Source organism: Neofelis nebulosa, chromosome 18 (assembly GCF_028018385.1).
Source record: "Neofelis nebulosa isolate mNeoNeb1 chromosome 18, mNeoNeb1.pri, whole genome shotgun sequence".
Classification (NCBI taxonomy): Eukaryota; Metazoa; Chordata; class Mammalia; order Carnivora; family Felidae; genus Neofelis; species Neofelis nebulosa.
Window position 1 is genome coordinate 23,245,504 of NC_080799.1, and position 142,407 is coordinate 23,387,910.

Consider the following 142,407-nt stretch of genomic DNA (forward strand, 5'->3'; position numbering starts at 1 on the left):
GACCCCGTCCGGTGCAGTGGGTTGCATGGTTTCTGACAGCTCCATTTGGTGGGCCCCTGGTGGCTCACACCTCACCTACCTGAGACCAAGTCCACCGTCCTCCCTGCCTCCTCCACGGCGGCCCCTCCTGTGGCCTCCCTCATCTGGGGGTCGCGTTGCCGGCTACCCAGTTACCCGAGCCAGAAATACCAGGGTCACCCCGATACAGCTCCTTCCCTCACCTCCTCATTATTGCACCCACCATCATGTCCTGTCGGCTGCCCTCAAGTCTGTTTCCCCACATCCGTCTCAGGGGCCAGCCACGGCCATCTCCTGCTTGGACAAAGAGATCGACCTTTTCACAGGCTTCCCTGCCTCCAGCCTGGTCTTGCTCCGATCTGCCCTTCCTAGACTGAATACAAGCCCCAAATATAATTCAGATTTGTCCCCCTTCTCTCTTATATATACATATATATGTATGAATATATGCATGAATCGAATGCATATATTATACATATATAATGCACATACCATATATAAGATATACATATATATATACACATATGTCATATGTAAAATAAACACACATACATGTGTATGTTTATTCCATCTATTCCAGACAAAGGTGACTGTGTGGTTGGTTATGTAGTTGATTCTATGTTATACGTATTATGGCCATAATATGCTCTTCTCTCTCTCTCTTTAAAAAATTTTTAATGCTTATTTATTTTTGAGAGAGAGAGAGAGAGAGAGTGTGAGCAGGAGATGGGCAGAGAGAGAGACACACACACAGAATCGGAAGCAGGCTCCAGGCTCTGAGCTGTCAGCACAGAGCCCGACGACGTGGGGCTCGAACTCACGAGCGGTAAGATCATGACCTGAGCCAAAGTCGGACACTTAACCGACTGAGCCACCCAGGCGCCCCCTTTCTTTTTTTTAACTGAGGAATGACTTACATATAGTAAAGGGCACAAATCTTAAGTGTTCAGCTTGATGATTTCTTTCTTTTTTTTTAAATGTCAATTTTTTAACATTTATTTATTTATTTATTTATTTATTTATTTATTTATGTTTTACAGTCTTGAAGTCTTTTATTTTTTTACATTTGTTTTTGAGAGAAAGAGACAGAGTGTGAGCGGGGGAGGGCCAGAGAGAGAGAGGCAGACACAGAATCGGAAGCAGGCTCCAGGCTCCGAGCTGTCAGCACCGAGCCCGACGCGGGGCTCGAACTCACAGACTGCGAGATCATGACCTGAGCCAAACTCGGATGCTCAACCGACTGAGCCACCCAGGCGCCCCCATCGTGATGATTTCTTTCCATAACCACCACCGAGAAAGAAGATATGGAGCATTTGTAATGTCCCAGGGGGCTCCCTCGTGCCCTCTCCCAGCTGATACTCCCCCAGGATAACCCGTAGTATAGTCTTGATCACCACTGATCCACTTTTTGGTAAATGGGATCGCACAGTGTATACCCTCTTGGGTACGGCTTCTTTGGCTAAATGTCGTGCCCGGCGAGTTCCGTCTACGTTGCACGTGGTGGTAGTTGTTTCTTCTCTCAGCGCTTCGCAATATGACGAACGTGCCACAATTTATTCATCTGACTTTACTGTTGATGGATGTTTGGGTTGTTTGCAGTCTGGGGTTGCTGTGAACATTTCAGGTATTGCTTCAGGTGGTCGTAAGCAATCATTCACCTTGGACGTCTCCTCAGCCGGGGAATTGCTTGCTCAAGGGGCAGGGGTACCTTCGTTTGGCTTTGAAAGACGTGCCAAGCAGTTTCCCAGGGTGGACGCATCCCTTCCCACTCCCACCAGCAGAGCGGCAGAGCTCCCGTTGCTGCACAGCCTTGCCCCCGACCGGTGTTGTCAGGACATTAATTCAAGCCATTCTGGTGGGGATGTAGGACTGCCTGTGTGGAATTGCATTCCTTTGAGATCATAAGCCCCAGCTGCAGTCTGAACCCCACCACCGCTGCCACCTCCCATCCGATTGGCCCAGGATCCATGCCTGACAGTAAGCTGGGCCAATCAGAATTTGGAAACGAGACCTCAAAGATGCTCAGCAGGCTGCTGAGCGCTCGGGAAAGGACTTCAAACCTCAGAGCCCCGAGGTGGCTGTCTCTGTCTGCAGAGAAGCCAGAAGGCCAGTTTGCAGAGGGAGGAGAGAGGAGCAGACACTGGAAGGGCCAGGGAAACGAGATGTGGGAGGGCCGAGAGGAGGCAGGCGCCCAGAGAGCAGTCCTGGCCCCGGAGGCTGTCTGCCGTGTGCTCCTTGACCGGGCTCCGCGGGACCCCACCCGCGCCCTGTCCTGAAAGGGATTGCTCTGTCCTCAGTCAGCTGCTCCTTTTGCTCTGTCCCCTCTCCTTTTGCTCCAGCTCTTTGAGCGGATTTTTTTCCCCCTTGCAACCAAAGAGCCTTGCAAAACAAAGGGTATTTTTTTTCTCTGTCTGCTTCCTTTCTGTCTTTCCCCCTGGTTTTTAGCACATCTTTTTGAAAACGTCAGCCTCTTGCTCCGATGAAGAGAAGGGGTAGGGAGGCCTCACGGTGTGCCAGGCCCCAAATGGGCATTCTCCCTGCTGTGTGGCACGTGAGCCTGTGAGGGAGGGGCCAGCGGTAACTTGCTTCAAGGACGTGGGAAAGTGAGGCACAGAGGGGGTCAGGGACTGGCTCAGGTGGCTCAGCTGGGGACGCCCTCCTAGGCTGGTCTGACCCTGAAGCGTCTATTCTGCCAGGCTTCGTGCCCTTTGTCCGTCATTGAGCCTGAGTGTTAAAGGTGCACATGGATGCCTTCGTCACTGTTGACAGATCGCCTCTTACCCCTCCTCCCCCCTGCCATCACGGCTGTGTCACAATAAAGGAGAGCCATCCCTCGTTGGGGGCACCACAGATGCCCTCGGTTCTGCTGCCCCCACCTTCAGAATTTCCTCCCATTCGTATCTTCCTCTTGCCAATGGCTCATCCAAGTGCTCTTTGAGAGTAACATAATTTACTTCCAGAACGTTCTTCCTTGTATGCAGCTAAAACCCCAGGGGGCACCATAGTGTCAAGGTAGAGAAGGTGCTGCCCGTGGAGTCACGTAGACTTGGAGTCCAAATCCTGTTCTCCACATGGATGAGGTGAGGAACCATGGGCAAAGATGGGGCCTGACTCTGTTTTCCCATCTGTAAAATGGGACTGGTGAGTCTTACTGCCCAGAAGTTTTGTAAGTTGCCTGAGTAGGTTGTGATCTTCCTGGGTCACAGGCTCTCACCAGCACGTTCCCTGCTTGCTGTCACCCTGTGACACCTAGGCTGGCCAGCCCTCCCGCCTTCCCTCCACCTGTAGCCTCATCCGTCTGACTCTGCCATCGCGTTCCAGGCGTGCCCAGTCCAGGGCTCCATCCTGAAGAAGGTGCTGGAGCCGCTGAAGGACGTGACCATCAAGGCCCCCCGGGACATCAGCCTGGGGGTGTGAACCTGCCCAGTGTCGACTCCTCCCACGCCTCCCCGGTGCAGCTCGCCCCTGTGCTCCCGGGGTTGCCACACGTCCAGCTGTGACCACAACTTGGCCGTGACCGTGAACCTCACCAGCACGTCCAAAATACAAAACTGGGCTGGCACTGACGACGTCGTGATGCGAAGGGTGGGAGCTGATGCAGGGACCTCGATGCTGGTACTTGAAGCTCCAAAGCAGGGAAAGGTTTCAGACTATGGAATGAAGTCAGCGGACTGAGATGTTGAACTTGGAAGTCCAGACGCAGGGTATAGCTGTGGAGTGAAGATGCCTTCTGGTGAGTGCACACCTGTATGCCCAGATCTCAGTCACGCTGGGGACCCTGGTGTAGCCTTTTGTGCAAAAGACAGAGCAAGATTTTCTCCAAGTGCAGAAACCTGGGAACGGAAGTATTAAGTTGCCGAAAAGGAATAACGTTGACAAAGAGGAGGCACCACAGATGCTGTTACTGTAGAGCTGAGTGAACCAAGTTCAGCTAGCTTTTGAAAACACCGAGGTCTCTGAACCTCTTTATGAAAGCTAAAGCGACCCCACTCTCCCCTACAGTAGCACTCCGTGTGCCGGCAGATGGACCCCTCGTGGTAGAGTGTAAGATTGCTGGGGTGGGGCGTGTGAAGTGCTATCTGGCCCCCAAGATTGAGGATGAAGAGGGCCTTAGGCATCTTAAAATCCAAGAAAGTAAAACAAAGCTCTTTGAGAACGCCTTCTGAATGCCAGCATATAGTGTGCACCTCTGAGTACATGGGTAGATATCGTTTTCTGTAAACAGTTTCCATTCTCTACAGTTTGGCTAAAGAATCCATTCCCAAGTCGGATCTGGTCTTGTTAATGTAGACCTACTTTTGCCTTACCTAAAAATTCTCCTTTTGATTTTCAGGGGTGCTCGGGTGGCTCAGTCGGTTAAGCGTCCGACTCTTGATTTCTGCTCGTCATGATCTCACGGTTTGTGGGATCGAGCCCCGCGTGGGGCTCCGCACTGACGGCCAGGAGCCTGCTTGGGGTTCGGTCTCTCCCTCAGTCTCTCTTTGACCCTCCCCTGCTTGCACGTGCGCCCGCGTGTGTGTGCTCTCTCTCTTTCTCGAAGTAAATAAACTTAAAAAAAAAAAAAAGAAATTCTCCTTATGATTTTGATAACACAGGGCTTTGACTCTAAATGCAGTTTTAAGAATTGTTTGCAGTTGAAAGGAATTATTTGAATTTCCAAAGAAAATGGAGTCAAATAAGTAACAGTAAAGTGTTTAGCTTCACGTTTGGCACATAAGACACAAATACATAGTCATTGTTTTTGCTATTTGTACAGTTTCCTTCGTCCTGGGAGTTCCTGAAAATGGAAAACCTTTAAGTACCTGTCTCTGCATGGGCTTAATGCTCTCAGTCTGGCTGCCGTACCCTAACACACCCCTGACCCCTTTGAAATGCTTCCTCAGCAAGGCAAAGCTCTGTGGGAATTTCGGGGGTAGGATCACTAGCTCTGAGGCCTCGGTTGTTGCTAGATGCAGAGAAAACAAATATTGCTTTAGAAACATTAATAATTGAGAGCTTTTCAGCACAGAATTGGCCAGCATTAGGGGAATTGAAAATTAAGACTAAGACACTACCTCAAGCAGATTTTCTGGTGAATAATTCATAGAGCTATAATGCCCATGAAGACCCAGAAGAGAAAATACCTTCCGTGTCTGCCCTCCCCAGCCCCTGCCACCAGCCCCATCACCTTGACTTTTCCCTGAGCCCTTGGTGGGGGGAGGGGCATCTGGGGAAGCAAACAAAAGCCAACCACAACAGCAGAGTTCTAATTGGAACTTTCCATGCAGTTTTGCTCCCATGTTGCTGTGTGACCATCGATAAAGTCTGTCCTTCTCTGAGTAGCAATCCTGCCAACTTTGAACTATGATTCTTTGAGGCCCAAGGGACGGAAAGGCCTTTGAGTACTCATTGAGGCCTCTGTCCTCAGGGAGATATATACCCCAAAGCATTGGGGGGATGGTCTCTATTCCATTTCAGACCTCCTTCTTTCCTTCCTTCACACATTTACTGAGTACCTACTCTGTGCTAAGTGCTGAAGATACTGTCTCCTTGGGGGAGAAACCATGTAGGAAGCGGATAATTGCAACTCACAGTGACTTGAGCACAGATGGGGGGAAGGAGAAGGTCGTGGGTGCGGGAGTGACGCCTAAATTCAGCCTGAGGTGTGATCAGGGAGGGCTTTCTGGTGGAGGCCACACCTGCACTGAATCCTACCGAGGGAGTTGGGTAGGACAAGAAGGAGGAGGGTGTTCTAGGTCATAACATTTTTATAACATTTATAAAAAAGCCCCAGAAGAGAGAGAGAAGGAAAAGCACTTTTGTGGGGACAGCAAGGGCCCCTGGGGCACATGGCAAGGATGCCCAGAGAAGAGGTGCAGCCTCTTAACTTAAGGTCAAGTTAAGGCCTTGCATTTGGACCTCACTCTGAGGGCAATGGGGAGCCAGCGAAGATGTAAGTGGGGTGCTGGATACTCGTTCGGATTTGTTTGAGAAAGATCCAGGGACCGGCGTGCGGAGCGTTGGTGGGTCCTGCGTTCTGGTGTCGGCGTGAACCCTTCTCGGCCCGGTCCGGCCGATTGCCCGTCACCAGTTTTGAACAAATCGTGCTTCGTGTTTCCAAAGTCCATCCATCCAATCTCAGGCTGCGTTCTTGCCTCAGTTCACGTGTCACATCTGTTCTCTGTGTTGGCGGGGGGGCAGGGGGCAGTTTGTGCGGGGTTCCCAAGCAAGGGAACTCTTTTGTCGGCTCAGACTTGATCTTGCCAAGTTCAGGGTGGGAAGGCAGCCAGCCTCCAAGGAGAACTGGCTTCCGAGGCCCGTCTTAGAGTGGATGTCTCACACTGGTGGCTCCTGGGGTAAGTCTGCATCTATGGGTGTGTTTTGTTGGAACAGGGTCTTGTTTGGCAGAAAAGTTAGTGATCATATTTAAGTCAGGAGACTTCTCATCAAAAGTCTGGGTTTCTGATTTTCTAGAAATAGCAGACTTGGCCACCTGGAACCTCTTCCTTGAAGGCAGCCATTGGCTGGTGTGGGGTGGCCTGTGTGTGCCAGGTCACCACCGTCCCCCCTCTTCCCTTTCACCTTCCTGTCCTGAGGCTGACGACAGCCGCTGTCTGTCATTATCTCTGTCACTGCAACCCTAGTTTTCTCCCACAAAGCAAGGAAGGATGTAGACTCTTTCTTGAGAGCCACACGCCCAGCAAACACGGCAAAGTGAAAGACAGACTAAGAGGGCCGCGTGCTTCAAGACAAATGGGGAAGCACACTGTTTTTAAATTTTTTCATGTTTATTCCTTTTGAGAGTGAGAGAGACAGAGCACGAGCAGGGGAGGGGCAGAGAAAGAGAAAGAGAGAAAATTCCAAGCAGCCCGGATGGCGGGGTTCGGTCCTGTGAACCGTGAGATCGTGACCTGAGCCGAAGTCAAGGGTCGGATGCTCAACCGACTGAGCCACCCAGGCGCCCCAAGGGCACATGTTTCCTGACGGGAATAAAAAGTCATTGTTTGGTACATAGACAACATGGGTCCGGTTGAAAGAGTTCAATCTAAGGTGTGACAGGCAAATCGGGCTCAGGTGGCACTCACGCGTGTTCCTCGCCTGGCCCGGCGCTTGTGGGCCCAGACTGATGAGACGGGGTTTCAGAGCCCTGCCCCGCTGCCCAGCCTTCTCCCCGGCAAGCTCTGCTCACACGTGCGTGTGGGTTTACTTTCATTTGGGGTGGGGGTGGAGCAATGATGGTTTCAGGTACACTTAAGAAATGCGTAAAAGCCATCGGGCTGCTAGAGCCCCTTCGTGTACCTTTGGGGTAAACTAAAGCCAGGGAAGGGGACCCACCTATCCATTGCCACCTGCGTGGTCCTGTGTGGGGGCAGAGCCTGTGCCCTGCCTTTTTGTCTGCCCGGGCTGCAGGCTGCAGGCTGAGCAGGGCCCCCTGCCCTCCCGGACCCCATTGTCTGCTCTGCTGCACTGTTCAACTATCTGCCCTGCTTGCCTGGGGTCGCAGACCCGAAGGCCTGAGTCTGGAGCAAGGGAGGTGAGCTCCAGCTGCTTGCTGGCAGGTGGGAATGGCGGGGGGGCCAGGGTTTCCAAATCTCAGGTAGCCAGCAGTTTGGGTCTTTAAGTGAAGCCTGGGGGCTGGTACTTCTGGTGTCTGGCCCCAGCTCGGAACAGCCTGAAGGTGTCTTTTTCTGACTTGATTCTCTGCTGCCCAGCATGGGCCTGAGCTCGTTCGTTCATTCCTCTTTGGTTTCTCACGTCTTCACGACCCTAGGAGGAGCTTTTTCACCCCCATTTTACAGATGATGACACTGAGGGCTCGGCAGGTTAAGGCACGGGTCCCGAGGCACGCAGCTCTTGTGCGTCAGAGCCAAGACTCAAGCCCAGGGATTCCGAACCCTGAGCCCGCTCTCGGAATCGCCGTGAATTCCAGGATGAATGTGAGGCCATCCTGTGCCCACACTGCGGTTCACGGGATACGTAAGTGAAGGATTTCTTATCAGGAAGAAAGGATTCTAGGCACGTTTTCGCAAACTGTAACTGACGTCCGTTGAGAAAAGCAGGTGGCCCTAAGGACTCAGATGAGCCAAGAGGTAGGGCTGTTCATAGTCACATTTGTGACAAACTTGATGAGTCTGTGTGTGTCACTTAAAACCTCTGTGGGCTCCCATTTTGTCACCTTTCATATTTTAAGAACTAACATTGCAGTCAAGGCGTGATGAGTTTCCACCGATGGCCTTTGACAATGCTCAGATTCAACTCCTTCATCCTGAAGTCTGTATTGGGCGCCTACTGTATGCAGGGCGCGGATGTGCGTTCTGAGACACAGTGGCCATACCCACTGTGAAAAGGCGTTGTTCTGGGCTCTGGGGACACAACGGTGAGCCAGATAGACCCAGTCCTTGCTCCCGCGGAGTTGAAGCCTTGCGGGCGAGGCAGATTTAATCTAAGAATCCCATGAGGAAGTGTAAAGTGACAAAATGTAAAGCATAAGTGCTGTGGAAGAGAGGGACGCGGTGGCCCGAGAGCGTGGGTCAGGTCGGGGGGGCCAGGGCAGCCTTCCCTGGGGAAGTGACATGTGAGCTGAGCTCCGCAGGAAGAGGAGGCAGTAACTGGGTGATGGGGCAGCTGCAAAGGTGGGGGGTCAGTGGGTCTGTGGAAGTGAAGGCCCCGCAGAGGGGAGCGTGCTTGGGATGAGGCTGGAATGGTCAGCCGAGGCCCGACCCCTGGTGGTCGTTGCTCTTTATCCTGAGAGCAAGGGGAGGTCATCGGAGCATTATCAGTTAGCGTGGGCCGTGTAACAAACTGTCCCCCAACCACAATGACTTAAAGCAGCCATCCCTAGTTCTGGTCGGGAGCCCGCAGGACAGCAGGCTGTGCTGGGCTGGGTTCGTGGCTCTTCCGGCCTGGGTCAGGCCCAGCTGCCCTTGGGCGCACTGGTTCATGTGTGCAGGGTCAGCTGGTGGGTCACGTGGGGCCGGCTGGTTCATGACGGTCTCGGGAGGCACGGCTGGGGGAGCTGGGGACTCTCTCCTCCTGTGACAGGCCAGCGCGGGCTTGGTCCCAGGGTGGCTGCAGGGCGTGTGTGAACGGAAGCCACGAGGCCTCTGAAGGCCTAGACCAGGAGCTGCTGAGCGTCAGTCCCTTCCTGCTGGTTGGAACATCAAGAGATCAGCCCAGATTCAGGGGAGGGAGAAGCAAACTCCTCCTCTCAGTGGGAGGAGCTGCTAAGTATTAGGGCCATTTTTGCCCACAACCGCAGAGATTTTAAGTAAAAGTGATTTTTCTTTTTTGTAGAGAGTTAAAAAGCCCCTTTAGCTTCTGAAGGGAGAATGGATGGGGGAGAGTATTTACCTCAATATCCGTTCCTTCCTCCGTTGTTGCTAACAGGATGTCAGTTTTTATTCCCACACACTATTTCTTGAATGAGGACCGAATTTCCTCACGTCCTTTACAGCTCCGTGTAGCTGTGTTGTGGGACACTTTTAGGGCGTCTCCTTAAGAAAGAAGGGTCAAACCTTTCTTCTCTCCTTTCTCCCCCTGCTCTCCTTGATGTGTTGGATGGAGATGTGTTGGGGAAGCTTGGGCAGCCACCTTGGACCATGAGGATGAGGACCTCATCCGGAGGAGGGTGGAACGGAGATCCAGAAGGAGCTGGGGTCCTGGTCACCCCGTGAGGCCACCATACCAGTTTTGGCTATGTGGTGGCTGGTAGCCACCGTGAGCTACAAGTGGCTCGTGGCTTTCCCTTCTCTGGAGAATGGCCCATTTGGACTGGAGCTGTTCCACCCATAACCCGCTGAGCCACATTTGCTCAGGAGGTTATGGGTGTGGGGGTTCAGGGTGTGGGGGTAACAAAGGGCCTTTGCCTTTGACTGATGGTAGGGCCCACCCTGAGCTCCCCATGGGGTCCTCCTGAGGCCAGTCCCCAGCCCCATCCGTGTCCCTTACTCCCCTTCTCCTTGGAACGCCCCTCATGAGAACCACCGTCTCAAGCTCTCCTTCTGGGGACCCAACCTTAGACACCTACTCCGCTCCCTACCCGTGATAAGCCACAGACCAAGAGTCTGTATCTCAGAACGTACCCTAATCACTAGACTCCATCCACTCGCCCACTGGTTTTGCAGTGGGCAGAAGAGGAGACGTCAGCTGCTTAAATCCAGCAAAGCAGGCGCTATGGTGCGAAGAGCTCAAGAAAAATGAACTTCTTCCGGGCCGGGGGACGAAGGCCAAGGGAGCGCTCGGCAAGAGAGGCTTCAGATCTGGCCAGCGTGTGGGGCCCCCCCCCCCCCCCCCCGCAACGGCCAAGTCCCTCGCCTTCCCGCCCCCCTGCTCCAGGCCTGTTTGAAGTCTGTGGGCTGCCCGGGCTGCTGGACGGACAGCATTTGTAAGCAACTCTCTCCCCAGCCCAGTTAATAATTCAGGAGCCAGCGCCCGCAGCCAGCCCATCGCTCCAAGCACGCCGCGTCCCCAACGCCAAGCCCGTGGACAGGAAAGGAGAAAATCACTGGACCCGCTTGAAAAATGGTCCCTGCTCCAAGCGCTCGCTGCCTCCCCAGCGCTGGGCTGGGAGAGAGCTGGGCCGAGACGTATCTGCCGGGCAGACAGCGAGAGAAGGATGGAGCGGCCCTGGGGGCTCAGGCGTGCACCCGGAGCGGTATTTAATTTTCGGATCCTGAGCCGCATTTGCTTTTGGACCGCGGGCTGTGGTCGCTGGGATGCAGGCCGTGGGGGACTCAGCTTTCTTCTGACTCAGCAATTCATCCTTCACCCACTGTCTCCCCTTCGTTCGCTCATTCGGCCACTGTTGATGCTACTGACACGGAAGTGGCATTGACGATACGGGCAGGGGGTGGGGAGTGACAGCTGTCCTCAGGGGGGCAGACACAAAGAGTGGGGGGTGCCACACTTAAGGGGCTCGGGACAAGAAACAGCCGGCCGGGGGCTCTGCGTGTGGGGGTGGCCCGTCCCCTGGGTGTGCCGGGACCCTAAATGTCCAAAGCAGGGAATGGTTAAGGTCACGGACTCTGGGGCCAACGGCACGGGTTCAAATACCAGCCCTGCCACTAACCTACCCAGAGTTGGCCTCTCTGTGCCTCAGTTTCCCCATCTATAAAATCGAGTTAATAATGGGAGGCCGGTACAAACTACCTCTTAGGGTTAAGATAATGGACAGGGACTTTGAGGGCGAAAATGAAAAACCCAAACTCGGGAAATTACAAAGTGCTGGCAATCACAAAGGAAAGCCACCTTCAGAAAGTGACTCGGTGGGTCCTTACAAAGCTAGACACCCTTCCGTGCCAGGCAGCCATCCCACTGGTGGGTGCTCAGCAGAGTGAAGTGAGAAACTTATGTTCATACCAAAGCCTGTACGTAAGTGATTATTAGTCGTTTCGTAACGTCCCCGACTGGGAAACAACCCAAATGCCTCTCAACCAGAGACCTGATGGACCATGAAACATTACTCGGCAGCAAACAACGCGGGTGCGTCACAAATGGCCAAGTGAGAGCCGTCAGGCTTGTAAGGCTCCTAGCAACGTGTGCTTCTACGTGTGTGACATTCTGGAAGACGAGGGACAGAAAACTGACAAGCGGTGCTGGGGTGGGAGGAACTGACCGAAAGGGGCAAAAGGGGATTTCTGAGGTGCGATGGAACTATTTGGTATTGAGGGTGTCCTGACCACGTGTGCTTATCAAAAACCAGAGAACTGTACACGAAAACGAGTACATTACTGCACGTAAGTCACGACAGGTTTGAGGTGGTCTAGAGAGGGTTAGGGGGAGGTGGCAGGAGTCCAGGTAAGGAAAACATATTCAGGTCAGCTTGTTGTAGAGCCTTGGAGGCCGTGTCAAATCCTTTGGCCCGCGGGGAAATTCGGAAGTTTTTAAGCAGTTAGGGAAGAGAAGCCAAGTTTTGTTTCAGAAAGGTCACTGTGTTCTCTATTCAGAAGCAGAAGCCTCTGTGTGTGGTTCGGAAATTGCCTTCAGAAATGTTTTCAGTGACTACCCCCGCTTTTTGGAGAGAATTTGATTTTGTGACCCACGTTTGGAAATCAGGAGATTTGAGGCGCGCCTGTTCACGAGTTCGAGCCCCGCGTCGGGCTCTGTGCTGATAGTTCAGAGCCTGGAGGCTGATTCGGATTCTGTGTCTCCCTCTCTGTCTGCCCCTCCCCCGCTCACGCTCTCGCTGTCTCTCAAAAATAAATGTTAAAAAGATCTAAAAAATCAGGAGGTTTGAACTTCTGGCCTCTCCTTGTGTGGGTTGCATGCTCTCCAGTGCCAAAGGGGCCAAAGCCCCTCCCCTGCTCCCTTGTAGCAACTTCCTGGTTCCTGCGGGTGTCAGTTTTAGACCCCAGGGCTTGAAAGTGCATTTGATGGGGAACACAGCAAGGGCAGAGGTGCTTCCCAGCCCTGGCTGTACATTTTCATCACCCGGGGAGCTTTAAACCCACTACTGATGCCCAGTCCAGGTCTCTGGAGTGGCCCGGGCATCTGTATCTTGTAGATATCCCCCAGGTGACTCTACTGTGCAGGCAGGGCGGGGAACCACTGGTCGGGGAGGAAGGGGCCTGGATTAGGGGGTCAGCAGTGGGGGAGGGGCGGTGTTAGGGACTGATGAAAGGTGGGGCTGAGGCAGGGGTAGACCCCCCTCGTGATGAGGGTCCAGCCCAAACAATGGAGTGAGATGATGGCGTTTGCTGAGAAAGGAGACAGGAGGAGATGGTCAGGGGACGGTGGTGAGCTCAAGGTGGCCACTCTGTGCCCGAGCGGTCTGTGGCCTCCACACCGAGGGCTCAGCATGCAGCAGTGCCTACAACTTTGCCTCTGTGTGCCCTCTGTCACCCTCTGAGACAGGAGAGCAGGGCAGCAATGGGGGTGGGGGCGGCGATGGGCGGACAGGGACCCCCTTGGGCAGGGCTGGGAGGGGCCTGGGTTGTGGGTGCTCTGTTCCGGCTAAGCGATTTTGCTGGGAGGAGAGCGGGGGAGAACGTACTCACGCTCCAGAGGAAGGGCCTCAGCAGTCCAGACATGCGATGCCCTTGAACCCGGAACTGCTAACTCCTGAAACCTAGCAAACTATCTGCTGATCTGCCTCGACTTCTAAGCAGATGCTATGGGTTCATTGTTTTTGGTTTTTTGGTTTTTGTTTTGGTCAAGAATACTTCATCTAGGGGCTCCCGGGTGGCTCAGTTGGTTGAGCGTCTGACTCTTGACTTCAGCTCAGGTCGTGATCTTGCAGTCTGTGAGACTGAACCTCGTGTCGGGCTCTGTGCTGGCATCTCGGAACCTACCTGGGTTCTCTCTCTCTCCCTCTCTCTGCCCCTCCCCCACTCACTCTCTCGGTCGCTCTCAAAATAAATAAAGTTAAAAAAGCCGTTCTCACGTAATCCACATGACCCTTCTATCTATGTATGACATAGAGGTTATCGTTCCCATTTTCCAGATGAAGAAACTCAGGCTCCAAAATTGTAAGGATTTTCCCCCAGATCACCAGCCTGGAGGTAACACAGTTGGTAGCTAAGCCCTCCTGTCAACACGGCTCCTTAGTGTGTCTGAGTTTGTCTCTGTAACCTCGGCCGGGAACACACACACAAACCTCACACCCTTTCAGCCTCTCCAGACACTTTTTATTGTCTCTGGTGCCCCCTCAGCTTTCCTTCTGGTACCTAGTGGATGTCTTCGTGACTGTTCTGACCTCCGCCCCTCCGTGGACACGCTCCCTCCCCAGGGTTTTCACGGTCAGCCCCCCCGGGGAAGGGCTTTATGGTGCTGAGAAGGGGCAGGCAAGCGTCCTCAGCCCTCCCACCCGTCCAGGAGACTTTTGCTAAACGGCTCAGAGCTGTCTCATCCCAGCCATGCTTGGCTGGGTTGGTTTCTGTCACCGTTAAGCATTGACCATGGCATTGTCCTGCCACAGGAAGCAGTCCCAACCATCTCAACCGAGAAGGTGTCTGGGCTCCTTTCTCGCCTCTGCCTCCTTGGAGATGCACATCAAGACAGGGACGGGGCCTCGGGGAGCCCCGTCCGGAGCTCTGGCTCTCGCAGGCAGCACATCTTGCAGAGCTTGGTAGGGATCCGGCTCCCCAGGGTTGTGGTTTCCTGCCGATGGTGCTTCCTTCGGCTGGCTCCCGACGTGGACGGTCCCAGCCGCGGCTGGTGCTTGCTTCTCCTGAGCTCATCACGGTTGGTGTTGATTGTAGACGGTGCCCACCACTTCGCACGGTTTCTCCAGGGGAGGTTCTGACATCAGATGGTTCTAAAACAGAGCTGGTATTTGCTGCTGACCGCAGTCGTCCCCACTGATGAGTTTTGGCTGGCGATCCCGCCGTGACGGTTCTCCATACAGACGGTTTTGCCACTGATGGATCCTGTTAGAGGTGGCTCGTCACTGGGGCTCGCAGTGGTATCACCAGGGGAGGGTAGACCCAGCCCCCCAGGATCCTGCTACAGCTTCAGAGTAGACGGTGGTGCCGTTGATCGCTGACGGCCACTGCAGGTGGTGCTTACCTTCCATAGTTCTTGCTACGCGTCACCCTGCCGCCGACAGTCGTTGCTACCAACGGGGCTCTCCACCCAAGGTTCGGACGCACTGGGTGCTTTTTAAAGGCGTCTGCTTGGCCGTAACCGCTCTGGGTAAAGTCCAGGCTTGCTGGGGGTTCACGTCCAGTTTTCAAGACCCTAGTGGCCGGTGAGCCTTCTCATGCAGGCACGCACGTCTGGGCAGGCTGCTCGCCCTCGCTGGCCTGGCTTTGGCCTTGCCCCCGACCTTGGTCGCTGGCCTTGGCCTTGCCTCCGGCCCCATCCTCCTGCAGACTGGTGTTACTTTTCACCCCGGTCTGCATGCCGCCGTCCTCCCGCGTGCCCTGGCGGCTGCTGGCCTGGCTGGAGGGAAGGCTGCTGGCGGAACTGAACAGCCCGCTACTCACCCGGTAGTTGAGGGCGCTGCTGCCCAGACTGATGAAGCTCATGCTGGTCAGGCTGCTGGCCCCGCTGCCGCTGCCGCTGCCGGGCAGGCTGGTGTCGCTCTTCCCCTCCAGCCTGGCCTGCTCTGTGTGCCCGGCTGCCTCCTTATCTGGCTGGGGGAGTAGATGGCACACAGCTGGCTGCTCTGGGCGCTGTCTGTCTGGGTGTTGAGACTTCTGTGCAACCTCACGATGTGTCTCCTGGCCACCAGGCTGACCTCGCTGTTCTCCTCATCCCCCGCATACCCGCTGTCCAACAGGCTGGTGTCACTGTCCCTGCATGTCCCCAGGCTGGACTGTCGCAGGCTCAGCAAGTCGCTCTCCCTTCTCCATGCGTTTCCCAGGTTGCTGCCCGGAAGTCTCAGGGGCCCCTGAGTGGCTCCTGCATCATGGTGTGGCCACGCGGGTGACTGGGGCTCTAAGCTGGGGGATGGGAGGCCTGGAGCTTGGTCCTGAGCATTCCAAGCAGCAGACTCCCCTGTTGTACCCTGGAGGAAAGTGAGGGACAGATGATCTGGTTTATCCAGGGGGAGGGGACCCTGGGAGGCCTCTGAATGGTGGGTGTGGTTTGTCTGGGGGAGACGCGGCTCAATTTATAAGGTGGCCTTTCAAAGGGCAGTGTTCTGATTGGCTGGCCCGGTTCCCATGGTGATGGGTCTATGAGGCAGGCGGGGTGGGTGTGGGAGGGAGGACAATGCTGTCCTGGGACCAGTTACATCAGTGGCTGGGGCTGGAGGTGGGTAGAAAAAGGACTTATGGCCAGAGAGAGGCAAGGACCACCTTCCTGGGGACATTTCCTACGGGGCCTGTGGCCTCTGCTTTGCCATATCATGACATCTGGGTGTGCCTCCTGGCTGAGTCCCTTCTGAGCTGCATTTCTTTAGGATGTCATTGGTCACTGGTCCCACATCACACCCTACCCCTTCCTCACCTCGAGGTGCGGTCATGTTGGCTGTTTTCTTATTTGGAGCTCTTACCTGCCACAGGGACTTTGCACTGGCCAAAAAAGAAAAAAAAGTGTCTACCTGGAATGTTCTTCCCTCAGCCCCTTGGCCTTCAAGCCTCAGCTAAAGTGTCCCTGGCCTCTACAAGAACATCCCTCTGTTATTCTTTATGTCACTTTCTAACTTATGTGCTTTATGGCATTAAGTGCAATTTGCAAGTCTTTCGATGTGTCGGTTCCTTATTGCTGGTTCCCTCTGCTCGAATATCTTTGCAAGGGCAGAGATTTTGTTTCCTTATTCTCTCGGGGAGGCTAGGACCTGTGGCCCTGGTGAGTTGGGAGCTGCTGGATACTCGTCAGCAGTGATGAGCAGACCGGAATTGGAGCAGGCCGCTGCATGGGGGGACGTCCGGTGGGCAGGGTGGGACAGGGAGCTGGGTGGGGCCAGTGCAGGAATCTGGGAGTGACAGGGAGGGCCTGGACCACCGAGTGGCCACAGAGTTGGGAGATCCTGGGTGTATCTAGAAGGCAGGACTCAGGGCTTGCTGAGGGGCCGTATCTGGGGGCTCGAGGAAGAGCAGGATCAAGGCCAGCTGCGGGGTCCACGAGCCTCTGGGTCAGGGGCAGGATGGCCTTCTAGAAACGGCATGGCCTCCTTCTGAAGCACGCCGAACGGCATGCACCGTGGTAAGGGCTGTGAGGAAAGGCAGAGCCTAGTGTCTCAGAGGTGAGATCAGCGTGGGTTCGAGCCTCAGCTCGTCCGCTTCGGAGCCGTGCTTAACGATGCCCCAAATGGGTGGTGGCGATTAAACCGTCCACAAACATTAGTTGAAGAGAAATGAGTGCTAAGTGTTCTGTTAGACCCTCTACAGACAGCCGGGCAGTCCCTCCTTGCTGGGCCTCACAGTCGAGAGTTGGGGGGACACACAGGCTCATTTCCGACAGAAGTGCTGTGGGGAAAATAAAACGGGGAGGCGGGGGGACGGTAGGCTGGACGGTGCTCCATGAATAGAGTGACTGCCCCTCTCCATCTTGGGACTCTGGCCTGCTGTGGTTCCACTCCCGTGTCCTCCACCCGGGTGACATCCCGTGACCACCTCAACCTCTCTGAACCTCAGCTCCCCCAGCCGGGCGGACAGGAAACACCCAGGCTAGGGTCTGCCCCTAGGTTCACCGTGGCAGTGCTGTCCGACCTCATGGAACCTTCTATTCAAGACAGTATAGGTGTTTGCATGAAAAAAAAATACACAAGTGTATGTGCATACGTACATATGTATGCATATATACCTAAGTACATATGTGTACGGATGCAAATACATTCACGGTATGTTTATATATGAATACATAAGAATATGCATACGTGAGTGCACACAAGAATATATATCCACATGCGTATATGCATATGTAAGCACATCCACATGATGACATATGCAAATATATATAAGCATGCAAACACTTTTTGGAAACCACAAACCCTCCGGCTCTCAGCATCACCCTCCAGGGTGCCCACTTTCCCCCGAGGTTCCCCCTGCCGAGCTCTCTTATCCCAGAGCCTCCCCTGGGACCCTGCGATGGACACCGTGTTCTCTTTGCTGGAGGCCCCGTTGTCTGGCTGCGTCTGGCCAAGGACCCGTGTTTGTTCACTCTGGAGCGCCCCTGTGTGCTCACCGGGCAGTGGGGTGAGTGTGCTCCCCTGAGAGACACAGCCCAGCGCAGGCCGCGGCACTGGGAACTCCTGGCCCCGGTGCCAGGCCGTAGAATGACCGGATATGGAGGACGTGTTGCACCCCGGGCACCTAGCTAGTCGCTGGCATGCACTGTCTCGTTGAAGCTCATTCCATCCTTAGCCTGCCCAGGCAGTGCTTGTCCCAGGGTAGTGAGAGGCATTCCTGGGGGCCAGAAGTGGTGGGTACCTCCCTTCTCAGGTGCACTTGGCACTTGAGCAGGTGGTTCCAGGGATGGACCTGGGTCCCCGATGACAGGACCTTGGACTTTCTACCTTCTGCAGGGAGCAAGACAAAGCTTAGCCATGGCCTGGAGGGGTGAACTGTTCCAAAAGAAGGAAATTCTTCCTCCGAGTTGCATTCTGCCCCACCCCCAGCTGTTAAAATTATTTAGGACATATGAAAGAAAGAAAGAAAGAAAGAAAGAAAGAAAGAAAGAAAGAGAAAGAAAGGGGAAGGAAAGAAAGAAGAGAGAGAGAGAAAGAAAAAGGAAAGAAAGAAAGAAAGAAAGAAAGAAAGAAAGAAAGAAAGAGGAAGGAAGGAAGAAGGAAAGAAAGAAAGAAAGAAAGAAAGAAAGAAAGAAAGAAAGAAAGAAGAGAGAAAGAAAAAGGAAAGAGAAAGAAAGAAAGAAAGGAAAAGGAAGGAAGGAAGGAAGGAAGGAAGGAAGGAAGGAAGGAAGGAAGGAAGGAAGGAAGAAGACATTACAGGGGCTCCTGGATGGTTCAGTCGGTTAAGCATCCGACTTTTGATTTTGGCTCAGGTCATGATCTTGGGGTTGTGAGATCAAGCCCTGTGTCGGGCTCCATGCTGAGTGAGAAGCCTGCTTGGGATTCTCTCTCTCACCTTCTCCCTCTGCCTGCCCCTCCCCCCCCCCCCAACTCTCTCTCACTATAAAAAAAAGAAAAAAGAGATTACTGATAAACCTCCAAACCCATCTACCCCTCCCCATTCTCTCTCCGTGGCAGTCCAGAATCTCACGCTCGTCATTGAATCTGACGCACGTCTCTGTACTTGGGGGTAGAAGAGGACGTACCCCTGAGCCAACATGGAATTGTGTCGCATGCCATCAATCGATATAAATGGCGTTCTTGATGTGTGCTTTTCCAACTTATGCTCAACACCACGTGCGACTCCTCTGTGCTGTGTCGCAGCTCAAGTTCACCTCCCGTACTGTAGGGTATCATATTGATGAGCGTCGTGATTCGTCCATTCTAACCGGTGAGCATTTAGGTTACTTCCCCCTTTTCCCTTGCGATAGGCGTGCCTTTAAGTGTCTCTGACATGATGTTTCCCCTGCAAATTTCTGAGAAGTGTCCTCCCAGACTAAGAAAGCTTCCAATCATTTTAATTGCTTGCACGTAATGAACAGAGCAGACACTTCTCCTCAACAGTCGGGCCTCATCTTCCATCTGAATGTTTCTATGAGGTTCGGCTTAGGGATGGGATGAATCACTGGGGCATCTGTGGCCTGCATTATTGGGCCATAAAACATGGCCCTTACGAATGTTCAGCTTTAGCTGAAGATGAGGTCACAGAGCTGCCCCCTTGGGCGGGGATGAGGGGTGGGGGACAGCAGGAAGCAGGGGGACGCTGGGGTGGCCGAAAGCGGGTGATCCTCTCTCAGGGCTCGTCACCCAGCTCCCGTTAGCTGTGGCAAGACCCCATCTTGTGGTCTTCATTGTGGACTCAGCGTGTGGAGGAGGGGGTGGGGGGGGGAGGGCGGAGGAGAAGCAGCCTGAGGATGAGGAGGGGCAAGAATATTCCCTAGAGCAAGTATGAGAACCGCCCAGCAAAGTAACCAGCAAGCACTCAGAGGTCTGAGTTCAAATCCACGCAATGCTGCTTATTAGCTGTGTGATCCCTGGCGACTTACCTAACCTTTCTGTCTCAGTTTGGGTTCCCTCAAGAGCAGCCTTAAGGCCTGGGCTTGGATCCAGTAGTTTATCTGGGGCGGGGGGGATGGTCCCAAGAATCCCCGTGAAGAGGTGGGGCTGCAAGACAGGGAGGGCAGCTTCCCTGGAAGCCAGTAATGGGGGCGTTCCAGAGAATGTGGGACTCGGCTTGGGCCTCTCAGAGGCTGAATGGAGCACATCTCAGGGGCCTGGGGGTTTAGCCACGGGCTCCCTGAGCAAACCCCTGAGATGCCTGAGGAGGCAGAGGAGGGCGGAGGGAGACGGAGCACAGATGCACGCTAGGGGGAGAAGCTGTCACTCAGTACCGTCCGGATGGAGGCTGACAACCCTGGAGGGCCAACAGGACCTGGGTGGGGCTGTCACTGGAGCTTGCTAGAGTGGCCTCGTCTGCGGGGTCATTGCCCCTCAGGCCGTGGCAAGGATTCAGTGAGGCCAGTAAGCGTTCAGCAAGCCCGAAGTACCTGGAGCCTGCCTTGGGCTCCCCCAAGCTTGTGGCGGGACCGGCTTGGAGAAACGAAAGCTCTGAGAGACGAGGTGAAACTGACCCTGGCCGCCACAGTCCTGGGTAGCGGGGCCGTGATGTGGGCCCGAAGGCCTTCTCAGAGCACGCCGTGTCTCACGCTCTGGGGGCTTCAGGCTGTGGGGCGTGGAGAGGTCAAGGCCCCCAGAGTGGATGCCAAGTGTCTGTCCCCCTTGTCTGCCTCAGGTGGCACACAAGTACTGACCCGGGGTGGGGGGGGGAGGGTCTCAGGAGACCACCAGAGGGAGACCAGCGCCCGGCCAGGCAAGGCGGAAGGGGGTCCCTTCCAGTCAGCCGAGGCCACCCTGAGCACAGAACACGCAGGGCGGTAAGCAGTCTGTGGGGATTACTGTCTCCGTTCAGCAGGTGACTGAGGGTGTTTCTGGGATGGGAGACCTTCCTGAACGGTCCTGAGCAACCTGAGGTGGCCGTCCTAATCCGAGCTGGAGTCCTATGTAGTCAAAATGACCCCTGAAAACCCGCTTCACCTGTCAGGCCCACAGGTTTGTGAAGACATTCCTCCCCGGACCTTCTGAGGCACGCACACTCCAGCTTGGGAACCGTCTGGTGAGACCCAGGGTCGTGGGCAGTGCGTTCTCAGATGCCCGGGCTGGCCTGCCAGGCCCTCGGGCCCCAAACTACCAGCAAGTCCTTGGTGGTGTGGGCTCTGGGGTCAGACAGACATGGACCCCCCACCCCCCTACCCCAGGTCTTGCCTCCTCCCGGCCGCCATGTCAGGTTATCCAAGCCTCCTCAACCCGGTTTCCTCTTTTGAGAAAGGGGGCCAGTAAATGCCGGCTCTCGATATCCTCGAGGTCAGGGAGCGTGTCAGGGAGGTCAGGCAGGTTTTGACCCTGCTGAGCCCTCGTGCTCCGTCACATTTTGCCGAACGCACAAACGTAAAGCATCCAGAGCAGTGACTGATGCTTCGGAAATTCACTAGGTTTAATCACCCCTAGTATCCTGTGGTGACACGAAACCTTTATCATCAACGTAAGGCAAGCTGGAGTCGCTCATTTTGGGGGTGGGTTAAATGAGAGGGTAGGGTTATATCTTAGCCAGGTGCTGAGTCCTAAAGCCAGAAGGAGGCTGAACGGGGGCTGGGTGGGATTCTGGTGCCGGGGTGGGGAACCCTGGCAGACGAAGTGCTTATTAAGTCCCAAGTTACAGATGAGGACGCTGACTCTCAGTGAGCAGAAGGAGATCTCCGAAGGCCACCATGGCTGGCACTCAGCAGCCAGATCTTCTGGCTCCCGGTCTAGTCGACTCTGAGGGGCACCCAAGCGTTAACAGGTTTGCAGACAGGGACACGGGTTCTCCGACAGGGGAAGCGGTGCCTGAGCCACGGACCTAGCGGGGGGCAGCGCTTGAGGGAGAAGCCACTTGTGTCACGGAAGGGCCGGTGTGGGACACCGTGGGAGCTGTGTGCTCAGGGACACAGGGAGTGGCAGCCTCCGCCCCCCCCGGGCACGCTGGACGTGTGACCCTAGGCACCTCAGTTTCCCTGTTTGTAAAGGGAGGCCACGCTATCAACTGCCTCTCTCTCTGGGCTTTTGGGGTGCAGGTGGGGAGCCCCCCTCTCCAAGCTCCCGGTGGACAAAACATTGCCGGGGTACTTAACCATCACCCAGTCTGCAGATGGGGCCCTGGCTGCCTGCCCTGTGTCTCTGCGGGGCTTCTGGATTAACCCCCAACCGGTCGTTCCCGGGCAGAGGGCACCAGCAAGGGGCTTGGTTGGCCCTGAGGTAGCACAGCCAGGGCCGTCCTTGGAAAGAGGCCACTGCTGAAGGGTCAGCTTCCTTTTCACCAAATTATTCCTCCACGTTCACAGAGTGGAGGAATTATTGGCGGAAAATGAGGATATAAAACCCTGCTAGAGCCGAGCACCTTTCAGGGGCACTGAATTCTGAGAGCTTGGAAGCATTCCAGCAGATTGGTTCATTTTTAATGGTCTAGGACTGTAGTTCATCTGTTTAATTCAAACGAGGTGACATAATATCTTTCATTTGGACTTATTACCAGCACGGTGGTGATTCGGCTCCCAGCATTCTCCAGGCAGGATATTCTGTCATTACCGCACATTTTCTTTTTCTGGCCAAATTGAAAGTCCGCGGGAAGGGCTGCAGCCTTGGAAAGGAGAGATCAACCGAGAATAGGTCACATCGGGTATTAAGGAATGAAAATGAATTCATTCTTTCCTCCGTTGAATAAGCAGCTGTACTTGCGTCTCTGTGATCCATGAAATAGGCTGTCAGGAAAATTGGAAATGGGCTGCGTTTGAACTTCACCCGCCGACTCTGCCCCGTCACCTTGGAGACTGGTAGTGCGGCCAGGGCAGGGGCAGGGGCAAGAGGGGGCGCTCACTTCTATGGGGCACCCACCATATGCCAGACGCCTGGCTTCAGTGGTCCCAGAGGGGGACCCCCCTGAGTATCCCCATTCTGTAGATGAGGACAACAAGGCTCAGAAAGATCCAGGGACTTGCCTGAGGTCACTTAGGCACAGAAGGAGCACAGACCCTGGCTCTGAGGTGCCCAACATTACGGACTTGAACTTGGCCCGGAGAACCTCAAAGCCTCGCCTTCCCCGGGCAGGCTGCTCAACATCAGGTGTCAGCTTCCCCCATGATGGAAATATACGTGGCGAGGGTTACGTGAGGGAATGAACACGGTAACTTGGCGTGGGGCTCCCTGCAGAGTGATAGCTCCCAAACGTCTTTGTTATTATGGGCTTTCGCCTTTACATGCCTCAGATGACGGAGCACCAAGAAGGGACTCTGGAAAGCAAGTGACCTGCCCTAAGACCTAGTGCGGGTGGGTCACGGGGCTGCAAGCTGGCCTTGGAGTGACCCAACAGTCCCTGTTCCTTCTGCTACACTGGGTAGTAGAAAGTCTGGGGCAGGGAGGGGGTTTTGAGATGTTTATAATGGAAATACCCCCCATCTGGCTTTATCTCCCTCCAGAAGACCCTTCCCCAGCCCTGTGTACTTGACTCAGTTGTTGTGTTCCTCGTTTGTCTCGCACGCAGCCTGGCATTTGTGTGAGGGGGGCGATTTGATCAGCTCGCCGTTGTACCCCCGATGCCTAGAACCCGGGCTGGGGATGGGTAGGGTGGGTGAGGCAGGTCCTCCAAGCACAGGCTTAGAATCCTCTCTGTGATTAAAATTTTGATATTTTGTTCATCGTAGATGCTTTTGCATTCATTTTTGTTTTTAATAACATTGCATAAAAATTTTGGTTATCTTGATTGCTGAGTTTGTTTTTTTTTTTTTTCAATCACTCTCCTAAGTTTAGCCCCTGAGTTGAGTTCCTCACTTGCCTCACCCTGGTCCCAGCTCTGCCTAGAATGGTGTCTGTCACCTCCTTGTATTCAATAAAGATTTATAGAATGGTTGATGTCCTAGTAGGTATCCAGACATTTTCTAGGTCCCTGGAGAAGTGTTCCAGTGGGTGTTCCAGGCTCTTCCAGACATTTCCTGGGTCCCCGGAGAAGTGTTCCAGTGGGTGTTCCAGGCTCTTTGTATCTGAAGAAAGCGAGAGCCCCAAACGGAGCTTTTACTTGGCTCCAGGATCTGGGGAACAGCTGAGATTTTCTGCTCCCGGTGAGAATAAAGGCGTGTCTCTTCCAGGATCTGATTGCGGAACCAATGGGAGCCCGGACCTCGACAGCTGCCCAATGGCAGAATGGAATGCAAGAAATCCATGGGGCTCTGGAAACCTAGGCGGAATGGCGTGCTGTCATTAGGGACCACCGCACCTTTCCCCCTCCTGGATGTTTCTTGCAATGAAAAGCCACATCGAGTTGCGCTGACGCTCGTTAGCGTAATGAGATCTGGCTTCGCGGTGCTGCTAACCCCCTTCTCTCATCTGGAGCACATCTGGGCTGAACCAGCACATGGTCTGCTGTGATACCTGATGCTCCATTTCGATGAAATAGCGGATCTTGCCTCTACCTTTGGCTGTATTTCCCACCAACGCTGAGCTTCCGTCGAGATGCATTTTTCTAATTAAGGCAGGAGTAAGGAATAACCTCCTGTATAATTTAAAATGGTAAAATCATCGATACCTTTTCCAGCCACAGCTTTAAATCTTAGCCACCAATGACTCCCCTATTAACGGGCCTAATTAAATCCATTTTTCAGGACGTCTTTGGCAAATTCCATTTTAGCAAAACTGTAGGAAGTTCAGTTTGATTTGTCTCTGCTCCCCAGGGCTCTCTTGTAAAAACGAGGAAGAGGTGGATGCCTGTCTCTTGTGTCTTCTGTTCATTGATTCACTCGGCAAATATTTACTGAGCACCTACTATGTGCATTGGCATTAAACTAGGAAAGGAGGAGGGGGGAAGTGAAAAGACAGTAAGTTTCCTATTCCAATGGCCAGAAGGGAATGGAGATCACTTGTTCACTCAACAAACATGTATTGAGTCTACTGACAGGGGAGTCCCTGTGCCAAAGCCCTGGTGTCACGGTGATGAGGTGCTACAGTTCATATTCAGTGTGGTAAATGCTCTGATAGGCTTGAGTAGAGGGGACTGTGGGAGCTCAGACTGGGAAGCTGAGGGTCTGGAAGATTCCCTGGAGCTGAGTTTTAAGGGACATGTAGGTGTCAGCCAGGTGAAGCCAAGAGAGAAGGAGGTGTTATAGGAGCAAAGGTGGATGGGCACGAGGCCTGGGAGACCACGGGAGGTGTGGGGAACTTTAAGCCAGTCACGTGGTTAGGGCCATGCCTCTCCGCCCTGGCTGCATGTTAGAATCACACGGGGGCCTGGAAAAACACCAGTGCCTGCCCCTCATCCCTGACCATGCAAATCATGGTTTCTGGGGGTGGGGTCAAGACTTTGGTGTTTTTCAAAAGCTCTCCAGGCGATGCTACTGTTCAGCCAGGGTTGAACGTCACTAGGCTAAAGCATGCAGAATGGTGGGAGGTGAGGCTGGAGAGGTAGGCAGGGGCTATATCCCGGAGGGACCAGGAAACCCGTGAAGGGGTCTGAACCTTACCTGAGGGTAGTGACATCACAGAAGGGTTGAAGGCAGGAGAAGAAGGGGCTCACATTCATGCTTCAGAAGGGATGACTCTGCCAGCAGTGTAGACGATGAGTGGGGTTGGGGTCGCTGGAGCCAGAGAAAGTGGTAAAGAGGTTATTGCAGCAAACTGAACATCAGATGATGTGGCCTGGGCCCAGGGGTCATGAACGCTGGGGTGGGGAAGGGAGATATTCAGGAGGGGGTGCGGGGTTGACAGGATGGGGTGGTGAGACGTGCATCCTGGGCAAAGCAGAAGGAGCAGTTTAGGATGGCTCCAAGTAGCTTGGGTGACTGGGTGGATAGTCGTGACTTTAATCAGGAAGGAAAAGGAAAGGATTATTTGGATTCAGGATATTTTGAAGAGATCTCATGAGCAGTTGGGGTTGAGATGTGACACTTGGAATTGTGCTCCGCGGAGACAGAGCAATTGGAAAGTCAACTGTGGCTCTTAACGGGAAGGTGCCACCCAAGGGGAGTGGGTAACTTCAGAGTAAGAGGAAAAGAAGGCCAAGGGTGGTAGAGTCTAGGAAGCTCAACGCTTAGAGGGTAGTTGAAGTTTTGAGGAGCTGAGAAAGAACTTGGTGAGGAATGGTGGAGAGGTAGGAAGAAAGCAGAGAGGGTGATGCCCTGAGGCCAAGAAGGAAAGAGTTCTCAAAAGAGAGCGGGGCAACGTGTTGAAAATTGTACTGGGGCTAAATAAAACAGAAGGCAGTTCTGTACATTTAGGAAAAAGCAGTTTTGATGAGGCACTGGGGGTGGAAACCAGACTACAGTGGGTTGCAGAGTGAATGGCAGAGAGAAGAGTATATATATACACGTGCTGGTCCAAGACAGATAAGCAAGAGGTTGAGTGGTACCCAGAGGAGATGTTGGACTGAGCACACGTAAGACAGGATTAAGGGCACGGAATTGATGTTGGAGGTGATCCCAGGAAACGCCAGTAGGGGGGTGAAGAAGTAGGCATAAAAGGTAAGGAAATCCATAAAGGGTGTGCCAGTGAGCAGGTAATCACTGAGGGAAAATGGGGCTTAATCTCACTGGGTAACTCTGGACAACAGTACAGAACACGCACCTGTGTTATTGTCCATGAGAGGTGAGGGAGCTGGGGTATTTATCCACCAGTTCCCGTAGCCGTTGGTGGAGGGCTGAACCCCGGGGTTGGGGAAACATTAGTTCGCAGGCACTGTAGCCTGCCAGGTGCATGGGGAGAGTGCGCTCTGGCAACCAGATCAAGTCCTCAGGCCAAAGGACAAAGGTGACGGCAGTTGGAAGTTGGACTGACTCAATGCCAAGAGTAAAAACTGAGGGTAGGGTACTGAGAGCATCTGCTACGGGAAGCATCTCATTTTTTTTTCCAGCCTGAAAAGAATTTGTCATGACTGAATGGTGAGGATGAGTGAGAGGGAGAGGCTGAAAATACAAGGAAGAGAGGAGATCACTGATGGAGAGCGGGCCAGGAAGAGATGGAAGGTGTTGTGAATAAGAAAGAATGCAAGTGGAGGGCCTGGTTGAAATGGCAGGAGGCTGTGGTTGGTAAGTAGGCGGCTGGGATTCAAGCTCAAGCAGAAGGTTGAGCATGTCAGGGACATGGATGTGGGCGGCTGAAGTGGATGGAAAGTGAAGTCCATTGGAATGGGGAGGCTAAGGGCCAGAGGTGAAGATGGGGACTGGTCCATTCACATTGGACATCAAAGTCCCCAGGGACTTGGGGGTGGAGAAGAAGGCTAAATCAACTGCCAAAGTTGTTAATGAATGTTAGACATGACCATGTAGGGGCCCCTGGGTGGCTCAGTCGGTTGAGCGTCTGACTTCGGCTCAGGTCATGATCTCGCTGGGTTCGTGAGTTCGAGCCCCGCGTCAGGGTCTGTGCTGACAGCTCGGAGCCTGGAGCCTCGTTCAGATTCTGTGTCTCCTCCTCTCTCTGCCCCTCCCATGCTCATGCTCTGTCTCTCTCTGTCTCTCAATAATAAATAAATGTTGAAAAAAATTAAAAAAAAAAACCCCATGACCTTGTATCCCAGTCCCACTCACAGGGTAGGGTGAACCAAGGGTGTTTGTCAACCATTGGGTGCTGGATCTGGAGGGAGCCATGTTGGTCAGAACAACAGCTCAGTCCAAAGAGGCATTATCTAACTGGTGAGTCTGGCTGGAAGTCTTGGAAAGAAGTCAGAGGACAGAGATGAAAAGGCGGAACAGAGAGTCTCATAGCCAAGGAGAGGCAGGAGGCCTCAACAGGAAATGGGGTCAGGAACCAGGGAAGTCCAGAGGAGGTCAATAGCCGAGCTCAAGATTATCTGAAGTACATGGTTCTGGATGAAGGCTGTGGATAAGGAGAGGACATAAGGGCTCACGATTCTTGGGGGGACATGGGTAGTCAAAGAGAGGGACAAAGAGTGTAGGGCGCAGACTCCGCTTAGATGTTCCTTGAGGCTTCATACCTACGGAACCCCAAGGCTCCCTGGTATCCAGTCAGCCAACCACCGATGAAAGGCACAGAGTTCAGACTCCGGAGTCAGATCGACCTGGGAACAGAGAGAGGAAGCTGGAGAACCACATGACCCTGGTGCCATAAAAGCCAAGGGGAGGAAAAGTTTAGCAGCTCCACCAATGAATGTTGCTGAAACATCAGGCAAGGGAAGGAGGCCGTTTTTCACGATTCTTTCGTTTTCATGATGAAGACTTTGGAGAACGAGACAGAGTAAAGGCTTATATTATTCATACAGAAAGTTGGGGGCACAGCCTCCGGTGCCAGTTAGCTATGGCTGCGTAACAAAGATCTCTGACACGAAGACTTATTAGTTCTTATGTCTGCAGTTTGGTTGCGGTATTCTGCTGATCTGGACCAGGCTTGGCTGGTCTCGAACAGACTCACTCATGGCCAGCTGGTAGACCGGCCCAGGGCTAGCTGGTCTAGGATAGCCTCAGCTGGAACAGCTTGCCGGCGTTCCCTGCGGTCTAATCCTCCAGCAGGCTAGCCCCATGGTTACGGTCCAGGAAGAGGGAACAGCATGTGCAAAGACCCCGAGGTGGGAGCAAGCTTGGCCGTTTGAGAAGGAGCGAGGAGGCCAGTGTGGCTGACAGCAGCATGCACAGGGAGGGGCAGCAGAGATGAGGTCAGAGAGCGAGTGCCACGAGGAGAATATCGTGAGCGCCTTGTGGACCACGGTAAGGACGTAGGGTTTCTACTCTTATTATGATGATGACGCTTGTTTTCAGCCGTGTTGCCCCGGCTGACTCCACTTTGGCTTCCACTCCATGCCACAGGGTTTGCATTTCATCCAGCCGTGTTGCGGCGGACTTTGCTCCTCCCCTCCCGGTGCTGGCATTTCCCACCTCTTGGCCTCACTGCGTGATCCAAGACAGGTCAGCGTCCCGGGTCCAGAAATCACAGACTCCTGCTCCTAAAACCCCATCCTCCAGGGCACGAGGTTGTGGCCTGCAGGCTACATCTGGTCTGTTGCCTGTTTTCGCACATAAAATTGTATCGGAAGGCAGCCACGCCCATTCATCCACCTGTCGTCTGTGGCCGCTTTTGTGTCACAATGGCGGAGCTGAGTAGGCGTGAAAGAGCTGTATGGCCCACAAAGCCCAAAATATTTATTGTCTGCTCCTTTAGAGATAAAGCTAAACCTTCTGGAACTTAAGAGGGAGTGCGCTGGATTCTCTTCTGCTTTGGAGGGTGGGGAAGTTGGGGTCTGCGGAATTGCCTGAGGGCAGTGGAAGGTGGAAGCGTAGGTAGACCTACCCGGCATCTTGTCCCTCTGCTCCCTGCCTCCCTGGGCCGACAGAGTGATGCTTCTGGGCCTGAACAGAGTGATGCTTCTGACGTCTTAGTCTGCTCAGGCTGCCATAACAAAATAGCAGACTGGGTGGCTTACGCTGCAGCCATTTGCTTCTCACGGTTTTGGCAGCTGGGGAGTCCAAGCTCAAGGTGGCAGCATGGTCAGCTTCCCGGGGAGGCTCTCTTCCTGGCTTGGCGATGGCCGCCTTCTCACGGTGTCCTCGCATGGTAGAGGGGCGGGGTGGGGAGCACATGCCCTGTGGCTTCCTGTCCTTATAAGGACACTGATCTCATTATGGGGGCTCCATCTTCATGACCCCGTCTAGCCCGATGACCCACCAAAGGCCCTGTTTCCAACACCATCACATTAGGGCTTAGGCTTCAGCCCATGAACTGGGGGGGGCGGGGGGGGGGCACAAGCGTTCCATCCATCACACTGAACATCTATTCTCTTTCTACCTGTGCCCTCTCTTGGAGCTAAAGGAGGGAGGCAGGGCAAGGTAGGTGCTGGTCAAGAGCATAGTCTCCGGAGTTGTGCACACCCGAGTTCAAGTCTGCTGTAATCTGGGGCAAATCCCAGAACCTCAGTTTCCGTAGCGTAAGAGCTAATGGTAATTCCCACCTCTTTGGGGTGCTGGGAGCAGGGGCATTTTTGCAACCCCGGGCAGGATGCCTGATTTCAGAAAAGCAGGGTGGGGGGGGGGGTGGAAATCAATATCTCCAAGCTCGCGGCCAATAAAACCTCAGGAGTGGCCATTTCATCTTTATCGTGGCCGCCCGCATCACTAACAGTGTACTCAACGCGAGGGTGGTGACGCGTTTGGGGTAAAGGGAGGCTCGTAAAAATGACCGATGCAGATATTAACGATTTAATCTGCTAACGCGGCGTGGCCGCCGCCGAGAAGCCGATTCGTCAGCATCCGGGAACCCATCAGGAGGAGGCCGGGTGAAAAGCACCGGGGCTAGTGCGGGGATGTGGTACGAATGAAGACGAATCGCTGAGCGCGGTTATCGATTTGCCTTGCCTGGAACGGCCGCTTTCTGTTTGGAAATATGGAAAGCAAATGAATGAATAAATGAGCTGGCTCAGTGGACAGCGCCCCGCTGGGACCCTGGCCTCTAAGCCACGGAGGCCAACGGGCTCTGAGCAGAGACCGAGAAAGGTAGCGTTTACCGAGACGGACAGCGTGGCTTGGTGCGGTGGCCTGAGAACCCGCGGCCGGAAAGGCTTTGGAAAGCAGCGGCAGGTGTCCTGGGGTCGGACAGATTCTTCACTGAATTTTGGCTCTGCCTCCTTCTGGCTGTGGGGTCCCTAAAATCCATGTAATCTCTCTGAACTGGAGTTTCTTCCATCGGCAGAAAGGGGGCAGAAGGGGATCAATGGCAGATTGTATTAAATCGCGTATGTTTTATATTGGCCGTACCTCCTCTGCGCTGCGAGATATCGGGCAAGTTTTCTGACCTCTCTGTGCTTCACATGTCCCTTCTATCATATGGACATAACAACACCCATCCCTGGGACACAGTGTTGAGGCAATGGTAGCTTTTATGAGTACTCATCATTTGACCAATATTAAGCACTGACTATGTGCCAATTACTGTTCTAGGTGCATGATGTAGAGCTATGTAGAAAACACAGTGACATCCCTTCTCCCATTAAAATTTATTATTTAGAAATATAGCCTATGGCTATCCAAGTGCTCCAGCGAAATTTATTGAAAAAAAAAAATCTTTCCTCAATTGAACGGCCTTTGCACTTTTGTCAAAAATCAGTTAACTGTACCAGTGTGTGGCTATTTCTGGGTTTTCTATTCTGTTCCTTTTTTCTATGTGTCTGTCGCTCTAGCAATAACACAGCGTCTTGATTTTTGTATAGTTTTTTTTTTAATTTATTTTGAGAAAGTGCATGTGCACATGTGGGGGGGGGAGGGGCAGAGAGAAGGGGGGGGAGTGGGAATCCCAAGCAGGCTCCCTACCAGCAGTGCTGAGCCTGACAAATTCACGCAGTGCTGAGCCTGACAAATTCAAGCAGGCTCAAATTCACGCACTGTGAGATCACGACAGGGGTCAAGTCCAAGAGTCAGATGCTTTTTTTTTTTTTTTTTAATTTTTTTTCAACGTTTTTTATTTATTTTTGGGACAGAGAGAGACAGAGCATGAACAGGGGAGGGGCAGAGAGAGAGGGAGACACAGAACCGGAAGCAGGCTCCAGGCTCCGAGCCATCGGCCCAGAGCCCGACGCGGGGCTCGAACTCACGGACCGCGAGATCGTGACCTGGCTGAAGTCGGACGCTCAACCGACTGCGCCACCCGGGCGCCCCGAGAGTCAGATGCTTAACCAGCTGAGCCACCCAGGTGACCCTGTATAGTAAGTCTTAAAAGTGGGTAGTGTGGCTCCTCCCACTTGGTTCTTTTTCGAAATGCTCAAATTCTAGTTTCTTGCCTTTCCGTATATGTTTTAGAATCAGCTTGCCTAGGGGCGCCTGGGTGGCGCAGTCGGTCAAGCGGCCGACTTCAGCCAGGTCACGATCTCGCGCTCCGTGAGTTCGAGCCCCGCGTCGGGCTCTGGGCCGATGGCTCGGAGCCTGGAGCCTGTTTCCGATTCTGTGTCTCCCTCTCTCTCTGCCCCTCCCCCGTTCATGCTCTGTCTCTCTCTGTCCCAAAAATAAATTAAAAACGTGGAAAAAAAAAATTAAAAAAAAAAAAAAAAAAGAATCAGCTTGCCTATATCTACAAAAAAAATCTTGCTGGGATTTTGATAGGAGTTATGCTAAACTTGTATGTATCAATTTGGGGAGAATGGACATCTTTACTATGCTGAGTCTTCTGATCCATGAATACGGTATATCTCTCCATTTATTCAGATCTCCTTTGATTCCTTTCATCAGCATTTTGTGGTTTGCAGCATAGAATCCTTGTAATATTTTGCTGGATTTATGCCTAAGCATTTCATTTTTCTGAGCAATTGTAAATGGTTACTTAATTTCCATTCCTACTTGTTCAGTGCTAGTATCTAGAAATGCAATTGATCTTTGTGTGTTACTCTTGTAACCTAGGACTTTGCTGAACTTATTAGTTCTTGGAGTGTGAGTGTGTGTGTGTGCGTGTGTGCATGTGTGCAGATCCCTTGGAATTTTCCACATAGATAATCATGTCATCTGCAAATTGCAGAGTTTCGTTTCTTCGTTTCTCATCTATATGCTGGAATTGACTATTATTACATCAGAAGTCCTACACCCAAATGTCTGAAGGGGCCAGGGTGGTAGGACTATGGCAAATGGGGGGGGGGGTCCGTGCCAGTCAAGAGGGGCTGCTACTACCCAGCTACGTGGGTCCAGATCTCTAGACTGTTCAAAGAGAGTTTTGATGTTAGCTTGTCTGATATTTAACTGTTGATAAGTTATTCAAATATTTAAACAGCTGTCGGGCCACACAAAACACATCTGGGGGCTGGAGTGAGTTTGCACCAGTTTGCAACCTGGCACAACATGGGTGTTCTGTAAACAGAAGCACCTGTGCCTGCTGCCTGCTGTCTCAGGTGGGCGGTGCTTCAGGGACCTGTCGGGCTGCATGGGCTGTCTGTCGGCCCCGGATTCCCAGGATGGACGAGAAGGCCTAAGGGAAAGCTGTGTCCGAAGGGCATGTCTGGGATTCTCGGGGCTTGGACGCACCAGGCTGCTGCTTCAGTGTCTCTCCAGAGGCAATACAGCTGTGCCGCAGGTCGGTGAGTGGGCGTGTGTGGCTGCAGAGGAATCGGGGATGAGGGCTGGTGGCTAACGGTGAGGGGGGTGGAGTCAGGACGGGACCAGACAAAACGTGGGAAAACCACAGAAAGTGGCTGGGTTGACAGGGTGCAAAATGGGAGTCGTGGCAGGAGGGAATGAATGAGGACGGAGCATCTCTAACGTGCTGAATATAATGCTAGGTTGGTCCCTCGCTCCCTCCTCCCCTCCCTACTGCCCTCCTTCCTTCCACCCTGCCCTCCTTCCTTCCTTCCGTGCGACATGTATTTACGCCAGGCCCTGGGCCAGGCACTTGTCTCCCATGTATTCCTTACATATTCCTAAAACATAGGCATCACCCCTCCATTTCACAAATGAGGGGATGAAGTTACAGAGGGGGTGAGTGACTTGCCTGGGGTCCCAGAGCTGACCTCACAGTCTGTGCTCTTTGCACTACGTTCACCTCGCCGTCTCACAAAGGGCACAAGAGACCCCTCCGGTGTGTTGTGACAGTCCAGTTCCCAGAGCTCTGGCTGGGGGTGGGACAGGGGTGGGGGTGGGGGGTGCAGCAGGAGCGGTGGCCACTGGGTCGGTGATTCGGGCTGACCATGAGCTCGGCTGTCTATCAAATGGCACGTGCCACCGCAGGAGGAGAGCCCAGGACCACTGTCCTTCGGTAACTCCTCTACAAAGAGACAAGAAGGGATCAGCCAGTGCCCGAGGGTCTTAGCCACATTCCCACTCCCGGAGAGACTGGTGGCCAAGGAGGCCGGGTACAGGGCTAAGGGAGGCTTTGTACCAGGATGTGGATGGGAGGTGTAACCCCAAAACCCACCAGATGGGCTGTGTGGAGCTGTGCGACCATGCCACAGCTCCAGCTGATCGGTCTCTGATGGGCAAGGTTGGATCTGAAGGATAGCTGGTGGCCCCTGGGACCTGCCACTGAGACTCTCCGGGGACAGACACCCTCCCCAGGCCCCTACTGTGCCTTCTGATTTCAATCTGCTTCTTCATGGGTCACTATGCAAACAGTAGGAACTTAAGGGAGGAGCATGGCTTGAGGGAGAGTCAATTAATCAGGACTCTCTGGATTACAAGTGGCAGAAACTCCGATTTTAACTTACTAAGAAAAAAGGGTATTCACTGCTTTGCACAGTCCAAAGCTCCAGGGGATCGAGTCTGCCTACAGGCATAGCTGAATCTGGAAGCTTGAACAGGGGAGCCTGGGTGGCTCCGTGGGTTGAGCGTGAACTTGGGCTCAGGTCATGATCTCGCGGTCCGTGAGTTCGGGTCCCGCATCGGGTTCGGAGCCTGCTTCCGACCGTGTATGCGTGTGTGTCTCTCCCTCTCTATGCCCCTTCCCGCTTGCACTCTGTCTCTCTCTCTGTCTCTCAGAAAGAAATAAAAACATTAAAAAATTAGAAAAAAACCCCAAGAAGCTCTAACAGTGTCTTCAGAATACGTTTCCACCTGTCACGTGCACTTCCCTCCGTGTCGGCTTCTCGCTCAGGCTTCAGGACGACAACAGCCCTCCTTCCCATAGTCCTCAAGAGCCACCTTCCGCCCAGAGCTTCCAACAAAGGCCCTGGAAGTCGAGTCCTATTGGCCTGGCCTTGTTCATGTGCCTGCCTCTGAACCAATCGAGGGCCAGGAGAGGCATTGGAGCGAGTTGATTGGCTAGGTAGGGTCACATGCTCCCTGTTGGGCGGGCTGGGGCAGCCTCCGTTGGACCACGTGAACCCAGAGTGGGTGAAGTGGTTCCGCAAAGGGAAACCGGGGTTGTTGCTCCTTGAGGAAAACGCGTGCTAGCCAGGGCCCCTTCCCTCCCTGACTTAATGGGAAAGGCGTCAGTCTGGCCTCACCAGGGACTCAGAAGTTAAAAACGTTCAGTGATCTAGGTCTCTTTGCTCTGGACGTCCTATTTTATTTTTCTTGCTCTCTGCGGACGGGCTTTCTCTGCCTCTCTGAACACATCATTGCCTTGCAGATTTCCTGCCTCGTATCTCCATCAACGGGATGAGCCCCCATTAACAGGTGTGGAGTCCCGATCCCAGAGATTCTGTAGAATGTCTGCGGGGGGGCCATCCAGCATCTTGTGGTAGCGACTTCTTGATTTACTATTGGGGAATGCCTCCCTACCCCTCGCCCCCGAGTGCAAGCAGCTGGGGCAGGAATCTTCCCCTCCGCCCATGTCCCTGCTCCCTGGAGGAACCTGTGACCCAGGCAGGGTCAATCCCCACCTTCCAGGCCCTGGCCACTGTGATTTTATTTTCCAGGGTGGTCATAGGAGTTGGGTAAGGTCCTCGCCTTGGAGCTTTTGCTAGGACTTTGGGGAGACAGACATTGCCTTTGCGCTCAGTTGCAAAGGCGGTAGGATAGCCTAGCGGTGCTCGAGGTCCCCCGTGACGCTGAAGAATAGAGCCAACCTAGGGGGAAACAGAGTCAAGACATAGAGTCTCAGTAAGTTTTTGTTTTTGGGCCGTGGATCCAGCTCAGTCTCAGTCTCAGTCTCTCCTCCCCTAGGAATTTTGTTCCCATGAGCCCCTACGTTCCCATTTTGCTTAAGCCGGTTTGAGTAGGTCTGTCTCTTGCAACCGGGACTTGGTATGAGTGCACAGAGGGTCAGAGAGACCCGCTTTAGTTGGCTTGTGGATGTGCCTATCAGGGTCGCGTGGCACCACGTGGCTATGGGCAGAGGGGCGGTTTTCGCCGATGAGGTTTGTTGGCTGGCCCAGGCTTGCTGGCTTTGGGGCTCACGAGTGACCCAGGGCAGAGCTGTGTTGAGAAAGTCAGGGAATTAGCCTAGGAGGTGCCGGAAAGGAAGCCTGGGCAGCTTCTCAGAGAGAATCACCGCTGGGTGGGTCAGGCCAGGGTTTAGAGAGGCGGGGGCCCCCTCCAGGCACACTTGGTGCCCACCCCCGGGGCGGCAAGGCTCATCCTAGCTCTGTCCACTGTGAGATGGCACTTCCAATGTGGTCAGGCCTGGCTCAGGGCCTCGGTCTGAGCTGTGCCTGCAGCCTGATGACTTGGGGCGTGGAGTGGGATGTCACGCCCTGCAGGCACAGCAAGGGGCTCAGAGAACACGGGGCGGCCGGGCCGCTGCACGCCAGCTCGTCCCCGTGGGCACGCCCATGCATGTGAGAGCCCCGGAATTTTCTCTGCCCAAGTGCCATGTCGGTGGACCCCAGCCTGGTTGCCTTTGCGGTGACAGGAAAATGGATGTTGCTGACTGTTCGTTCACATGATCCTCTCTAGCTGTGGGTCAGCTCGGATTTTTTTTGGAGAGGTGGGGGCGGGGGGTGGAGAGCGGGGTGTGGGCGTGACCGACCTGGCCGTTCTGGGAAGAGACCTTTACCCAACCCCTGCTCCGCCCCCCTCACTCATACTGCCTGGGAGGGGGGGGGTCACTGCCTCCCAGTTCCATGGGGAGCCTACCACGTTCTAGTGTGTGGCATGCCTTATCTTTAATCTTCACATCTGCCTAAAGGAAGTGCGAGCATTTCCATTTCACAGGTGGGGAGACTGAGGTGCACAGATGGGAAATGATTTGCCTAAACTCACCCAGCTAAAAGCCGAGTTTCCCCCTCTAGGGTGTGTGGACTCTGGGTCCCCAGAGGTGGATCCTCTGGCCCTAAATTGTGTCTTAGTGCTGGGGAGGCAAAAGAGTGTGGTTAGTTAGGATGCCTTTTGGGTTCCAGCCCCGACCCCTGGATTCCCGCGGGTAAACTACATCACCACTCTGACCCTCAGTTTCCTCATCTGTAAAATGGAGAAAAACCAATGTCTTTTCCTCCTAGGATTGTTGGAGGATTAAGGCAGATAACGTATGGAAAGCACATATCACAGAACCATTTAGCTTTTTGGAAAAGATTCCCACCCTGCCCCTCGATGTCAGGCTTGCTCAGAGACCCTTTCTGGCCAACGGAATGTAAGCTGGATGGACGACGTGGGAGTTCCGAGCCCAGGCCCTAAGGGAAAACACGTATTCTGCTTCTTCATGTATTCACGACATTCTGCCTTATGGCATGGGGGGGAAGGCTTTGCCCACGTGGTCACCGCCCCTTGAGTTTGGGTCTCAATATGAGACACAAAGGACAGGGCTTCTGTGGTCAACTTGCAGCCTTGTGAGTGAGAGAGGTGATTGTTTTAAGCCACTGATGTGGGTGTAGCTTGTTACACAGCACTTTCCTGGCAGCCGCAAACTGATACGTGGAGACACGATGAGATGAGTGGACGTGTGGTCGTGTCTGCCGAGCATCTTTTGGGAGGACAACCCCTCTCCCGTTCTTGGTTTATGTGGACCCTGCAATAGCCTTTTTTTTTTTTTTTTTTTTTTAAGTTTATTTGTTTTTGAGAGAGAGTGCGAGCGGAGCAGGGGCAGAGAGCGAGAGGGAGAGAGAGAGAATCCCGAGCGTGCTCCACACTGTCCGCACAGAGCCCGACGCGGGGCTCGGATCCACTGTGAGATCATGACCTGAGCTGAAGTCAGATGCTTAACTGACTGAGCCCCCCGGGCGCCCCTGTACCTTGGCAACTCTTAAGGTCCGCCCCCACTTCCTCCGCCTGGGTTTCCCCAGGAGGGGGAGCCTTGCGGGGTCACCGTCAGGTGGTGGTGGGCAGCATAGGGATTCGGTGTTGGGAAATGGTTTTCCGCCGCAGCCATCAGCACAAGATAATGAGCCCTGGGCCCAGAGAGGCGCCCACCCATTCCCCTGGGGATCTCTGGGGGCCATCGTCTCACCCAGGAAAGGAGTCCTGGACACGGCCCAAGGGTCCCAAGCTTCATTTGCTGAATCCTTTTGGGCCAGGCATGATCTCTTTGGGGATCAGTTTCTTCCTCTGTAAAATGGGTATGAGGAGAGGTGCGCTACCCTCGATCGACGTGAGACCTTTTTTTGAGCAATAGACCCCCGAGAGAATCTGACACGAGGTGTGGACGGCCGCCTCGGGCATAGGTTTATGTGCACCGCTGTGGGTCACTGCGATGTTATATATAACTCAGGAGGGAGCTTTTTATGGGCCGTGGGTTGAGAACGTTTGGGCTTCACGAGGAACAGCCTTGTGACGCTAAGCAAGGCATCTGGAGCCAACCTGCCTGGGACTGAATCTCTCTCCAGCACTTACTAGCTGGGTGACCTTGGCCAAGTTACTTAACGTGTCGGTGCCTCCGTTTCCTCATCTGTAAAAGGACAGTGATAAGAATTCTTCCCGCTCCACAGGGTTGCCGAGAGGAATAAAGAAGACGTTATTTGTGTGGCACGTAGCACAGCATCCGGGACTTAGCGAGTGCTCATGGATGACACAGATGGGGCAATGTAAGACCCAGAAGCTTCTCTCTGTTTGCCTCTGGCTGACAGCCTTTCCAAGTCTCTCTCAGTGTCCAGCCCCACGGGAGATCTGTTCGTGTCCACCTGCCCTGGTTCTAGGAGGGGGTCTCACATGACCAAATAACTCAGGGCTTGTTGATCCTGGCTCCAGGAAGGTGCCCCTGCTGCTCTCGCAAACGTTGGTGCCGAGCCGGTGGGAGAGACAGGTGGGCTGGTCCCCTGCCTCCTTCCCTCACCTTCTCCTCCTGTTTCTGCCCTCTTGCTGTTGCCTGTCTGCCGAGGTCTCCGTCTGCACGTGTCCCTCCCTCTGTGTCTCCCCACCCTCCCCCCTGCTGATAATGATCCCGGCCGACAGGGGGAGGCACCCTGCCTTGCCCGGTCTGTTCTATGCACTCTGTATCATTTTTTCGTTAAAGTTTATTTATTTACTTGGAGAGAGAGAGAGGATCTCAGGCAGGCGCCGCAGAGTCAGCACGGAGCCCTATGCGGGGCTCAAACTCACAAACCGTGAGATCACGACCTGAGCCGAAAGCTAGAGTCGGACGCTTAACTGACTGAGCCCCCCAGGCGCCCTTCATTTATTCTTTAAATCCGTGTAACGTCCTTATGAAGCAGGTACTGCTTTTTATTCATTCAGTAAATCTTTATTAGGCCTCGGGTTCAGTGATTCCAGACTCTCACGGGTGCTGGCGGTCCAGCCGAGAACATAACGGTGCCCAACGCACCCCTTACCGCCCACTCAGCACCCACTTTTGCCTTGTCCCAAAGCCCACCCCCCGTTTCCTCATAGCTGTTACCAGGTACCCAAGTCTGCGTCGGGTATTAATGGCTGCATAACACATCCCACCCCCAAGATGGGGGCTTAAAACAACACGTGTCATCTTATCCGTGGGTCGGGAATGGGGTGTGGCTGAGCCGGGAGCCTGTGGCTGACGGGGCCTCCCGAGGCCGGACCTCAGGGATCCCTGTCTGAGTTCAGTCCCACGGCTGGTGGCAGCCTCAGGTCTCCGCCTTGGTGCCTCGCCACATGGGCCTCTGCTTAGGATAGCACGGGGCTGTCCTCTCGGCTAGAGCCAGAGCTCCGGAGAGAGAAATCGGCCGGGCCTTGGTAGCTGGATCTCGGAGGTGACACCCCGGCATTTTGTGTCCTGTTTGGTAGGAGCCGTCACCAGGCCCGGCCCACGCGCGTCACATGATGTGGTGGGGGGCACTGGGAGCCACCTCACGCGCTTCTGTCACCACAGGCATGCCAAGGTGCTGGGGACCACCGATGAGGGGCTGAGTGCTGCGTGAATCTGCCCTGTGTTACAGATGGGGAAACTGAGGCACAGAAAGGCTAAGTAACATGCCCGAGGTTACTCAGCTCCTAACAGGTGGCAGAACCAGGCTGTCTGGCTCCTGGCCCCGCTCTTTTTTTTTTTTTTTTTTAAATGTTTATTTATTTTTGAGAGAGACAGAGACAGAATGCAAGTGGGTTGGGGCAGAGAGAGAGGGAGGCACAGGATCTGAAGCAGGCTCCAGGCTCCGAGCCGTCAGCACAGAGCCTGACGCGGGGCTTGAACTCACGGACCCCGAGATCATGACCCGGAGCCGAAGTGGGACGCTCAACCGACGGAGCCACCCGGGCATCCCTCTGCCTCCTCCTCTGGAATGTTCCGCCCACTTCCGCCTTTCCACTTGTCTCCCCCACTCTGGTCTGTCACCCTGACCTCCGTGAGTCTCCCGGTCGCGGTTCTCGGCTTCCTTCATCCCTTCCTCCCTCCGGCTCCGTCTGCCTTGACCTGGCTCATCTGTCTTCACGTCACATCTGTTCCTCGTCTCCGTGTCTGCCCATGTCTCTGCGTCTGTGTGTCTGGTGTATCTGTGGCTCTCTCTGTCCATGTGTCAGCCTTGGGCTTTGTCCGTGGGTCTCTCTGTCTCCTTGTTCCTACTGCTGTCCGTCTGGCCGTCGTGTGACCCTCTCTCCCTGTCTCTTTTTGAACCTATTGCTTCCTTTTCCCCCTCGGCCCCCACCCCTCTGTGTCTGTCCCTCTCTGTCTGTCCCTGTGGTTTTCTGTCTGTATTCTTCTGGATCCTGCCCATCTCCCTCCTTAGGCCACAATACGCTGCTTCTGGGTGGACCCAGTCCGGGAGGCAGTTTTGATTATTTACGACGCTGTCACTTATTAATCATTATCTTTATAATAACGTAAAAACAACAGGCTCTCAGCCCCTACCCAGTGGCGGACAGTGGCCTCTCAGCCTGGTCCCCCTGCCGCGCAGACAGATGGCAACTCCCCGCTTCTATTCATCAGGCTTCGATACGCATCTCCTTTGGAGACTGTCGGCTCCAATGTTACAATCACAGCAATATTAGAATAACAACTTAAAACCAATCATTTTTATGGGGACACACACAGTATAAAAAGACCTGCCTATCTGAGGACACATATAACATCAGCAGCTATTGCCCCATAAAGCTGTCAGTTAGAGAAACATCTCGGGGAGTCCTTGAACACCATCACCCAAGTTTAGCGAGAGAGAGAGAGAGAGAGAGAGAGAGGGAGAGAGAGAAAGAGAAAGGAAAGAGGGAGAGAGCGCTTTGCAAATCATTTTTCATGGAGGTCTGGGGAAAAAATGTGAGCAATTGATTCCGTGGGGAGCCAGTGGATTTAGTTAAATGGCTCAGGCCTGACCCCGAGTGGCACTTCACATATGTCTCCCGAAATCACGGGGCAGGCTTAGAAAGGGGCAGCGCCCAGGGGGTGCCCAGCGTGTATGGCCTGGCCAACTTCTAGCTTCAGTTTCCCCAACCGGAAGCTTTGTGCCTTAAGATTTTGATTAGGAAGCCTTCCCAGGGAGTGTCAGTAGGGGAGTGAGGGAGTGGCCGGAAGCGGAAGGAGGCCCCGGGCAAGGCCGACCCCACCCCAGGGAGCAGACCTGGGGCTCGCTTACAGGGGGATGACAGGGGAGGAGTTTCTTACCTCCCAAGAGCTGGGTGTGCCTGGCTCCCCCCGAGGCTCCTGCGTGGGTGATGGACATCTTAAGACGCAAACCCTCCTGAAGAAGAGTTCACCAGCCGGCACTCGGCGAGAGGACCGGCTCTTTGCAGGTGAAACGCAGCAGGCCTGAGTCCTGGGCTCGAGCCCAGCACACTCCATCGGTGTGGCACCAAAGGCGTAGTTGGGCCGCAGCTCTTCTGGAAAGCAAGCGACCCACCCAATCAAAACCCTGACTTGTAAGACGGGGGGCGGGGTGGTGGGGTGGGTGGGAGTAGAAACAGCTCTTCTGGGGTCCTGTTATTCTACCTAGTGCCTGGGTGTAAGTTAGAGCGGGCGCCCCCCGCTGGGTGGGTGTGGCACTCGCTAGCACGCGGCTTGGCCTGTCAGGGGCAACTTTCTGCACAGAAAAGAGGTCTTTTGGGACGGATTCAGCTAAGTTCCAGAGCAGAGGACTTGGTGAGGTGAGGGGGAGGTGTCTTTCAGCCGCCATTTACCCCATCTGTTGGGTGCCATGTACAGCGTGCATCCTGGACAACTGTACATGACAGCCCTGAGCCTTTAGCTGACCGTATGCTCAGCGCTCCGGGCAAGAAAATGCAGATTGTGCGTTTCATGAAGGCGAGGGCTAGGTCAGGGCTGTTGACCACTGTGTCTCCTGGCACCAAATACAGTGTTTGGGAGGCGTTCAAAAAGTACTTGTTGAAGAAATGGATGAATGAATTTTAAATATCTCATAGATTGTCTGGCGTATCACAGTCAATCGGTGTTTGCCAAGCAAGTGAATGACCGCTGCGGTCAAGAGCGGTCTGTGAAGTTCCGTGGCACCGGAGAAGGAAAGGCAGGACTCAAATCCCAGTCTTCTACTGATTAGCTGTGTGGTCTTGGGCAAGTTACTGCCACCCTCTGTGCCTCTGTTTTATCTTCTGTAAAATGGGGGTCATTAACAGGACTTCCTTTCCGAGGGCTCCTATGTGGACCAAGCAAGTTAACACACGGAGTGGTTGGCAATGTTAGCTGCTTGTTAGCATCACCAGAAGTGGCAGGTCCCCAGTGCTCTGTGCTGGGCTGACCTCCTGGAGAGCTGTGTTGCCTTCTGGGCGTCATATTCTTCTATTTTTATTTTTTAAACATTTATTTATTTTTGAAAGACGGAGAGACAGAGCGTGAGCAGGGGAGGGGCAGGGAGAGAGATTGAGACGCAGAATCCGGAGCGGGCTCCAGACTCCGAGCTGTCAGCACAGAGCCCGACGCGGGGCTCGAACTCACAGACCGCGAGATCATGACCTGAGCCGAAGTCGGCCGCTCAGCCGACGGAGCCACCCAGGCGCCCCTGGGTGTCATATTCTAAAAGAGACAGTGACAACTGACAGCTTGACTGTGAGAGCCCCACAGGAACTTCCCTATAAATAATTGTTGGGTGAATAAAGTGTACCCCGCGAAAGCTGCTCAGAGCAGGGGTGATTTAATATGGATGGAGCACATAATTTTTAGTCAGCTCTTCATCTGATTTCTTTCTAGTCTCTGCACTGGGGCATGAGCTTTTTGCCTTGAATACGTCACTAAGAAGCTCCACGTTACCCCCCAGTGGCCCCTCAGTGATGGGACGGGAGAGACCCACAGCCCCAGGGATGAACTCTTACTGGATTTACCCAATCTGCACGAGCCATTCAGAGATGCACGTGTGGCCCGTTTTGGACCAATGACACGAGAGACGATGCTGGCTGGAGGGTTCCGAGAGGGTCCCCTTTGTGAGAGGGAGGTCCTGGGAGGCTCCCACAGCCACCTTGTCTCCACGGCAGGATCCAACCTTGGTTTGGAGCGCCCCCGTTGAAGGCAGGGAGGGGGCGGGTGGCCATCTGGGGTGATGCTGCTGAGCCCCCTCTGGAGCAGCTCTTCCCCCGGCTGTGCCCACCGCGTGAACCAGCGAAGTCCTGTTGAGGTTTTGGCTAGCTCGAGTTGGGTCTCCTGTCACCTGCTGGAGGATGGGTCCTCGCCAACACCCCGTCTCTTCATTTGTTCTCTTTCCAGTCCGCTCCCTATGGTGTGAACCTTATACCTTGAATTCAGCCGAGCTCAGTGTTTTGCAGCTTTAAAGCCTCGCTCGTTTCTTGCATCTCATTTCCTCCTTGGAGTCCCCCGTGCCCTGAGTCAAGAAGCGTATGACCAAACAGCAGGGCTGAGGAATGCAGAGGGGAGACACAGGGTGCCAGAAAACTGAGGGGGGGACGACACGGGGTAAGATTAAAAAAGCAGCTGCCACGCTGTGTGGGGCACAGGACTAAGTTTTACCTGCGTTCCTCGTTCCCATTTGCAGATGAGGAAGCTGAGGCCCCGGATGGCTCGTCACCCACTGGCAGTCCCATTATCTGGCAAGTAGCCTCGTTTTGCGTTGGACCCACAGGGCTGATGGCACCTAATGAGTAGCTGTGCCCCAGCCTGCGAGAGGGCACCTGCTCAGAAGCAGGCAAGACGCTGAAGATCCATATGGGAATTGCACACAGAGTAATTTTATAGACAATTAAATCTGTAAAGATTGGCCAATATGTGTACTTAAAGCTGTGTGCAGAGGTAATTGCCAAGTTTCCTTCCATCTGCCGAGGAGATTTTAAACAAAGGGGGATGGTCCACCAGGCTGAACACTAAGCAGACCGACGAGGTTCCTTCCTTGCTGGAAGGGTGGGGGGCGGGGCGCCAGGAGGTGGCATGGAGAGGGGACAAGGCTGGGGTGATCTGCTTCCTGGACCCTCTCTCTCAGGAGCCTGGAGGGTGGAAGCAGCCTGGGCCGTGCGGTCTGAAGGATCTGGAATGGCCAACGCCTCCCTGTCGCCTCACCAGCCGTCTGGCTCCAGACAGGCACTACCTCTTTCTGAGCCTCAGTTTCCCCATCTGCTCAACAGGGACAAAACACCCACCACGTGGGGTTGCTGCCGGGATTAGATGGGCTGATGGCCGAACTGTCCTCCTACGTCACATTCTCCTTCGTCCTCTGTTCACCTACCAGCCAGACCTGGGGTTTGTGGGTAACGAGTGGGAAAATCTTCCAGAACTGAACTCAGCATCCGCAGAGCTTTCTGCCAGCCCAGAGCACTTGGGGCCAACGTCTCCCAACCCTTTGGGCGACCTTCTCTGAGTGATATGATTGAAACAGAACTGGAGGCATCCATTCGCTTGCCAGTCGCCTTACTTACTCCCCTGTCCTTGTCCGTACGTTACACCCTCTGTGAGTTACATCATCATAGTGCCGGGCAACAAACCAGCACAAAGCTAGTGACTTAAAACAGCAACGCTTTCTGGTTCCCCATGAGTCTACGGGTCAGTTGGGTAAGTTGGCTGTTCTGGGCTGGGGTGGACGCTCACACGTGTCCGGGCAGCCGGTGGATCAGCTGGGGGCTGGCCAATCTAGGACGGCCTTGGCCGGGCTGGACGTGCCCTCCTGGCAGAAGGAGAGCCGCAAGAGAGGGAATGGAAATGCACAAGCGGTTTCAAAGAATCTCAGCTTGCACTGAGTTTGCTGGAATCCTGCTGGCCGAAGCAAGTCCAACGGTCAGTCCCAGATTCCGGCGGGAGGGCATTGCCAAAGGGCATGGATGAAAGGAGGCAGGAATAACTGGGGCCATTACAGCAATCCGTCTACCACATAGCCTCCTGGAGACCCGGCCACGGGACCCGCACCTTTCCCTCTTATGTGCCGTTGTGCAGGCAAAGAACCCACCGAAGGTCTTAGAACGATGTTGCTACAGTGCTCCAGCCTCGGCTGTATTCTCCGTGTTTCCTGGAAACTCCACTGAGCTCTTTAACCGCCCCCCCCCACCCCATTCCCCATAACAGACATCACCCCCTCCCTCTTAACAACTGATCTTTTCTCCCAGTTCCTAGAGATGATAGAAACTGCCAGAAGAAAAGTCTTTCAACTTCCTACCTCTTTTCATTCATTTGCACTTATTTATTTTTTTCATTGAGCACCTACTGTGTTCCAGGCCCTGTGCCTGATGCTCAGTGATGAGTAAGGCAAAGACCTTCACCCCACGGGGCTTGTGTGCGAACAGAGGGAGCCATGAGAAACCAGCGATCAAGTGAACTCGTGAGCACGGTGACTCCGGCAGCGATGAGCGCTGGAAAGACAGTGGAACAAAGAAGTGAGGTAGACGTGCCTGGTTGTGCACACGTGCGTGCTCACTCTCGGGAGGGCCACGTACAGAGCTGTGACTGTGAGGGTGAGTGCCGAACACCAGTCTTGAGGAGAGCTGGGGAAGGGCGTTCTGAAGGAGGAAGCAGCAAGTGCAAAGACCCTGGGGCTGGAATAAAGCGTGATCATGTGACTGGAACACAGTCAGTGAGGAGAGTGGGAGAGAAGGGATCAGAGGGGCCAGGGCAGATCCCGCTGTGCCTTGAAGGCTGTCACGAGGACTCTGGACTGTCTCTAAGGGCAGTGGAGGGTTTTGAGCAGGAAGGCCACATCATCTAGTTTATCTTTCTAAAAGGCCGCGCTGGCTGCTGCGTGGAAAATTAGTTTACCTGTGTCTGTACCCATTCTTTCATGCTTTCTTCCGCATGGTGTCCTTTGAGATGTCCTAGGCTCTCCAGCCGGGCTCTGGATCCATCCCCTCCCCTTCCCAGGCCTCTGCTCCTGGGGGATCTCTTCTTGGATATGGTCCGTCTCTCCCACTCTCTCTGTCGGTTCCTCCTCGTTGGTTACCAGAGCGCACATGCGTGGGTGTGCCTCTGCCTGTGTGTCAGCTTTTCCGTTTAAGTAACTTGTATTTTCAGATGAGTAACCTATTTCCGGGAGACCCCTTCCTGTGCCCATGCCCTTGGCCAGGCACCTCCGGGGCTCTTGGGCTGGAGTGTGCATCTCTGCCCTTTGACTTTGGGGCTCACTTGGGCAGAAGTGACAGCAGGCCAGTTCTGAGTGTATGTCTCAAGAGTGACTCTGCACCGTCTGCCTTTTTTCCTTCTGCTCTTCAGCCATCCCCAGGCCCCCCACCCAGATCCAACCCGTAGCCCACAGCCAAGCTCAGCAAAGTCCAGCCCGAGACGTGGCAGTCTTTGACTTTACGGCAAGAGTTGATTGATACAAGCACAGAAGAAGAAGGTTCAAAAGTCTGAGTCTCCCTCCTACCCCATCATTGCAACCCAGTTTCCCTCCAGGCGGTGCCCGAACTTGCTAGTTCCTGTGGATGGCTCCAGAGAATCTCGGGCACACAAACAGTTCCACATGCGTGTTGGTCCCACCGCACACTGTTGGGTATCTTCCTTTGTATTCACCTCGCGTGTCTTGCAAATCACTTTGTATCCACATACGAAGAGGTTCCCCAGCTCTTGTAGAGCCATATGGCATTACATTGGATGGATTTCCCTACGTGATGTCACCAGTCCCCTGCCGGCCCTAGCAAGACGGACGCTTGGGTTGTCCAGTCTTCTAAAACTTCAGAGGAGGCTGCACACATCACTTCTCACACGTGGAAGCATATCTGTCCCGTACGTTCCCAGAGGCAGAATTGCGTGGTCCCCGATCCCATGCTGTTATGGTACTTCCGGCTGGAGCCACACTGATCTTCATAGGGCTTGTCCAGTCTTCTCTCGGGGATCCTCCAGTCTCTCTATCTTAAAAAAAAAACCATAAGGAATAAAAAAAAAAAAAAAAAAAAAAAAAACGCAAAGAGGTCTCAAACCACCCTCTCACCACTTCTCCCTTCAACTCTGCTACTTCTGGAAAAGGGGTCTACGTGTGCTCTGTTTTGTTCCCACGCCGGTCTGTCTGCTTCCTGTCTTTGCCCATCTTGCTTTTCTTTCAAAGATCATGGGTGACCGTCTGTTGGAAAGTCCAACGGGCACAGTCCAGCATTCATTGGACCTTGGTTTCATATCCCTGAAAGCCACTCTCCCCTCCTTGAAGGCTGTCTTTCGCCCTGTTGGATATTAGGAATTCCTTCGGTGGCCCCAGTAGGAAACGTAAATAAATAAAAAAAAAATACTGATGCACTCCACGGGAGTATGTTTGAATGGTGTATTGGGGAAATGGTTTGAATATTCAGGCAGAGTAAGGCCCGTGAATAGTAAGATGGGGTTTCTCTTGGGATGGTGTCAGATCCCTGGGCTGAGCCTGAGGTCCGAGGTGTGGCCTGGGCCAGTGTTTCTCGAACTGCGATGTGCAGACAGTCACCTGGGGATCTTGTTGAAAATGCAGATTCCACTTGAGTACATCTGGGGTGGGGCCTGGGGCCTGCGTTTCTGGTAAGATCTCAGGACAGTACTTGGAGCGAATGTCACCGTGAGTGGGGTTGGATGGAGACAGCAGCGTTGGGAATAAGGAATTGTTGCTGTCTGAACTCCTGGTGACGATTTTAGTCCCAGGGGTAAGTACCTTAGCACTCTGGAGCTTCCCCAAGACCTTCCCCTTTGCCCGGTCCAGAAGCAGCCATCCATCCCCTCGAGCAGTTAGCTAAGACTGTGGCGGTCTGCACTCGGGCCACATCCAGGACAACCCCGGGTCTCCTGGATCCTGGGACCTCTCGGACACTTGGCCAGCACAGAAAAAACAGGCAAGGACGATTCCCAGTCGCCTGCCTTCCTTTTCAGCCTATCTGGGGTAGATAGGGATCTGGGATCGGGAAAGAGAAGTTCTCCGAGAGTAACGTTGTCCGTGGCCGTGTGGTAGTCGCAGCACTCAGCAGTGGGTGGCCTTGGGCAAGGTTCCCAGCCCCAAGCCCTACTTTTCTTTTCTGTGTATTGGCAAAACAGAGTTCGGGGCCAAGAGGCTTTCTGAGAGTAAATTAACCGAGTACATGAATTAACACAGACCAGCACCTGATACAGTAAGCATTATATGTTTGCGAATAACAACAATGACAATTCAGATCCCCCCTCCCCGTTTTTACTACATACCTGCCCCCCTCCGTATACATTCAATGCCCAGATACCATCAGGTCTTTCTACTAAATTCTAATAAGCCATTCCACGTATTTCCAAATCTTCAAAAAAAACCCAGCATCCTCATTTAGATCACGGGGGACGATTGTGTTTGTTCAATATTCTGTTCTCTGAGCCCAGCACAGAGCCTGGCACAGAGCAGGTGCTCAGCGAGGACTAGAAGAACAAAAGAACAAACGAACGAATGAATCAAAGATCTGCTTTCCGAGCCGGCACCTGCTTCCTGCCAGCTGCGTGTCCTCTGGCAAGTGAACAAATGTCCCTGATCCCTCACACAGAGTTGAAGATCAAGTGAGGTAGGCACGAAAGCCCTCTCCTTGTCATGGCCGAGGCTTCTTTAGCGTTGATGACCAGGTCCACGCGTATCCGCAGGCTTCTGCCTTGCTCGAGTCTGATCGCTCGGAACACGGATGTTCACGGAGTTGTCTTTGCGTTTTCAGGCCCCGTGCAGGTCAGCTCCAGCCTCCTTGGCACCTGCTGTTCATGGCGTGGGCTCTAACAAGCCTCCAATAACCGTGCAGTCTCTGGACTGTGGCTTTCGTGAAAACCCTCCTCCAAACGCCTCCCGCGTTGCCCGCTTTCCCTTCCTTGACTGTGCCCTTTGTTTTTATTTCCTGACATGGCAGAACGGTCTGCCTTTTATCTGTTTATCCTGCCAAAGTCCCCGTTGGTGCTCACGGGCTGGGCTTTGAAGGGGAGGTGGATGGTCCGGGGGCAGCTGGACTCCTTCTGCCAGCTAAGCTGGGGGCCTCGTGGGCATGTACGTCCTCAGGAGGGAAGTATGGGGCTTCCAGAGCAAACCTGGGAGTGGGCCGGAGCTGGAGAGGACATTAAAAGAAATTTTTTTTTAATGTTTATTTATTTTTGAGAGAGAGAGAGAGCAAGAGCAGCCGAGGGGCAGAGAGAGAGGGAGACACAGAATCCGAAGCAGGCTCCAGGCTCCCAGCCGTCAGCACAGAGCCCGACGCGGGGCTCGAACCCACGAACCGCGAGATCATAACCTGAGCTGAAGTCGGACGCCTGACCGACTGAGCCACCCGGGCGCCCCCAGTTTTTATTCGTACTGTTGGGCCTCAGTTGGGACCCAGGTGAATGAACGAACCCCACTTCCCGTTTGTGTCGGGCTGACGTCACTGGTCTGGGCAGCTGATGTTCCTTCATCTCCCATCTCTCATCCCCTGACAGTGCTCCCCCAGAGGCAGCTGCTCTAATGCGATTTGAATGTGTTCTTAAGTAAGTGTGTATTTTGGAGTAATATATGACGCTGGTTTTTTACGTTGGTGTGTTTCCTTTTCTCATCACAGAGGCAACATCACATTCTGTTTCCCCTCAACCTTACGTATCAGAAACCTTCCCAGGCGACCTCTTCTCCATCCCACGACCTCTGACTCCTTCTTAGTATCTGTTCCCCTACGGCTGGGCCCCTGTGTTAGCTCCCACCCACGTGACCACGAGCAAGGCCGTGGTGGACACTTCCACATGTGTCTTTGCCTGGATCTGGCCAAGAGTCTGTCTGCATTTAGGTGCCCTTGAACGCAGCACCCGAGACGAAGATTTGGGCGCGGTGACTCAGTTTAGGAGCTGATTCCAGGAGGCAGAAATGAGGGGGCAGGGAAATGAGACAGAGAATGGGGACGTGTCAGTCACGTGTGTTTGCTCAAGCTGGTTCCCTGCTTGAGGTCCGGGGGACCTCAGAACCACTGGACTCGGCCTAGAGGGTCCCCAGGGGATGGAAAGGCCTCGTGGACAGCAGTTCCCCGTCCCGGCTCTTGGCATCTGTACCGTGTCTTTTCTTCTCTCTCCATTTCTTCTTTCTTTACTTTCTTTCTTCCACCGGGCACTAATCAGCACTCCAAGGACGTAGCAGTGAACACAACAGATGAAGTCCTAGCTCTTCTGGAGATTATATTCTATCAGGGAGATGTAGGTAATTAACAAGAGGAATTTCAGGTACCTCCAGACTGTAAAAGTGCTGTGAAATAAATAAGACCTGGTCATGGTCCAGAGAGGGCTTGGCCCACGGGGCTCTAACAAGAGCAGAGGTGGGCACGGGCAGAGGTGGGCGATTCAGATATGGCAATCAGGGATGACGGAGCCTCTCTGAGGACCGGGCCTCTTCCTGGCTGAGCTGAAGGGGAACCAGCCACAGAAAGGTCTGGAGGAGGAGCATTTCGGGTGAGGAAACAGTAAGTGCAAAGGCCCTGAGGTAGGAATGTGGCTTGTTCTATTTATGGAGTGAACGGCAGGAGAGGGAGTGTCAGGGAGAGTGGGTTGAGGTGAGGTCAGAGAGCTGAGCAGTGGCCAGGTCATACAGGGCATTGCAGTCCACGGTGAGGAGTCACCAGGCAGGACCTGACAGAAGGGCCTCGATAAGCCAGTGATCACTGGGGTGATTCACCCTTCTGGGAAATTTAGGCAGGAAATTCATCCTGCCTAACTACTTAACCTAAAACCTCACCAAGAGGGTCCTGGAAGGTTATCTCTGAGAACAAGAATGCACCTCAGAGGGAATCTGTTGTACAACCTCCTGTTCAGACTGGAATCCTGCTGTCACCTCCTACAGTCACACCTACAGTGAGCAAGCAGCTCGTATAACACCCATTTCTGTCATTTAAGACTCTTGGTGGCCAGGGGCAGGAAGCAAACCAAAGCAGCTTAAATGTAAAAAAGGGACCTTGTTGGCTCAGGTAACAGAAGAGACAAAGAACGGCTGCAGGTATGGCTTGATCCAGGTCCTAAAGGATGTTACTTGGATTCGGTCTCTCTTCATCACTGAGCTCTGCTTTCTCCATGTTGGTTCCATTCTCAGACTGACTTTCCTTCCTCGGAGTAGCATAAAATCCCTCTTGCCCCACAGTTGGAATGAAAGTCTTTGGCCTGGTCCCGGACGGTGTGGCCCGCAGGCACATCCCTGAAGCAATCACCCTGGCCACCCCCCCCCCCCCCGATTGCTTGGGATCCCTGGGTTCTTTCTGCTGTTGAGGATCAGCGATTTTGTTTTTCTTGTGCGGTCACCTTGCTTCTATTGTAACGAGTTGAATTTAGGCACAGATGCTGTGCCTGACGAATATGCTTCGCTTTCCACGGCGATATTTTAGAAAACCAATAGACTACGGAGGTCCCCCCTTGCAGTTTATTTGTTTCCCGTTCTCACCGCTCCGATGTCACCCCAGTGTGAGGCTCGGGGCGTCCGCTCACAGCCTCACAAGCATGGAAAGACAGGCTCTCCCTTCAGGATTTGCCGGTGTGCGTGGTGGGGGGGCCCCGGGTTTCTGTTCTGTGGTGTTCCCCTGGGTAACACGGTCACTGCCTAAAAGTTGCCCGTTGCCCTGGGCCGCGGCTTCCCTCGTCTTCAGCTCCAGAGGTCAGGCTTTTGTCAGTTCCTGTTTTTGTCTGTGACGGTTGGTGGTTCCCGACTGCCGCTTCTTCCCGGTTCCACGTCTGAGGTTCTGTCGGGGGAAGGGAGACCCATGGTCTCCTTTGGGTCCCAAGTCGCCTGGCTGCTCTGCCTGCTTGACCCCCACCTTGCGGTCTCTTAGGTTTGTTGTTTGTGCCGTACCCAGAGATTTGACCTGGGCTTTGCTGGAAAGAAAAGGGAAAGTACGTCTACCACACCTTCCCAGAAGAAGAAATCTGGCTGTCAGAGCGCTTGAATTTTGGTCTGTTTCTTCTGCCCTCACGGAAGAGTGAGCCCCTGGTGCCAGCCTGGACTCCAGGATGATCCCGAAGCGATGCCGTGTGACAGCCCTTTGGATACCGGGAGACTGTGGCCAAGCCCCGCCCCTCTTCTTTAGGCCGGAGACTCTGAGATTTTGTGCTGGTTGCTCTGAGCTCGTCAGTGTCCCCGAGCTGGCCGGCCCTGTGTGTCGTGTCCGTCACTTGATGTGTGTCTGTGAACGTGGGAAAGAACGACCCAGGTACCGTCTCTGTCTGTTCTCGGTTATTTCAGATGATCATCCATCTGCCTGCTGGCCCCGTCCGTGCCCTCTGACCTCACCTCCTTCACTCCTCGCGCCAGACCTCCTCCATTCTAGCAACGCCGGCCTTGGACTATCCAAGCACGTTTCCACCTCAGGGCCTTTGCAGGTGCCGTTTGCCTCTGCCCGAGAAGCTCTTTCTGCAGATATTTTCGTGACCTGTCCCACCCATCTGCTCCATCAGGCCTTCTTACCTTTAGAGAACTTCTCTGAGCACTACGTGAGCTAATGCCCCTTCCCCATCCCAGTTTCCCTTGCTATGTGGTTCTCCCCACACTCACCCCCTTGTTATAACTGAATGTCAGGTCCCCACCGATTTATGTGTTGAAGTATTCACCTTCAGTGTGAGGCCTTTGGGAAGTAATTAGGCCATGACGGCGGGGGCCTCATGGTGGGATTAGTGCCCTTATAAAAAGAGGAGGGGACACAGGACCTCTCTGTCTCATACACTGAGAAGATGGTCAACTGCAAACCAGGCAGAGGGGTCTCATTCGACACCAGGCCGGCCTGGCACCTTGATCTTGGACGTCCCAGCCTCCAGAACCCTGAGAAATAAATGTTTGCCATTTAAAGCCACTAAGCCAGTGATATTTTCTGGTAGCAGCCCAGACAGACTAAGGCAGCACTGATATACCAAGTACTTCCTAGTTTGCTTACCATCCAGGTGCCCTTGCTGGAATGGAGAGGGCGGGGGCTTTGATTTCAGTGCCCGGAACACAGGCCGGCACAGGGTAGACACACGGTCGACATTGCTGACTGGATGAATACTTCACGCCGGGGGTGGGGTGGGGGGGCATGCTGGATGCTGGGGATGTGAGCAGGAGACACCCAGTCGTGTCCCTGTGCAGCCCATGGGGCTAGACCGGAAGTTGCCTATGGACCAGCTAATCACACGAATAATCACCTGCAAGGAAATACCACGAAGGAAGCATAGGGGGCGCTATAAGGGCGTCAAATAGGGGGCATTCAACTGATGGTGGCATTTTGTTGCAGGCGCTCTGGAAAAATGATAAATGGGAATTAGACGGATCTGTTGATACGGTTACTGGCCCAACTTATTTATGCAAACTGTATGTGTTTGATTATAAGTACAAAACGATACAAGTCATTCGTCCAGCATTTTTCGAGCACCTGCTCTCTGCCCAGTACTGTCTTTAGCAATATATATTCGTTATCGTATTTACTCTGCAGGGCAGTCCGCCCCTGCAGCCACCAGCCTGAAATCCGACCTTAGCCTTGTTGCTTCTGGTTGTAAGACACTGGATTTCTCTGTGCTTCGTTTTGTCCACTTAAAAAACAACAGTAAAAAATAGGACTCACTTCCTAACTGAATGGGTTATATTTGTGTATGTGTGTGTATACATTTACGTATATATATACATATATATGTGTGTATATACGCGTATATATATATATATATATATACGTATGTATGTGTGTGTGTGTGTGTGTGTGTGTATATATATATATATATATATATATATATATATGTATATGTCATTTTATATATGGGGGATTGAGGCGCAGAGGGAATAAATAATTTCCTGAGATCCCAGGCACAGGATTCGGTCCCTCATCTGCCTGCTCTGTGAATTCTCATCTTGCCAGTCAATGCATTATTCCACACAAACACACCTCAGCCCTAATCTATTGCTCTAATATTTATAACAACGCAGCTACAATTCATTTTTCTGCTGCTTCAATGAATCACCTCCTGATACTTCTGATTTCTAAGAGCAAAATGCCACCTTGATTTCTATTATCTGCCTGAGCCCAGGAAGCAATCCCCAGGTATACTCTTTGCCGGGTTGTTTTTTTTTTTTTTTTCCCCATGCCTTATGGCCCATGCTGCCTGACATACAGCAAAATGGGTTTGTGATTTAGCAGCAGAAAAGGTTAACTCTAAATAATGATCAGAAAGTTAAAATATAGAGCCAGAATGTTGCTTTAGTTTTTATAGGTTTTAAATAATTTCGCCGCCTTCCCTGAAGGATTTAGCATAATTCAATGAGAAAATTGCATCCAGGTCCTGTGGGCTGCACTGACGTGACTGCATTGCAATGAGCAGAAGAGACGGAAAGTGTCTTTCTGGCCGTGAACCTGACTGAGCCGTGAGCTCAGGAAGGAATGACCCTGGGCAGTGGCCTGGGTCTCCTCGGGGGGGGGGTGGGGGGGGGGGCAGGGCAGCTGGCCCAGCTGCAGCTAGCAATGGTCAAGACAGGTGTTTGTGCTAGGCGGCGAGCAGAGATCGGATGCCTGTAGCAGATTCCACCGGATCAATGCAGCCCTGGGAAAAACCTGCTCTTCTCACATCTTTGGTGCTTTGGCTCTGCACACCCGACCTTTGCAGGCGCGGTTAGATCCCCTCCTTGCCATTTACAAATTGTATGAATTAGGATTGTGTCTGGCTGCAGTGGACAGAAAACCTCACTAACGCTGGCTTAGGGAGAGTGGGGTTTGTTTGTTTGTTTGCTTGTAACAAGAACACTGTGGAGACATTCTGGGACTAGCACACAGCTCAAAGATGCCGTTGGGGACCTAGACTTTGCTTTTCACTTGTAGGCATTATCGCCATGCAGTTTCTGGTCTTGGGTTGGTGTGGGGGCTTAGAATGAATTAATATATGTAAAGTCCTTGTCATAGTTCTCGGTACATGGCAGAGGCTATGTGCTTTCTTAATCGGGAAGCTTATTTCCATCTGACTTTCCACTAAATGCTGGATCGGGAATGTTTTCCCAGCTCAATGAATAGCGATCCGTCTCCTCGTTTTTAACGGGGGCATAATGCTGCCGGCTTCCCATTTATTGTGTAATGGATCCCCTGTTGTTGGATATCTGGGTTGTTTCCAGTTTCCATAAATATTTGTCCACCCATCCAGTGATCTCCTGTGCAAAAGTTCCCAGAAATGGAGCCGGGACGAACACTCCTGCACGCACGCGTGTGGTCAGAAGGGGCTGGTGCCGTTGCATATGTTACTACGGTTCCTCTCCTGCAGGGCATTGTCCCTGCACTGTCCTCATGCACAGTCTGGTACCGACGTCACTGTGGCCGGCCGCTGTCCCCCACTGCTGGGTGTTGGGACCCCTCAGAGGAGGCTGCAGCCAGCCTCCCGTGCTCCGTGGCCTTTCTCCCTCCAGGACTTCAAAAACCAGTCTTCCCCGTGCTCCCCAAAGGGCACACCCTTTAACGGGTCCCGAACCAACACGTTCCAAAGCCAGGTGATGGTAAATTAGTGGGCATGACTTTTCCGTAAGTCGCGACTCAGTGACAGCTGATAGTTAACCGAATTGCCTCTGCGTGCCAGGCAACGTGCCGAGCACTTTAAAGGCATCAGGTGATCACAGCACTCCTGGGAAGGTGATATTGTTAATCCAGTGTTTCAGATGAGGGGACCGGAAGCTCAGCATGGTTAAGTAATGTGTTCAAGGTCAGAGACTGAGTAAGAGGCAGATCCGGGGACCCAGAGAGTGGCTTCCCAGTCCCTGCGTCTTCCTGCTGCTGTGCTAGGCGGCCGTCCAAAGCCTGGCCAGACATAGACCTCGATCTCCACTGCCTGACACATTCCGGGAATGCCTGCGAGGCGCTCGGCACTGGGGGAGCATCGCACGCGGACACGCAATTGATCACTCACAGCACAGTGTGTGTAAGTACCCTCAAAACGCCACTTTCTACCAGACTTTCTAAGGAGGAGACCGCATTTGGGGGCGTTTAAAGGCATATTTTGGGCACTGACTTATGTGAAATGAAGCCTCCGTGTGCCATGCAAAATCTAAATCCCTTGTGACCCGGCTCCCCTGCGAGAACCCTTTCCTGTGGGCGTGCCTCACGCTCCAGCCATGACGAACCCCAGGGCTTGCGGCCAGTGGAAATCGGCAGTGCCCTGGTTCGCTGCAGGCCGCACGTCGTCAGTTAACACAGTGATCATAACTGAGGAACTGAAAGGTGGATGTTAACACACACAGTGCAAATCAGTTTAAAAAGCAATTTACCTGTGGTTAGTGACTAATGATAAAATGGTAAGATTACGCTGGGGCAGAGACAGCCAGATACCCAGCAGAAACGTGTGTTCCCTGGTGCGGGGACTGACGTGGCAGCTGCCCCCTTTCCAAGTCCCCCGCACTCCCAGGTGCAGTCATGTGACTAGAGTCACCAATGGAATGTGAGTGGCCCTGTGCACGGTCACTTTGGGACTGGGACCTCTAGGACGTAGGACAAGCTCCCTGTCCGGGTGGATGCGGAAGGGTCTGGGGACCTAGGGGTTGGTGGAGTCACAGAATGGAAGGAGCCACAAGGTGGAAGGAGCCTGGGCTGATTCCCTGAGGAGAGTGTCACCAGTGGCCGGGAACACCCACATCAGGCTATTACGTTTGAGAGAGAGAAAAGTTCTCCTTGCAGTGAGCCGCTGAAGTCTTGGGGTTTGTTTTTTCCATCAGCCGGCATTCCGGAAACGCATACCTAAGCCTGTCAGAAACATTTCTATAATTGGGCGAGGATGTTTCAAGCAGCAAATGGAAAAAGGCAAAGGCACTGTCTCGGAGCCGTCTCTGTGTAAGTCTGTTTTCTGGGGTCTCGGAATGCCTGAACGAATTCTTAGGTCCCCAAGGTCTAGGATAGGTTCTGAGCACCAATTTCAGCGTGTGCGTGGGTGGAGGGTAGGGCCCCGCACCCCCAACAAGCAATTCTTGGGACACCTCTTCAGAGACAGCATCAGACCCCACAGGTTAAGGCTTTGGTTATAAAAGGATGGAATAACTCGGGGCTGGCCACATGGAAGGATGCATCGGGCCAGGCGTGCGGAAAGGGTGTGCCAGGATCCCCAAATCCCCACGTGCCCACCAACCTGGAAGCTCTCTGAGCCGGTCCTTTTGGTTTCTAACAGAAGCTTAGTTATAGGGCCGCAATTGATTAAATCATTGGCCACTGGCGATTGATTCAACCTCCAGCCCCCTCTCAGCTCCCAGGAAACCAGGGGCTGTGACCGGAAATTTCAGCCCCCTAATCACACGGTTGATTCTCCTGGCAGCCAATCCCCATCTTGAGGTGAGGCCCCAAAGCCGCCTCGTTAACATAGCAAAGGGCACCTTTATGGTCCTTTGTCACAGGAAATTCCAAGGGTTTTAAGAATTCTGTGACACGAGCTGGGGCAGAGAACAATATCTTTTTTTCTTTTCTTTCTTATTTTTAAGGTTTATTTATTTTGAGAGAGAGAGAGAGAGAGAGAAAGCGAGCAGGTACAAGTGGGGAAGGGGCAGGGAGAGAGAGAGAGAGAGAATCCCAAGCAGGCTCTGCATCATCAGTGTAGAGCCTGGTGGGGGGCTCGAACTCACGAGCAGTGAGATCATGACCCGAGCTGAAGTTGGACGCTTAACCGGCTGAGCCATCCAGGCGCCCCAAGACCACTATGTATATTTTCTATTATCTCACAGGGGGCCACTCCTCCTTTGGGAGTGGGTGAGGGTGTCGTATCTGGTAGGCCTGGGGCTCAGTGCGTATTTGAGAGACACGACTTCCCAGGTGCTCAGGAAGTGCCATGAGGGTGCATCCAGTCAGGTTTTAGAGAACGCCAAGGTCAAACGTTGTCAGGTCTGAGGAACCAGCTTGAGTCTGACGGGGAGGACAAAGGCAGGACGATCCCGGAGCTGAGCCGGGTGAAGCCAGGGCGCCCGAGACGATGAACGGGGCCGGGGCTGACAAGCACTGAATTGATGGGTGATGGCCATCGGCTGTGTGGTGGGCAACGGGGAGCTTGTCTTCACGGCACGGAATGGGAGGCTGATGAGCTCTCCCCCACACGTGGACCAGAGGCTTGGATCCCCCCCCCGCTCAGAGTCTGATGTTCCACGGAGCTGGAGACGGAAATGAAAGCAGGCCGTGGCGAGAGTGAGTCAGGGCCGAGCAAACCGTCCCGGCTGCAGCCCCACAAGGCCTTCTGCCACTGTTGCCTGCCCAGCAGCCATTTCTCCACCTTCTGGAACAGTGCCCTCATCTTCCTTTGGGAACTCGTCCTTTTCACTCTAAATCCTACTGGTCCAGGTGGGGCTGATGCGATCTTCCAGCCTGAAGAGCGGATGAGTGACCCATACTCGTGGCCAGCCATCCTGGCTGCAGTGACTGGTTCGGGGACGGGCATGTGACCTGAGGCAGGTCAATGAAAGCCGGTTGTGGGCCTTCGGCTGGGCCTGTGGGAAAAGGGGCTCTCTTGCCACTGGGGCTGCCCATCAGGCGGAGAGAAAGCCACATCTAGAGCGGAGAAGTTGCCGGAGTGCGACAGCAGTGTGGAGGCACGGGTTCCCGACACCATCCTTTGGTGTCTGGATACAGCCATGCCTGAAGCCGGACTTCGAGCTACACGAGCCAACACATTCCCCTTCATCAACCAAACCGTGTTCGGTTGGTTTCTTTCAAGTACCAACGGAAAGAGTCCTGACCGGTTTCTGGGTTTCTCCTTAATACCCTTTGCCCTCTCTTAGGCTGATTTTGACCTCCCCGCCTCGAAAAAGACAAGTGGGTCTTTATGGGAAAGGCTTCCCTCTGCCCATTTTCAAGTGGAGCCAGTTCCTCTGGGCATGCCCTAAGTTCCATCCCTTGACTGTGTTAAAAAAGAGATACAGGACCCAAAATGGAGTCCCTTGTGCTAAGCCTCAACGCCAAATCAAGACTTTATACCTAACCCAACTGTTGTTTCAGTGTCTCCCGGGAATGTATCCCTAACTCGTTATTCTGGAATTTCCCGGTCAGCACTAGTGGGTAACCCGCCCGACGGACCCCAGCGGTCCCGCGAAGGAGGGTGACCTTCAGCTCTTTGCTAGAATAACTTCCTTGCCCCATGTCCTTCTGCCTGTTGAAGTCCGCCCCCCCGCGCAGCTCCTCAGGGCTCCTTTCTACCTGCTGGATGGGATGGGATGCCACCCTATTCGTGAATCACCAAATAAAGCCGATTAGGACTTTAAACATAATGCGTTGAATTTTGTTTTGTGACAACTTTTGCCTCTTAGTCTCTCCTTGGGGAAGAAGGGCACCTTCATACCTTTGAGAGCCGTTTAACTCCCTGCTTTGGACGTTGATGGAGCTTAATTTGAGGCAGGCTCTGCATTGCACGTGCCGCGTACATCTCACCCAAGCCTCACAGCAGTCCTGGGAGGGGAGGTTTTCTTAGACCCATTTTACAGATGAGGAGGAGACTTGCCCAAGATCCCAGAACTAGCAGGAGGCAGCGGGTGCCAGGTCTCAGGGCAGATCCCACAGACAGAAGGGCCATGAACCTAACAGGGGCCCCCCCACTCAGGGGAGTTGTGTGCAAACAATGGGCAGCAGGAGGGGATATGGGGGCTCCTCTGGGATACTGCCTTCCTCCCCTGGGACTCCAGGCCAGGCCTGGGGGAGGGCAGTCAGGGGGTCATTCTCACCCCCACTGAGCTCTAGGACCGCCTGGCTGCAAACAGGGAGTTCCCACTGCCAGGAAGAAGGCCAAGGGCATTCACGCATGATTCACCACCAGTCTCCCAGGCTTTCAAGATTGTCCCCTTTAAGAGAAGCCAATTTATTTTTTACTCAAAATCCATACGAAACAATTGAACGATAAAACTGTCAGCTTCGCTGTCTCTTTCAGCGGGAAACATGATCACCCCCGAAATTAAGCCTCCTCTCTCCTTCCCTCCTTCCCTCCCTTGGGCCCTTCCTTCCGTAAATATTTTCATGAGCACCTACTACGCTCCAGGAGTCGTGCTAAGTTCAGATTTCCCCTTCACGGGCGACTCCCTCCTGAGACTTATACTTAAAGCAGCTTTTTGATTTCCAAACTTGGCTGTCGTCCATTACAGGGGTTTCAAGTCAGTAACCTTTAAAGGAAAAAGTAACCAGCTGGGTGACTCGTAAACTGTGGCCTTGGATGGGGACGCCCAGGTCTCTGCTCCTGAATGCCACGTGTGGAGACTAACCATGGGGCTTCACCCCAGAAGCTGGAGTCAGCAAGATTTAAATCAATACAAGGGGTGACGTAGGACCTAGTGTGGGAAACTGACATGACCCTGAGCTGGGCTCAGCTGAGCTTGGTGGAGAGGAGGGCGTGGGGGTGGGGGGTGCTGCTTCCATGTCACTGTGGCACTCCCAGCCCCAGCACCTGCTGTGGGGGGCTGTCTCTGGAGATAAATGTAACCTTAGCAGGTCAACTCTTTATGCTGGCCCAAGGCAAGGCAGGAGCTGCCTTCATCCGAGCTGGGAAATAAAACCCCCATGCACCATTGATGAACTTCTGCCAGCAGCGTTTACGGACGCGCTTTATCTCTCGGATGTCATACATTACTGACGCTGCCTCCCCCGCCCCTGGACCACCGCTGCAGGGCAGAGCGCGCTCCGTGGAGGGAGGCAAGGGCTCTGCAGACCCACCAGACTGGGGGTCCTGTCCGGAGGCTTGGGAAGCCACCCAGGAGCAGGGGACTGTGGTGGTGACAGCCTGGATTTTTTTTTAATATATATTTTTTAATATTTATTTTTGAGAGAGACAGAGTGTGAGCGGGGTTGGGGGAGGGGGTGCAGGGAGAGAAGGAGACACAGAATCCAAAGCAGGCTCCAGGCTCCGAGCTGTCAGCACAGAGCCCGACGCGGGGCTCGAAACTCACAAACCGCGAGATCATGACCTGAGCTGAAGTCGGACGCTTAACTGACTCAGCCACCCAGGCACCTCGGTAACAGCCTGGATTTTAAAGTCTGGGAGCTCAATTTTGTCTTTATTCTTATTATTATCTCACGACTACAAAAGGGAGTGGTCTCAGTGCCCCAGGATTGTGGGAGGATTGGGTGAGACAGTGAACTCAAAGGGCTTAGCACAGCCCCACAGCCTGGCACATCATAAACCCTCAAGAAATGGAAGCCGAGTTATGTCATGAAGCGGTTGTAAAAGTCAACACTATACGTAGGTAGGGGTTGACACCTCGGCGAGGGTCCAGCTCCAAGGACTCTGGGCCTGGGTTCGAAGCCCAGCCCACCCACTTATCAGCTGGGTTGGGCAAGTCCCTTGGCTGCTTTGCACCTCAGTTTCCTCATCTGTAAAATGGGATAAGAACAGTGCCTACGTGATAGAGCCGTCCTGATAGTTCAGTGGGTTAACCGTAGTGAGAGCTTGGAACAGCGCCTCTCCCGTTGCACACACTGTGAGGACCCCATTAGGCTCCCCCTCTAGCCTGCACATCAGCACTTTGTCTGACTCTGTGGTGCAGGTGCTTTTTTCTGATATTATATTGCCCTCCCCTCCATGATGGGGATTGGGGTTGATGGACGTTCAAAGTCATTGTGGCAGACGGAATAATGGTCCTCCAAAGGCGTGCACATCCTAATCCTGGAACCTGTGAATATGTTCCCTCGTGGCAAAAAGGGTTTTGTGGCTGAGATTAAGGATTTTGAGATGGGAAAATATCCTGGTTTATCTGGACAGGCCAAGGTAATCACAGGGTCCTTATAAGAGAAAGGCAGAGACAGATTCTCTCCTAGAACCTCCCATGGGAACACAGACCCGTTCATTTTAGGACTTCTGACCTGCAGAACTATGAAGTAACAGAACTGAGTGGTTTGAAACCATTCAACTCTTCAATTTGTGGGAACTGTTCTAGCAGAGATAGGAAATGCATACAATCACGTAGCAAGAAGGGAGATCTAACCCCCACCCTCCCGCCCGCCCACACCCAGCCCTGCAGCGTCAGTGTGATAAAGCTTGGGGGCACCTGGTGGGCCTGAATCCCTCTGGTCCTTTGCTGGGTGCATTGGATAAATCACGGGGCTTCTCTGAGCTTGCTTTTCTCATCTGTACAACGGGGATTTGTAATCGCTATGGGAATAAAAACCAGAGAGCCTGGTATACATTAGGTGTTCAGGGTAGAGAAGCTTCCTTCCCTACCTCCTCCGAGGCCAGCAAAAAATGGAGCTCCTCCCTCCCCTCTTCTCTTTGGTGACCTCCCACTGCCGGGTATGTGGACAGAAGTCCAGGCCGGGCCAGCCTGAGGAGGACGTGTTTGTATGGCTGGTAGGCGGGGGAGGAGCCCAGGGTCTAGGCTGTTGTTTGGTGGGGAATGTGCAAATGGAAAAGTCCATTCTACTTGGCCACTTTCTCATGGTCTGACCGCTTCTGGTTCAGTCTCTGCGAAGCGGACCCACTCCTGTGTCCAACTGCTTGCTCTAAGGGCTTTTTGCCAAGGTCTTAACAATAGTTGTATCAACACGGTAACTTTGTTTTTTTTTTCCTGCTAATTACCAAAAGAAGGCTTTGAAGATACACTGTTTAAACTAATATGGGTCTCTTTAGGTCATTCTTGGCAGTCCTCAAAGACAGACGCTGCATACTGCTAATAAGGTCCCCTTCAGAGTCAGAAAGGCACATAGGCAAGACTCCTATCCTTAATCATACGGGAAGTCTTGTATCCAGACTTTTCAAGGCCAACTTCTGAGGTTAATACAACATCCCACAGGGTACTGTTTAAGAACATCACCGTTGGGGAATGCTCCCCCTCAATTCTTCCCTCTATAATTCCTTCCACAGTTTAAGTTCATTACAAGAATGACTAGACGTTTGCAATGATCAGACGCTAGGGCTGTGCGCTTCCTTCCTGTTCTTCTAAAAGCTTCAACACAATAACTTAAAAACTTATTGGAAGACTTTTTTGGGAGGGGGTTGTGAATTTATAGAATAACCATCCTGCCTTCTCCCCAGAAACGTTGCTGATGTTGGAACCTCAGCCTTCCCTTATTGAACAATGTATTTATTGAGAAGCTACTATGTGCCAGCCACTAGGTGCTAGCGATGTAGTTTTTTTACGTTTGAGCTTAAATTCTGCTGGACAGGGACCGACAATAAATATGCGAAGAGGCAATTGAATAGATGGGGAAATTTTAGATTTCAGTAAGTATCATGGAGAAAATTAAACAGGGTGATAATGAACATGAGCAGGGGAGAAAGCACTCTCTGGGGAAGGTAGTTGAGCTGGGCATCTGACGAAAGCTGGGGGTGGTGATGGGAAGTGGGGACCCCCTGGGTGGGCCCCAAGCTGGGGAGGCAGTCACAGCCCTGACTGCTACTTTTTTTTTTTTTTAAGTTTATTTATTAAGTAAGTAGTCTCTATACCCAATGTGGGGCTCGAACTCACAACCCGGAGATCAAGAATCCCATGCTCTGCTGAGTGAGCCCACCGGGTCTGGGATGCGCTCCCTCCAGGGCTAGGAACTGGGTAGCATTCAGCCTAGGAGGGGAGGTGGGTGTGCCAGGGCCCGCTGCTGTTGGACGTGCCTAAACAGTGTGCCACGTTGGGGGGGGGGGGGAGCTATTTTTAACCTGCGGGACCTAAGTGTTGCTTTGGTGGAGGGGGACGGCCAGGGGGTCCGTGTGTGCCCAGGCCTCACCTGCTCAGGAGACTTAAAGATGTAGCCATCCTCACAGTATAGACACACGCCCTACAGCCAGATGCCCTGAGCTCCAAACCCAGCTCTGCCATTCCGGGCCCTTTTTGTCTCAGTTTCCCCATCTGGAAAGCGGGGTTGCTAAGAGCACCTCCTCCTAAGGTTGCTGACATTCAAGTGCGTTGCTGCCTACAAAGCTCTCTTGTGTGCTCTACCTGGCACATACTAAATGCTGGACACACACACACACACACACACACACACACGTGCACGATTTAGGTTTCCGACTTCCAAATAAGACTTTTTTTACACCATTATATTCAGAGATCCACCAACAGGTCTGAAAGAAGTCATTTATTCTCAAACTTTAAATTTATGTCCCAAACCTGGACCTCACTGCCCACAGGGAACTCGGAATTGATAATATTTTAGAACTCCCATAATTATCTTATGAAAAGTATAATTACATTGCTTTGCCTTTTTTTTCCTGAGGGTTTTGAAAATGTTAATATGTTCACTGGAGATGTGCCTTGACTCTGCTGAGGTTTTTGGGGGGGCCTTCTTTTATTTTTTAATATGTCAAGAGCCTCCGGGAATGGCGGGGGCTCCGCCACCCCCAGGCTTCCGGGGGCGATGGTGGAGGAGGAGGGGGCGGGGCGGGAGGTGTCCCAGCTCAGCACGTGGGCGTGACTTCTCGTCTTCCTCCCACGGAGGCGGAGGCAGTCGTTCCCCGAGCACTGAGCTCCCTCCACTGTGCTTTTCAATCTTAATTTCCCGACCTGTCGCGCCACCCGCAGCCCCGGCCGGCAGGCGGCGTGGGGGAAGCGATTACTGTTGACATGGTCACATGGTCATGGCGTTCGGTAGCCCAGGTGGTGCGGACGGCCAGCCCCCCCCCCCCCCCCCCCCCCCCCCCCCCCCCCGTATGTGGCCGCCGTCTGCTTCTCCTCTCACTCCTACCACCCGGTCCGAGGAGCCTGGGGGAGTGGACAGCCGGCCTCCAGGCGAGGCACAGCCACCAGGGCCATCAGCCCGTCCTTGCCTGCCCCTGCCCTGCTCCCCGCCAGGCAGCCCGCATCCTGAAGCAGACCAGCCCCAGCTAGGGAGGGAAGATTTTAGGGTTTTATGGGTCAGCTTGGCTGTAGGAGCCACAGAGACTTGGATTCCCGTCGTGGCTTCTCTACTTGACCTTTTATGATTATTATCATTATTTTTTAATGCTAGCTAAACATTTATTGAGGGGGGGTGTTAACCTCTTTGCTTGGATTACATCATGCATTCTGCTTGACCTTGAACAAGTTACTCTTTATCCCGGGCCCTCGATTTGTTGCATCTGTGAAATGGGCTTTGATTTACAGTGCCTCGGCAAGACCCGGCTGAGGTGTGGTTGAGTTATGCGTGAATGCGGAACAGCTATAGCTCAGCACCTGGGACCTCGTATGTACTCAGTAAATTACCATCAGCAGACAGCGCTGGCCCAGCCACACAGCCCCAGCCCTGAATGTCGAGGATCTGGGCAAGCCCAGGTGCCTTCCCCCAAACGTCGCTGTGTTTGTACTCCCCTCCTCTGTCTCCCCATTCCTGGCCACTGTCTCAGTTTTTCTGGCTGGTGTTCCTAATTCTGGCTTGACCTCAGCCTCCCCCGTCCAGCTCTGTGACTCTCAGGGCGAGTCCCCATCGGATCAGCAGATCCCCCTAGGGAGCCTGGCTGGAGCCTGAATTCCCCAGAGTCTATGGGGCACTGGGTGGGGTCAATAGATGTACCCATGCGGGGTCCAGGCTGTAGGGCTGATTCTGCCAACCCAAGAGGCCACTCCCTTACCCTGGCTCTTCCTGCTTAGGACAGGTGTCGGCATTGTCACAACAGCTAGGAGGCACGGGCGAGTTGTCAACTGTCACCGTTCCCTGGTGACCACAATTAGAGTGAAGACCCCAGCATTAATAGGCACTAGGGACTATACCCCTCAGCCACTGTACTGAGACCTTCCCCTTTGTAATTTCTCTGAAAGCTCAGAAAAACTCCAGGGTTTTAAAGATGAGAAAGCAGGGGACCAGGAAGCAGGTCACCTGAAGTTGCACAGAGAGTCGTGGGTAGGTAAGGGGTAAGGGGACAGGGTGAGGGTTGCAATGGTTGTCACCAGCCTGGACGTCCCTGTCCTATCAGGACAAGGATGGCTGGAAGACTGGGTCTGGAGCCCCCCTTGGATTTGGGGAGAGCTGGGGGATCTTGGGCGGGGACAGGCTGGCTGGGAGCCATTGGGGGCAGCTGTTCGCCAACTATTTGGGAAGGTTGTCAATGTATATATATTTTAAGTTTATTTATTTATTTTGAGAGAGAGAGAGAGAGAGTGAGAGCATGAGTGTGTGAGTGGGGGAGGGGCAGAGGAGAGAGAGGGAGACAGAGAATCCCAAGCAGGCTCCCTGCCGTCAGCACAGAGCCCGACGTGGGGCTCGAACGCACGAACCGTGAGATCATGCCCTGAGCCGAAATCTAGAGTCAGACACTTAACCAACGGAGCTACCCAGGCGCCCCTTGAAAGTTTAAAGGACCTGTACAGCCAGTCCCAGGTGGGACTCAAACTCCGGGCTCCTCTTCCTTTTCTTCTGGAAACTTCTCTCGTCTCTCTTTCATTGCCTTCATCTCCTCCTCCTCCTCTGCCTCTTCCCTCTCTTCCTCCTGCCCACCCTCCTTTTCTTTCTCTCCCCTCCTCCCAGGAGGCCCCGCAGGCAGGAGTCTCTGGGGAGCTCTAACAGTCCGCTGGGCTGCCGGGCAAAGTCCCACAGCGTGGGGGGGCCTCCCAGCGCAGGGACTTGTGTTCTCATGCTCCTGGAGTCTGCAAGTCCGAGAGCAGGGGTCCAGGAGCAAGGCTGGCTTCTCCTGAGGCCCCTCTGCGTGGCCCGTGGAAGGCCTCTCCTGGGTAGGCACACATCTGTGATGTCTCTCCCCGGGGCCTATTCTCCTCTTGTAGGGACGCCAGTTAGACGGGATGAGTGCCACCCTCACACCTCGGTTTAGCCGAATCACCTCTTGGAAGGCCCCCCCTCCAAATGCAGTCACATTCTGCGGTGCCGGGGGCCTCAGGCCTCGGCGTAGGAATTGGGGGGATGGGCAGGCGCCCAGCTCCGTCCATAAACAAGGGTCCGTCCTGGGCAGTCTCCTTCTCCCCCCAGTGCAGGTCCCCAGCGTGTGCTCCAGAAAGCCACCAAGGAGCAGCTGGCCTTTTCGCTTACTCGTTTATTAAACTCTCGAACATGGTGCAGAGAGTTTCAGAATACCCTTCACCCAGCCTCTTCTGATCTTAGTAGCTTACCTTACCGTGGTGCGTCAACACCGGGACGATATTATTAAGTGAACTAGAGACTTTATTTAGATTTCATCACCAATGTTCTTTTTCCTGTTCCAGAAGCCCCCACCGCACTTACCCTTTCACTTGCTAGATTCCAAATCCGACACGCAGAGCGGGGAGGGCCTGGCTCAGGGTCCCGTGCAAAGGCAGACTAAAGCGGCCTCTTTGTTCTCCCCCCAGGGCCGCACCGTGGAAGCCCCTGGGAGCTTTCGTAACGCCGTGTTCCTCCACCGAAGCTGCTGCTACCGACAGGAGGCCCCTGGCCACTTGGATGACGGTCGCCACGTGATTCCCACACAAACGCCGGGCTGTGGTTCACCTCCGCACCGGGTAGGGACTGTTGGGGCAGGCTTCGCTTCCTTGTTTCCGGAACGGGGGTGACGATAACTAACTACGTCCTTTCGCCGCTCTGTGCCTCAGTTTCCTCCTAGGGTAAATGAGAGGCGGTGGGGGGGGGTGGACTCACATCTGTCTCCAACAACTTGGTGGTTCTGCTGAGTTGTATATGCAAATCAGCCGGCACCAGTGATGCTCTAACAGCCATTGTCAGCTGTACCTGGGCACCTTGGGGACTTATGCTCTGTGGTCAAATGCTCTCCCCCTGAGCGATAGCCCCTTGGGGACTGACACTCTGAGGTTGGGCCCCACTTCGGAGATTCTGATTTTATTGGCCAGGGCTGCCCGTCTGGGCACAAGGATTCCCAAAGCTCCCTGGGGGTGGAGAGTCAGCGGCTTAAATAAATATTTCCTCCCAAGCCCGCCTATCAACAGCTTCAGTGAAGAAGCAAGAATCAGAATTAAAGCCATCTGGCAGGAGGGATGCTGGGTGGTAACGCCTCAGTGTTCCTCTAAAAATAACACCCCTAACCGCGCCACATTGATGACTAATACTCAAGCTGTGGGCTCGGTGCTGAGCGCTCTCTGCCTCAGTCGCACAAAGACCTTATGACCCATTTTTGATTCTCTGAGGAAGCTGCAGCTCAGAGAGTTGGAGTTACTTGCCCAAGGTCGCACAGCTATTCAAGGTCAGAGCTGGGTTATAACTACAGCCTGTGTTGTTTCTTCTTCGTCTTCTTATTATTTTGAGAGAGAGAGAGAGAGAGAGAGAGAGAGAGAGTGTGGCAGAGAAAGAGAGGGAGAGAGAGAATCTCGAGCAGGCCCCACACCCAGCCTGGAGCCCAACGCTGGGCTTCGTCTCAGGACCCTGGGATCATGACCTGAGCTGAAATCAAGAGTTGGATGCTCAACCGACTGGGCCACCCAGGCGCCCCAGAGCCTGTGATTTTTAGCCAGAGCGCTGCCTTACTCAGAGCAGTAAGCTGGCCTTAGGTTGTCACCATATGGCTCAATGGCTTTAAGCACAGTAATAAGAGATACCGCTCACTATCCACCAGCTACGTGCCAGGTGCTGGCCTGAGTCTCGTTCCTTCCGATGGCCTTGAGAAGTAGGCATCATTTGCTACAACCTCCCAGGTGAGAAACATCCCCAAAGAGATGAAATGTCTCACCTAAGGCCATCCAGCCGGTAAGTGGCGGGGCCGGGAACCGAACTCCGAGCTGCCTGATTCCCGGACCCTGAGGGGACACTGCCCGCCGGGAAGGGAGGAGGACCCACCCAGCAAGAAGCAGTAAGGAGGTTAAGTGAGCCTTCGAAGAGATAAATCCGCCTCCCTAACGTCTCCCGTGTCGGATTGTGAAGTCGGTTTCATTTGTAGATACACTATTTAACGGTACCTGGGTGTGGCTTACTTGTTCCACACCCCAGGGGCCCAGGAGGCTGCAGCCAGCAGCATTTGGTGGGAGCCTCCTGGTGGGGGCAGGCGTGTGGGATTGGCAGGGGCTTCTCCTCGGTGCTCCCCTCTCTGTTCCTTACCAGAGTGTCTCTGCGAGGGGGAAGAGGGTTGTCTGGGTTAGCCCTTCGTGGGAACGGCCAGTATTCCTCGAGCAGGGGAAACAGTGACAGTCATGGCCAAGGCAGGGAGTGGACCGTGGGAGAATTATGTTCCCCTCCCCCACGGCGTAGAGTTATTACTGAGAGGAGCCTAAGGGCTCGATTTCCCAGGCTCCCTTGCATCTAAGGCGGACCGTGGACCAGTCCTGGCCAACGGAATGTGATGCAAGTGTGCCCTCTGAAGTCTTCCCCTATCATCCACAGTGTGGAGAACGTTCTAGATGAGGGCAGAGCTGAAGGAGCCCGGGTTCCAGAACGGCCATGGGGAAGCCCACGTGCCAGAAGCACCACATCAGACGGTCCCTGAGTGAGGGAGCAACTTCTCTTGTTTTAGGTCGCTGAGATGTTGTGGTATATTTGTTATAGTATCTGCCTTTGCCTTAACCCACAGCGCAGCGTCTGTAGAGCAATTTACTGTATGTCATCGTGTGTGCAACAAAAGTCATCTCATTTAATTCTCTTAGCACGCTGGTGAATGAATCTTTGGTGGCGGATCTCTGGTGAGAGTACTGTTTATAGAGGGAGCAGGCTCAGAGGGGTGAAGTGACTTGCCCAAGGCCACAGAGCAAGTAAGCATCGGACCAGGATGTGAGCCTGTGACTCTAAGACTCCACAGCGTCTAGGACCTGTCACGTTTGGTGACGGCTGCTCGGAGTTTGTCTCTTCCTCCGTCCGCCCTTCCACTCTCCTGAATACGTCCCTTCCCAAGGTTTTGGCTTCCGCTTTGGTTTCCTAGCCTGGGGCCCCGTCCTGTCCTTGCTGTCCTTCCAAGCCTCGGCCCCTTGTTTCACACTTATGCCTGATGTGAGAGGACGTGCCGCCCGCAGCCAGCTCTTGGTGGACTTGACCTCCTGCTGCTAGTCCTGACCCCAGACTTTGGGGACACACTCACGGTGGCGAGGAGGTGGTGGTTTCATCCAGGTGCCAAGGTCAGACCCCTGTTTCAAGTAGATAGAGTCGAGATGGGAACCGAAGATCAGAAGTTGGGACCATCCATGAAGAGGTCATCCAGCAGAGGTCATCCATGAAGTCAAAGCACAACTGGGAATGTGTATATGCACAAGAGCATGGCAACCGGCGTGGGAGGTGGGCTCTGACGGGTGTGTGTGAGCATCGGGGGAGGGGAGGGGAGTTCATGGTTGGCACACGCCAGCTAGGGCACAATGTCCCCCGAGCGGCTCTGCTCCCCTCCCCAAATTCACATCTGGCCATGACGGACACGGGTGGCTTTTACTCCTGCACAACCGTCCTGAGGGGCTGCTCTCCACCCCCACAACGTTGGTGTGACTCTGATGGGCCGCCACTGAGAACAGCCTGTCCCCATCGTCACCGGCGAGTCACATGACCCTGGCTCAGCAAATACAATCCCTCACTATTCTGGTTATAGTGATTGGTTAAAGAACGGGTATATAACTCAGGGTGGACCAATTACAGCTCTTGGGTTTTCCATTCGTTTGTTTGTAGCAGGAGGAAGGAGTGGTGCCTTGTCTTTTGGGTCTTGGAGTTGAGGGGATATGGCAGCTCTCTCTTCTTCCAAGTGGTGGAAACTTGTACCTGGTGGGCGATAACAAGTCTAGAAAAGTCAAGACCTGACATGAGTAGGGGGTCAAAAGGGTGGAGACGGCGCTGGTGGTGGAAAAGAGAGAGGGCGGACAATTTTATTTGAGGTCCTGGATCCAGCTGTGCCTGAAGGCAGTCTTATGTTGAACTATGCAGTTGCGTGAACCAGAAAGTTTCCCTTCCATTTTAAACTCGTTTGAGTACTTGAATCCAAGTACTTGAGTATCACTTGAATCCAAGGGTCTGGAATGACCTTTTGCAATCTCTGTCTGCAGCTTGACTGACTCCTAGGTCTCCAGACAGACTGTACTTGCTTACCCCCCAGTGCCACCTGTGACTTCCCTCTGCCTGGGGCTCTTCGCAGCCGACCCCAGTTCAACCTTCAGCTCTTGCCCAGCGGCCATCCCCCCTGGGAAGTCCTTTTCGACTCCCCGCAGGCGTCCTCCCCTGGATCCCCTGGGCCCTTGGCAGCTCCCCAGTCTCCCTTCCGGACAAGAGGCTCTCCACGTTTGTGTATTTGCGGTCATATCGTAGCTGCCCTGCACAGGGTACGTGGCACGGCTCTGTAAGTATTTGCCGGAAGAATGTCTTGTTCCAAGTTCGATCACCCTGCGTCCTTGTGCAGAGGAGTCACGGGCGTCAGACGGATGGCCCAGTGTCGTTCAAAGTGTTGGCAGGAAATGCGTGTGTGGTGCCCACTGCAAGCAGGACTTGAGGGCAGTTTATAGAAGAGACTCCGTGCAGTGGCCCGGGCACGATTAAGAGCGGCCAGCCCAAGATGGCAATGTTCCTGGGTCTAGCCACAAGGGGGAGCCATCACCACTTGTTGGCACGGAAGGGCGGAGTCCAGAGGCAGCCGGAGGCAAGGGGGAGAGCCCCCCAGAACCGGGGGACCTGGGGTTTCGTTAGATGACAAGCACCCACTCCTGTCTGTGGCCTCCTGGGGAGAAGAAACACATGGACCTCTCTCTCCTGCTCTCCCATGTCCCGTCGGCACCTCCCCTTAGCCATGCCCCTCCTGACGCCGGATTGCAAGGCAGTTAACTGATGCACACCACAGAGCTCAGCCTCCCGGGCACAGAGAAGGTAGAAACAGGTTGAGAGGATCTGGAGGGACAAACCGAGAACACGTGGGCACAAACCCCTCGGCAGTGACTTGCTACCCCCAGGTAGGCTTGTGCTCCAGGTGCTGACCTGAGCACAGCCCTGGAAGACACCGCTCTGGGAGGAGCAGCCTGGAAAGGCAGCCTATACCTCTGATATGTGCGGGAGACGGGCGAAGGGCCACCGTCAGTAACACAGGCAGACACAGCTGACCCCTCCGCACGTGCCCGGGTCTCGGTGACCCGACCTCAGCTGGCCGCCTCTCCCAGGGTGTGAGCAATGATTGGACATGCTTTGTCACTTGTCACTTGTCTAACCTCCCTGACACCAACTTCCCGGGGACAAGGGACCGGCGTTTATAACACAGTGGATAATTATCCTTCAAATGAAGCAAGCTATCAGGGGGTGCCCTGGCTGAATAAATCAAAGCAGATGGGGCAGATTTCATCAAGCCAAGTGGCCGCGGCTACTCTTTGGGATGGATTTGTGTAAGAGGTTTCTTCTGCCAGCACCCAACATTTATAAGCAATGCCCCCTCCCCCCACTCCCTGTCTTTCAACCATTTCCCACGCCCAATGAAGATAAATGTCAGATGAGCAAACAGCCTTCAGATTGATATTGAAAATATTTTGAAGAAAGTCACGAAATGCCAAGCCTTTCTCCCATCCATAGAGATTCTGTTTATCCCCTGAGAAACGTTTCTCCTCCTAGAAGCTAAATACTACTCGGTGAAGAGGGCAGTATGATTTTGTAAGAGATTTAGGTTCTATTCTTTTTATTTATTTATTTTTGAAAGAGAGCACAAGCGAGGGAAGGGCAGAGAGGGAGGGGGACAGAGGATCCGAAGCGGGCTGTGCGCTGACAGCATCGATCCCGATATGGGGCTCGAACTCCTGAATCGCGAGATCATGACCTGAGCTGCCATCGCACGCTCAACCGACTGAGCCACCCGGGTGCCCCTAAGTTTTATTCTAAGTGTAATAGAATTCATGGGGGAGTTAAACAGGGCAGTGGGAATGGAGTAAGGCCGTGTTGCGGGTCTGTGGGAAGAACTGATTGCAGGAAGGGAGTAGGAGGGAAGGCGAGGAGACCCAGTGTCTGGAGAGAGAAGGCAATGAATTGGGGATGGTGTGGCACGAAGGTGGCTTCAGGCTACCCTTGGAGGCAGACTCAGGAGGGTTTCCCGATGGGCAGTGAGGAAAAGGGAGCGATCAGGGTTTCTCCCAAGGCTTTTGGGTTGAACATCTTGGTGAAAGCTGGTTGCCTTTGCTTATATGAGGTAGGTGTAGTTTTGGCAGAGACGGTGAATGTGAACTTCATTTTGGATGTATCGGATTGTAGATGCCTCTGAGAAACCCAAGAAATTCAAACTGGCCATTGGATGTGCTGACTGCAGCCACAGGGCTCCTGGTGATGTCCCCTGTTCTCCTGTCCCCCTGTGGACATTTGGCTCCCACTTCAGGGTGGTGTTACCCTAGTGTGACCCATTCTCCTGTGTCATCAGAGGCAAGGTCAAGCATACCTAATAGTATAAGTATCTGATCCTTTCTTAAGTTTTAAGGTCTATCCACTTCATTTTACAGATGGGTAAACTGAGGCTCAGGGAGGAAGGGGATTGCTCAAAACCACAGAGCATGTTAGTGGCAGAACGCTTGTCCCATTTCTGTGTGCTTAGATGATTTCATAGGTCTCTTTGGCTATGGGAGAAGGCACCAGGTCCTGGGTGCAGAGTTGGCTCTATTGGGTGGAACTTGTCACTAAAAACGGGCCTCTAGTTTGCCGTTTCTCTGCTTCGGCCTCTCTACACTTCATCTCACTGATGAGTTTCTGAGCTAGATTTTCAGAAGTGGAGGCCCTTTGGAGGTTAACTCGACCCGGGATGACACAGCATGGCCCCTGTTCCACCACTGCCTGCGGCAGACATGGCCAGTCGATCTCGGAACTCCTCCTCACCCAGTCTTAAGATCGTCTTCCACCTAACACTCCAGGTAGCTGACATTCCAGATTTGGTAGGGGTGTGGAACCTGGACACCTGCTTTCCGTGTGGAGATCAGATCCTCCCCCCTGCCCCCCCCACCCAGCCAGCATGTGAGGAGAAAATAATGGAGAGCCCACATTTTGGAAAAGTGTATTGAATCGCTCATGAACTACAATGCCTGTGATTTTGTGTACATTGTGCCTTTCCTCTGTGAGCACACCAGAGCCAGATGCTCACCCAGTTTTGGTACAGATGACTACTGCTTTGTTGAGTCCTGGGTGAAGGAAGTCACCCGTGACTAGGAGCCATGGTGTGATGTGTCCCTTGAATCATAAGTGGAGTAGCTGCTGTGCACCCAACGCTCTTCCAAATGCCTCCCACCTATTGATTTATCTAATCCTTACACCAGTCCCATGACCTGAGTACTATTATTAACCCCACCTTTCGGATTAAGCAAATGCAAATCCGAGAGGTGAAGTAATTTTCCCAATGTCATGCTGCTGGTAAGAGCTTGAGCCAGGATTTGAACCTGGAGTTTGGTTGCAGAGCCTGAACTCTTCATGCTGTCCAGAGATGGTGAATTAGTGGCGACCTCACACTGGAACGCAGGCCTCGTTGTTCCCAGCCCGTGGTTGTATACATCCCTCCAGATCCCCGTCTTGGCTGGGCTTCCCTGCCCTCTAGCCTGGGGCCGCCACATTTGCTGACTGTTGCATTCATCACCTGTTATCCATTGTGGTCTCCAGGGCTTTGGCTAAGCATGTGCGCTAAGGCTCAAATCTCATTTCTCCAATCCATTCAGAGCTTTATTGATCTTGCCTGACATTCGCGCCTCTCAGATTCCCATGCAGCCGGACAAATGGCCTCTACACCGCTGGGCCTCACGGGAGCCTCGGCTGTTTAACCAATCAGGGCTCTGGGTTCATGGAGGAGGTAGGGGTGGGGAAGAGGCAAGCCCTGGTGGATGGGAAAGGGGCACTGACCTCCTGGGGGCTCCAGAATACTCTCCCCAGGAGCTCCTAAAAGGCCTTGATCTCAGCAGCTGATAGATTTAGGGCTGCTCTCCAAGGTCCTGGAAGACTCATGAGTATAGCGACAGCAGAAGGGATCACTCCTGGACCTTCGTGCCCGTTAGGATGAAGACAGGAAAGAAGATTCCTGGGGATTAGTAAGACTAAGACATTTGTCTAGAGGGCCCAGAACTTGATGTTTTGGGGCTGAGGTCTCAATGTTTTATCCTGTGCTCTCTGATGGCTGTATCCTTGGCTTCCCAAAGTAGGTTTGTGGCAGGAGCTGTGGCATTTTGTGGCCCTGGATGAATGCGTGGTGTTTCATTTCCAAAAAGAAAAAAAAAAGGCCATTCTTAGGTAGGTTTTCTGAAGTCAGGTCTTAGGTAGTCAGAAACACATCTGTAGAATTTTTTATGTGCCAGGTACAGTTCGAAACATTTAACTCACAGTCGGTTTTAACTCACCTAATATTTATGGCAACCGCGTGAGGCAGATACGGTAATTCCCCCACTGTACAAAGGAGAAAAATGGGAGAAAGGGGTGTATCTGGCCCTCAGAATTCACACTCAAGCATCTGGTTCTTGAATTTGAGGTCCCCCTCAAGCCCACCCGAAATGCTCTTCTGCCTGACGTTGTCTGCTCTTGTGGTTGTGACGGTGGCTAAATGTCACTCATGGATATCTAATTTGATGGATTCCTTTCATTTAGAACCCCTAACTGAGACCATCTAGATGTGCCAAGGGAGGAAAGATGCTGTAGAAGCTGTTTCTTGGGGACAGCAGCTCTCTCCTGGTGCTGGAGACACATTCAGCCCGGTTCGAGTGCAACCTTACAGAAGAGAAAAGGCAGATTATGGATTCCACACGCTGAGTACTCATTCCTCTATTCAATCATTTACCACTTTTTCCGGTAGTAAATTTTTTTCGTAAGTATTTGTTGAGCACCTACTATATGCTAACATATCTATTAACTTAGCCACTAATAAATATTTGCTCGAGGAGCGACCAGCGCAGAGAGACGGGAACTCTGTACAAGATACGACGTATCTCCTGACAGTTCCACCTGAACCTTAGCCTCTGGGTTTGAGACAGACAACTTTGAGATTCCCAAAACTGAGACTTTTGCACATGGTCCTTGGCAGACCCCTCTGATCAAGTGCTTGTCCAAATCTTGTTATATGAAGCCTCTGAAAACTTTCACTTGTGTTTCATGGCTGGAGAGCTTGCGGGCAAATGGGACATCTCCTTGCCCTGGGGTAAAGAGTGCCCCAGGTCTCTGTCACACATCCACTGGGAGACCACTGGGATCCCCTTCGTGTGTGGCCACACATGCTGGTACAGCTGGTTGTCCAAACCAGACCAAACAGGCATGACTGAACCTTACCAGAGGTTCACACTGATGCAGCGATTATGGGCAGGAGCTCTGGGCCAGGCCGTTTGGGTCAGTCCAGCCTGCCACTTCCTGGTTGTTTGACTTTGAACAAACTGCTTTACCAGTGTCAGACTGTGATATGTGGGAGAAACAAACATTTGGCTGTGTTAATCCTCTGGTATTTTAGGGTTGTTAACAGCAGTTAGTAAGCACTCCTTTGGTTAGTACAGAAAAAGTGAAATGTTGGAGGTGTGAGAAACGCGGTCGGGGGCATGTTGAAGGACAGGGACAGGCGCTTTGTGACTGCCAGGTTTTGAGGGGGATTAGGCACGTGGAGGCAGTTCTTTTTATTTTTTTATTTTTTTTAAAAAAAAAATTTTTTTTTTCAACGTTTTTTATTTATTTTTGGGACAGAGAGAGACAGAGCATGAACGGGGGAGGGGCAGAGAGAGAGGGAGACACAGAATCGGAAACAGGCTCCAGGCTCCGAGCCATCAGCCCAGAGCCTGACGCGGGGCTCGAACTCACGGACTGCGAGATCGTGACCTGGCTGAAGTCGGACGCTTAACCGACTGCGCCACCCAGGCGCCCCGAGGCAGTTCTTTTTAAAAAAAATTTTTTTTAATGTTTTATTTATTTTTAAGACAGAGAGAGAGGCAGAGCATGAGTGGGGATGGGGCAGAGAGAGGGGGAGACACAGAATCCGAAGCAGGCTCCAGGCTCTGAGCTGTCAGCACGGAGCCTGACACGGGGCTCGAACTCGTGGACCGCGAGATCATGACCTGAGCCGAAGTCAGATGCTTAACTGACTGAGCCACCCAGGCACCCCGAGAAAAGTAAATTTTAATATGGAACTTACCAATTTTTAAAAAGTTGGCAGTTAGTTAAAAATGTTTGAAAACACCATGCGGGCTGACCAAAGCACATCTGTCGGCCAAATCTGACTTGTGGACAACCAGTGAGCTCTCTCTCTCCCTGGGACTCTTGGGTTTCCATCTCTCCGAGGGTTGGTCTTGTTCCCCCGGGGACCATTGTGCCCTGGATGGAACTGGGAGCCAGGAGGAGCCTTGGGCAGATACTGGTCCTGGCAAACACACCAGGCACAGCTCCTTCCTCTAAGAGGAGAAACAGACTAAAGAAACCAGGGGTGGCAGGAAGAGAAAGGGCTTCTAGTTGTTTTCTGGTGGGGGAGGAGCAAAGGGCAAAATAAAGAACCCAGTGGGGGGCCTAGAAGGGAAATTCATCAGGGGAATAGGGCTGAGGGTTTCTTAGTAGTCATGCTAATGAGTGCTTGAGTCCCTCGTGAGTCCCAAAATGAAACCCGGAAGGAAACCCTGACAATGGTTGGGAGTGAACTTCACAGCTGGGTTCCTTTTGGGGTCCCAGATTTCATCAGTATATGCCTCAGTGTCCCCACAGGCTCCCTGGACACTGTTTATGGGTGGCTAGGCTGAGCTGAATGGAGGTTGCTGAGCAGAACAGATGTGTGGTTTTGATGTGAACAGACACAGAGAGGCCCCTTAGCCTTCGGTCCCTCTCCTCCGGCCCTAGCCCAGGGGTAGGGCCCCTGCCTGCCCAGGTCCGTGCCCCTCTTTGTGGTGCATCCCTCTCCACTGAGACCCAGCAAGGCAGGTGTCTTTCTGCAGGGAGCGGCAGGAGGGATTTACGGCCTTTATTTCTGCAGAGAAATAAAACACTACCTTCTGCTCAGGCTTCTCATCCTGCTGGGCTCCTCCCTGCCATTCCCCCAGAGATGGGATTTTGAGTGATGAGGGAGGAGTGGAGGACGGATGGGGGTGGGGCAAGGATCCGGGGAAATAACGGTATTCAAGGAGATGGGGACACGGAGACAGGACTGGTGGGGAGCCACTCGGAGAGGAGGGCAGAGAGGGGTTTGGGAGGGCTAAGAGCTAGGGAGACACAGAGACAAAGATAAAGAGAGAGACGGAGAGAAAGCCAGTGACAGAGAGACAGAGAGGCAGCTGGAGGGAGTGGTGACACAGAGAGACAGATGGACAGACAGACAGCTATATGCAGAGATACAGAGAGGAAGACAGACAAAGAGGCCATTTTCTAGGGCCAAGACAAAAGCAGACAAAAAGGAAGCTATGGGCCATCTGAGAAGACAAGGCTATGACAAGGAAAAAAAGCATGATCCAGAGAGACCGGCGGCCTGTAGCCCCGGGCGGAGAAGGGCACAGAGAAGCACAGCCGTGGAAACAGTGGGCAGAGGCAGACCCCCACGCGAGATGCGGGGTGAATGGCTACAGACAGGCAGAGAGGGAAGTTATTTACTGAAAGCCTCCTGAGTCCAGGTGGTTTGCATATATATGTATTTGCTGATCACATTTTTTGACTTCTTTGTTTGACCCTTGCGTCACTGAGCTGGGGCTCCCCTGACCGCGCCTGGCCCCACAGCCCCTGCTCTTTCCAGACACAGAGGGCAGGAACCAGTGACGGACCATGTGCCCCAGGAACCTTGGGTTCCTGACCCTTCCTGGCCCTTCCTGAATTCTGCAGTTGCAAATTGGGGCTGGAGGAGATGGGAGGTGCCGGGGGTGGTCCTCATGGGGCTTGGGGGTCATTCCTCTGGGAGGAAAGGTCTGGAAGGATCTTTGCTTGATCGGGGGAGAGAATGGTAGGATGCCTTCAAAGACTCCTGAGCACCCCCCAGAAAAAAGATCCAAACTCCTCGTTCTGGAGGTCGGAGCCCCGCCACGGTCTGACTCCGATCTGCTTCTAGAGCCTAGCCCTCTCTCATAGGACTAGCCTGCCGGGACCAGCTGCTGTTCTTCTGCCTTCTCTGCGTGGGTCTCCCAATTTCTTGCTTGATAGCACTCTGTGCTTGGCCATGGCACAAAGCATCGCCCCCCTGGGGGGTGTCTCTTCACCCTCACAGACGTCCCTTTGGTGTTTTGCTGTTTGTATTACCTACAATTGCAGGGTCTCTACAAGAGTGTTTTTTGACCAAGGATCGCTTGAGAAATCTCTGTAGTCCTCTTAAGCAAATACCCAAAAAAGACATGTCTGTTTCTCTTGAGGCCTGGTTTGTCAGGGACACTGGGAACTGAGGTCCCAGGGACAGGCTGGGTGAATTAGTGAATTCTTCACCGTCATGGAGGTGGCCTTGTTTCTGCTGGCTCCTGGGCTCCATTCGTATTCTGGGGGTAGACGGTGAGGTCTCAGGGCTGGGACGGCTGGGTGGGATATTTTCCAGAGTGGCTGAAAGCAAGTGAGGAGGGCGGTGAAGCACTGGGGAGTAAGACCAGAAGTCAGGTCTGGGGCATAAGATGATGCCACAACTGGACGGAGTCTGGGTAGGTACCAAGAAAAATGATCATGGGGTGACTTCCCAAGAGCCAGGATAGGTGGGGAGTGGTATACAGGTCAAGATGGTCCGAGGCAAGCAGCTCCGGATGGGAGCTCTGTGGCATAAGACAAGTCTGACAGACTGGGGGTGTGGTGCTCCCTCCTACCCACTGCACTTGTGTTCTGGACCATTCCCTGGGCAAGACTCCCCTCATTCTTGGAATGACAGCCTGGACATCTTTCAGTCTCTCATTTCCTCTCTGGGCGGCCATCAAGAACCAGAGTTCTTCTAGCTCCTGCCCCGCTCGCCGCCCCTCCCCCCCCCACCTTAGGGTTGACTTGCGTATAAGAGGGGAGGTGGTCACATTTGGGTTGGGATGACGTGCAGGTGGTACAGAGATTAGACTTCCCCGGCTGGGCATTTCCAGTCTTTGGAAGCCTTCTCTTTGTCCCCCGTTCTGAGCCCCTCAGGGTGAGTCTCCAGGTGGGGTGGGAGGGGGGGGCACCTGCCATCCCAAGGGATTTCCATAAAGAGCGATGAAGTTATTCATCCAAGTTAGACACTTTCACCCTTGGGTCAATACTGATGTTCACGCAAAGTGCCTCGGGGCATATTTTTTTCCCTGGAAGTGGAGAGGTTGGGAAAACCCAGCTGTTACCACAGGGACCACCCCAGATGGTGAAATTTAATGGCAATCCCTCCTTGGTTGGAGGAGGAATGGGGTCAAGGATTAGCCACCCCCCACCCCCCCCCACCCCGAAGGAGGGGAGACTTCAGGTTAGAAATGAGATTTAGGACTTTGCAATTTGAGGCTAAGAGCAGCAGCGTCAGTGTTTCTGTTTCCCTCCTGGGTCCTGACCCAAGTCAGCCAGGAAGGTGTCCCTGTGAAGGCTGATCCAAAGAGAATGCTTCCAACTTGGGGAAATGCCCAGCCGGGGAAGTCCAATCTCTGTACCACCTCTGTGTCGTCACAACCCAAATGTGAGGCATGTATACACGTACATCTCCCTCTTTGGTGGATGCCTGGGTGGACCCCCGTTCGAGGGGCAGAAGACGATAGCTTTCCGACACTGGGAGGCTGTACCGTGGAGGTCAGCGCAGGGGCGGAAGAGAAGGTCTTCAGAAAACTGTCCAGTCTCCTCACTGTGGTCGAAGAGACAGACGGGTATGTTTGACAGGATAGGCTGATTGTGGTAAGTCTCCGAATGTCAGCGGCTTTAATGCAGCCAAAAGGTTTCTTATATCACAGGCCGTTATGGACTCTGCTCCATTCGGTTTTCAGGAACCCACATCCCTTTCACTTTATGGCTCTGCAGTCCTCTGGGTTCTCAGCTTAGATGGGCAAAAAGCGAGGGCATTGCACGGCAATGTTTGGATCGGGCGGGGAAGTAACACATTCCCACAGTCCTCCGGCAAAGGGTTTCCTCCTGGGAAGACTTGGCCTGATTACTGGGGAAGGGATTGACATCCGAACCCACTGGTCAGAATTGGGCCAGGCTGGCACTCCTATGTGCAACGGAGGCAGTGAGATTAATGTTTTAGCTGAGCACTTTGCTGCCCTGAACAAAATATGGGCTAATGATGTGTGTGTGTGTGTGTGTGTGTATGTGTCTGCATGCATGTGCCCATGTGACACATTTGGGACATCATCCTTGGGGTGCCCAATGGAACGCTGGTCAGAGAATGGTCAGAGTTGCAGACTTAAATATCTATAGGACCTGGGCTGATCTTTAAGGAAACAACGTGGTGCGGTGCATGTCAGACTGGAGAGGATTGTCCACGCAGGTCCCGCCGAGAGTGGCTCTGGGGGAAGGCTTGGTGAATCTGGATTTTCAGGAACGTCAGAGAGGCAGCAAGTCAAAACTTTTATACGTACTCTTTTTTTTTTTTTTCATGTCGGCAGTGGCTGATCCTCTAAACCCTACTCAGCAGTGCTGTGGCCAAAAGCAGACGTGTCCGCAGGAGGGCTGGTTCCCGAGGGCCGGGCTGTCTCTTCTGTCCAGGCTGGTGTCAGCTGCAGACCGGGTCCCTCTCTGTACACAGGAGGGTCCTGGCTGTGACCATGACACCCTTCTGGGTGTGCAGGAAAACACAGCTGAATGTTAAATAAACGCCCACTAATTACCCTGAGAATATTTATTGAGGTTTTCCCACGTTGTAATAAGAAATTATTGAAACATATATCACCCACCGAGCTGTTAATCATTGGTAAATATATTTTAAATACAGCAGTCCATTAGTATTTTAATTTAGCTTGTTTCCTGGAGAATATGTGCTGTATGAGACAAATGTCCCCAGCTTCAGAGCCCAGGGAAAAATTTCCTCACCTAGTTAATCTTTATGTTCTCCGCTCAGGGAGGAAATCCCGGCTGCACCAGCAAGAGAAATGTTCCCCGGGGGCCAGTATTGATGGTGAGTGTCCTTGAGGAGCTGGTGGGCGAGGCAGGGAGGCCACAGCTCTGGAGCAGAGAAGGAGTGAGTGGGAGACAGGGCAAGGCCGGGAGCCACTGTTGCTGACTGCTGGGCCACCACCCTGCCGTTCACTGGAATGTGAAATTGTATAGCTGAGAAGAAAAAACAAAAACCCAACTAATGTACTAAACCTCAGTGGTCACAACAGGCATTTTTCAAACTTGGATGTTCTGCACAGAATTGTTTGCCTCCCTTCTCTGCAGGGGGTTGGTTCAGACCTCATGCCTCGCATGTGCCTTATCTTATGTGGGGCCAGCCAGAAAGGGACAGACCCAGTGATGCTGATCGCGAGGGTTCTGCCTAAGGTTTGCCTTGGTGACCATCTGGTGAGCCTTGTGGGAGCCGCTCCCCGAACCACCTGTTCATTTAACAGACACTTATTGAGCACCAGCTGTGTACCAGGTATCATTCTGGGCACTGGAGGTGCAGGTGTGAACCAGAAAGAGAAGGTTCTACATTCTGGTGGTGGACCACAGACAGCTAACATGTCATAAGCAAGCGCATTTCAGAGAGTGATCACGCTATGAGAAAACAGAGCAGGGTGTTGGGGGACAGTGACTGGCATCATGGAGCTTTGACTCATATCCTTATTTTTATCTGTTAGGTGAGGGGGAGAGGAGAGAGAGAGAGAGAGAGAGAGAGAGAGAGAGAGAGAGAGAGAATACCTTTGAATCCTTTGAATGCATGTCAGACTGGAGAGGGATTGTCCACGCAGGTCCCGCCGAGAGTGGCTCTGGGGGAAGGCTTGGTGAATCCGGATTTTCAGGAACGTCAGAGAGGCAGCAAGTCAAAACTTTTATACGTACTCTTTTTTTTTCATGTCGGCAGTGGCTGATCCTCTAAACCCTACTCAGCAGTGCTGTGGCCAAAAGCAGATGTGTCCGCAGGAGAGCTGGTTCCCGAGGGCCGGGCCGTCTCTTCTGTCAAGGCTGGTGTCAGCTGTGGACCCGGTCCCTCTCTGTACACAGGAGGGTCCTGGCTGTGACCATGACACCCTTCTGGGTGTGCAGGAAAACACAGCTGAATGTTAAATAAACACCCACTAATTACCCTGAGGATATTTATTGAGGTCCAAAATGGAGTAGATGGTGATGGCGGGCCATTCATTCCCTGAGTTTGGGAACTTGCGGGGAAGAGTAGGAGTGGGGGAAGGGGACAAGGGCAAAGCTTGGAACCTGTTGAATCCGAGGTGTGTGTGTGTGTGTCACTCGGGAGAAAAGCCCCCCCCCCCCCCCCCGCCAGCCCCAACGGTTGTAGCAGACACGTGGGAGGCACTGAGGCACATCCCCTCAACACGTCTGATTTCTGCACACAGAGATTGACACATTCCATACCCACATCCAGGGTCCTCGGTTAAGCTTGTGCCACTGTGTCTCTTTGCTTTGCTACCTCAGCTCAGGGCAGCTGCGACCAGGTGGAGGGAAGTTGACATCGCTGGGGAGACCCTCAACCAAAGGAGGACAAGAGGCAGAGGGCCAATGGTTCGGCCTCCCCATTCCCATTCTCCGGTGGGACAGTTCCCAGGGGGGTTCTACAGGGACCTCAGAGAGTCCCCAGGGAGATTGAGCACCAGCTGCCCATGGCAGTCACCTGCTCTGAGCAGACACTTCACTCAGCGGTCCTCCTCACCCTCCACACCTTCACTCCTGCTTTCTCAAATATACCTCCTAACATCTTGCGTGTGAGTCCTTTGGGGGGACCCAGATCAGGAAGGATGACCTACAGGCTCCAAAGGGGACACATCACAGCAGTGGCTCTGATCAGGGCAGCAGCAGATTTCCCAGGAAGAATGGGAAGCACGAGGACAGAGAACAACACCCTAACGCTTGAAGGGCAGGCAGAGGGAGAAGAGGGGGTTTCCTTGAAAACACACAAAGGAACAAGTCACTTAAAGGCAAACACCAATGGCCAACTCCTTAGGAGAAAACCCTCATCAGCCTTCTCTTCTTCCTTCTTTCTGGCCCCTTATCCTCTATGGGCTGTGAGGTTCTAGCAGTTTTCACATCCCTGGCACAGTCTTCTCTGGGGTATTTTCTTCTCAGACCCTATTGGTTTGCAGCTCATTGAGACTGTAGTGAGCCCAGTATGTGTGGTGTGAAATCCACCTGCAAGGCCACCCCGACCAGTGAGTGTCCCTGACTGATGTCCAGTCCAAGTGACCTCTCCTTCCTGTCAGTTTCTATCTTAATCAGCTCTCACCACAACAGTGCTACGTAACAAACATCCCTGAAACTTGGCAACGTATAAAAACCAGCACTGGTTTCTTGCCGCTGTACCTGCAGGTCCGTGGGGGCAGCTCTTTTCCACGCATTTCAGGCTGTGATGGCAATGGCTAACTGAGACCTGTTCTTCCTGGGAAAGGGCTGGCTACTCCCAGAGGGTGAGCAGAAATGTGCAGTGTTTCTGAAGGCCCTGACTCTGAATTCACAAAGTGTTGCTTCCACTCATACCTGACTGGACAAAGCAGGGCACACGCCAAGCCCCTGCTGTCAGAGTGTGAGGAAGCACATTCTTCTCCTGAGGAGTGTGCATGCATGTGGGTAAACACAGATTTGCTGAACATTAACCTAACGGGCCACAGGTCTGCCATGCACACGATCTAGCCTTCCTTGTGGAGTCCACGACTTTCTACTCTCCAGGCACGTCAGTTGCACACATGCTCTATCTCAACCGCACTGTGAGTGTCTTCGGGGCACCATCCATATGTGACCACCCTCAGAACCTCCCCACCAATCAGAGTAGAAAAGGATATGGCACACGATCATATGTGGTCAGAGTCCGGGAATACTTGGAAGGTAGGGCAAATGAGATTTGCTGATAGATTGGATGTGCATCATATGAGAGAATATGGGAGACGATGATGTTGTCTTTGACCCGAGCAATTGAGAAAATTGAGTTGTCCTATATAAGGATGGGGGAAATTGTGGGAGGGATGGATGTTGAGAAAATTGAAGGTCATTAATATCTATTTCATTGCTTCCAGAAGTGTGGGATGCTCAGTATTTATGGGTGGTAGAGGGATGATGCACAGACCCAACGCCAGTTAACGGTGAATCAAAGAGTTAGAAAGCTATTTATCTTTCAGTTCTTTATTGACTCTTTTGATTAGTTAAAAAACAGTCGGAGTTTGGTGCTAGCACGACTTTAAGCACTTGCCGATCTCCCTTTTTAGAAAAGAGAGATTATGCCGCAGGCTTAGAGACTTGGGCCATTTATAATATCTAGCTAGATTTAATATCAGCATTGTCTTTGCACTGAATTTCTTTTTCTGGATAACTTCTCGCTACAGCTCGTGGTGCGGGTTCATCTACAATCTAGGTATACATTTCCTTAAAAAATGAATTCATGCATGATAAAAAGGGAATCAATTTACAAGAAATGCTTAGGTGAGTTTATTCCTCCATTTATTTGAGAAATATTTATCTAGTGTTGACTATTTACTGGACACTGTTTTGGGTGCTGAGGATACAGCAGTGAATTAAAACAGACCCAGGTACAGACCTTCACGGAGCCGGCAGTCTAGTCGGGAAGGCAGAAGACAGACAAAGTAAATAGGTAAAGTAGGAAATATTTGGGGTGGTGGCGAGTCCTACAGAATAAATAAAGCAGAGAAAGCAGATTGGAAGTGGGGCAGGGGTGAGGGTGCACTTTAAATAGGGTGGGCGGGGAAAGCCTCATGGAGAAGGTGGCCTTTGCAGAAAGGCCCAAGAGGGGCCAGTCACACCAGCGTCTGAGAAAGAGCACCCCCAGCAGAGGGGACAGCAAGGACAGAGCTCTGAGGCCGTGGCACGGCTGGCCTGGCCAAAGAGGAGCACGGAGTCCAGTGTATTTGTGGAGTGGAGAGCGCAAGGGGAAGGGTAGAGAACAAAAGATCAGAGAGGCATTGAGGGGGCGGGAGCATGCAGGGTCCCGGGGGACACCGCTGGGGATTCAGCTTTTACTCTGAGTGAGATGGGGAGCCATCGAAGGACTTCCAGCAGGGGAGTCGCTTGATCCGAAAGAGTTAACAGCGTCCCTGTGGTCATCGTGTTGGGAACAGACTCAAGGGAGCAGGGACAGTTAGGGGGAGACCCGAGTTGGTGGGGCTGTTGCCGAATCCCAGTGACAGAAGATGCCAACTCGGGTGGACGACAAGATGTGGTTGGACTCTGGGTGTATTTTGAAGGTCGAGCGAGCAGAATCTGCTGACCCGTTAGGTATGTGCTACGCAAGAGAATGAGAAGAGGTGGTGATGCCGTTCTGGACCTGAGCGGTTGAGAAAACTGAGTTGAATTGGGGGAGTTTGGGAGGACATCAGGAGGTCCACTCGGTCGTGTTGGTTTTGAGACGCCTGTTGGACGTCCAAATGGAGACATTAAGTAGACTCTCGGATACTTGAGGTTGGGATTCGTGGGAGGGTCCTAACCAGGGCTTACGCGTGGGGATCTTCAGCACGTAGGTGGTCTAGATGCATGGACACGAGACAGAGAGGGCAGAGAACTCACGTGCCCCCTTCTTGCTGGCCCACAGCTAAGCCCTGTGCTGGCAGCTGTTTGGTCTGTTGAAGTCTGGGCCCCAGGTGTCATGGGTGCAGATGCCACAAGGCTGTTTTCCTCACGAGTCTTGGAAAAAGACCTCAGTCTCCTGCAGCCCTGGAAGGGCCAAAGAAAATTTGCCGTGAGAAGCTGTCATTTTGGCATAATTGCCCTGCATACCAAGCTTTACACGTTAAGCTTCTCAAATTGATCTGTCCTGTCATTTTGACTTCCTAAACCTTCCCTTCTTCTTTACACGGTTAGTATTTCCACTGGGAAGCAGTTGTCTGAAGCCTGAACTGTATGTGTCAAAACATCCTGTTAGGGTTTTCTGAGGTTTCTGATGTTGGGCAATTCAGGGCATTTGGTTTCCACATCAGAGGAGGGAAAATTTCTTCCTGTCATTACGGTATCACTGCGGACCGGGTCGTGGCTGCTTCGGGTCTCGGGGCCAAAAACAGACGCCGAGGATGTGTAATGGTTTTTTGCTACAGGATGTGAAACTGGCTCAGCCTGAAATTGTGAGGGCAATTTAAAGTAATAATGGGAACTACCATCCAATGAACACTTGTATTTTCCAGGCTCTGTTTTGTAGCGGATGGTGTTGGTGCCTTGCCAAGAACCTTTCACCGTACAACCCCCCTCCAGCTGCCGTGGGTGCCGGCTGCTGACAGCTCACAGCTGCCCCCTTGGCTGAATGGGAGCCACTCCACCTGGCTGAGTGGGAGAAACTTCACCTGGGTGAACGGGAGCCATCTCACCTGGAAGAACGGAGAAATTTCGCCTGGCCAAACAGGAGCCACCTTATCTGGCTAAATCAGAGCATCTCACCTGCTCCTCGAGCAGCCACTGACTGACTGACCCAGGCTGGCCCTCCTTCCTCAATCTGGGATGAGCTCTGTGTCTCATGTTGTGCTCCAGAGCTCCCTGTGGGATCAGCCCAGAGGCAGTCTTGGGTTGAGACCATGTGCCTGCTTTTCTTTCCACCCTCGTTCTATTCTGCCCTTCCCTCTCTCCCCTTCTCTGGACAGCTGTCCGCATTTCAGCCTCTACTTCTGGGGAATTCAGCCCAAGACAAGTATCCGACATATTTTATATCATCAACAACCTCGGAACTTCTCAACAACACGCTGACAGAGAATTACGATTTCTTGTCTGCAGATGTGGACGTGAAGGCTCAGAGAGGTTAATAGGCAGCCAAGGGTCACGTAGCTGGACAGGTACAAGAGCCAGGCGTCAAATCCAACATTTGCTCAAAGCTCATGCTCCTAACAGTTATGGTCTAACACCTTTCCATAGGGTCAATGTCAGATATTTTGAACCTTAAATATTTGTTTTCTTCTTTTCTCTTCTTCGGGAGTCAAATGTGGGTTTCTTTATTTTTATTTTTTTAATTTTTTGAATGTTTATTCATTTTTGAGAGACAGAGCATGAGTGGAGGAGGAACAGAGAGAGAGAGAGAGAGAGAGAGAGAGAGAGAGAGAATCTGAAGCAGCCTCCAGGCTCTGAGCCCTCAGCACAGAGCCCGATGTGGGGCTCGAGCTCACAGACTGTGAGATCATGACCTGAGCTGAAGTCAGATGCCCAACCGACTGAGCCCCCAGGCGCCCTCAAATGTGGGTTTCTTTAAGCAGTGTCGCCTGGAGGGCCAGGAACCAGCTGTCTGTGGTGACAGTGGGCGAAGGGATAATAGCTGGGCCCTTGGGAAGGCAGAGAAAGGTGACCGACCAACGAAGGCAGCTAGGTGGCATTTACTCATTTACTCTGGCTTTGGAATATAGTCAGAGCTTCCCAGCTGTTTGTAAGTCACTCAATACTTACCACCTTTCCAAGACGTGGCTACGGGTAAGGGCTTGATCAACTGCAAATTGCTGCTGAAAGAAAGAAATTATCTGTTAGCTTTTCTGGGCGAGGAGAGGGTCCGGGTTCCCTAGCGTAATCCCCAAAGGGTACACCGAGTGCTTCTGCTGCCTGGTGGGTCGGCTGACCCATTTTGGGTTTCAAATGGAATGCAGCACTAAACCTGTCAAAGTGAGATCCGACAAGTTTGAAAGTAAGGCAAACAGGCTCAAAACACTCCTGACTCGCCTGGTGGACGTGAGGGGGTTGGAGAAAGGATGATTTGTGCGTAAGAGGATTTAAGATTTTTTTCTATGGAGCACCAAGTCAGTATCAGGCAATGATGATGATGTCATTGTGCTCCTAAGAATGTAACTATGATTCTCACTTGCCTTCAGAGAAATAGAGAACGCACGGGCTCATTCTACTCTACGTTGGTGAGATTGCAGTTGGAGAATAAAACGATAATGACGAGAGAGCTTCTGTGGTTTTTTATTGAGATCGAGCCGACACCCATTATGTTGATTTCGGGTGCCCCACGTAATGGTTTGATATTTGTGTACATCGCAAAGTAGTCACCACAAGAAATCTAATTAACACATAGTCACAGATTTTTTTTTTTTTTTAAATTTTAGAGAGAAAGAGCAGGGGAGAGGGGCAGAGGGAAAGAAAGAGAGAGGATCCTGGCACAGGGCTCGATCTCACAACCCTGGGATCATGACCTGAGCTGTAATCATTGGACACTCAGCCGACTGAGTCACCGAGGCGCCCCCAGAATTTTTTTTCTCGTGATGAGAACTTTTAAGATCTACTCTCTTAGCAACTTTCATTTTTAAAAAATATTTATTTATTTTTGAGAGACAGAGTGAGACAAAGTGAGACTTGGGGGAGGGGCAGAGAGAGAGGGAGACACAGGATTGGAAACAGGCTCCAGGCTCTGAGCTGTCAGCACAGAGCCTGACACGGGGCTCGAACCCACAGACTGTGAGATCATGACCTGAGCCGAAGTCAGACGCTCAACCGACTGAGCCACCCAGGCGCCCCTCTTAGCAACTTTCAAACATGCAATCCAGTAGATTAACAGGAGTCACTGTGCTGTACATTACATCCCAGGACTTATTTATTTTATAACTGAAAGTTGGTACCTTTTGACCCCCATCACTCATTTTGCTCACCCCCTGCCTCTGGCAACCATCCATCCATCAATCTGTTCTCTGCGACTATGAGCTTCTTTCTTTCTTTCTTTCTTTCTTTCTTTCTTTCTTTCTTTCTTTCTTTCTTTCTTTCTTTCTTTCTTTCTTTCAAGATTCTACCTATAATTGAGACCCTACAGTATTTGTTTTTCTCTGCCTGACTTATTTCACTTAGCATAATGCCCTCAAGGTCCATCCATGGTGTGGCAAATGGAAAGGTTTCATTTTTTTTTTTTTCTGGCCAAATAACACTCCATTGTATAAAGATACTGCCTTTTCTTTATTCTTTTTATCTGTTGGTGAACGGGGCTGCTGCATACAGATGAGAAGCACCATTTTCAAAGCACTGCCCCAGGGAGGCACCCATACCTTCTGGCCCAACCAGAAGGTTTCCAACTCTGCCACTTTCTTTTAAAAACATATGTTTATTTTTAAAGCATAAAATAAATATTTTTGATATAAAACTTTAGTTTTTTTGAAGTAGGTTTCATGCAATGCGGGGCTTGAACTCACAACCCTGAGATTAAGACCTGAGCTGAGATCGAGAGTCCGATGTCCGACCCACTGAGCCACCCAGGTGCCCCTCGTATAAAACATTCTAACAATTCATTAAAGCAAGACATTGATGGGGCGCCTGGGTGGCGCAGTCGGTTAAGCGTCCGACTTCAGCCAGGTCACGATCTCGCGGTCCGTGAGTTTGAGCCCCGCGTCAGGCTCTGGGCTGATGGCTCGGAGCCTGGAGCCTGTTTCCGATTCTGTGTCTCCCTCTCTCTCTGCCCCTCCCCCGTTCATGCTCTGTCTCTCTCTGTCCCAAAAATAAATAAAAATCGTTGAAAAAAAAATTATAAAAAAAAAAAAAAAAAGCAAGACATTGATGAATCTCCTGACCCTCATGTTGATGGGGAATGGCATTTAATATTTTATAATGTTATGCATTTTTCTATGAGTACGCCTATATTTAATGTATATTTTAGGTGTCCACTTTTAAATGTGAACACTCTCTTTTGATCTGTAATATGCTGTTTTCATTCAACATTTTCTCATGTCAAATAAATGTGCTTTATCCTTTTTTTTTTTTTTTTTTGCTAATGATGAATATCTTTTTCTACTTAGGATATACACACTTTGAGTTTCCCATGCAAGATAGGTTTTTATCTCTTGAAAAATATTTGGGTTTTGGAAACAGCGAAGAGTGATTTGGCATCAGATTTAGCATGGTTCTTGTAAAAAACAATTTACTCAGCACTGAATGTTCCAGAACCCTTGTGGGCTTCTCTGGTTACGGAGGGGTTCATCAGGCTCATCAAGAGTGTAATGTGCGTTGCTTGCAGCGGCCATAAGAGAGGGGTTAAAGTCCTGCCCTGGGGTGGCTGGGGAGGAGCTGGAGAAGGCTTTGTAGAGGACATTTGATCTGAGCTCTAAGTAAATAGAAGTTGTCCGGGTGACAAACAAAAAGAAGGATGTTTCAAACGTAAGCACTAGAGCTCACAGAGGCAGAGGGGGATGAGAGAGTGAGGCCTGCCTCGGAACTGGCAAATCGTAGCCTGGGTCTGAAACAGAGGAGATTCTGCCGGTGAAGGAGGGAGGGTCCAGGCAGCCAGGACCAGATTGCACAGTCCATGCTGAGAGTCTGAACTCGGAGGGAGGGAGGAAGAGGGTGGAGTGTTAATTGAGGTCATGGGCCTTGGAGTCAGGCGGGACTCCCATCCATTGTCACCCTACCATTGTGACACCTTCACAGCAGTGCCCTTGGACCTGGCAGAGAGGACGGCAGAGGGTCCGCTGTGGCTTTCCTCTGGCTGCATGGGGTGAGGGGTCAGTGGGGTCCAGGGGACATGCCTGCCCAGAACCCAGGCTCCCTTATTCTAGACCATGCCATCTAGGGAGATGCCCATGCAAGCCTCCCCTAGCCTACCCGGAGAGCCTGCATGAACCTCTTTGCCAAGGCCACCCCCCACCCCCACCCCGAGGATGCACCGTGCTTCTGGTGTGCACATTCCCACTGCTGGGCAGAGCCCAAGGTGCCGTGGTTCTGGGGTGATACGGATGATGTGCAAGCTGGAGTATTCACACACATGCATGACGGAAGCCCCTTGACGTATGGGATGCAGCCAGGGTAGAGAGGGAAGGGGTGTGGGTTTTGGGCTCAAGGCTTCCTCTTGCCTGGGGCCCTGTAAATGTCAAGGGAAGGTCTGTTATTCAAGTTACCTGCTTCTCAGTTTCCCTCTCCTCCGAGTGGAAACGAGATGTCATAGGGATTTGTGGGGACTAGACAGGACGTCAGATTTGTCAAGTGCACAGCAGTACGCCCGCCCAGCAGAAGTGCTCAACAGAGGGGCGCCTGGGTGGCTCAGTCAGTTAGGTGTCCGACTTCGGCTCAGGTCACGGTCTCACGGTTTGTGACTTCGAACCCCACATTGGGCTCACCGCCGTCAGACTGTCAGTGCAAAGCCTGCTTCGGATGGATCCTCTGTCCGCTTCTCTGCGCCCCTCCCCAACTTGCGCTCCCCCCAAAATAAGAAAAAATGTTAAAGAAAAAGAAGAGGCTCACGGGAGGGAACAGGGTGCTCACGGAGGCTTGGCAGCTGGGGTGCCATGTTGGATGTGCAGACGCAGTAGGGAGATGGACGGAGGAGGGGGAACTAAAGACAGCAAGACCCCTTAGCAACCTGCCTGGTGGCACTACAGAGAGTTGATGGGGATCTGGCATCGTCTTGCCAATGGGGCTGAGGGGATCTGGCGCACGTTCAGGCCACTGGCAGTCCCTGGAGTCGGGAATGTGCAGTGCCTTTCAGAAGCAGCATTAAAACCAGCCCTTCTCCCGTCTGACTCCCTGACTACCAGCACCACAGTGACCTGCGTGGTTTTGCTGAAATGCATATCCCCAGGCACCAGCTGGGGCGTAACCCAGTCAGGATCTCTGGGGGTTGGGGCCCAGGAGTGCTTCTAAAGCATCTAAAGTTTGTGAATCACCCAGTGGATGGGGATGGGAGGTTCAAAATCTGGGACTGACATTCAAAAAAAGGGGATATTACCTAGCTGGAAGGAAGGGGCTATATTACTTCCTGTTTACCGGGTGTTTTGGAGGAAATGCCTTTCCAACCATGGCTCCAGAGGAGAAACAGAATAAAAGAATAAGAAGGTGTTGGTGACAAAGTAGTTAGAAGCCCCAGCTTTGAAGGAGGCCGTGTGCGCGCGCGCGTGTTTCTACGAGATTGCAAATCGATATCCCATTTCCCTTGGAGTTTACACAGCTGCCCACAGGCCGATTCTTGACTCCAGGATAAATAGGGCCATATCACTCGGCTGGAGAGTAATGAATTTTCCAGATGGGCCACACATCCTCACGACGGGCCTTTCGGGAAACCGCGTGTGGAGGAGAACCCGGTCTTCTGGTCCGAGAACGTGCTCCCATCTCCATGTCCCCTCTGGCCAGCTCCCCACGGCCCTCTGTGCCACGTGGGTGAGCCTGCCCTTTGGTGTGGGAATGTGAAGTAATTGAGATGGATCCCCTGAAGTCAGACCGGGGTTACTGCGATTTGTGTCCCGATTTTCCCATCCACTGGACTGTGATCACCTTGAGGGCAGGGCCACTCGGATTCCTCTCCTCACACCCGCTGTGTCCTTCAGGAGAAGGTGGGGCTGCCGTGCCGTAGTCCCGGGCCAGCGTGGACCCTTAAGATGCGGCTTACGGCCACGAGGGAAGGGGGAAGGAAATGTGGCGACTTCACCCTGGATCTTTAACCCTTCTGCCCAGAAGTCGAGAGTCACTTCTGTTCACGGTTTGTTGGACAAATCACATGGCCCCATTAAAGTCGGGGGAGCTGGGGAAGCTCGGTATACTCAGTCCTTTGAAGGAGAAAACCAGGAATATTGGTTGCCAGCATGCATAACCACCACACCACTGTGACAAACTAACTGGGGCTTGGAGTCATGTAGGCAAATGAATGAAATGGGCTTGTCATGAATCCAGAGCTAATACGGAATGAGGAGAATAAGGAGGGTGCACGGGCCTGGGGGTCCAGTGCAAATCCCATCGTTGTATGGCTGGCAGGTTCCACATTTGAGGAACAGGACACATGAGCTTTTGTCTTTGTTTGTAAGTTAGATGTCTATAAGCATCTCCAACTCCCCGATTTGAACTCCGAATGTTCTTCCAGGGCACCGCCTAGTACCCCAAGCCAACCACTTGGGGCCAGTTGCCCAGATACGCACCAGTGAAGCTGGTAACCATGTCCCAAGTGCGCACAGCTGGAAAACCTGAGCAGGACAGTGGATCGGCTCTCATGGCCCACCTGCTTCCCCCACCACGTGAAAGTCCAACCAGCAGAGCCACGAGGAGTAGGGGGTCCAGGGTCCAATGGCCGGGGGTCACGTCTCCCCTTGCACACTTGCCGTGTAGATTAGTGACCTTTCCTTTTTGTCCTTGGTTTCCTTTCCCGAGAGTTTGGGGGAGGATTCGGTGAGTTCACACGTATAAAGCCTGTGGCGTTCTGCCTGACACACGCTGAACGCTGGATGATGGATACCGGCTGTGACCCTGAATATTAGAATATTATTACTTGTTTCGCTACGCCAAGATTCCCAGTGCTTGGTTGCGTTGGGTTTTCCATCCGTGATAGAGAAGTACTGTTCAGACCCTGTGGGATGGTTGTACGACCTAACTGAGGCTTAAAGACAGTAGCCATGCCCCCATCCGGTGCTAACTCTCGATCAGTAACTGATAGCCAGGCTTCTCTTCTCTGAGTCCCTCAACTCAACAATTGTGTGCGCTCCTGCAAGTCACTTCATTGGCCCGTGCCTCAGTTTCCCCATCTGCAGAGCAGGCATCAATATGTGTATAGTCACAGGTGGGGATTCTGAACCTCTGCTTTTCAGCCTGCCTCAGCCCCTTCCCCAGCGTTTCTGACCACAACAGAGGAATTTGCGAGGGAATGTTTTCTCAAGATTCGAAGCTTTCAGAAGCGTAGAAATACTGCTAGGGCCTGAAAGCAAGTCGGTGGCTCCACCTCTGCGTTACTCGGCCTATCTCACCTCCACCTGGGAGCCAATCCAGCTTGACGCCTGGCCTTCCTGCCTCCGGTGTGCCTCCTCCCAGCCTCTTCACACTACAGGCAGAGTGATCTTTCTAGGATGTGTACTGACCAGGTCACAGAGCAGCTCAGACCCCTCCAAACCCCTCCAAAAGCTCCTCTTGTCCTCAGGAGAAGAGCCAAGCTGTGTCACAGGGCCCAGGCTGCACTGTGTAATTCTAGTTGGTCTGTAGCTGGAGTGCAGGAGCACCTGGCTCCGGGTTCTGGTTCTGGGGCTCAGGTTCTGGTTCTGGCTCAAGGGGCTCAGGTTCTGCCCCTTGCCGCTAACAACATCCAAAGGCAGACAGAGCCCAGGGGTGGAGAATAAGAAAGACCCACACGGGGAAGAGAACCCACTAACATCTCAGAGACTGTCTCCAGAGTCCTGAAAGTCCTTCCAGGTTTATATAAGGAAAACGTGGCATAAAGGTGGGTATGTGGAGGTGGCAGGGAAGGTCAAATCATTGTCTTAGGGTCAATCACAGGTGGGGGTCTTGCTGGCTCAGGGCAATCCTTATTCCTTCGGTTCTCATCTCAGGATGCTTTCCACACTGACCTTTTGCCTGAGTTAAGAGAGGAGCTGGAAAGAACTTAATCAATTAGAAAGTTTGAGGTCAAAATAGAGATGGTTGAAGTCCACTTTCAGGTCTCTGCATTAGTCAGACCAATGGGGTTTTTATATCTATCTATCTATCTATCTATCTATCTATCCATCCATCCCCTCCTCCCTCCCTCCACCCAACATCCATCCGTCCATCCATCCATCCATCCATCCATCCATCCAACCAACCATCCATCCACCTATCCATCCATCCATCCATCCATCCATCCACCCACCTACCAATCCATCCATCCACCTATCTACCTACCTACCTATCCATCCATCCATCCATCCATCCATCCATCCATCCAACCATCCATCCATCCACCTACCAATCCATCCATCCACCTATCTACCTACCTATCCATCCGTCCAACCATCCATCCACCTATCCATCCATCCATCCATCCATCCATCCATCCATCCATCCATCCACCTACCAATCCATCCATCCACCTATCTACCTACCTATCCATCCATCCAACCATCCATCCACCTATCCATCCATCCATCCATCCATCCATCCATCCATCCAACCATCCATCCATCCACCTATCCATCCATCCATCCATCCATCCATCCATCCATCCATCCATTCATCCATCCATCCATCCATCCACCTATCCATCCATCCATCCATCCATCCATCCATCCATCCATCCAACCATCCATCCACCTATCCATCCATCCATCCATCCATCCATCCATCCATCCACCTATCCATCCATCCATCCATCCATACATCCAACCATCCATCCACCTATCCATCCATCCATCCATCCAACCATCCATCCATCCATCCATCCATCCATCCATCCATCCTTCCATCCATCCATTCATCATCTATCTAGAGGAGGAGAAGGGGAGAGAGATTTAATGAGGAATGGGATCATGTGTTTATGGAGGCCGAGATGTCCCATGACCTGCCATCTGCAAGCTGGAGACCCAGGAAAGCCGGCAGTGTCATTCAACCCAAGTCAGAAAGCCTATTTTATTTTTATTTATTTTTTTAGCTTGGCTTGAGTTCTCTTTCCTGGTCCATGAAGCCAGAAGCTGTCATGAGGTCTATGCACTCCAACACAAGTTTGCCTCTGTCTTCTCTGTGCTAGAACAGCATGTGGTCCCAGCTGTTAAGGGGAGATATTGGTAGTGGTGAGAAGGCAGTGAGGTGGGAACTTCCAGGGACTGCCTGTTCAAACGTTTACAGAGTCCAGGCAGGTGAATTAATGAACTGGAGCCAGGCAGGGCCCTTTGCCATCTAAAGAGGGGCGATATACCTCAGTTCCTGCCCATCGGGGCCAGACAGAGGTGCAGGCATGGTCTGGACAGATCTGTTAATTTCAAGGAAAGCCAGATTCTGTATGTGAAATTTACCAACCCTTATTTTCCAAGAACACTGGGTGTACCAGTCAGAACGCCTCTGTGGGCCAAATGCGGCCCGTGCTCACCGGCTTTTGAGACCTGATGCTTGTGAATGTACCCAGCCCACGTTTGGCATGCCACAGTAAGTCTTCAGCACCTTTGGGGTCTGTGTTTCTCTGCCCTATCCAGGAAGGCTCTATGTTATCAGGAAGGAAAGTAAGATTAAACCCAAGATGGGTGGAGGTTGTCTTTTTGTTGTCTTAATGGGCTAAGTCTCATCATTAAATTTTCCTGAGCTGATGGCTTTCTGTGGAAGAAATACCAGCCAAGCCCGAACACCCTGAAAGCTCCATTAATCTTTCCATAACCCCATTAACACTCACTGCATATTTCCTGTGAAAAGGGTTGGAAATGACCAGAGCCCGCAGCAGGGAAATATCTGTCATGCACCCAGCAGCCGGGGAAAGGGCCATGTAGGCGCACAACGGGAAGACCATTGGAATGTGCTTCCTTCGGAATTGCTAAGGGAGGGGGCGCCCAGAGGGAGAGAAAGAATCGCTCGACCCTGGGAATCTTATAACTTGACAATCATTACAATAGAGTCACCTGTACTTTGCCATCTAGAAATATCTATTACCTTGAACCTGGGGTTAGATGCCTGCTCCCCAGAGGAACTCTGGAAACAGAGATTTATTTGTGCAGCAATAATTGAAGAGTTCATTTGATTCCACAATCAATTTCACGCCCTGTCATAAATAATGGAGGTCGTGGAGGCAGCCAAGCGGGGCGGGGGATCTGGCTGGTGCTGGGACAGCCTTCAAATAGCATCAGTGGAGAGAGGGACAGAGCCTCTGTGACAGCATGTTTGGAGAGAGTTTGAGTGGCAGCGTGTGTGTGTGTATGTGTGTGTGTGTGTGTGTGTGTGTATGTGTGTGGTGTTTTCACAGAACCTTTTTTTCCTCCCCCTCGAAGGGGAAAGATGTTCAGACATTGCATTTTTAAGTGCTTGGGAGCAGCAAGATCACACCCGTGGACCCAACACACCAGCAGTGCCCGAGAGAGTGTGCTGTCAGAGCAATTTCTCAGTCCCCTTAGGCACCTGGCTGCTTCTTAGGGAAGCCCTGTTGGTGGCAGAATTAATACGTGGACTGCTGTAATTGGCAGACTTTCAGGGATGCTCCAGGTTAGGTGCCTCGAGGCAGTGTGGGGAATGGCTGTTTGAAGTCTGAATTGTATGAGAATAAGGAAGACAGGGTGGAAAAAAAAAAAGAGTCTTGGCTGCTTTACAGAGATTTCCATTTCTAATGAAATGAGATGTAGAAATTTTAAAACTTTACATCCCTGGAAGATACTGCCTTAAGTATACCTCCTAGCCTGGTCCTCTTCTCCTGGCTTACGGGGCTGCTGACTCTCCGTCATCTTTCAGCCCCAGGACCTTTGCACGAGCTGTTTCTTCTGTCTCACCCATCTTCCCTCTCCTCACCTGGCTAAGTCTTACTTGATCTTATGGTTCCAGCTTCACTGTAATTTCCTCGAGGAGATCTTTTATTTATTTATTTATTTATTTATTTATTTATTTATTTTTTAAATTTTTTTAACGTTTATTCATTTTTGAGACAGAGAGAGACAGAGCATGAACGGGGGAGGGTCAGAGAGAGAGGGAGACACAGAATCTGAAACAGGCTCCAGGCTCTGAGCAGTCAGCACAGAGCCTGACATGGGGCTCGAACCCACGGACCGCAAGATCGTGACCTGAGCCGAAGTCGGCTGCTTAACCGACTGAGCCACCCAGGAGCCCCTCGAGGAGATCTTTTAGACCAAACTGTATGTTCTTTTAGCAGCTTGTACCATTCTGTCTTGAGACTGGGCACAGTTGAAATGAAACAGCCGTGTGCATAATGGTTTGGTAAATATCCACTTTCCTCTCTAACCTGAGCAATTCTTGGGAAGCAGACTCCTTCAATTTTGTGTCCCCAGCCCTTGGCACAACAGCGGGCATACAGGAGGCACTTAAGCCATGTTGTTGGTTGAATGAATGAATATTTGCCAAGGGAAGTGGGAGGATGTGCTGTAGCTGTAATGTGCTCCTATGTATTCTTGTAGCCTGGTGGTCAGGAGAAGGAGGCAGTGGGGTTTATTTAGGACAAGTGAATATGCTTTTTTAAAGAATGTTTATTTATTTTTACTTTGAGAGAGAGAGAGAGATACAGAGAACATATAACCAGGGGAGGGGCAGTGAGAAATGGAGAGAGAGAATCCCAGACAGGCTCTGCACAATCAGTGCAGAGCCCAATGTGGGACTCGATCTCATGAACCATAAGATCGTGACCTGAGCCGAAATCAAGAGTCAGACACTCAAATGACTGAGCCACCAGGCACCCCACGAATCTGCTTTCGATTGGCTTCCAGGGTGGTGGCCACCACTCAGGAACTAATGTCCAAAAGTCCCTTGGGCTGGGCGTTGGGGTAAATCCAGAAAGTGGTCTCCAAGTGAGCTGGGGGCACCGTTATTCTAGGCGATTGGTCCGTTCCAGGCAGACAGATACTCAGGCATGGGAGATCAGAGTAAGCCACTGTGAGATGGGGGTAGCCGGGAGGTGCACCAGAAACTCCTGGCTTGATTCCAGAGGTGGGCTTAAACACCATAGATACGGGGAGGAGTGTGCAGGGATCAATCAGAAAAGCTTAAGGTTCTGGGAGCTCATGGGTATATCCGGAAGCTTTGGACTTTTAAATTACCTGAGTCGGTAACTCCTCTTTTTGGCACGGGTCCTGTCTGAAGATCAGCGTGGATATTTCCCCAGTTTTGTCCACACCCCCTCCCACCTGACTCACAAGGGCTAATAACAATCTATTTCGAACCCTGCTAATGACTCTATCAACCAAACACAGTTCATGGAGTCACAACACCGGATGCCAGAGCCCTTGTTGTCTGGTCTCCCTTCCTAGCTTAACAAATGGGGGTATTGAGGCACTTACAAAGATGATTGTTTTACTAACTGATGCCTTCATCAAACATTTACCACGCGTGTCTTTGTTGCCGGGCCCCAAGCCGGACACTGGGTGTGCGAGAATGAAAAGAATATTATTTCCGCACTCAAGGCCTTTAGAGGGGGTAGAGACGGCTAGGTCAACAGGTGCAACAGACTGTGGCGTATGATAGGACAGTGACATCAGTGTTGTAGGAAGAGCGGGGACAGGGTCCCTAATTCATCCTGCATCATGGGTTGGTCTCATGTTTGAGCTGATTTTTCAGAAGAGGGTGGGAAGTCTCAGGGTGGCCTCAGTGTGTGCGTAAAGGTGTTCCAAGCAAAGGGGAAAACAGGAGAAAGCATGGAGGTGGGAGAGGGCATGATGCAGACCTCTGGGAAATGGAAGTCCTTCAGTATATCTGGCAGGTATGTTTGCTGTTGGGGGTGGTGAGGTGTGAGGCTGGGAGACAATAGAAACCAGACCATTGAGGGACTTTGATGATGGCTAAGAGGTGTGATTTTCTAGGGCAATGGGGAGCCGTAAGATCCAGTCATGCAGCACGTGTGACCCTCAATCCACAAATTCACACGTGCATGAGATCGAACTTCTTTTTTGTATAACTCAACCTAATTTCTGAATGTGAGCCCTCCCATGTGAACATCAATCCCAACCAGTAAAGGGAGGCCCCCTCAAGAAGGTCCAGATATGATCTCATCCATGTTCCGGGGTCTTATATGGTGTCAAGGGATTTGGGGAAGCCCAGTAACCTTTCAGCAGCCTGTCCACTGCTTGATCAGTCATGTGGATGATGGATGATTGAAGCATTCACCATCTCTGCTTGAGTGACCCCTTGGGGTCTGGTGGCTCTCGGTGGCCAAGCGAGGCATGGGACTCTTTTGTAAATTGTGATCCTGATTTTCCCCTGATATACCATGCAGGCCTTCCTTACTTGGATTCTGCCGCCTGTTAGCATTGTCAGGAAATAGGCTTCAGGTCATACAGTCTCCAGGACCTACCAATCTCTGCTCTTATTACCTTTTTTTTTTTTTTTTTTTAATCTGGGAGAAATCCCGATCCGTCATATTCCTCCCTTTGACCTTGCCCGTGAACCCCCTTTTCCGGAGGGCTCGGGCTTCATGGAACACAGAAGACCGAGGGTTACAGGGAAGCTTTGGTTTTGTTCCCGCCACTCCCTGCTCGAAAGCAGGTGGGGGTGGGGTTGGGGGGGAAGAGAGGGGGAGATATAAGGAGCCCAAATGATGAATGTCTCCAGATATCTTTTTCCCAGAGACAGTCGTATTCGGATATCAAGTGGTCAGTGTGGAGAGTGTGCTGGTGGAGAAGAATTGAGGGTTAGGGAGGCCACTGAAATCTACACAGGGGACCCAGGAAAGAGGCTTTTACTGCGGCCATGGGCAACTGCTGGAGACGAGGCATTTCTTCCTGAACCTTCACTTACATCATGTCCTTAAATCCCTACGGCAACCTTACGAGACTGCTGTTTGTTTGTTTGTTTGTTTGTTTAATGGTCAGTTCCTTAGTCATATTTTGAGGGTTAGGACTTTAAAAAAATTTATTTTTGTAAATTTTTTTTAACGTTTATTTATTTTTGAGACAGAGAGAGACAGAGCATGAACGGGGGAGGGGCAGAGAGAGAGGGAGACACAGAATCCGAAGCAGGCTCCAGGCTCCGAGCCATCAGCCCAGAGCCCGACGCGGGGCTCGAACTCACGGACCGCGAGATCGTGACCTGAGCTGTAGTCGGACACTCAACCGACCGAGCCACCCAGGCGCCCCCCAAAAATTTATTTTTGAAGTGTAGTTGACATACGATGTTAGTTTCAGGTGGACAACATAGTGATTCAACAATACAATGCGTTTACACAGTGCTCTCTCCATGCTAAGTGTTGTCACTCTCTGTCACGATACAGTGTTATGACAATATTATCGACTGTATTCCGTATGCTATGCAGCTCGAGTGTCCATCAATAGATGGATGGATCGAGAGATGTGGTGTATCGATCTATATCTTTTTTTAAGTTGCTTTATTTGTTTTGAGAGAGAGAGAGGGGGCGTGTGCTCAAGCAAGTAAGGAAGGGGCAGAGAGAGAGAGAGAGGGAGAGAGAGAGAATCCCAACCAGAACCCACACTGCCAGCACAGAGCCCAATGTGGGGCTCGAACACACGAGCCGTGCGACCACGACCCAGGCAAACCAAGAGTCGGGCACTCAACCGAATGAGCCACCCAGGTGTCCCTCTATATCTATATCTCATGTGTTGATAGATAGATAGACAGAGATATAAATATATAATGGAATATATATAGACACGCAATGGAATATTACGCAGCCATGTAAAAGGATGAAATCTTGCCATTTGCTACAGCACGAATGGACTTACAAAATATCATGCTAAGTGAAATAAGTCAGACAGAGCAAGACAAACACCGTACGATGCCACTTCGATGTGGAACTTAAGAAACAAAGCAAAGGAAAAAAGAGACAAATAAACAGACTCTTAAGGACAGAGAACAAGCTGGTAGTTACCAGAGAGGGCAGAGGGTGGGAGGATGGGTGAGACAGATGAAGGGATGAAGGGGAATAAACTGCCATTTATAAAATAAACCAGGCTGCTATTTTCAATCTTTTTTAAAAATGTATTTAACGTTTATTTATTCTGAGGGAGAGAGAGACAGAGCGTGGGGGGGCGGGTGGGGAGGGACAGAGAGGGAGGGAGACACAGAGCCCCGGGCAGCCTCCAGGCTCCGAGCTGTCAGCACAGGAGGCTGAGATTTTAAATCTGCATTTCACAGGCTGTGTGAGCCGAGATGCGTCCAGGGGCCGGGTCACTTGATGGGCATCGCCAGCCGGTAGGCGTCGGGGTCAGGATTCGAACACGGTCTTGGGGAATGACATGCCTTTTATCGCCCCTCGGGGTGACCCAAGCACCGGTTTCTCCCTGGTAGGGCAGAGAGACTGCGCAGCTGGTGGGGAGGAGGGACGGAGCTCAGGTCGGTGCTTCTGAATGCTGGTATGCTGGCAAATGAGGTGTTTTCTCGTCTTTATTGACTGAAGTTAAGGTCAGAAGTCTACATCCTGTTCCCTTCGCAAAGCTGTTCAACAGGTGCATCCAAATCTATTCACATGTCCCAAGAACCGGTTGGTGCCAAGGTGTGCCACCAACAGAGGCAGGAGACAGACAGGTGGTCTCTGAGGGGAGGTGGCTGTGTATTCTCCCTCCAAGGGGACGTTGGGGGTGACTTTGAACAAGTTATCCCCCCTCCTTGGGTTTTCTGTTTCTGAGCAGTAGCCTGGTCTAGCCTCAGCAGAGAAGCCAGAGGGGTTCTGGCTACACCAGAGCCAGATCTCACCCGTCCCTTTCCCAGAACCCTCCGCGGCTCCCCCTCTCACTCAGGGTAGAAGCTAAGTCCTTACATTAGCCTGCGTGGCCCTGCCCATTGAGCCCCGTCCCCTCCTGCCTCTCACTCACTCGTTCCGGCCACGCCAGACTCCCCACTGTTCTTCAAGCGGGCCCGCAGACTCTCCCCCGTCTGGCATCGTCCTCGCTGTCTCCTCCCCAGACGCTTTCCCTGCGTGTGGCCCCCTGGCTTGCTTCTGCCCTACCATCGGGTGTCCATCAAATACCTTGCAGGGAAGCCGTCCATGACCACGTGTCTGACATTGGAAATCCTCCCTCAGCCTGAGCTTGAACAGGTCGCTCGCCCACACTGGTCCTCCATTTCTGTGGCACGGTCTAGTGTCACCCAGTGCTCGGGAAATAGTGAGCGCTCGTAAACGGTGGCTATCGTCAGCAGGTCCTCGCTCCGCAAAGAGGAAGGGAGACTCCCTCTTCCCCGTCAGCAGGTGAGACTGAGCCAAAGCCGGGATGGCTCCCAGCTGTCTTCCTTGCCAGCTGGGATCTTCCTAGTGAACGTCCATCCTGGGAACTGACAGAGACCGTGGTGAGGGGAAGCCGGGCCCAGAAGAGAAGGGACTCATCTTGAGCCGGGTGGAAGCCGTGTCCTTGACGGCTGGTCAGGTGAGTCCAGCATCCCTGACCGTTGTCTCTCTTCTCCTGTAGCTGTGTCCACTGGACTTGGCCATGGCACGTGCCCTGCCTCCTTCCCGCACATTCCCTGGCAGCCCCAGTCTCGGGCGGAAGCATCTTCAGGAGCGGGAAACATCGATTGCCCTAGTGATTAGTTGACCTAAAATACAACAGCCTCTGGAATATTTGCATCTGTCCGTGTTTCCTTTTTGTTCATCATTTTTCAACATGATGAGGATAGTTTAAACCAATATATTGGAGTGCCTCTCTTATCCGCTGAGTATCAGTTTTTCTATATTTTTATGAAAGGTTGGATTCTTCTGAATCCTTGTGGGTGGCTTTCCTCCTTCCTATTTTATCTGCTTTTGAATACCTTTGTTTGTCTTTCTAGAAAGGCCGCGTGAATGCAAAAGCACTCTAAGGGGGCTAGATTTTTTAAATTGTGGTCAAATACACAGAACATAAATTTCACCATTTTAACCATTTTGAAGTGTGCATTTTGCGGCATGAAGTACATTCACAGTGTTGTGCGACCAGCCTCACCATCCATCTCCAGAACTTTGTCATCGTCCCCAACTGACACTCTGTCCCCATTAAGCATTAATGCCCCTTCCCCTCCTTCCTCTAGCCCCTGGAAGCCACCACTCTCTACCTTCTGTCTCCATGAATTTCATTATTCTAGGAACATCGTAAAGAAGGAACATACAGCATTTGTCCTTTTGTGACTACCTTATTTCTTTTTTTTTTTTTTTTTTTTAGTTTTATTTATTTAGAGAAAGAGAGAGACCGAACGGGAGAGAGGACAGCTCAAGTGGGGGAGGAGCAGATAGAAGGAGAGACAGAATCCCAAGCAGGCTCCCCTCTGACAGCAGAGAGCCCGATGCGGGGCTCAAACTCACGAACTTCAAGATCATGACCTGAACCAAAGCTGGTCACTCAAGTGAATGAGCCACCCAGGCGTCCTGTATCTGTTCATATTCTTGCTTTCAATTCTCTGGGTACCTGTCCAGAAATGGAAAGTTCTAGGTTCATTCTTTTTTTGAGGCTCACTCTACCATTTTCTTTTTTTGTTTAAAAATTTTTTTTTTTACGTTTATTTATTTCTGAGACAGAGAGAGACAGAGAGAGAGGGAGACACAGAATCAGAAGCAGGCTCCAGGCTCCGAGCTGTCAGCACAGAGCCCGACACGGGGCTCGAACTCACAAACCGCGAGATCATGACCTGAACCGAAGTCAGTCGCTCAACAGACTGAGCCACCCAGGCGCTCCTCTTACCATTTTCCACAGTGGGAACACCACTTACATTCCCGCCAATGATGCATGAGGGTTTCAGTTGCCCCATATCCTCGCTAACTCTTGTTACTTTCTGATTCTTTGATAGTACCCATGCTAATGAGTGTGAGAGGATACCTTATGGCAGTTTTTATTTACATTTTCCTAACAATTATTGATGTTGGGTGCCTTTTCTTGTGCTTATTAACTGTGTATCTTATTTGGAGAACGTGTATTTCAAGCCCTTTGCCCATTTTTTGATTGGGTTGTTTATTTCTTTATTTTTGTCATTGTTGTTGTTGAGTTGTACTTCTTTATATATTCTGGAAGTAAACCCCTTCTCCAATATATAATGTGCATATCTTTTCTGCCATCAACGGGTTGTGTTTTCATTCATGGTAGTGTCCCTTGATGCACAAAAATTTTAAATTCTGATAAAGTGCAATTTACCTTCTCTTTTGCTGCCTGTGTGTTTGGTGTCACATCCAAGAAGTCATTGCCAATTTAATGTCATGAAGGTTTCCCCCATATGTTTTCTTCTAAGAGTTTTGTGGGGCGCCTGGGTGGCGCAGTCGGTTAAGCGTCCGACTTCAGCCAGGTCACGATCTCGCGGTCCGTGAGTTCGAGCCCCGCGTCGGGCTCTGGGCTGATGGCTCGGAGCCTGGAGCCTGTTTCCGATTCTGTGTCTCCCTCTCTCTCTGCCCCTCCCCCGTTCATGCTCTGTCTCTCTCTGTCCCAAAAATAAATAAAAAACGTTGGAAAAAAAAATTTTAAAAAAAAAAAAAGAGTTTTGTGATTTCAGCTCTTATATTTAGGTTTTGGTCCATTCTTCTTATTTTTTTTTAAGTTTATTTATTTGTTTTGAGAGAGAGTGTGTGAGCAAGCAGAAGGACAGAGAGAGGGGGAGAGAGAGGATCCCAACCATACTCTGCACTTTCAGTGCAGAGCCTGATGCAGGGCTCAAACTCACGGACCATGAGATCATGACCTGAGCTGAAAACAAGAGTCAGACACTCAACTGACTGAGCCACCAAGGCGCCCGTTGGTTCATTTTTAGTAACTTTTGCATATGGTGGAAATAAGGGTCAAACTTCTTTTTGTTTTATTCTGGATACTCAGTTTTCCTATGCCATTTATTGAAAAGATTGTCTTTTACCCCCTTAAATGGTCGTGGCACAATTGTTGAAATCATTTGGCCATGTATGTGAAGGTTTATTTCTGGGCTTTCTATTCTAATCCATTGGTGTATATGCTTGTTGTTATGCTAATACCACAGTGTTTTATTACTGTGGCTTTGCAGCGAGTTTGAAATCGGGGAGAATGAGACTTCCAACTGTGTTCTTACTTTTCAAGATGGTTTTGGCTATTTGGGATCTCTTGCAAGTCCATATGAACCTGAGGATGGGTTTTTCTGTACCTGCAAAAAATGTTGGGATTTTGACGAGGATTGCATTGAGTCTGTAGATTACTGTGAATATTATTGACATCTTCATAATATTAAGGCTTCCAATCCATGAACATGGGATGTCCTTATTTGTGTCTTCTTCAATTATCTTCAGCATTTTGTAGTTTTCAAAACTTTTGCCTCCTTGGTTAAGTTTATTCCTATTATTTTTTTTGAGAAGAGAAATAATGTTCCAATCTATTAAAATAGCAAAAGTGTAATTTGACTATCTCAGGGATGGAGGCAATATAAAAATACTTTATGGAGTCATAGAAAATTTTCATATCTCATACCAAATAATGCCATTAGCTACAACTATTACCTAAGAAAGTAACTGAAAAATATAAACTAAGTCCAAGTATTGTTACAAGGATGTTAGTAACTTTGCTATCAGTAACAACACAAAATGGGAAATTAAGGATGCATCAGATGGCTGAAATTGAGGAATTCTTATACAAGTGTGTGTGTAGGTATAAAATAAAATTGTGTCATGTTGCCATTAAACATTTAAAAATATACAGATTTCATATAATAATCATATGATATTCTGAGCCATAGAAGTATACAATAAAGTGGTTAGTGCGTAAAAACGAAGACAGTAAATCTTCTCTTCTCTTCTCTTTCCTTTTCTTTTCTTCCCTTCCCTTTTCTTTTCTTTTCTTTTCTTTTCTTTTCTTCTTTTCTTTTCTTTTCTTTTCTTTTCTTTTCTTTTCTTCTCTTCTCTTCTCTTCTCTTTCCTTTTCTTTTTTTCCCTTCCCTTTTCTTCTCTTCTCTTCTCTTTCCTTTTCTTTTCTTCCCTTCCCTTTTCTTCTCTTCTCTTCTCTTCTCTTTCCTTTTCTTTTCTTCCCTTCACTTTTCTTTTCTTTTCTTCTCTTCTCTTCTCTTTCCTTTTCTTTTCTTCCCTTCCCTTTTCTTTTCTTTTCTTTTCTTTTCTTCTCTTCTCTTCTCTTTCCTTTTCTTTTCTTCCCTTCCCTTTTCTTTTCTTTTCTTCTCTTCTCTTCTCTTCTCTTCTCTTCTCTTCTCTTTCCTTTTCTTTTCTTCCCTTCCCTTTTCTTTTCTTTTCTTCTCTTCTCTTCTCTTTCCTTTTCTTCTCTTCTCTTTTCTTTTCTTCCCTTTCCTTTTCTTTTCTTCTCTTCTCTTGTCTTTCCTTTTCTTTTCTTCCCTTCTCTTCTCTTCTCTTCTCTTTCCTTTTCTTTTCTTCCCTTCCCTCTTCTCTTCTCTTCTCTTCTCTTTTCTTTTCTTTTCTTTTCTGATTGGGTGTTCACTTCGTTGCTATACATCTTTTGTCCAGGACTCCTATAAAGTTATTTCAGTCGGTCTGTAGTTGTTTACTTGGTATTCCCATGGAGGAAGGGAGACCAGGGCCTTCTTAAGTGCCATCTTGCTGACATCTACCTCCAGGGGTTAGTGTTTTCTTTCTTTAATTTTAGAGAAAGAGTGGGAGAGTGTGAGTTGGGGAGAGGGGCAGAGAGAGAGAGAGAGAGAGAGAGAGAGAGAATTTCAAGCAGGTTCCATGCTCAGTGCAGAGCCCAACATGGGACTTGATCTCACAACCCTGGGATCATGACCTGAACCTGAATCAAGAGTCAGACACGCAACTGACTGAGCCACCCTGGCACCCCAGGGGGTTCGTTTTTGAGCGCATGGATCTTTAGGCAAATAAATGAGCTTGGAGTTGAGTGGCCTAGTTTCGTGTTGTCTAATTCTGTACCTACAGACCAGTGGACACCTTTCAGAGACTCCCTAGCAACAGAATCTGCTATCTCTGAAAGGAAGATGGGCAAGGTGGGAGCTGGGGTAGGAAAGACCAGAATTAAATGCATTTTTCCTAAGCCCAGGGCTCTCCCTCCACAACAACAGCTACTTATATGACAGGTGAAGCCAAGAGCAGACCTTTTCCTGGTCCTTCCACTTATTAACCATGTCCTTCTCCAAAGCACTGAATCTCTTTGAGCTCCAGGTTCCTCATCTGCAAAACAGGACAAACAATACACACTTGTAACATGCTTGTAAAAATGATAATGGGGGAAGATGTGCAGCCAGAAATTTTGTTTTTTAATGTTGATTTATTTTTGAAAGAGAGAGAGAGGGAGAGAGGGAGAGACAGAGACAGAGAGAGAGGACAGAGCGTGAACTGGGGAGGGGCAGAGAGAGAGGGAGACACAGAATCCGAAGCAGCCTCCAGGCTCTGAGCTGTCAGCACAGAGCCCGAGGCGGGGCTCGAACTCACGAACCCAGAGATCGTGATCTGAACCAAAGTTGGACGCTTAACCGACTGAGGCACCCAGGCGCCCCAGAAATTTTATTTCTTTTTATACGTAAAGAAGATCTATGTGAAATGTTAATGAAGAAGAGAATTGGTTGCCTCCTGCCCTTCATTGCCTTCTTCCTCCTGCCCTAAAACCTGGAAATGGTGGGGCGCCTGGGTGGCGCAGTCGGTTAAGCGTCCGACTTCAGCCAGGTCACGATCTCGCGGTCCGTGAGTTCGAGCCCCGCGTCAGGCTCTGGGCTGATGGCTCGGAGCCTGGAGCCTGTTTCCGATTCTGTGTCTCCCTCTCTCTCTGCCCCTCCCCCGTTCATGCTCTGTCTCTCTCTGTCCCCCCCCAAAAAAAAAAAAAAAAACGTTGAAAAAAAAAACCTGGAAATGGTGACGCAGGGGAAGGTGACCTGATCTCCAGCTCCAGGGAGGGGGTATTGACTGCCCTGTCCCAGGGCTGATCCAACAGAAGCATCTGAGATGATGGCTATGTTCTGTGCTTTGCAATGTGGAAAATCTCCAGTAGCCACACGTGGCTGTCGGGTACTCAAAATGTGACTAGTCCCACTGAGAAGCTGAATGTTAAATTTAATTTAATTCATGTCAATTTACCATTTAAAAAGTTACATGTTGGCAATAATAAAAAAGACCGTAAGGGTCAAAGGATATGGAAAAGTTGAAACCCTCATACATCACCGGCAGGTATGTAAAATGGTATAGCCACTTTGGAACAGTTTGGCGGTTCATCCAAGAGTGAAACATAGACGAACCATATCACCCAGCAATTCCACTCCTGGGTTTATTTATTTATTTATTTATTTTTAAATTAAAAAAAAATTTTTTTTTAACGTTTATTTATTTTTGAGACAGAGAAAGACAGAGCATGAATAGGGGAGGGGCAGAGAGAGAGGGAGACACAGAATCTGAAACAGGCTCCAGGCTCCGAGCGGTCAGCACAGAGCCCGACGCGGGGCTCGAACTCACGGACTGCGAGATCATGATCTGAGCCGAAGTCGCTTAAATGACCGAGCCACCCAGGCGCCCCCACTCCTGGGTTTAGACCCAAGAGAACTGGGGACACACATTCGACCCAAACACTTGCCCGTGAAGGTTCACAGTACCATTATTCATAATAGCCCCCAAATAGAAACAACCCAGTTATCTATCAACTCTGGCACAGCCATACAATGGAATATTAAATCAGCCACGAGAAGAAATGAGGTACTGATTCGTGCTGCAACATGGGTGAAGCTTGAAAACATTATGCTAAGTTAAAAAAAAAAAAAGCCAGGCAAAAAGACCACATATCATATAATTCCCTTTACCTGAAATGTCCAGAGAAGGCAAACCCCCAGAGACAGCTAGTCAACCCTCCATCACCAGAAGCTGTGGGGAGCAGGGTATGGGCACAGGGTTTCTTTTTGGGGTGATGAAAATGTTCTGGAATTGGTAGTGATCATTGCACAGCATTGTGGATATATGAAATGAAACATTTTTAAAGGGTGATTTTATGGTATGAGAATTAGATTTCAATTGAAAAAAATCGTTGCATGTGACTGGTGGCTACTGTATTTCCCAGCAAAGGAAATTATTTTTCCCTTGCCAGTGAGCAAGGGTCCTGTTCAGGCCAATGAAATATAGGAGAAAGTTCTAGAATTCCTCTTGGTACAGTCTTCCTTGCTGTTAAGCAGGGGACACAGGACGAGGTGGCCCCTTTTTCTTTCTCCTACATTGTTTCCTATATTTCCTCCATTCTCCCCCTAAAATGTACTGGATATGAAGCTTAGCAAACCATGGATGCCATATTGAGTCCCTAAGAAGAGCAGGCAGTACAAAGCCCACAGGCCGTGAGGATGGCGGGCGGGAAGACCGGAAACACATCGGTCTTAGGTGGTATTGTTGAGTCCTGGATCATACTGCACCTGAAGCCCTCCCTCTTCCTCCACTAGACATACAATTACATGAGATTATAAACTCTTGTATCGTCTGAGCCACTTTGAGTCAGTTACTTGCTGCCGAAAACATCCTAACTGATCGTTATGTGCAATCACCTGCCGCCCTCCTCACCGTCCCCTCCCCCTCATTATCATCACCATAGTTTTCCCTTAAATGTTACTTTATGTTGGGTGAAGCTTCAGCACAAATACAGGAATTTTCAAGCCTGTACTTGGCTGCTAGGAGGGGAGGAATTGTCCCTAAAGGGGTTCTTTCTCCTCCCTAAGTAACTGTCGGAGCGAACAGAGAGGCTATTAATAAAGCAAGTGTTTTACCCAGCACTTTTTACCTCTCAAAGGTCCTGCCCACGCTTTATCTCATTGGGTCTTCACTACGACCTAGTGAGATGGTCTCAGCTGGGACCTTTACCCCATTTCAAACGCAGACAAGGTGACGTTTGGATGGAAGTGACTTGCCCCCACGTCATCCAGCTGACGGAGGTGACGGAGAAGCAGGCACTCAAACTCGGGTCTCCAGACTTCTATGCTAGTCGCACTGAGCGTGATGGCTTCTTTGGAGCAAACGCTGGGCGGTGGTGTTCGATCTGCATGGATTTCGTCCCTCCTTTCCAGGAGGGAGGCACACCATGGAATCTGTGGTCGTGATTTAGAAATACTGGCTTTCCCACATTCCTTCCGACCCTCTCACAATTCCATGACCAGTAGGCCCCGCGTTGGGGCTCAGCCAGACAGAGCACATCTGGATGTTCAGACTTAGGGACCTGAGTGTTCCTCTTCTCGAGTCATAGACATCTTGCCTCCTGGGCTCTAAACCCACGATGGGGGCTGGGGGGTGGGTGGGGGGGTGGATCCCAGCTGCGTGGATTTCCTCAGTACTGTGAATGTCTGCAGCCACCGAAAGGCGGACGGCTGGGTGTAATCGGTCTGGTCCAGGGCACCCACACCGCCAGCAGGGGTGAGGAGCAGCCCGGACAGAAGGAGCACTTCAGGGTGATGCCACCGTGACTCCGCCTCTCAAATGCAACAGGGAAAGGAAGCTGGTGCCTCCTCAGTGCCCTCCATGCTCTCGCATCTCGAGTGTCTCAAGCCGTATCTGTCCCCCCGGTGTCCCCCACTCACCAAAGGTGGCCTTACTGAGAAAATACGAAACAGCCGCAGCCAGGGGCCCTCCCAGCTCCTGGCTTTCCTCTGAGACTGTGGGACGAGACGTCTGGAGGGCGTGACTTCATCCTCGCCAACATCATCTCCCGCCAGCAGCGCCGACAGCAACAGTACCTGGGTTTTCAGGAACCGACATCCGCCGGGCTCAGTGCGCTGCTGGCCCCGTGACGCACTTGATCTCGCTGACTTCTCCCGGTGCCACCGAATAGCTTCTGATGTTTTTCCCCCGTTTTACAGAGGAGGAAGCTGAGACAGCGTGAGGCGGCCTGCCGGGAGTCACGCGCCCATTCACGCAGACACCAGGCATGTGAGCCCAGCCCCTCCAACTCTGAGCCCCAGAGACCTCGCCAGCAGAAGCAAGTCCCACCCCCTGGGCACCCACAGCTCCCATCCCTAATGCCCACCGTCAGTGTGAAAGGCAGACAGGTGTCATCCGCTGAAATTAGGGACGGGGGTCCTGTCGGCCGGGGGTGGACCGCCCTGAGGGCGAAATAAGGCAGTGGAGATGCCCAGGAGGACAAGTGACGGCTAGACAGGGAGTCGAGGAAGACCGGAGGCCCTCCTTCCCCCCAGGGAGGGTCGGGGGTGGCGGGCCTCGCCCCCCTGCTCACGAAATGCTGGCTTCCAATTCCCAGCGGCAAGGGCTGTGCCCAAATCCAACTTTCCAGGGCCTCTCCCAGCTTCCTCCAGAATTCCCGAAGCCAGTCTGTAGACCCGCTGGTGAGGTTGCTCTCCTGCTTTCCTGGGAGGAGGGAGAGTCCTGGTGGGGTGGGGCGGGGCCTCTCCCACAGACACACCAGGACACAGGGGACAGAGGGTCCAGCCAGCAGCCTGGTGGGGCTCCGGTCTTGTCTGCGGAGCACGAGAGGACAGGGGGATCTCGTCCCCTCTTACTGACCCCGGCTTCTGAGTCACCAATAAGGCCATTCTGGGCAAGGCTGAGAAATTCCTCCCCACCCCCACACACCCTGAGGGCAGCCACAGAGGGACCCTCCTTACTGACGGTGACAAGGCTGTGCGCCCAACACATAGCGAGCCCTCCATGGGCAAAGCCTGCCGACCACCACGGCATCATCGTGATCGGGATTGTCATTTTCACCGTGAACGTGGCCGTCATCTCCTGTCTCAGCTGAGCATCGCACCTGCCCTTCCCTCTGCGCCCCCACCCTGCCCCGCCCCTGCCTTGGCCCCCGCCTTGGGGATCCCCAAGCCCGAAAAGCAGCGGGGCGCGTTAAGAACAGGGCCCTCATGCTTCAGTGCTGCCTCCAGGAAATGTCAGAGGCCAGTCTGCTCCTGAATGTAACGTGTGCTGTCAGTCAGCCCCCAGACCGCAGACCGGCAAGGCCCGGGGACAGAGGCCCCCGAAGATTTATTTTGTCTCACTTAATTGCCCTTTGTGCTTTGTAAACATAAAGGTTGCAGCTGATGGTCTGACAGCTAGAGTAGCCTTTTTCTTATCAGAAAAAAGATGACATTTGGGCTTTTTGCAAATCTTTCCCTCACTCCTAACAGCCCCACCCTCCTTGCCTCGAGCAAGGAAAGGGCCTAGCACGTCCCCAGCACTGGTGTCAGACAGACCGAGACCTGGGGCCAGGGCCTGTTCCTCCCTGGCCTCAGTTTCTCCTGCTATAAAATGGGAGTGGTAACCAGGCGTACCTCCAAGGGGTGTTGGGAACATTCACTGGGACAGCGCAGCGGACTGATGGGGAGCCAGAGCCAGGACCCGGAGCCCTTGGGTTCCAGTCCCAGTTCTGCCACTGGCTAGCTATGCGACTCAACCTCTCTCTGCCTCAGTTTCCTGCCTTGTCACAAAGGGAGGGTGCCAGCTGCACAAGGTTAGTAGGGTTGAATGACTTCATATGTGCATGGCCCTGAGAAGAGCGGCACACGGTGAGGGCTGGACCTCACGAACCGCCTAAAGCAGCGTGTGCCAGGTGCTTAGCTCGTGCCAAGCGCACAGCAGGGGCTGTTATCATTTTCTTCCAGATCAGAGGTTACCAAGAGACTGCTCAAAGAGCACTTTATTCGCTGGCATTTAGCAATTTGGGGGCTTTCATATGAAGTGCAGGCTTCTGGCTTCTCTTGAGAGGCTGGGGTATCTCTGGCATCGGTGGGGCCGCTGAGGAGTGGCTGCTGCCATTACCATTAGCTTCTGTGGGCATCTGGGTCTCCCAGCTTCCAGCCACAGACCGCTGGGGATGTTCTTACCCCCAGAGGCTGTGGCCACAAGAGCCCTTCTTTTCTCCCAAGATGCTCATCGGGGTCGAGCTCAGGAAATCCATCATCTCGCCACGGAGTGATCTTCTAGCCTCGACTGACCGAAGACTGTGCCATGGGCTGTGGTTTTCTGATCGACCCCGCCACCCTTGGCCCACACGGGGTCTGCTCATCTCCCCAAAGGGCTCGATGTCAATTTTCAGAGGAAAGGTTATCAAGCATCCCTGTGTTGCTGCTTTTCAAATGTGCCCACACATTAGCCATTTTAACTTCAGTTTAGTTCCTAGATGGTCTAAGTCCTTCAAATATCTACGTATCAACATGAGATGTAATTATATGCTTCCCATTCTGAATGTAGGAAGGATCGTAAGCCATAAATGTATGTGCATACGTGCGGATTATCTACACAAATTGCTCTTCTCCGTACTCCAAAGAGTTACTCACATCTCCACCTTTCTGGTTTGTACCACCTGTCTCGGTGGAAACATTGGCCTGACCACAGAATGGTCTATAAGCGAATGTCTAACAGTGTGAACCTACAGAATCATTTCTAGGACTCACTTCCTCCCTGAAAAAAAAAAAAGAGAGAGAGAGAGAAATGTCCTCAACAGCAAAGATCTAAAGAATTCGGCAGGTGTTAAAAAAATTTTTTTTAAATGTTTATTTATTTTTGAGAAAGAGAGAGAGCACACATGCACGCGAGCGGGGGAGGGGCAGAGAGAGGGAGATACAGAATCTGAATCAGGCTCCAGTTGTCAGCACAGAGCCGACGTGGGGTTCGAACCCACGAACCGTGAGATCATGACCTGAGCTGGAGTCAGACGCTTAACTGACGGAGCCACCCAGGTGCCCTGGGAACTTGATGTTTATAAGTAATCTTCCCATTGTCAAAAGTCGGCAATTAACAAAAAGTGTAAAGGGGAAAAACCACTCCGTGAGCCACGCGAAGCACATCTGTGGGATCACACGGACCCTCTCTACAGCGCAGAATATTGGTAATGGGCTTGGAATGTGGAGTCAGAGAGCCCAGGGCTGGACTCCTAATTTTGTCATTTACTAGCTGACTGGCTCTGAGTGCCAACGCCATTTAAACTGCCTGGAACTTCAGGCTCTTTATCAGTGAAATGAAGACATGACTATTTGCCTAAAAGAGTTAGTGTTGAAGATTCAATGAGAAAATTCTTGTACAAAGCTTGGTGCACTGCCAGCAAATAGTAAATGCCCAGAAAATAAATGGTGGCTTTTGGAGGCTTCCCACGTGAGAGGCACATGCTTTTGCAAAGCCTGCCTTTTTTTTTTAAGCAGGCTTTGGCCACGGCCAGGGCACCAGATTATGGCCAATCAAAACATGGACATGGTTTGATCTCGGTCGTTTTCAGATCCTTTCCTGGTTCCATCTCCGTTTTCCCCTCTTGGCATTGATTTCTGCAGGGCTGAGTGCACTGACCTCACAGGGTTTCGCTCCAGCTTCCCCTTTCCCACCACCCACTGGGCAGAGAAATGCAAATACCGCTGTTTGCTGTGCGGGGCTGCAAATGAATTCAGGGAAGACGGAATGGGGGGTGGTGTGGCATCACATACGGAGTGGGAGAGGCCCCGGGGCAGGGGCTGCTGGTTGCCAAGTCCTTTCTTGGCATGAAGTGAGCAGTCAGCAGAAGGTGTCTTATACACTGCCCCGAATCCCTGTGAATTAGTCTGCCATTAGCATGAAAAATATTAAGCAATAAACAGTTGCGATATTTAACACTCTCTACAGAGGCCCATTGCCACAGGCGTAACCAATGCAGACTGCGTTAATGAGCAGTGGGGAGCCGTGCAGCAGGAGGGAGCGGGGCGGCTCTGGCATCAAGCAGGCTCTGGGCACCTCGCGAACAAAACACGCCAGATCGGAGCTGCGCATGTCGCACGTGGAGATGCACGTACAGACATGCCTCCAACGTGGGCACGTGCACACACACAAACACGTTCCAGACGTGCAACCCGTCCAGGCAAATGCACACACATGCTGACTCACATGCATACGCACTCGAACACCCGAAACTCATCCTTGGACTCACACACAGACCCAAGTAGACGGTCACACACATACATAAATGCACACACACACACACACACACACACACACAAACTTGTCTCCCGAAGCTGAGTATCCTGGCTTGGTCTGATCTGAGAGCAGGACCCATTTCCTGTCCGCTTGGACTACACAGTTGGTCAAATGATGACTTCATTCAGTGATGGCCAACCTTGGTGACAGCTTTTGTGATGGATTGTTAAGGACGTATTGCCAGAATAGAACATAGAACTAGGGGTACACATTTTGAGGCTTAAAGACTACGAGCAACCAGGAGAGTGTTAATGAATCATTTATATGATTGGTGACGGCCACAGAATCTAACACTTCTGCTTCCCTCCTCCCTAGTGGTGGAGCTCAATAACTTTCCATGGCTCCCTCTTACCTTAAGATTCAGTCCAGACTCATCACCTTTGTATTCATTCTTTCGCTACTGGTTCTAACCCAACCTAGCTACTCTGAATTAGCTAATGTGGCACTTTAACTGACTTATTCAAAGTATTTCGTGTCTGTGTTCTTCCCCAAGCAATGGTTTCCCAACGTCCAGAGCTATGCCTTTTATCAGCTTACCACCGGTGCCTCTCCAGTGTCTGGCTAATACAGGTACTTGATAGGTTCTTCTCAGGCAAAGAGGACTCTATTATAATAGAATGCAAAGGCAGAAACCTGCAGTGAACTGTAGGGAGAGCCATTGGCGTTAAGCCCAGCAGCGAGGGAAGTGGGTGGTGATCTCATGGACCTGATCCTTGTGGATGATTTTAAGTGCAATGCTGCGATCTCCCTGGTTAGCGAGATGGGAAAGAGCAGGCTCAGGATGCTTCCGTCCCTGTGCAATCAGCCAGGGACGCATGCGGGGCCAGGCTGAAGAGGGCAGTGGGAGCGGGGATGGCCACAAGTGGACGAAAAGGGACGGTGGTCAGGACAAGGGGGCGTGTTGGGTAGGGTCGGGTGGAGAAGGAGGGTGGGGTGGGTTTGGCTCTCTGCCTGGATCACTGAGTGGGCAGAGGTTTCATCCCTGGGATGGGGAGATGGGAGGAACAGGTTTGGGAAGCAGAGGCTGCTTTTCAGAGGATGATTCATGCGGAGTGTTTTCTTAGGAAGTGAATTCCCAGGAAGCACTGGTAGAGCAGTGGGAACAAAGGACGGGGTGGGGAAGGAGGCCAAGCAGTGGTCGGGTGAGTAGTGAAGTCCAGGGTAACCCGCAGGGGAGCCCTGGAGACAGCGTAGGTCACACCTCAGAGCTGTCCCTACCGTGCACCTGTCAATCGTTGCACCTGTCAATCGTTGGGTAAAGACAGCCCCCAGTGGGGACATGGATCCTGAGCATTTCTGGCACCATGTGCAAACAGGAAAAGTGGCTTCCTGCAGCCCGTGTGCAGCTCCCCCAACAAAACAACACACGGGCTGGCTGTCAGGAGTGGAAACCACAGGAAGGATCTAGGGGCTGCGGGCAGAGCAGTGAGGTGGCGAGTTAGAGAGGTAGTTTGGGATGTATCGAGTCCGGGTCACCAGTGGGCTGGCTCATCTAAGCGGAGATCCTCTTTAGTGAGACGGGGGCTCTTTCCACTGATATTGTAGCGTCTGTGCTGTGTGTCTGGTTCTGTTGTAGATAACAAGGTCCTCACGGGACCCCCACTCCAGCGGCAGAGGGCAGACAAATGGATTATAACATGATGTCAGGCAGCAATAAGTGTGAGGAAGGAAAATAAGGCTGAGGAAGGGGACGGAGAGGGAAGGGCTGGGCCGGGGTTGACTAAGTCATCTTGAAGGGGGTGGCATCTGGGTTACGACTTGCATGATGGGACAGAGCTGGCCACACAAACATCTGGCGAAAGAGCATCCCAGGCAGAGGGACCCGAGATGGAAACACGCCTGGAGTGATGGCAGGAGGGACAGTGAGGTGGCTGTGGGCTTGGAGGGGGTGGCCAGAGACTAGGACGTGGAGCCTGCCCCTCGGCCATGGGTTTTAATTCTGAGCGCGATGGGTGGTCATTGAGTAAATGGGTGATAGGATTCGTATCTGTTGATTGATTGATTGATTTGCTTTTTAACCTCTTTAGGAGGTTATTACTCTGGCAGCTGGGAGAAGAGAGGAAGCAGAGATTCCGGTATGCAAGACATCGCTGGTGACTGGGAAGCAGCAGTGTAGGCATTGGGCACCACACAGATTCAGAACATAGTTCGCCGTCACACCGACAGGACCTTGTGCGGTGTGGCACGAGGGGCGCGAAGGGGAGGGGGGAGTCAGGATGGATCTTGGTTTTTCTGCTTGAACAGCAGAGGGAAGGGGCCGTTTGCTGAAATGGGGGAGATGGGGCGATCTATCAGAGAAGTAGGTGTGGGTGGGTGTCAGCTCAGCTCCCCTGTTGGTCAGATTTAGGAGTGAAGCATCCAGGTGGAGATTGTAAGTCTGGACTTCTGGGCGGACGTTGGGAGCTGTCAGCCTGTTGGTGATATTTAAAGACAGAGAGCTTGGAGAGCTCCCCTCAGGAGTGAGTGCAGCTAGAGAAACGGTCAAAGAAGCATCCTGGGGCTTTGCCCGTCGCGTTAGGAAGCAGGAGGCAAACCCAGCTAAGAAGGCAAGATAGGGAGGCTTTGGGCAGGAGGAAAAGCAGGAGAATGATCATGAAAGAAGTATTCCAGGGAGGAGAGAGCGACCAACTGAGCCACATCTCGCGGGGATCCTGGAGTCAGATGTGGCGAGACGGAGGTGGAAGGGGAGCTTGAGATGGTCTGTTGGAATGGATGCAGAAGAGAATGAACCTGGGAGCAGAGGCGAAGAGCGCGGAGTCCTTCCGTAGGAAACTGAGAACCGTAGTCTCGCTGGTTTCTGTTGACACAAGAGCTATTTCAACATGTCTTATGCTGATAGGATTGATGCCATCTGGACAGTCTGACTCAGGGGACACTTCCGAGCGGGAGACAGAAGTTTGAGAGTTGTCAGTGAGATGCTGGCCGCTCCAAATAACAGGAGAAAAAAAATGATCCCAGTTGCCGCAAATAATAAGGAGACCCCTTTATCTCATGAAACAGTAATTCCAGAGGTAAGGTGCGTTCCAGAGTTGATCGCATTGGTTCACCAGCTCAATGACGTCATCAAAGACCCAAATTCTTAGGGTGTCCCTTCTCTGTTCTCCATTGTTCAGGCTTCATCCGAGGGCTGCCAGTGGCCATGTGGCCACATACTTCTCTATTCATATCCGGCAGAAGAGAGAAAACCTCTCCAAAATATTACTGCAGCCATTCCCTCTGCCTGGCCAACTTAAATCATGTGTCCACAGTCGCCACAGGAAAGTATGCAATGGTCGGCTGGCAATGATTTAGACTGGAGCACTGCCCCAGGATGAGGCTAGCCCTCCTGATGACCTTTCTCATTTGGACACAGGGCAGGACACGTCCTAGCCATTCATACGAAGATGGGGGCCATGGATGCAGGGAGGGTGCCAGCCTTCATCTGGAGTGAGAATTATTTTGGACAAGGACCAGTGTCTGATATTGGACCCTCTTTATGGCAGAAGGTTCTGTGTCCAAGTGGGGGAAAATATGCACGGGGAACTTATGGCCCGCCTAAACAGCACAGCCAAATAAAGGGTGGGATCCAATAAGGTAAGGCATTGGCCCCAGGCTAACGACCAGTTCAAAAGACTTCAGGTTAGGCCTATAGAGTCAGGATCTCTTTGGAATCGTGTGGGCCATTCCCATGGACCTATGCCCTCCAGTCTTCATGAACAGCTCTCTGAACCCAATGTCTGGCAAAAAGCATAGTCAATGCAGCCTAGCGGAAGGAGCGTAAGTTTTATTTTATTTTTTCTTTTTTTACATTTATTAATTTTTGAGAGACAGAGCGCAAGTGGGGGAGGGGCAGAGAGAGAAGGAGACACAGACTCCGAAGCAGCCTCCAGGCTCTAAGCCGTCAGCACAGAGCCCCACTTGGGGCTTGAACTCACGAACCGCGAGATCATGACCTGAGCCGAAGTCGGACGCTTAACCGACTGAGCCACCCAGGGGCCCCAAGAGCATACGTTTTAAAGACATACCTGGGTTCGTGTGACCGCGCAGAAGTGACATGACATTTCTCAACCACCATTTCCTCCTCCGTAAAGTGGGTAACATGTCAAATATTATCATGGGGTTGCTGGGAGTATTAAATGAGATAATACATGGAAAGCTTTTAGCAAATGCCAAGCACAGAGTAAGCACTCAACACGTTGAGGTGAACGGGAACCAGGGTCTTCCGATCACAAGGGCAGTTGTTCGCTTTACTCACAGGGAAGACGGAGACGATATCGACAACCACACCTTGGCCAAACCACCACACCGTGAGGCTGATGAAAATGGAACACAAAATGGTCAAGGAAATCTCCCTTCTTCGCTCACCTTGTCAGAGGCAATGAACAGAAGCACCTTGTGCCCCGTTCTCCTGACTTCATCACTGTTCCAGATGCACGCTCATGGTCTCATCGTGCCAGACCCTTCAGTTGCTCACTGTCTCAGGCGGAAGCAAGTCCCAAATCCTTAATCTGACATCCAGATTGCTTTATGACCTAGAGTCCTACTTACATTTTCACTGTCTTCTCTTGACATTTAAGCTTTGTTCACTTGGCTCTTGCTACGTTCTTGTTGTTTCATTCAGTCTATGAAGCCGCGCTCCTTCATGCCTCCCACGTGCTACTTTAGCCTGAACCTCCCTTGCCTAAAACTCCCACCTATTCCCTCCCAACCTGATCCCCCTTTCCTAGGTCAGCTCCTAGTGGCACTTTGGGTCTTGGCTTACGGACGTATCCTTGGCTTACTGACTGGGGAGGACTTACCTGGTATCCTGGACTACTGTTATATGTTCCCCTAGTACCTGAAGTTCCTCTTGGCGCCTGTGCAGTTGAAATTAATTACTTATTGGGATAATTGTTTATTTATATTCTCTCTGTCTCTCTTGTTGGTCTTTAAACTCCATGAAGATAGACAGTGTATTTCTTGAAAAAACAACAACAACAACAACAAAAACAAAATGGCGCACTATGCCAGAAATCTTTTTTTTTAATTTTTAAAAAGATGTTTATTTATATTTGAGAGAGAGAGACAGGGCATGAACAGGGGAGGGGCAGAGAGAGATGGAGACAGAATCTGAAGCAGGTTCCAGGCTCTGAGCTGTCAGCACAGAGCCTGATGTGGGGCTCGAACCCACAAACCGTGAGATTATGACCTGAGCCGAAGTCGGATGCTTAAACAACTGAGCCACCCAAGCACCCCCAGAAATCTTAAAAAGTAAAACAATGACAAGGATTCTTGCCTTTCATCTATCCATACATTGCCTATCCATTTGTCCTTCCACTCAGCTACTCCATCCATCCATCATCCATCCATCCATCCATCCATCCATCCATCCATCCATCTATCCATCCATCCACTTATCCATTGATCTTTCTACTGAAGGACTCATCTATCCATCCAACCACCCATCTACCCAACCACCCATCCATCCATCCATCCATCCACCCACCCACCCACTCTATCTAGTTCATTCAAGATGACAAACGTTCTGACGAATAAGTATCAGACCCTTGCTAAACACCATGGAGCCTCATTTACACATTCATTGATTCCGCCACTCTTTCAAAATTTATAGGAGATGCACTTCGTTGCCGTCACAGTACAAGTGGGCAAATATCTAAGTCCTATCTGAAAGAGAATATTGAAGTGTCAAAAAGCAAGTCTAAAATATGTTTTCAGTCAAGAGGTACGGGGCAGGTTGGGACCCAAAGCTAAATGAGTTGTTACGATAAGCTGTGAAGGTTTAGTTGAGGGGAAGAAACTGTTGGCAAGGGCCGGCAGCCTGACCAGCGTGAGAGCTGGGTGTCTGTGGGGCTTCTGGGGGCTCTCAGGAGCACTGCAGTGTGCGGTAGGCAATCCTCATGCATAATGCATATATGATGCGTAATGAAGCGGGCAAGCCAATTCTTTTCTGGGGACTGGGCCAGGGCAGCAGTATTTAAGCTCACCCGTGGCAATGTGCTGGCGGTGGCTGAGATCACTTGTGAGTCCTAGCCCCTTGACTCCATTTCTGCTCTAGTCTCCTTACCTAGGATGTAAGCCCAGAACATTTGGCTGGAGCCCCCCCATCCTCCCTGGACCCCATCCTCTAAGCCCCTAAGGTGACTCTTTTTTTTTTTTTTTAATTTTTTTTTCAACGTTTTTTATTTATTTTTGGGACAGAGAGAGACAAAGCATGAACGGGGCAGGGGCAGAGAGAGAGGGAGACACAGAATCGGAAACAGGCTCCAGGCTCCGAGCCATCAGCCCAGAGCCTGACGCGGGGCTCGAACTCACGGACCGCGAGATCGTGACCTGGCTGAAGTCGGACGCTTAACCGACTGCGCCACCCAGGCGCCCCCTAAGGTGACTCTTATAGAGTCACGAGACTCTGATCACCTGAGGCAGGCTTGGCATCATGGTCCGGTCTCCTATCTAAAGGACCCCCGGAACATTGGGCTTGAGTTCACCGCTAGCCCTCGTCCCACCTTGGTCTTGCACATAGTGAGCTCGGATCGTCGGAAATGTTCCCCCCATTCCTTACTTCTCCCAATGATTCTTACCAGACAGACCCGTTCAGAGGGTTAAGTGAGTTAACACACAGAACGGACTTCTAGCGGTGCCTGGGGTGTGGTGTTAGCCATTGTTTTTGGAGCCGCTGTTGCCTACGTCCCGGGTCACATGCCTAACCCTTCCCACTAATTCTTAGCGCAGCTGACTTACGTGTGCTCTGGGGCAAGCCCCGTCACACCTCTGGATGTCAGCCTCCCTCCCTACCTGAAGTCACCCCGGAGGCCCTCTTTAACTACAACCTGCCTGGTTTCGACAGGCCTAATTCTCGGAATCCTGGAGTAGCGTGTCGGTTCACTGATACGGGTACAGTGGCCAGTGATTAAAAAGCAAAGAGCAAATGAGCTGAAGCGCGGGACGACTTGTGGTGGTTGTCGTTCACCAGATGATGTCACTAGGGTCACCGTTGTGTCCCCTTCTCTGCTTGAATGTCCTCAGTATTGGCTTCTTCCTCAGGCAGGCTCTCCCCGGGTGCTGGCAGGCTTTGGGTTTTCAATCCACCGGCTTCGTAACTGCAGATGAAAGACGGTGCCTTTTTCCTTTTCCGTTTCTTTTTCTTTCTGTTGCAATTTTTAAAACTGTTTTAATGTTAATTCCAATATAGTTAGCATACAGCCTTACGTTAGTTTCAGACGTGCAATAGAGTGACTCAGCACTTCCGTACCTCACCCGGTGCTCATCGTGACAGGTGCCCCCCTTCATCCCCGTCACCTGTGTCACCCTCCTGCCACCCACCTCCCCTCTGGAAGCAGCAGTCTGTTCTCTACAGTTAAGAGTCTGTGCTTGGTTTGTGTCTCTCTCTTTTTCCCTTTGCTTTTTTGTTTGTTTGTTTGTTTGGTTTCTTAAATTCCACATGTGAGTGAAATCATATGGGATTTGTCTTTCTCTGACCGACTTATTTCTCTAGCTCCATCCATGTCGTTGCAAATGGCAAGATTTCATTCCCTTCTATGGCCGAGTAATAAAAACATATATATATATATATATATATATATATATATATATATGCATACACGATCCCATGACCCTGGGATCGCGACCTGAGCCAAAATCAGGAGTCGGATGCTCAACCAACTGGACAACCCAGGGGCCCCTTCTTTTAATTTTTAAATAAATTTTTTTTAATTAAAAAATGTCTCCAGTGTCCTTGAGATGTCACTGACGTAGAGACAGTGCCTTGGATCCAAAGTCCCAGAATTACTTCTGCAGGGCTGAATTGGATCAGGCACCCCTGCCTGAAGCACTGACTACGACCAGAATGAGGGTGGTCTGCATTCCCGATCAACCCCTGAAATCCGTGATGGGGGTGGGCACCATCAGCCCCACCAGATTGGGGAACGCTAGGGCTGGAGCCCCAGGGCAAACTGGGGTACTCCTTGTGCCAGAAGGAGGGGTGGGCACAGAGTAGGCAAAACAACGGATGTCTATAAAAAGGGAACATGAATGCGGCCTGTCCTGCGCTAGTTCCCCCTTTCTGGAACCTTCCCTCATTGGATTCCTTGAAGGTGATCCTCCTTTTCTTGGTTTTCCTTCTTTTACCAGAACACCGTCTTACCCTTATCGGCTTGCTGAGCAGTTCCTCACCCTTGAGAAGTGTGGGGAACAGAGCCTTGTCACTCCAGGAAGGGCCCATTGTTCTTCCCCTGTGCTCCCATAGTGCCTTGCTCTGATCTACGACCCGGAGCCCCCGATGATGTTATGCGCACACTTCTTGCCATGCCTGCCTCCTCCACTAAATTGTGGGCCCCGGAGGGCAGTGACTATGGGATTTATCTCTGTGGCTCTAGTGCCCGCAGTGGTTACAGTACATAGTAGGCACTTAATAAATGTTCCTTGCATTAAAAAGATTCAATCAAGGTGCAATTTATCTAAGCCTTGCCAGTGCCCCCAACCACACATCATTTGCCTGCATCCTGGAGGATGCTGGGAAGATCAATGCAACAATATCACAAAGGCCCTGGAGAGGAAGGCAGCCAGTGAAGACAAGGTTTTGTTATTAGTGGTGTATCGCTTATTAAGGGACCCTGGCACATTGCATCTGCCGGGGGGGAGGGGGGGGCCGGCAGAAGAATCGGAAAGTCGTGATCAGAATGCCCAAGTGGAAGAAAGTTCGGTTGGCAAATGCCGAAGACATCAGCTAAAAAGCCCATCATTTACATTGGATTAGCAGGTGAAAGATGATGGGACCGTTGCGACAATCCCTTCTTGGCGTATGAACATCTCATTTATAAAAATATTGATTCTACTCCTTTGGACATAATTGATTAATTATATTTTGGGAGAGAAAAATCGTTCCCAGGTCTCTGCAGGGTTCGCCTGGCCTCATCTCACAATGTCCGTCCCTCCGCCCCACCCCCCCCGACTGTGGAATAACCTTATTTTTCAAGACTGCGTCTTCTCCCTCTCTGCAGGTGGGGGGCCGCAGAGTCTACGAGAAAATGGGAAAGAATCTGTCTTTGCGAACGCCTTAGGTGGACTACACAAAGAAATAGGCTAAAGATAGAATATCACAGTCATAATCTTACGAATGGAAAGCATCATAGAAATCAACTCAGCAATTAACTTCAAATCTTACCGTCCACACTCACTGCACCTTAGCGGGGGATGGGCCAGGAAAGTGGAAAATCCGAAACACATTACACCGTTACTTTCCGCCGGTCCTGAAAAGCCCAGGACATGTTCTCTGTGGAAAATTAAGAACAATGCAGAACAAAGAAGAAAATATAAAATGATCTTCCATTATCCTGTCACATTAAGAAAATCACTGTTAATATTTTAGAGTATGTATTTTCAGTCATTTTGTTTTACAACATTGGAATTATTCTCCACATATAACTTTGCAGCCTGGCCTTTCATTTATTATGAGACGGGATGATGATTTCTCCTTGCTATTGCCTTTCACAACATCATTTTTAATGGATGGGTAGTATTTTTTTCATATATATTTGTATAATACTGTCTTTATTTAGGGGCGCCTGGGTGGCTCAGTCGGTTCAGCATCTGACTTCCACTCGGGTCATGATCTCACGGTCTGTGAGTTCGAGCCCCGCCTCGGGCTCCGTGCTGACAGCTCAGAGCCTGGAGCCTGCTTCCGATTCTGTGTCTCCTCCTCTCTCTGCCCCTCCCCTGCTCAGGCTCTGTGTCTCTCTGTCTCTCAATAATAAATAAACGTTAAAAAAAAGTGTAAAAAATACGATCTTCATTTCCCCAGTGATGGGTTTTTAGTATGCCTCTAGTTTTCTTGTTTTGCTATTAAAAGTAACAGTGCAATTAGCATTGTGACCTATAAAGCTCTGCATAGATCTCTAGATACTTCCTTAGGCTGTATTTCCTAGAGGGTGACCCTGCTGGAGCAAAGGTTGTTCATATTTTCAGGATTTTGATATATGTTTGAGACTGTCTTCCAGAAAATATGCATCAATTTATGCTTTTCAGTAGTACTTTTCCCCCCCTTATTTATTTATTTATTTTAAATATAATTTATTGTCAACTTAGCTAACATACATTGTATAGTGTGCTCTTGGTTTTGGGGGTACAGTCCGTGATTCATCGCTTTCGTACAACACCCAGGGCTCATCCCAACAGGTGCCCTCCTCAAACCCATCACCCATTTTCCCCTCTCCCCCATAGCCCTCCTTCCCATCCACCCTCAGTTTGTTCTCTGTATTTAAGAGTCTCTTATGATTTGCCTCCCTGTCTGTTTGAAGCTATCTTTTCCCCCTTCCCTTCCCCCATGGTCTTCTGTTAACTTTCTCGAGTTCCACACATGAGTGAAAACATATGGTATCTTTCTCTGACTTATTTCACTTAGCATAATACCCTCCAGTTCCGTCCAAGTTGTTGCAAATGGCAGGATTTCATTCTTTCTCATCACCAAGTAGTATTCCATTGCATATATAAACCACATCTTTATCCACTCATCACTTGATGGACATTTGGGCTCTTTCCATCATTTGGCTATTGTTGAGAGTGCTGCTATAAACATTGGGGTACAAGTGCCCCTAGGCATCAGCACTCCTGTATCCCTTGGGTCAATTCCTAGCGGTGCTATTGCTGGGTCATCGGGTGGATCTATTTTTAATTTTTTGAGGAACCTCCACACTGTTTTCCAGAGCAGCTGCACCAGTTTGCATTCCCACCAACCGTGGTACTTATTTTCTGGCACCCTGGTCCAGGCATGATATTAGCATCATTTGTTAAAAAAAAAAAAGTTGCCAACTCGATAGCCAAAGAGAAGTGTCCCATTTTTCTTTGCTTCTTTTCGTAAATAGTTTTATTGAGATAGAATGCACATACCGTAAATTCATCTGTTTGACATGCACCCTTCAATGTTTTTAGTATGTTCAAAAGGTTGTGCAACCACCACCCTGATCTCATTTTAGAGCATTTTCATTCCTGGGGCCCCTGGGTGCCTCAGTCAGTTAAGCGTCCGACTTCGGTTCAGGTCATGATCTCACGGTTCGTGGGTTCGAGCCCCGCGTCTGGCTCTGTGCTGACAGCTCGGAGCCTGGAGTCTGCTTCGGATTCTGTGTCTCCCTCTCTGTGCTCCTCCCCTACTCACACTCTGTCTCTGTCTCTCTCGCTCTAAAAAATAAACATTAAAAAAAAATCTAGAACATTTTCCTCCCTTCAGAAAGGATCCCTGAGTCCATGGAAGTCTTCATTTCCTCTCCCCCTAAGAGGAGAGGAAATTGATCCATCTTCTGGGTCTTTTTATTTGCCCTTTCTGAACATTTCATATAAACCCCATTTCACATATATATTCTGGAATCATGTAATAGATGGTGTCCGGTGACTGAACGTTTTTCACTGAGCATAATGTTTCCAAGGATTCTCCATGTGGGAGCGAGAATAAGTCCTTCCTTCCTCTTTTCTCATGGCTGAACAATAGTCTGCTGTGTGGACACACATTTTGTTTACTCGTTCATTCGTTGATGGACATCTGGGCCGTTTCCACTTCTTGTCTGTTATGAATAGTGCCGCTGTGACCATTCATGTGTCCATTTTTCTGTGGATGTCTGTTTTCACTTCTCTCGGGTGTCTCCTGTGCATTGAATTCCTGGGTCATGTGTTAGCCTTATAGGTTTACCTTTTTGTAGAACTACTGGACGGTTTTCCACAGCAGCTACACTGTTTCACGTACCTACCAGCGATGACTAAAGGCTCCCATTTCTCCACATGCTCCCCCAAACTTCCTGTCTGTCTTTCTGATGACAAGTGACTTCAGTGAGTGCAGAGTGGTGGCTCAACATGGTTTTCATTTGTACTTACCTGACGGCCAATGACGTGGACATCGGACATCTCTTCATGTGTTGGCCGGTCATCTGCGTATATTCTTTGAGAATTGCTCCCGGGTTCTTTGCCCATTGTTTTTTGGTGTTTTGTTTTGTTTTGTTTTCAGTACTCTCCACGCCCAGTGTGGAGCTGGATGTGGGGCTCCAACTCAGGACCGTGAGATCAAGACCTGAGCTGAGATCAAGAGTTGGACAGTCAGCTGACTGAGCCACCCAAGTGCCCCACTTTGCCCAATTCTAAATTGGGTTCTTTGTCTTCTTATTTGTTTAAATGTTTTTATTTATTTTTGAGACAGAGAGAGACAGAGCATGAGCAGGGGAGGGGCAGAGAGAGGGAGAGACAGAATCTGAAGCAGGCTCCAGTCTCTGAGCTGCCAGTACACAGCCCGACGCGGGGCTCGAACTCACAGACCGCGAGATCATGACCTGAGCCAAAGTCGGCCGCCCAACCGACTGAGCCACCCAGGCGCCCCGATTTGTCTTCTTATTTTTGACCTGTATAGGTTATTTGCATGTTTGGGGTACACACTTCTTACCAGATATGTGATCGTCAATATTTTCTCTCAAATTGTGGATTGGCTTCTCACTTTGCAGACGATACCCTTTGTTTGCAGCGCCATTTTAAATTTTCATAAAGTCCAATTTATCTTATGTTTTTCTTTTGTCTCTCATGCTTTTGGTGTCCTAGCTAGGAAACCATTGCCTCACACCAAGTCAGGAAGATTTACCCCTGGGTCTGCTTCAGGAGTTTCAGAGATTTAGGTCTTACGTTTAGGACTCTTGCAAAAAAAAAAAAAAAAAAAAAAAAAAAATCAGCCCTGGGGTTGCACCTCCGTATTTTGTATGGTGTGAATTTTCTGCTTATCTGGTTTGTTCATTTTCCCATTAGGCTGATTTTTCTCTGATGCAATTTTATGAGTAATTTGTATGTTGAATGTTAGCGCTTTGCCTTATTTGTTGCAATTTTATTTGCTGCTTTGTATTTTGCCTATTAATTTTGCTTGTTGTGCAAAATCACTCTTTTTAAAAGATACTATTCTTTACCCAGTAAATGAGCAAGGAGACCGGATTCTTGGCATAGGGATTAGAAAAAACTAAAGAGAATTTCCTCCTCAGGCTACATCTGTGATTAGGTGGGCAGCTGCACCACAGAACTGCATGCAGCCCTTCCACAGTTTCCTGGTAAATGGGTAAAAACAAAACAAAACAAAACACCCCAAAAAACCCAGGTAATCCTGGATTAGAAGCAACTCATGAAGGATGGAAATTTGGAATTGAGTTAAGGACACAGACTTTGGAATACTTTGATTCAAATCCTGGTTCTTTGTTTTTTTTTTCATTTTTCCTCCTCTGTAAATATGGGATGATAATCCCTTATTTCAATGGTTTAAAAAAAATTTTTTTTAACGTTTATTTATTTTTGAGCGCGCGCAAGAGAGAGCACAAATGGGGAAGGGGCAGAGAGAGAGAGGGAGACACAGAATCCAAAGCAGGCTCCAGGCTCCAAGCTGTCAGCACAGAGCCCGACGCGGGGCTCGAACTCACGGACCGCGAGATCATGACCTGAGCTGAAGCTGGCTTAACCGACTGAGCCACCCAGGCGCCCCAAATGTTTATTTATTTTTGAGAGAGAGACACAATGCGAGCGGGCGAGGAGCAGAGAGAGAGGGAGACACAGAATCGGAAGCAGGCTCCAGGCTCTGAGCTGTCAGCACAGAGCCCGACGTGCAGGGCTCGAACCTACAAACTGTGAGATTATGACCTGAGCTAAAGTCGGATGCTTAACTGACTGAGCCACTCAGGCACCCCCAAAAAAGTCTGTATCCTCTAAGAAAGAGTATCCAGGAACTAATCCACTTGCCAGTAAAGGAAATTTGTCAATTTCTGCCTGACCTCGAGTAGAAAACATCCCTGCACATCTTCAAAACCACAGGCCTCCTGTTCCTCATGTACACTTGACATTCAGAGAATCCTGAAGCTGAGAAAATAAAGCAGCAGTCTTGAAACTTTTTACTAACAATGAGAGAAGAGGGTGATATTCCCCACTCATTTTATGACCAAAACATCGACACCAAACGATTTCGGGCCAATCTTATTTATAAACATAGACAAAGCCCAAACAAAGTTGATTGAAAATAGAATCCATCAATACATTAAACAGATAACATATAATGTCCAATTTGGGTTAATTCCAAGGATGTGAGTTTGGATCACATTAGAAAGTCAATTACTGCAATTTACCCCTTAACAGATTAAAGGAGAAATAGCGTGTAGTATTTTCAACATAGGTAAAAAAATAAACTGATACAAAATTTTAGCAAAAGAAAAATAAAGGGTGTAAAAAATCCTCTAACAAACATTGCATTTGACAGGAAATGGAAGGAAGGAAGCATTCCCTTTAAGATCAGGAACAGGAATCTATTGTCACTATTATTCAGCACCATGTTGGAAGTCCTAGCCGGCACAGTAATGTGGGAAAAGAAATAAAAGCTACAAAGATATAGAGATGAAGAAAAGAATTTAATCTTTCCAGATGATATGATTGTTTATAAGGAAAACTCAAAAGGACCCACAGATAAATTATTAGAATTAATAAGGAAAGTTAGCACAATGCTTGTACAAAAATGTAATATACAAAAATAAATTGCATTTCTGGTCAACCTGCTATCAGTAGAGAAAGAGTAATAAAAAAAAATACGCACCAATTGTAATAGTCCATATAAAGAAATCTAAAGATGTTAAGAAACCTTTAAGGAGAAGAATTATAAAATGTTATTGAAAGAAGGTAAAGGAAACATAAAAGACTATTGTGTGTTCATGGAGAAGAAGACACAATTTCCTACAGCTGTCCATTCTTTCCAAGTTGATCTAAATTGTCAGTGTTGTTAAGATTCCAACATAATTTTTAAAAAATTGATGGAAATACTACATTTTGGGGATTAATAGTATACTTATCACAATGAGCACTGAGTCATGTGTAGAATTGTTGAACCATTATATTGGACATCTGAAACTAAGATAACACTGTCTGTTAATTACACTGGAATTAAAAAAATGTGAAGACTACATTTTGTGGAATAATAAAGGGCTCAGATCAAGATACTCCTAAAGAAGAGAAATGAGAGGAAGCTTTACCTTACCTCATATTAAGCACTGCTAGGAAATCTGGTAAAACTCTGCTAATTAAGACCAGTGATGTAGAGGGGGCCCGGTGGTTGTACCCCCATTTCACACTACACAAAAGTCAATTTCAGAGGCATTGAAGATTTGCGTGAAAGGAAAACATGAAATCTTTTAGAAGACAGTATCGGAGTATGTATTTATGACGATGCATCAAGGAACAGTATTTTAAAAACAATCCACAGCAAGTATAAATCATGAAGGGAAAGAGGAATCAATTTGGCTACATAAAAAAGCCCCTGTTAAAAAACAACAACCAGAAAAACAGAGTCGGAGTATAAGCCACGGTGTGGGAAAGGGTGTTTACAGCAGCAACACCGGTAAATGCTTCGTACCAAGGGAAGTAGTGTCTACAAGTCAATATGAATGAGAAGAACAATCAAATGGAGAGATGGACAAGCAACTTGTAAAAGCTATCACAGAAGTGGAGAATAAATGTCCTTACACCCGTGAGAAGACGCTCAACTCCATTAATATTCTGGGAATGAAAATGAAAACAACCGTAAGACACATCAGAACGCCTAGTCAACCAAAAAACGAAAATCGTCGGTGAGGCTGTGGCCTGATGGCCAATTTGTACTTTTCCGGTGGGAGAATAAAATGTGTAACCACTTCAGAGACCATTTTGGCTTTTTCTACTTTATAAAGGTGAAGATAATCCTATCTACGGCCAGACAATTTCTCAATGCTCTTTGTACACGTCCCAGAGAAATGCTTGCCCGTGGGGGGCAGGAGACACACATAGGAATGTATACAACAACAATTTTTTTCATAGTAGCAAAGTACTAGAAATACGAATCAGCTTTGGAATGGAAAAATACATACCCTGGTACATTGCGATTCTGAACAGCAGTGAACGTGAGCCAGAGCTACATGCAACAAGGACGAATCTCGAAAACGTCGAGTGAGCAAAGCAAATTGTCGATGAATCATACACCATAATTCTACCTACTTAGAGCTCGAAGCCCATGAAAAAGTAAATGGTATGTGGTTTATGGATACAAATATGGTAAACTTACAAAGAAAAACAATCGTGAAGCACACATGAGATGCAGGAGGGGGCTGAATCTGAGGGAGAAGGACCCAGCTGAGATCAGGGAGGGACCTTGGGATAGCCACAAAGATGCTGGCCATGTTCTACTTCTTAAACTAGGTGTTGGGTACACAGCGGCCCACGGCATTACTTCCTGTCTCACACGTATGTTCCATTCATTTGGATCTAGTCAATGTTGTATCACAGGGGTCAAGAAACTTTCTCTGTAAGGAGCCACGTGATAAATATTTTAGGGCTTTGCTGGCCGTAAGTCCCTGTTGCAACCGCTCAGCTCTGCTGTTGTTGCATGAAAAGTAGCCATTGACCAGATGGAAATGAATGAGTGTGTCCGTGTTCCAATAAAACTTTATTTACAGGGGCGCCTGGGTGGCGCAGTCGGTTAAGCGTCCGACTTCAGCCAGGTCACGATCTCGCGGTCCGTGAGTTCGAGCCCCGCGTCGGGCTCTGGGCTGATGGCTTGGAGCCTGGAGCCTGTTTCCCATTCTGTGTCTCCCTCTCTCTCTGCCCCTCCCCCGTTCATGCTCTGTCTCTCTCTGTCCCAAAAAATAAATAAAAAACATTGAAAAAAAAAATTAAAAAAAAAAAAAACTTTATTTACAAAAGTCAGCAGTGGTGGGACTGGTTCCTCAGGCTATATAGTTTGCTTACCGTTCCCTTGGTGACACCAGTTTATTTATTTATTTATTTATTTTTTATTATTATTTTTTTTAACGTTTATTTATTTTTGAGATAGAGAGAGACAGAGCATGAACAGGGGAGGGGCAGAGAGAGAGGGAGACACAGAATCAGAAGCAGGCTCCAGGCTCTGAGCCATCAGCCCAGAGCCCGACGCGGGACTCGAACTCACAGACCGTGAGATCGTGACCTGAGCTGAAGTCGGACGCTTAACCGACTGAGCCACCCAGGTGCCCCGGTGACACCAGTTTAAAATTACATGCTAATTAAAAAATTTTCGTACTAACATAAAACAATATTTTTAAAGAGAAATTTGTTATTAACAAAAGAGAAATGTATTACGGATGATAAAAAGGGTTGATACAGAACAAAACTAGGAGTGATTTATCAGGAAGATATAACATTCCAGGGCTTATATAGCTTAGATTCAGAACGTATAAAGAAGGTATTGACAAATTTATCAGGATAAGTAAGTATACACATCCAGAATCGGAACGGAGAGTCGAACAGACTTTCCCAAGTGACTGATAGGTGAAACAGACAAAAATTAGAAGGTTATGGAAGATTCACATAACGACACTAAAGTTTTCAGCTAATGGACTTGTATAGAACTTTGCAGGTGATATTTAGAGAACACAAAAATTCTTTTCCAAAATAATTGAATGTTTCTAAAAGCTATGATTCAGCCACACGGCAAATCTAAATAAATGCCAACAAACACTACATCCTGTAACCACAATACCATAACGTTAGAAATGTAGAAAAATTTATGTGTTTTAGGATTTAACAATGTAAGTGTAGATAATTCATGTATCAAAGAAAACATCACAATGGAAATATGCATAGCTGAATGACAAATAAACCTTTTACATCAAAACTCATGAGATACAGCTAAGCAGGGAGAAAATTAGGTCTTAAATCCATTACTTAGAAAAGAAGGTTTCAAAACCTGAGCGTGTTTTACCCAATATTTAAGGAATAAACAATTTCTATTTAATGCAAGGACAGGAAAGGAAGCGGACAGCTCTCCAATCCCTTTTATGAGGCTCGTAGAAGGTTCTGCTAGAAATGAGAATCATATAAGGACAGTATAGTAAAATATACAGGGTAGTCATATTCGAATTATACCTAGGGACAAAAATCTTAAGTGAAATAATCAGCAAATAAAACATAGCAACTTGTAGGGCTCCTGGGTGGCTCAGTCAGTTAAGCATCTGACTTCCGCTCAGGTCATGATCTCACAGCTCGTGGGTTCGAGCCCTGCATCGGGTTCTGTGCTGACAGCTTATATTCTGTGTCTTCCTCTCTCTGCCTCTCTGCTGCTTGTGTTCTGTCTCTCTCTCAAAAATAAACATTAAAAAAAATTAAAAAAAAATTTTAAACATAGCAACTTGTTTTAAAAATACATCATGGCCAAGCAGGGATTTTTTTCTTTTCAGCCACATAAAAATAGTTTACTAATGAAAACTCTAGTTACTATAGTCCAGAGAAAACCATATGAACCTTGCAACAGATTCAGCAAAATGTATTTAATAAAATTCAGGAAATACTCTTGGCTGAGAAAAAAAAGCTTTCCAGTAAGTGAGAACAAAAGAAAACCCCTTAACTTGATGAGTATGTGCTGTTACTCTCAAGAGAAAAGACCGTCAAATCCTTAGGTTGAATGGAGAAACCAACCTGTAAGTCATGGTACTTATGATATAAATCTATATAAATATAGACCCTATGCATGAAGCAGGAAATTCCAAAGCCCTTCTGTTGCTTCACATGGAAACTTCCCTAAGATTTGCACCTCGCTGTAGAGATGTCGATTTAAATCCTACTTGCAGGGCAATGGATTATAAAGCAGGAACAGTTGCTTAGAGCTGGAGACATTTTAAGGTTATGGGTGATATTTCACAGCATGGCAGCCATATCTGATGACTGGGTGACTTAATACATTCCTTTGTGTGACTATTCCCACGTATGGTTTTATAGTAACAGGAAACAGAACGGGATTATTTATTTGTGCACTGTTCTCCACACTCAATAGGAGAGTAAGACTGATGAATTGGTTAATATTCTCACCATCTCCCTTTCGAAAGGAACTTTATGATGCAGGAATACCACCTGTGTGTGTGTGTGTGTGTGTGTGTGTGTGTGTGTGTGTGTTTTACGGCAGCTCTTTGGGGATTGAAGAAACATTTCCTTCTTCTTCCTGACATTTCTTTCAATAGTGGTTAAAAAGGTCTTTGGTTTCAAGGTTAAACACAGGAAATCCCCTGGCTGCACTGAGAGAAAGGAGTCACCTAAAGTACTTAAAATACCCAAAGAGGGGAAAAGAGGAACGGAAAGAGTTGTAACCAGAAGAGCATGACGTATCCGTCACCTCCCAAAGTTTCCTCCTGCCCTCTTTATTGTTATTATTTATTACTTGGTGGTAGGAACACCTAACACAAGATCTACTCTCTTAGCAAATTTTAAGTACACAATACGGTACTGTTAGCCAGGTGGTGGTGATTTCACAGGTGTATACTTACCCTAAAACTCACCGGTCACGTGTCTTAAATATATACAACTTTCACACAGCAATCATACCTCAACAAAATGTTTTTCTTTTTAAAGAAGCGTATAAGATGTGATAGTTTGCATCCAGAACATCCAGGAGCATCAGCTTAGGAGCACTGGGCTCTGTGCTGAGCGTGGAACCTGCTTGGGATTCTCTTCTCTCCCTCTCTCTCTCTCTCCCTCTTCCCCTCTCCCCTGCTTGCACGCGCGCTCCCTCGAAAACAAACAACACCCAGCTTTGTTGAAGCATAATCGATAGTGAATTGCACATATTTAATGTGTACATTTGATAAGTTTTGGCACATGCTCGCATCCGTGAAACTACCATCAGACTCAAGATAGTGAACGTGTCCATTGTGGCCCCCCCCACCCCACCCCCGCCGCCAGAGGCTTCCTCCTGCTCCTTGGTATTCTCTCTCCTCACCCCTTCTCGCCTGCCAGGGTCTGCCACCCGCCGGTGACCACCCATCTGCTTCTGTTGCTATGGATTTGTGACCCCCTTTTGAGAATTGAATACTAGTAACATAATACAATACGTGTGTTTTGCATTTGCTTCGTTTACTCAGATAACCACCTTACGATGTTCCCATCTCGTATCACGTGTCAGTAACGCCACTCCTCCTGCTTGCTAAGCCTTCCACTGTATGGACGTACCACAATCTGCTGGCTGATCTTTGCGTCTGTTGACAAACATTTGCGCTATTTCCAGTTTCTGACCATTTCAGCTAAAGCCACTGTGGACACTTGTGCACATGTCCTTGTAGAGACCTATTGCTTTCATTTCTCTCGCTGAAATCCCTGGGAGTGGAGTGACAGAATCCTAGGTTAGGTGTCTTTTAACTCTTTAGGATGCCCAAACTGTTTTCCAAAGTGCTTGTAACCCTTTCACACTCCCACATCCCCAGCAGTACATGAGATTTCCAGGTGTATCACATCCTTGCCAACACTTGGTGTAATTGGTTTCGAAAATTTTGGACACCCTGATAGGTGTATATTGGTATCTCACTGGGGTTTTATTTTGTATTTCCCAATCACTGACGATGTTGAATATCTTCCCATGCATTTATTTGCCTCCATGTATTTTTTTAAAATCTTTTTTGTTTATTTATTTTTGAGAGACAGAGAGAGATAGAGCATGAGCAGAGGAGGGGCAGAGAGAGAGGGAGACACAGAATCTGACGCAGGTTCCCGGCTCCGAGCTGTCAGCACAGAGCCCGACATGGGGTTCGAACTCACAGACCGCGAGATCATGACCTGAGATGAAGTCAGACGCTCAACCCACTGAGCCACCCAGGCGCCCCAGTGTATCTTTTTTGGTAAGGTATCTGCTCAAATACTTGATCTGATATTATTACTATTTTTTTTAAGTTTATTTATTTTGAGAGAGAGAGAGAAAGCATGAGCAAGGCGGGACGGGGAGAGAGAGAGAAAGAGAGAGAGAGAGAGAGAGAGAGAGAGAGAGAGAGAGAGAGAAAGACAGAATACCAAGCAGACTTTTGCTATCAGCACAGAGCGCAATGTGGGGCTCAATCCCATGAATGGTGGGATCATGACCTGAGCCAAAATCAGGAGTCAGACACTTAACCAACCGAGCCACCCAGGCTGTTTGTTTCTGATGATTGAAGTTTAGTTGATGCACAATGTAACATAATTTTCTGGTGTGCAAGATAGTGATTCCACAACCCTGTACCTCGTGCTGTGCTCAGCACAAGGGAGCAACCACCTGTCACCGTGAACGCTATTACAATACCATGAACTATAGTCCCTGTGCTGCACCTCTCGCCTCTGTGACTTCTTCATTCCATAACCGGAAGCCTGTACCTCGCACTCCCCGTCACCCATTTTTCTCATCCTCCACCCTCTCCTCTCTGGCAACCACCAGTTTTCTGTGTTCATGGGTCTGTGTCTACCTTCTCACTTGTTTGTTTTGTTTTCTAGATTCCACGTAAGGGAACCAATATGGCTTGTGTCTTTCTCTGTCTGACTCGTGTCACTTAGCATAACAGCCTCAGGTCCATCCACGCCTCAAATGGCAAGCTCTCATTTTTTATGGCTGAGTAATATTCCATTTTTTGGTTTTCTTATTGTGTATTCTGGATGCAAGTTTCTTTTGGGGGTGCCTGGGTGTCTCCATTGGTTAAGCGACCAGCTCTTGGTTTCGGCTCAGGTCATGATCTCATGGCTCGTGAGTTTGAGCCCCGTGTTGGGCTCCGTGCTGACAGTGCAGAGCCTGTTTGGAATTCTCTCTCTCTCTCCCTCTCTCTCTCCCCCCCCCCCCCAAATAAATAAACTTAAAAAAATAGTTTCTGTTTTATGTGCTAACTTGGGTGTACATTTTATTTTTATTTATTATTATTTTTTTTTAATTATTATTTTTTTTCAACGTTTATTTATTTTTGGGACAGAGAGAGACAGAGCATGAACGGGGGAGGGACAGAGAGAGAGGGAGACACAGAATCGGAAACAGGCTCCGGGCTCCGAGCCATCAGCCCAGAGCCTGACGCGGGGCTCGAACTCACGGACCGCGAGATCGTGACCTGGCTGAAGTCGGACGCTTAACCGACTGCGCCACCCAGGCGCCCCTGGGTGTACATTTTAAAAAGTAATAAAGGTTTCCTTTTAAAACAGCTTTATTAAGGTATGATTTATATATCATAAATCCTGAGTAAAGAATTGAACATTTTAAGAAAATTCACACAGCTGTGCAATAATCACCACCATCCGATTTTAGAATATTTCATCACGAATGAAGATTCCTTTATGTCTATTTGCAGGCACTTCCTGTTCCCACCTCTAGCCCCAACCAGCTGCTAATCTACTTTCTGACTTGCCTTTATGGACTTGCCCTTTTTTTTTTTTTTTTTTTTTTTTTTGGAAATTTCATGTAAAAGAAGTCCTACAATATGTGGTGTTGGCGTCTGGCTTTCTTCGCTCAGTATAATATCTTTGAGGTTCATTCATGTTGCTGCTCATTCCTTTTTCTTTCTGAGTGGTGTCCATTCATCAGTTTTCGGCTATTCTGAATAACGTCACGACGAGCATTTGTGTGCAAGTTTTTATCCAGCTACCTCTTTTCTTTCTCTTGGGTAGATGCCTAGGAGTGGGATTGTGGCGTCTCATGTTAAATTCGTTTTTAAATCTTTGAGGACCTGCCAGGCTTTCTTCGAAAGCGGCCACATCGTTGTACTTTGCCACTATCACTGTTTTCACATCCTTGCCAATTCTTGTTGTTATCTCCATTTGTTATGATTTCCATCCTAGTGGGTGTGAAATAGTATCTCAGTGTGGTCTGAATTTTATTTCCTTGATTGTTAACGACGTCGAGCACCTTTTCACGTGTTGATTGGCCATTGGCCTATCTGTTTTCTTCGGTGGGGTTTCTACTCAGATATTTTGTATCCACTTAAATTTCAGCCATTGTTTGTTCAAACCTTTTTTTATTTTCCATTCTTCCCCTTCAGCTTTTCCAATTTCATATTTGCTAGAGAACTTCTAATTGTCCCGTCGCCCCCTGATGGTCTGTTCATTCTTCTGGATTTTGTGTCTCATTTTGGATAGTTCTGTTGACGTATCTTCAGTTCCACTGATCTTTAACCCACCCCATCAAGTGCATTTTGTTTTGTTTTGCTTTCAGGTTTTTATTTAAATTCTAGTTAGTTAACATACGTGGTAAAATTGATTTCACGTGTGGGATTTAGTGATTCATCACTTACATGTAACACCCAGTGCTCATCACAAGTGCCCTCCTTAATACCTATGACCAGCAAAACAGTGAAGTATTGCCATTTGCAATGACGTGGATGGAGCTAAAGTTTATTTCTCTAAGCAAAGTAAGTCAGTCAGAGAAAGAGAAATATCACATGATTTCACTCGTGTGTGGAATTTCAGAAAAAAACAGATGGCCCTAAAGGAAGGGGAAAAAAGTGTATTTTTCACCTCAGACATTTTAGTTCTCATCTCCAGAAGTTGATCTGATGTTTTTATTTGTTTCTTGTGTCTAACATCTTGGATGGTCTCTCCAACTTCCACTTACTAATTCTATCAACCGTGCCAATTCTGCCTCGCTTTTGATTAATAGATTCTATTTTCTTGGATATTTGTATGCTTGGTAATTTTTGATTGAATGCCAAATTTGATTCTGAATTCCACTTTGCTGTGTGTTGGATATTTTATATTCTTATGACTCCTCTTAACCTGTGCTCTTCCCTGCGATTAGATTATTGAACCACGTTGGATCCCTTGGGGCCTTGTCTTTAAGCTTTGTGAAGCGGGATCAGAACAGCATTTCGTCGAGGGCTGCCTTTACTCTGCGGCTGAGCCAAAACCCTTCTAGTGTTCAACCCAGTGTACTGTGAATTATGAGGTTTTCCACTGTGACTGGTGGGGACAGACATGATTCCCTGGCCTTGTGTGATTCCTGAGTCTTATACACTTTCAGGCTTTATGGCGGTTCTTTACTTAACCTCGGAGAGATTTCTCACATTTTTGAAAATTCCAGTATAGTTAGTATACAATGTTATCTTAGTTTCAGGTGTACAATATAGTGACTCGACACTTCCATACATCACCCAAAGCTCATCAGGTGCCCTCCTTCACCCCCTTCATTTATTTCCGCCATCCCCCCCACCAACCTGCCCTCTCATAACCACCAGTGTGTTCTCTATACTTAAGGTCTATTTCCTGGTTTGTCTCTCTCCTTCTTTCCCCTTTGTTCATTAGTTTTGTTTCTTAAATTCCACATATGAGCGAAATCTTATGGTATTTGTCTTCCTCCGGTTATCTTATTTCACTTAGCATTATACTGTCTAGATCGGTCCATGTCGTTGCAAATGGCAAGATCCCATTCTCGAGTTGATCAGTGTTTAGCTGAGGACTCAACGGGGACCTTCTGCAGATCCCTGAAGAGCTCTCTCTCTGAATAACTTTTTCCTCCCTGGTATTTTGTCTTGTGAACTCTAGCCATCTTGGCCTGTCTGGAACCTCAGACCTGTCTCCTTACCTCGGGTGGACCTCCCTCTGCCTGGGTTCACCCTCCTTGGGCTGGAAACTTTCTCTGGGTAGGAATCTGGGGCAGTACCAGAGCTCACCTCATTTCCCCCCCCCCCCCCCCCCCCCCGGTTTTCAGAATTCACTGACTGTCTCTGCCTAATACCCAATATCTTGAGAACCGTTGTTTCATGGTTTTTTAAGTAACTCTTTCAGATGTTTCAGGTAAGAAGGTAAGTCTAGTTCCTGCAACTTTATCTTGGCCAGAAAAGGAAGTGCTTCTATTCAGTGTTGAACTGGAGGCAGGATGGGGTGTGATAAGACACACACAGACCCGCATACAGGCACGCAAAGAAATAAAAGCTGTAACAATGGTAAGGAAAGAAAAAAAGGCCTGTCAGTATTCACAGTTGATATGGTTACGCGGAAACATTCTACAGAATATACAGTCATATTAATAACAAATACAAGAGTTCATCAAGTTGCTGATACAAGATCAATACACAGAAAAAAATCAATTGCTTTCTTAAACACCAGCCAGAAACAATTAAAAACAGCAATTTCAAAGATTCAATGTACCATAACAACAAAACCTCTAAATTAATTAGAAATATAGCTAGCAGAGGGTGTATATAAATTTCACGTATAGTGTCTTCCTGAAAAACACATGAGAAGACCTAAAGAAATGGGGAAATCGTCGTGTGTTCACGGATCAGAAAATCTCAGTTAAGATGTCAGTTCTGACCAGGTTTAGCTGTAAATTTATGTCATTGCTATGCAAATATTCAAATGCTTCATATTAATATTATTATTTTGGTGCAGTTCCACAGTAAGGTTTATAAAACCCATGTGGAAGCATAAGGGCCAAGATCATCCAAGAAAATTTTGAGGAAGGAAAGAAGAACATCTCCTTCTTCGGCATCAAGATTTACCATAAAGTTGCTGTATCAGCAAGGGTCCCGTCAAGAGGCAGATGCCACACCAGTTGCTTTAACAGAAAGAGTTTAATGTAAAGAACTGTCAACTGGGTAGGAAATTGATTAGGTAAATAAAAAACACAAAGCTGTCACGGAGGCAGCTACAGGAGCTGACGACTAACGCGGGGACTAAGGGACAAAGGGAAGTGGATGGAATTATTGAAAAGTCGATGCTGCGGGGTGAACCCCACATGGCTGGCTCTGAGTTCTGAGGAGGGAGCACAGCTGGCTCGTGCTGGTGTCCCGGAGGGGGTGCGGCAAGGCTGCTTCTCAAGCGCGGGGTGGGCGGGGGGGGGCACTGCCAGCGGATAAGCAGCCGCTACAGGAAAGAACCCTGCTCTTGGGCCGAGGAAGTGAGGGTATGTGACGATCACAGGGACCACAAGCAGACAGGAGGAGCCAGCCTCTCGTTCCCCTCCCACCCCCTCGGTTTGAGAGCCCACTCTTGACAACGGCAAAGCAGAACGGGGGGTCGCAGAGTTCCAGCCCCCGCATCACAAAGCTGGGTGTGGGAGTTTGGAGCTGAGACCCAGTAACCTAATAACTGGGAAAGCCACGCAGTGAAAACCACAGCATAGGCGGTCTGGGCGTGGGAATGAACCCAGTAGTTGGGACAGTGTTACAAACCCATCTGGACGCCAGACCTTCCGCTAAGTACGGAGGTTGGTATATGACACGATAAATTAGTTAACCACTAGTACGTAAGTGATTTGCTATCCTATATGGAAACGGATTCAAACTAGATGCCTACCTTTATGGGAAAAAATTCCGGATGTGTTCAAATTATATATGTGAAAAGCAGTAATGTAAATAAAACCTTTAGAACAAAGGCTGGGAGAATCTTCCTATGAGATTCAGTGGGAAAGATTTCTCAAAAAGAACAGGAAAAGCTTAAGCCACAAAGGAGAATATTGATAGACACTACCACGTTAAATTAAAGCTTCCGTATGACAAAATATGTATTAAACCTTGGGAACAGATAGTCTGAGGGAAGGTAGGGATTAGTATGTCGGATGTATTAAGAATCCTCAGAAATCATTAGGAAACAAAGGACCCAATAATGATAAAGTATGTGCAAAAAGAACCTGAAGGAAAAGAAAACCTGAAACGCAGTGGACTGTAAAAATATTCTCGAAGTCACTGTTGGCTCTATTCAAAATGTAACCGTGAAATACCAGTGTGACTTGTCAGACTGACACAACCCATAAATTTGGTAACACAGGTGTTGGTAAGGATATGGAGTAGCGGAAATTCATGTTTATGGCGGGAACATAAATTGGTAAAGCCCCTTTGGACAGCAATTTGGTATTACCCAATAAAGCTGGAGATACCCGTGCTGATTACCTACCAGTTCTGTTTCTGGGTGTTTGTGCTGGAGAAACTCTCCTGTATGTGCCCAAGGAGAACTATACAACGATGCTTATTATGGTAGTTTGTCATCGCAAGAATGTAAAAACAACCAATATTCTCTCAGCTGGGGAATGGCAAATAAATTATAGTTTATTTGCAACAGGATATGATATTACAGTTTAAATGAATGAATCAGATCCATAGGTATCACTAGAGATAAATTAAGAAAACTAAGTTTGAGGATAGAACAAGTTTTAAAATGCAAAATTTAAAACACACAAACATTAATATATATATATATATATATATATATACACACATACATATGCACACACAAACACACATGTATAATAAATATGGCTTATGCATATATATGAAAACGGAATGAATGTAAACATAGCTGTACTTTAATTCATACCAACCCAATGGTGAACCCGACCCCCTTCTGGAGAAGGATGGAAACACAGAAAAAAATACCGGCTATTG

General features: G+C 50.6%; 1 protein-coding gene, 2 long non-coding RNA genes and 1 pseudogene across 3 annotated transcripts; 2 read left to right on the forward strand and 2 right to left on the reverse strand.

The window, feature by feature from the left end:
- The first annotated feature begins 3,089 nt into the window (after positions 1–3,089).
- On the forward strand, positions 3,090–4,393 carry LOC131501615 (proliferating cell nuclear antigen-like; annotated as a pseudogene).
- Positions 4,394–13,600: 9,207 nt separating this feature from the next.
- On the reverse strand, positions 13,601–18,686 carry C18H16orf82 (chromosome 18 C16orf82 homolog). The gene is made up of 4 exons (XM_058711914.1): positions 18,626–18,686; positions 17,814–17,902; positions 17,375–17,593; positions 13,601–15,544 (listed from the first exon to the last, which is right to left on the reverse strand). The coding sequence occupies exons 1-4, from the start codon at positions 18,684–18,686 to the stop codon at positions 14,969–14,971; spliced, it is 945 nt and encodes a 314-aa protein (XP_058567897.1). The 3' UTR covers positions 13,601–14,968.
- Positions 18,687–21,895: 3,209 nt separating this feature from the next.
- LOC131501290 (uncharacterized) lies at positions 21,896–27,605 on the reverse strand. The gene is made up of 3 exons (XR_009256739.1): positions 27,519–27,605; positions 25,054–25,167; positions 21,896–22,184 (listed from the first exon to the last, which is right to left on the reverse strand). It is a non-coding gene; the product is annotated as an uncharacterized LOC131501290 (long non-coding RNA).
- A 4,836-nt stretch (positions 27,606–32,441) lies between these two features.
- LOC131500969 (uncharacterized) lies at positions 32,442–86,580 on the forward strand. Its single transcript, XR_009256550.1, has 3 exons — positions 32,442–32,581; positions 66,708–66,857; positions 86,379–86,580. It is a non-coding gene; the product is annotated as an uncharacterized LOC131500969 (long non-coding RNA).
- Positions 86,581–142,407: the final 55,827 nt, after the last annotated feature.

Excerpts from the sequence above, each read along its gene's own strand:
- C18H16orf82 (XM_058711914.1), bottom strand. The coding sequence starts at position 18,686 with ATGCGACACAATTCCATGTTGGCTCAGGGGTACGTCCTCTTCTACCCC. Across the intron at positions 17,903-18,625 it reads CTACCCCCAAGTACAGAGAC|AAGGTAGAAAGTCCAAGGTC; the intron begins GTGCGTCAGATT and ends TGCTCCCTGCAG. Across the intron at positions 17,594-17,813 it reads AAGTGCACCTGAGAAGGGAG|GGGAGCACACTCACCCCACT; the intron begins GTACCCACCACT and ends TGTGTCTCTCAG.